The sequence below is a fragment of the Carcharhinus amblyrhynchos genome, chromosome 32, assembly GCF_965287045.1.
Source record: "Carcharhinus amblyrhynchos chromosome 32, sCarAmb.v2.hapA, whole genome shotgun sequence".
NCBI classification, from domain to species: Eukaryota; Metazoa; Chordata; class Chondrichthyes; order Carcharhiniformes; family Carcharhinidae; genus Carcharhinus; species Carcharhinus amblyrhynchos.
Window position 1 is genome coordinate 20,605,682 of NC_137355.1, and position 105,578 is coordinate 20,711,259.

The following is a 105,578-nucleotide window of genomic DNA, read 5'->3' on the forward strand; positions in this document are numbered from 1 at the left end:
CTCCATCTCTCTATCTGGATCTCTCTATTTATTCCTCCCCCACACCCTCTCCTTCCTCCACCAACCCCTCTCACACCCACCCTCCCTTATCTCCATCTACCCGTCCCTCTCCCCCCTCTTCTTCCCTGCCCTTCTTCCTCCCGCCCACTGCCCTCTCCCCTCTCCTGTTCCTGGCTCCTTCCCCCCCTCCCCCCCTCCCCCCCCTCCCATCTCCCCATCCTCCTCCCTCCCATCTCCCCATCCTCCTCCCTCCTCCCCATCCTCCTCCCTCATCTCCCCATCCTTTCCCCGCTTCCCCCCATCTTCCTGTCAACCCCTCTCTGTTTCCCCCTCCCCCACTCTCCCCATCTCCCCTCCATCTCCCATTCCGTCTCCTGTCTCCCCAATCTCCCTCCCTGTCTTCCCCTCCCCCATCCCCTCTCCCCGTCTCCCCCCATGCCCCCTTCCTGTCTCCGCACCTCCTCTCCCCGCTCTTTCCTCCCTCTTTCCCAGCCCCGTGAGAGTGGGAAGTCCATTTGGAGTCTGGTGGAGACAATGGACACTGTGTGGATGCTCAGTGTCCCTGAAACATTCACAGCCAGAGAAACCTGGTGCAATCTCAGAGTCAGGTCAACAACCTAAGGATGAATTTTGGTACCTGCTGGAGCCCAAATGGAGACGGAGGAGGCCATTCAGCCCATCACGATTGCACTGGCTCTCTAAAAGAGCAGTTTAGCTGGTGTCTTCCCGCTCTAACTCTGCACATTCTTTCTTTTCAGATGATAACTAAGGCAAACCCATCTTACGTGGTGCCCTCACAGCCAGCACTCAGCTTATTTAAAACAACTGGGCTCGAGATAAATCAGTCACACACTTAATCAACCGCAGAAAGATAGTCCTAAGCATCAGATCCCCTGGCACAATACCAGCTTTCCAACATATCTACAAGAAACAGCTTAAAAGGGGCAGCGTGGAATGTGACAAGTGTGGCTCACCCACTTCTTCCTGACCCTCTGTCCATGTTTTGAGTTCCAGCCCATGGCCTTTATTCATACCCTCATTAAAGGAATGTCAGTAAATTAAAGAATGGCATCTGAGTGACTGGAGATGGTTATTTATACAGTTGGGTGTGTACAACAGCTGCCCGCTCTTCCTAAACCATACAGAAATTCTTTGGATCAACACTGGGAACGCATTGTGGTGTAAAGATTTGACAGAATAATTTTTCTGGTTTAGCTCCTTTCCTTTTCTCTGGGAGGTCCAGATTTGCTGATTCCACAGGAGATGGCAGAGTGGTTCATCCTCATGGATCATTCTCCTGGGTGTTAGGGGCCATTTAGCTAGTTGTGCATCACATGTGTGACTGATCTTGTCCCCTTCTACACCAACCCACCAATCCCCCCACCCCTCCACCACACACACGGACACACACCCTCACTCCCAATGTTCTTCAATATCCCACTCAGTTTAATCCTATTCTCCTGCTCACTCTCCCATCTCTTTTACTTTCCTTTTTTGATATGAAGATGCTGGCATTGGACTGGGATGGACATAGTAAGAAGTCTCACAACAGGTTAAAGTCCAACAAGTTTATTTGGTATTACAAGCTTTCAGAGCATTGTTCCTTCATCATGGTGAATGAGCAGTGCTCTGAAAGCTCATGATTCCAAATAAACCTGGTGGACCTTAACCTGGTGTTGTGAGACTTCTTACTGTTCCTTTTTTGAAAAAGACGACTATCAGACTTAAGAACGGAACAGAACTGAGTCAAGACTTGCGTTGATAGGTGTCACTGCTGTAAACTGAGATAAAAAGATTCCAACCTAATTTAACCATTAGTTGACAAGCTATTTAACATAGAAACTAGAAGCAGGCATAGGCCATTCAGCCCTTCGAGTCTGCTCCACCATTCACCTTGATCCTGGCTGATCATTGAATTCAATATCCTGATCCCCATTCCTCCCATATCCCTTGATCCCTTTGTCCCCAAGAGCTATATCTGATTTCTTCTTGAGATCAGACAACGTTTTGGCCTCAACTACATTCTGTGGGAGTGAATTCCACACATTCACCATCCTCTGGGTGAAGAAATTTCTCCTCCCCTCAGTTCCAAAAGATTTACCCCTTATCCTCAAATTATAACTGCTAGTTCTAGACTCCCCCATCATTGGGAACATTCTTTCTGAATCTACCCTGTGTAACCCTGTTAGAATTTTATAACCATCAATGTCATCATGAATAGATCTGATCCAATCAGCCCTCGTTCACAGAGACCCTCCCCACTCACAAACCCCTCACACACACACACACACACACACACACACACACGTACTCTCAGCAGGGGACAGTGGCAAGTGAACAGAAAGGTGAAGATATGTGTGTGTAGGGGGTTGGGTATATATATTTGTGTGTGTGGGTATATGTGTGTGGGGAGGGGGGAGAGGGGTATATGTGTGAGTATGGGTGTTGGGTTTATATACATCTGTGCCGGTATGTGTGTGGGAGAGTGGTGTGTGTGGGTGTGGGGTATATATACGTCTGTGTGTGTATTTGGGGGGGTAGGAGTGGGGGGGCTATATGTATGTATAAAGGGGTGGGTATATATGCGTGCGTTTGTGTGTGTGTGTGTGTATGAGTGTGTGTGAGTGAGTGAGTGTGAGTGAGTGAGTGTGTGTGAGTGAGTGAGTGTGAGTGAGTGTGTGTGAGTGAGAGAGAGTGTGTGTGTGTGTGTGTGTGTGTGAGAGAGAGTGAGGGGGAGAGAGAGAGTGAGTGTGTGTATGTGTGTGCGTGGAGTGGGGGAGCCTTCATCAGGAAATCAGTACGATTCCTCCTCATGGGTGGTACGATGGCACAGTGGTTAGCACTGCTGCCTCACAGCGCCAGGCAGCTGGGTTTGATTCCTGGCTTGAGTCACGTTCTCCCCGTGTCTGTGTGGATTTCCTCCAGGTGCTCCGGTTTCCACCCACTGACTGAAAGATATGCAGTTTGGTGGACTGGCTGTGCTAAATTGCCCCCTAGTGTCCTAAGATGTACAGGTGGATTAGTGCTCTTCACTCCTGCAGCACTTAAAGACATGCTGGTTAGGATGCATTGGTCATACTAAATTCTCCCTCAGTGTACCCGAACAGATGCCAGACTGTGGTGACTAGGGGATTGTCACAGTAACTTCATTGCAGTGTTAGTGTAAGCCTACTTGTGACACTAATAAATAAACTAAACTAAGCACTCACCCATGGACTTAGACTCCCAGTGCAATGTCTTCACTGGCACCCCGACTGCGATCAGCTCCCTGAGCACAGCATCAGGTCTGACCCAGGGATGATCTTATGTTTCACCGATCAATGAAGTGATCTCACAGGGTTGGAATATTAAAAATATGACGAGTTTCGAAGCACCAGCTTCATTTCCTGAGGCTTTACTTTGGTGCAAGTCTGAACGAGCTCAGGATGCTTCCATTGTGCAGGTAAACTCAAACTCATTCAGTTCAGAGTCCTGAACAATATGGACCAAAACACTGCAAAAACTATGCAACAACAATATTCTTCCAATGTCAAAAACTCTGCACGTGTTATAAAGTACTAACTGAGAGCCCTTTAACAGTGTCTTTGAGGCACAGTGCAGAGCTCCCCTGTTCCTCTTCAGAACAGTGTCTGGGATTTTCAATGTCTGTCAGGGGGCAGACAAGGCTTCAGGCATTTTTTTAATTTTGCCATTCCTTATTCTTCCTATCAAAACCTATCACTTCACACTTCCTTGCATTAAATTCTGTCTGCCGTGTGTTTGCCCCTTCCACCAGCTTGTCTATATCCTCTTGGAGTCTTTCAGTATCCCAAAGTGCTATCCCTCTCCCACAATGCAAACACATTTTTTGGTCGTGAATGTAGCCCAGTCCATCGTGCAAACCAGCCTCCCATCCATTGACTCTGTCTACACTTCCTGCTGCCTCAGCAAAGCAGCCAGCATAATTAAGGACCCCACGATTCTGGACATTCTCTCTTCCCCCTTCTTCCATCAGGAAAAAGATAAAAAATCTGAGGTCACGTACCAACCGACTCAAGAACAGTTTCCTCTCTGCTGCTGTCAGACTTTTGAATGGACCAACCTCACATTAAGTTGATCTTTCTCTACACCCTAGCTATGACTGTAACATTACATTCTGCACCCTCTCGGTTCCTTCTCTAGGAACAGTGTGCTTTGTCTGTATAGCGCGCAAGAAACAATACTTTTCACTGTATGCTAATACATGTGACAATAATAAATCAAATCAAATCAAAATCACATTTTGTATCATCTGTAATGTAACTTCCACGTAATTATCTGGATGTGAAATCCTTTGGGTTTATTCCTGACAGAGAAAGTGCTGATTAACATGAAACTTTATTTTTCCCACCTCCTGCAGGATTCCCAGCTTTTTAAAAACTGAAGCATTAGTTTTAAGTTTATTTATTAGAATCACAAGTAAGCTTACATTAACACTGCAATGAAGTTACTGTGAAAATACTCCAGTTAAAGAACAAAGAAAATTACAACACAGGAACAGGCCCTTCGGCCCTCCAAACGTGCACCGACCACGCTGCCCAACTGAACTACAACCCCTACGCTTTCAGGGACCATATCCCTCTATTCCCATCTCATTCATGTACTTGTCAAGACAACCTTTAAAAGTCACTACCAGAACCGCTTCCACTACCTTCCCTGGCATTGAGTTCCAGGTACCCACCACTCTCTGTGCAAAAAATCTGCCCCGTACATCTCTCTTAAACCTTGCCCCTCGCAAGGCTGATTCCTGGAATGAAGGTGATGTCTCATCAGAATAGGTTGAGCAAGTTGGGCCAATACTAACTGGAGTTTAGAAGAACGCGAGGTGATCTTATTGAGACATAAAAGATTCTGTGGTGACTTGTCAGGTTGGATGCTGAGAAGATGTTTTCCCTTGCAGGGGGGCGGTTCTAGAATTAGGAGATACAGTTTAAAAATAAGTCTCCCAGTTAAGAGAGAGATGGTAAGGAATTTCTTCCTTCAGAGGGTTGTCAGTGTTTGGGATTCTCCCGCAGAGTGCAGAGAGAGGCTGGATTATTGATTGGACTCAAAACGACCAACTGAGGCAGATTTTGGATCTGCAAGGGCTATTGGGGAAATGGGAAGCAGGAAAGGAATCAAAGTTCCAATCAGATCAGCCATGATCTATAAACATTCCTGTTCCCGGAAACATGGAATGATTTTTGACCAACCCGTCATGTTTGTGTGTACAGAACAACACTAGTCAGAATTCAGGAAATCATAGAAACGTAGAAATATAGAAGATAGGAGCAGGATGAGGCCATTCAGCCCCTCAAGCCTGCTCCACCATTCATCACAATCATGGCTGATCATCCAGCTCAATAGCCTAATCCTGCTTTCCCCCCGTAACCTTTGATCCCATTCGCCCCAAGTGCTATATCCAGCCACCTCTTGAACACATTCAATGTTTTGGAATTAACTACTTCCTGTGGTAATGAATTCCACAGGCTCACCACTCTCTGGGTGAAGAAATGTCTCCTCACCTCTGTCCTAAATGGTCTATCCTGAATCCTCAGACTGTGACCCCTGGTTCTGGACATCCCCACATTACATTAGAGATATTATAATCAAAAAAAAACTTGCATTTCTATAGCAGCTTTTGTGATCTCACACCCCCAAAATGCTGTCCAGTTAATGAAGTCTTTCTGCAATATTATCACTGTTGAAGGAAATGTGATGGCCTATTTGAGTTGAATGATGTTTTCTCATGCAAGCACTCACAGATTGGAATTTTCTACCTCCCCCATCTTGTTTTCTTTAATAAAGAGATGACTTTCACTCACTCTGTTCAACAGTTTGTTGATTTGACTGGCTCTCAGCAGATGCCTGGTGACCTCTCCAGGCTCCTGCAGGTCAGCTGCTGTGGAAGCTCGGCCCTGAGGCTGATGGTAATGGGATTGCAGTTGGTGCTCACTGGAGCTGGGAGTTCACCCAAGGTGAGGAATCCAGGTTGGGGTTTTCCAGCTACTGAGTGGACCGCATGCTCAACACAAGGATTAAAACAGTCCATCCCAGTGCAGGGTGCTCTGACACAGTCACTAAAAATGGTGATATCAAGTGGGACATTGAAACATAGGAGCAGCAGGAAGCCATTCAGCCCTTCAAGCCAGTTTTACCATTCACATGATCATGGCTGATCATCCAACTCAATAGTCTGATCCCACCTTCCCCCCATAGCATTTGATCCCCTTCACCTCAAGTGCTATATCTAACATTCAATGTTCTGGCCTTAACTGCTTTCTGTGGAGGTGAATTCTACACTCTCGGCAAAGAAATTTCAATTTATCTCTGCCCTAAACCATCTACCTTGCATCCTCAAACTGTGACAGCTGATTCTGGACACCTCCACCATCGGGAACACCCCTCTTGCATCTATTCCACCTAGTCCTGTTAAGACATGCTCACTAGAGCAGTAAAGTGCAAACTCTCTATTCCTCACATTGTGAATGGGACAGTCTCAAAACAAATACAGAGAGATTGAGAGAGGCGCAAAATCCAAACACCATGATTCTGACTGATGGTTATTATCTAAACAGAATTTAACAACTGCAACAGGCCATTCGGCCTGTGCTAGTCATTTGCCCTCCAATTCTAATTGGGGCACAGTCATTAGTACTGCTACCTCACAGTGCTAGGGGCCTGTGTTCGATCCCCGGCTTGGGTCACTGTCTGTGCGGGGTCTGCACATCCTCCCCGTATCTGCATGGGTTTCCTCCCACAGTCTGAAAGACATGTACTGGCCATGCTAAATTCTCCCTCAGTGTACCCGCACAGGTGCCGGAGTGTGGCGACTTGGGGATTTTCACAGTAACTTCATTGCAGTGTTAATGTAAGCCTAATTGTGACTAATAAATAAACTCACTTACTTAAACTTAATTATCTTTTATATAATTTTACATAATCGTGCGTCTCTTTATCCCTCCCTCCCCATGTATATATCAAGCTTCCCGTTAAAATGTTTTAATTACCCCATGTGACAGAATGAGGGGAAAAAAAATTAAAATGAAAGCAAAATCCTGCAGATGATGGAAATCTGAAATAAAAACTGAAGATGCTGGAAAATCTCAGCAGTTCCATGGAGAGAGAAACAGAGTTAAAGTTTCAGAGTCCAATAGGAATCCTCTTTGGAACTGAGTTTAGATCCAAAGGTTAACTCTATTTCTCTCTCCACAGAGGCTGCTGGGCTTGTTGGTTCATCCAGCATTTTCTGTGATTATATCAAAAATAAGAACTGAATTTTTGAGATTTTATTTCAATATGTTTTTAATTTCATTTTAATTTTAATTTCCAACTTCTGTTAGCCCCCAGTCTGAAAGCAAACTGCAGCTCCCTTGGTATTGGTATGTTCAGTGCCCACGAGGTACTGACTCTGACAGACCAGAAAGCTCAGGTTCAATTCCCAGCCTGTGCTGATGTCAGGACTGACTGAGAGGTGCAATCTACCTGTCACATCTGGGCAACATGCTTGACATTGCAATACTGTATGAGATTGTATAAGGTCTGGTCAGACCCCATTTGGAGTACTGTGAGCAGTTTTGGGCACCAAATCTAAGGAAGGATGTGCTGGCCTTGGAAAAGGAGACACAAGACTGATCCCTGGAATTAAGGGCTTGTCGTATGAGGAACAGTTGAGGACTCTGGGTCTGTACTCGTTGGAGTGTAGAAGGATGAATGGGGATCTGACTGAAACTTACAGGATGCCACGATGCCTGGATAGAGTGGATATGGAGAGGATGTTTCCACTAGTAGGAAAAACTACAGCTTGAGGTTGTGCCCTCTGGCTCCCGGGATGATCCTTTAAAACAGAGATGAGGAGGAATTTCTTCAGCCAGAGAGTGGGGAATCTGTGGAACTCTTTGCTGCAGAAGGCTGTGGAGGCCAGATCATTGAGTGTCTTTCAGACAGAGATAGATAGGTTCTTGATTAATAAGGGGATCAGGGGTTATGGGGAAAAAGCAGGAGAATGGGGATGAGAAAAATATCAGCCATGGTTGAATAGTGGTGCAGACTCGATGGGCCGAGTGGCCTAATTCTGCTCCTATGTCTTATGGTCACATACTCTGGGCCCACACAGGAAGGAGGGCTGATTGGCTGAGGTCCTGAAGTGGACCGACGGAACCCATACCACAGGGAGGAAAATGGAAACAAAAGTAATGTATCATCCTTCCCCTGGAGAGTGAGCCATTTAAACAGGATTACTGCCGCTCACAACCTGTCAGAGCCATTACTGCAATAAACCATCCAACTAAAAACAGCAGCTAATTATTACAGCTCAGTCCACCAGAGCGACATACATTCCTGGTCACAGATTCCTACTGGGAATTAGATAAAGAATCATCTGTTTCTCCCTTTCACCAATTCCATTAAAAATAGGTACAGCACGGGGTTAGGTTCAGAGTAAAGCTTCCTCTACACTGTCCCCCATCAAACACTCCCAGGACAGGCACAGCACGGGGTTAGATACAGAGTAAAGCTCCCTCTACACCATCCCCCCATCAAACACTCCCAGGACAGGTACAGCATGGGGTTAGATACAGAGTAAAGCTCCCTTTACACTGTCCCCCATCAAACACTCCCAGGACAGGTACAGCACGGGGTTAGATACAGAGTAAAGCTCCCTCTACACTGTCCCCCATCAAACACTCCCAGGACAGGTACAGCATGGGGTTAGATACAGAGTAAAGCTCCCTCTACACTGTCCCCCATCAAATACTCCCAGGACAGGTACAGCACGGGGTTAGATACAGAGTAAAGCTCCCTCTACACTGTCCCCCATCAAACACTCCCAGGACAGGTACAGCACGGGGTTAGATACAGAGTAAAGCTCCCTCTACACTGTCCCCCATCAAATACTCCCAGGACAGGTACAGCATGGGGTTAGATAGAGAGTAAAGCTCCCTCTAGATTTCTGATAGACAAGGGAATTAAGGGTTACGGGGAACAGGCAGGGGAGTGGAACTGATCCACTTCAGATCAGCCGTGATCTTATTGAATGGTGGGGCAGGCTCGAAGGGCTAGATGGCCTACTCCTGCTCCTAATTCTTATGTTCTTACGTTCTACACTGTCCCCACCAAATATTCCCAGGATAGGTACAGCACAGATTAGACACTGACTGAAGTTTTCTCAAAATGCCATCTGTACCTCAGTACACCACCCTCTATTTTGTTGTAAAATCTGACAAGTAAATAAAAATTCAGACATATCTGACAGCTAAGAGGCTTCCCCTTCAGCCCCAGGGAGAGCTCCAAGCTGTGGGAGGGATGGGGCGTGGGATTCACTTGGGACGAGGCTCAGACTGTGGTAGGGGATAGGGCCCGGGCTGAGCTCTCGGGAGAGTTCCCAGGCTGTGGGAGACACTTGGGAGTGGGTCAAGATTGAGGTTCTTGGAAGAGGGCCCGGGTTGAGCTATGTCTCGGGAATCCAGTGAGGATCTGTCAATTTGGTATAATCGTGGATTTTCAATTTGAGGCAGAGGTTGAAGCACATGGAGATAGTTGTACATTTTTCAAAGCTAGGATCAAGTGAAATATTTTGGAGTTTCACTGAGGTTCAGAGGCTGCAAACTGCTAGCAGAGGTAGCAATGGGATTAATAAAATCATTATCGTGCTGGCAATGGCCTGAATCCACACACTCAGTGAGGAAAGTGCATCAGTAAACAATATAACTGACGCTGCAAATTATTTCATTTAAACTTCAAAGAAGATTTTATTTCCCAATTTTAAGAAAGCAGAGTCATAAAATGACCTGCCACCTGATTGGAAGCCAAGGCTCAGATTTGTTGTTCAGTGTTCTGTGACGAAGCTAAGCTTGGACACAAAGATTTCAGACACAAATCCAGTGTTTCTGAGAAGGATTCCCTCTGCAAATGTAATTTCATCAAAATCAGACAACACGGGGAGGCCATTTGACCCATTGTGTTCATGCTGGCTCTTTAGTTCCTCTCTCCTCATAACACTGTACCTTCTCCCTTTTCAAATATATATCTAACTTCCCTTTGAAAGAAATGATTGAATCTGCTTCCACCACCATTTTAGGCAGCATCTTCATCATTTGTCAGGGGAATCGATTACACAAGAAGGGAGGTTGTGCTTCAGTTGTACAGCGCATTGGTGAGAGAGACCACATCTGGAATATTAGTCTCCTTAGTTAAAAAAATGTAAATGCATTGGAAGCAGTTCAGAGCAGGTTTACTAGACTAATACTAGGAATGAGTGGATTGTCTTATGAGGAAAGGTTGGAGAAATTAGATTTCAGAAGGATAAGAGACAACTTGATCCAAATCTTTAAGGTCCCAAGGAGTACTGACAGGCTTCAGCGTGTCGGAGAATCTAGAACTTTGGGGTCACTCACTTCAGACAGAGGTGAGATTTTTTTACTTTCGGGGGGGGGTAGTGAGATTCTGGAACTTTCTTCCTCAAAAGGCAGTGGAAGCAGAGACTTTGAGTATTTTTAAGGCAGAGCTAGATAGATTCTTGATTAACATGGGAGTGTAAGGTTATCAGGAGTAGACAGGAATGTGGGGTTGAGGTTACAACTAGATCCATGATCTTACAGAATGGGAGAGTAGGCTCGAGGGGCCGAGTGGCCTACTCCTGCTTTAAATTCTAACGTTCATATTCCAGATATTTCACTCAGATATAACTCTGAGTGAATCCATTCTCATTTCCCATTAGTAATAATAAATCCACAGGTTCCAATTATCAATGTAACCTGCTCTTTCCCACTCGAAGGGTCAGTGAGAGATGATACAGAACCACGTTGTAGACAGGATTTGCCCTGTGTCAGGAATATTCCACCTCTCACTTTCAGCACCTCCTCCTGTTCCTTTCTCCCTCGTGTCCTTATTTCACTTCCCCTTGTGAGTGAGCTTAGGATCTTTCATAGAATCCGACATTGCGGAAGGCCGTTCAGTCCATTATGTCTGCACCAATTCCAGTCCCACCCAGGGCCCATCCCCAGAACCCCACGCATTTACACTAGCTAGTCCCCCTGATACTAAGGGGCAATTTAGCATGGCCAATCCACCTAACCCGCACATCTTTGGACTGTGGCAGGAAACCGGAGCACCCAAAGGAAACCCATGCAGACAAGGAGAGAACATGCAAACTCCACACAGACATTGGCCCAAGCTGGGAATCGAACCCAGATCTCTGGAACCGAGGCAGCAGTGCTAACCACTGTGCCCCTCACATTCTCAGCTGTTTCTGGCAGTTGAGGTGACTCTTGAGAACTCTACCACATCTGTACAAGGAAGGAGTTTGATTGGAAACTTTTGAGTTAGGCCGTGATCTGATAGGCACTGACCTTTGCTGAGTAATTCACCAACAGCTAACTGCCCCTCTCTGTAATCATTAACTCTCTTCTTCTGCTCACCTTAGGATGCACGGAGTGTGTGCAATGAGGCAGTCTCTCGCTTCTCCTTGGGGCAAAACTGCTCAGGTAGAGCTGTGATTAAATGCTTATTGGTTTGTGAGGGAAACCAGGATTAACCCCTTGAGTTCCAAGTTGTCAGTGCATTATTAAAATCCTGATCTTCACTGACATGTGAGCCACTTGTATCTCTAGACAACAAGATGAGCTTCTTGTCCAACAAGTGAAGAACCTCTCACCTCCAGACTCTTTCCTCTCACCACTGAGTAAGTCCAGCTCAGGCAAACGGCTCTCCTAAACTACCTCCTCTCGTTCTGACTTCCAGAACCCCCAACCAGTAGCCCACACCACCCAGTCTGAAATCAAGGGCCATTGATCCAGCGCCAACTTCACCTCCCTCTTCCCCAGAATATTAAACTCTCCAAAATACGCACTACGTCATTCCTTCCTCCCTCAGGCATTCAAAATCCCGCATCACAAGGTCAGCGATTTGCAATCTTTATTTTAGCTGAGGGACCCTTTCCAAAATGGATTTGCTTTTTTCCCCCCAAGTTCATTCTCAGGATGTGACTATCGCTGGCAAGGCCAGCAAATATTGCTCATCTCCAAATACCCTTGAGATTGGCAATCACGGACTCCAACATTGGAATTAGAATACTGGGAAGTGCTACATGTACAGAAGGTTTTAAGAATGAATCATAGAGTCATAGAGGTTTACAGCATGGAAACAGGCCCTTTGGCCCAACTAGTTCATGTCACTCTTTTTTTAAACCCCTAAGCTAGTCCCAGTTGCCTATATTTGGCCCATATCCCTTTATACCCATCTTATCCATGTAAACGTCTAAACAATTTTTAAAAACAAAATTGTACCCCCCTCTACTACTACCTCTGGCAGCTCGTTCCAGGCACTGACCCTCTGACAGTGCAGAAACTCCTTTAGTTACCCTACTAAAATGGATGACCTCACATTTACCAACATTGTACTCCATCTGCCAGACCCTTGCCCCCGGACAGTTGAAGTGTGGAGCCTGGTGGTCACATATGCGTCGCCCCGGAGGCTACCTCACCCTGGTCTGTGCAAAGCAGCATGACAATCACTACCTGCTCATAAGTATCAGCTTCCTGAAAAGCATTTGAAGTTGTACAAAACATTGGTAAGGCCACAGTTGGAAAACTGCACAGTTCTGGTCACCCTATTACAAACAGGATATTATTAAACTAGAAAGAGTGCAGAAAAGATTTATTAGGATGCTCCTCGGGCTTGATGGTTCCAGTTATAAGGAGGGGCTGGATAGATTGGGACTTCTTTCCCTGGAGAGTAGGAAGCTTAGAGTGATTTTATAGAGGTCTATAAAATAATGAGGAGCATAGATCAGCTAGATAGTCAATATCTTTTCCCAAAGGTAGGGGAATCTAAAACTAGAGGGCATAGATTTAAGGTGTGAGGGGAGGGATACAAAAGGGGTCCAGAGGGACAATTTTTTCACAGTTTTGGTCTCCTTATTTGAGAAGGGATATACTGGCACTGGAGAGGGTGCAAAGGGGATTCACTAGGTTGATTCCGGAGTCGAGAGGGTTGGCTTATGAGGAGAGACTGAGTAGACCGGGACTATACTCATTGGAATTCAGAAGAATAAGGGGAGATCTTATAGAAACATAGAAGATTATGAAGAGAATTTACTAAGTTAGAAGCAGGGAAGTTGTTTCCACTGGTGGGTGAAACTAGAACTAGGGGCACAGCCTCACAATAAGGGGGGGCAGATTTAGGACTGAGTTGAGGAGGAACTTCTTCACACAAAGGATTGTGAATCTGTGGAAGTGAAGCAGTTGAGGCTCCCTCATTGAATGTTTTTAAGGCAAGGATAGATAGATTGTTGAACAGTAAGGAATTAAGAGTTATGGTGAGTGGGTGGGTAAGTGGAGCTGAGTCCATGAAAAGATCAGCCATGATCTATTGAATGGCGGAGCAGGCTCCAATGGCCAGATGGCCTACTCCTGCTCCTAGTAGTTGTTGTAAGACTGGCGCACCGATCAGTAAGTGTTTGTGGAATGCCCGAATATCTGTACTGACCCCAAAGTGTTTGTACGCCCCAGTCTGAAAACCACTAACTCACCACTGTTCTGAACTTCCACTACGTTTGACAGCTATTTCCTACCTTTGGTGCCGGGCCTACTCTTCCTCGCTCTGCACTTCTTGAATTAAAAATTAAAAACAGTAGAACCAATCTGGTTGGTTCTCCGGCTCCTTAAGGCAGTCTGATTTGTCAGCATCTGGTTAGAATAGATGAGACAGGTTAAGCGTTAATATCGTTAACGAAACATTTACCAAGAATTGCACAGAGAACGAAGGATGTTTAGAAACTGCCTGATTACATCTCACAACTTTCATTAACAACTTCAAGGACAAAGGATAATTTTGAAATGTAAGGGCCATGATTGTAAAATACAGCAGACATGGATACCATAGGCAATGAGGGGGCTGGGGAGAGTGGCCACTGACAGTGCGGTGCTCCCTCAGCGCTGGCCCTCCGACAGCGCGGCGCTCCCTCAGCGCTGACCCTCCGACAGCGCGGCGCTCCCTCAGCGCTGACCCTCCGACAGCGCGGCGCTCCCTCAGCGCTGACCCTCCGACAGCGCGGCGCTCCCTCAGCGCTGACCCTCCGACAGCGCGGCGCTCCCTCAGCGCTGACCCTCCGACAGCGCGGCGCTCCCTCAGCGCTGACCCTCCGACAGTGCAGAGACTCCTTAGTATTGGAGCATTATGTGGGTTGAGATTGGACAGTATTTCACAGGGTGTTTCTAGGGCTCATTTTTCACCAGCAAAGAAACAAATTGCATTCATATAGCACCTTGAACATAGCAATTGTTTCCACAGTGCTTCATAGAAGCAGTACAAGAAATTTGGCGCCCTGCCCACAGAGATATTAGAGGCAGAAGGTCTGGGGAGGGAATTCCAGAATTAATGATCCAGGCAACTGGCCCCAGTGCTTGTGTGATTAAAATTGGGGACGTGCCAGAGGTCAGAGGTGAAAGGGCGCAGAATTCTGGGAGGATTGCCAGTCTGGAGAAGTGTTTGAAAAGGTAAGGGGCAAGAAAACAAGGATAAGAATTTTAAATCTGAGGCTTTGGCAGTCTGTGAGCCAGTATAGTCCAAGGTCACATTGCAAAGTTTATGACTATAATGTCATATTTCACATAATCCTGAGCGCAGCAGTTGCCAAACACCACACAACACTTGATCCGTATAATTATATTTTTCAATCGATGTGTTGCTGTGGGGTGCTGGGCTGGAGTCCACCGCAGGACAATGCCAAGCATGATCACTGATATCCTTTAGTCAGGAATAGCTGAACTAGCCCATGGGAATCTGTCTAACGAACAGGCAGCTGGAATGAATGGGAGAGGATGGAAGCTTGCTGGGTTCCTGCAGAGGGAACCAGCCTCCCATCCATTGATTCTGTCTATATTTCCTTGGCAAAGCGGCCGGCATAATTAAGGACCTCATGCACCCTGGTATTCTCTCTTCCATCTTCTTCCACTGGGAAAAGATACAAAAGTCTGAGGTCAGTGCCAATTGACTCAAGATAGCTTCTTCCCTGCTGCTCTCAGACTTTTAAATGGACCTACCTTGCATTAAGCTGATCTTTCTCTACACCCTAGCTATGACTGTAGCATTACATTCTGCACTCTCTCCTTTCCTTCTCTATGAACAGTGCGCTTTGTCTGTATAGCACACAAGAAACAATACTTTTCACTGTATAGGGCTGTAGGGCCTGTACTGTGCTGTACTGTTCTATGTTCTATACTAATTCATGTGACAATAATAAATCAAATCAAATCAAAGGGAAGGATAAAGCAAAAGGATGGGTCTGTGGAAAGCACGCAGCAGGGCAGGAGCTACTGAAACCGAGCTGCAATTGATCGTATAACAGACAGGGCATCGCGGTTCCCCTTGTTTCTGACCGAGCCTCCCCAGTTACAGGCTGATTCCCTATTACAGCGACTATGCAAACTGGAATCTCTGCTCCTCCTCCTCCTGAGCTCTTACTGCCACCTGATGTTCATGCCTGGAACATTCACAGGAATTTACAAAGCCAGTGCTCAGAGTGGAGCAAGCAAACCCAAATCCAATCCTTGCTAGCTCCTAAAACCAAATTCAAATTCCAACTGAATCCCAATTCAAGGTCCCCACTCGAGAGACAAACAATTTGCAAGCTAACTAGATGATGCATCACACCTCATCTTGGGCTCAATCTGACGCTTGATTTTCGCCAAAAGGCTGAGAAGCCACAGGGAAGTTTTTTTAAAGTTACAGTTTTAAATGGTTTTTAAAGTTAAAGTTCTAAATTTTTTTAAGAAGTTTATTTATTTGTGTCACAAGGCTTACATTAGCACTGCAAAGAAGTTGCTGTGAAAATCCCCCAGTCGTCACACTCCGACGCCTGTTCGGGTACACTGAGGGAGAATTTAGCACGGTCAGTGCACCCTAACCAGCACATCTTTCAGACTGGGGGAGGAAACCAGAGCACCCAGAGGAAACCCATGCAGACATGGGGAGAACATGTGGACTCCACACAGACAGTCACCCAAGTTAGGAATAGAAGCTGGGTCCCTGGCGTTGTGAGGCAGCAGTGCTAACCCACTGTGCCACGGGGCCAGCCCTGGGATATGAAGGAAACGCTTCATCCAAAAGTCAAGCAACTGAAAAATGTCCAGCTTAGTTTTCTACATACCACCCCCCCTCAAAGAGTAACATCACAGCTCCCTGGGGATAATCAACGACAAACAACTTGCACTCACGAAGTACCTTTAATGTTGATGTGAAGATGCCGGTGTTGGATTGGGGTGGGCACAGTAAGAAGTCTCACAACACCAGGTTAAAGTCCAACAGGTTTATTTGGTATCATGAGCTTTTGGAGCACTGTCTGCTTCACCTGATGAAGAAGGAGTAGCACTCTGAAAGCTCGTGATACCAAATAAACCTGTTGGGCTTTAACCTGGTGTTATGAGACTTCTTACTGTCCCTTTAATGTTGCAAGGTGTCCAAAAGAGCTTCACAGGCAAGTTGTCAGGAAAAAAATAACAAGCCACGTCTGGAGTTTTAAGAAATTCTTCTTGGGTGTGATCAGCATCAGTTGGTCCACTCCTAATTAACCTCGATGGTAATGGGTAAACAGTCAATGATGCCAAGACCCATAAAAGATCTCCTTATGTGGTGTGTTATTAGGGCAGGTGACCAAAGGTTTATTGTGACACTCCCTGATAATCAGCTCAATTCTACTCTGGTTTCATTCCTTGGTATTTTATATTATTAAAAAAAACATAGACACACATTGTGTAGATTTGCTTTGATATATTTTATTTGAAAGATAGAATGAAAAATGACACTTAAAAAAAACACTAGCTCACAGATAAGTCCTATTTAAATATTACTGTACACTTCACAATAACTGAATTCAACATGTCTGAAGGTATGTCACAAGAAACAGATACACAATGGTAAATATTTAATAAAATTAGTTTAAAAAATGGACCAGCTGCTATTACAAATAAAAAGGTTAACAGGGACCTACAGATCAAGAGGTCAGAATAAATTAAAAGAATTTAAAAATAAATGGACATTGATAAAATTCAATGAAGATAAGGAAGGTGGAATAGGAAGAGATCTTTAATACTGAGCTCAACCCAGCTTCAATGTAACAATCCAAGGGATGGGTTTGCGTACGGATAGGAATGCTCCAGATTCCCATTCTCCAAGCCAACCATTGCAATCATCTCCTTCTCCTTCCTAAGGTGCAGAGTTTCATGGGGTACAGTTATGGTGTTGGGGGGAGGGGGGGGGCGGCGTGGAAAGAAGAGAGCTTTAACTCAAATGGTAGAGCACTAAGCTTTGCACGTGTGAGGTAGTGGGATCGATGTTCACATTCTCCACTCTGACTTAGGGGGTGGCACAATGGTTGGAACTGCTGCCTCACAGTGCCAGGGACCGGTTTCAATTCCCGCTTGGGTCATTGTTTGTGCAGAATCTGCACGTACTCTCCGTGTCTGAGTGGGTTTTCTCCAGGTGGTCCGGTTTCTTCCCACATTCCAACCGATTAGGTGTATTGGCGATGCCAAATTGTCCCTTTGTTCAGGGGGATTAGCAGGGGAAATATGTGGGGTTACAGGGTTAGGTTCTGAGTGGGGCTGTTGTCAGTGCAGGCTGGATTGGCCGAATGGCCTCCTGCACTGTAGGGATTCTATGGTTCTACAAGCGGGAATCTAGACTGAGACTAACTATAACTTGACCTAAACCAGGTCTGAGTATGCACAAGGGATCGGTGCATTTCTGAAGCACAGCACTGCTGAATTCTGCTTCTGGAGACCCACATCCTACCCGGGGACATCGACAGGATTGTGCGCAATATGGGTTTGGCTACCTGTCCAAATGGTCCAAAAACCATTGGGTGGGCTGTAAAAGACAGCGTTCCATGTGACCCTGTGGGATTCCTGCCAAGTTAAAGTCACCATGTCCTTAAGGTCTGCAGGACTGTAGGGAGCTTAGCAGAATACGTGCATGCTGAGACCTCACAAGGCCTTTCCTCAGCTGCTGATCATTGTTAGTTTGGACGGGCCTGAGGATTGATTGAAGCTCTTTGTGGGCTAACAGCTCTGAATCACTTTTTTGTTGTACCAGACAAGAGTTCTTTAAAAAAAAGGCTTTTCTAAGAAATTGTAAATGATAAAATATAGATGCATTTATACAACTCTGATTAATCAGCACCAAACGTACTGGATGACTTCAATCAGACCATAAAACCTTCTCACTCCCCATCCTGACAGACCCCGATAGCAATTCCCATACATCCAGCTTTTAACACAGGATATCACCAGCAGATAGCACACATTGGTAAAACATGGAAGGTGCTGGAATTGCAATTGAGGGTAAAAAAGAGATTGTATGAAAGACCACGATATTCTTCTCCTGTTGAAAAGGATAATTTCGATACAGACCTTCCTCTACCATCGACCCTGTATTTCTTCCTCCTGGTTCTCCATTTCATTCTTGCTTCTGCAGGTTCTCAAAGGACTAACTTTTCCTTGATTACATTTTGGCATCCAAAACATTAGAGAGGAATCGATCCTTGCAATGAATGAGCCAATAATTGGAGTCTGCAGGAGGGGATGATGAGACAGGGCCACCTTTACTCAGCAGGGGAAGAGACCTCCAAGAGTTCTGGAATGGAAGGTTTCTGGTCAACAGAATAGGAAACGTAGAGGCAACATTCTGTCCTTGCTGAATCACAGTCTTGGAGGTGAAAAGTCAGCAATCGATTTACACATTGTACTGACCAGTGCCGGTACTATGAAAACACAATTCGACCAAATCAACATACGGCTCACGGAGATAGCAGAACTCCAATGCGTGATGAGACTTCACTGACAAACCGCACCGTTTGTAAGCAAGAAAGCATCTTCAAAAACAGCCAAGGCAGAATACACTGAGAAGCTGATTCATAACAAGCTGACACGAAACTCTTACAAAAAGTAAAATAAATGGCTTATAAACCATGCAAGGCGATAGGGTCGGCACATAGTTGTGTTAGAAATTCCCACGTGGCGTAAGTCTTGGTGAGAGTGCTGCCCTCAGCCCGAATCATACAAAGATTCCCTCAGAAAGGCGATCCAAGAATGAATCCCATTTCTTGGGGGGATTTTTTTTTTGCAAAAGAAAATCCGTATTTCAGCTCAATCAGCAGGGGAAATGCTGTCTCTTCGTGGTTTCTGCATTTCACTGGCGGTATTCTAACCTCTTAAACACTGAGCCACGATAACAACCTTCCATCCTATTTAAGTTCCGTGGGTAAGGCCTACAATTTCTAATCACAGTGCACTTTCAGGTCCAGCTTCAAGATATGAAGAAACAACTGATTCTTTCCAAAAAAAATACAACACTCAGATTGCAATGTTCCATCGATTAAGGCATTCAGTGGGTATGTTAACCTTACAGTATAGCAATTAAAAATATAGATTTTCACCATCTTGATATCAGTAACTCTGATTATATATTATATAAATTCCTCCCCACACAAGCAAGCATTTGCCTTGTGAATAGAGTTATAAATTATATTTATATTTCAAAGTGGAGGGGGGGGGGGGCAGTTACAGCTGTCTATTGCACTAGCCTCTGTTAGACAGGTAAGGAAGTCGGGTTCTGAAGGGGTAGTTTGTTTCTCCACAAGTCCCTTATTCTGTTCCTTAAAAATGTTTACATTTCATAAACTGTTTAGAACCACAATAATTCAGAATTGGTGTGGTTTAATTACAAAACTGCAACAAACTGAGGGTTAAGTTGGTGTTACAGCTTAACCACAGGAACCAGTTACTACCCCCCCACCCTGTTCCAGTAGCCTGCCCTTCCTGGTTCTAGCACCCAGGGTTTGCCTCTTCAGGTCCCAGCGCCCGGAGTCTGGCCTTCCTGGTCCCAGAAACCTGACCCTCCTGGTCTTGGTCACAGCCCTTCATGCTCCTTTTGCCCAGGGTCTGGTTCTCCTGGTCCCAGTAACCTGCTCCTCATGCCCCTTCTGGTCCCAGTGACAGCGCATCATCTTGGATACTGCCCTTGAGGCTCCCAGTGCCTGGGGCCTGGTCCTCTAGCTCCCAGCATCCGCCCCTTATGGTCCCAGTAACCTGCCCCTCGTCACTGTCCTTCACGCTCCCAGCGCCCAAGGTCTGGCCTTCCTGGTCCCAGTTATTAAAGCAAGTGCAAATTCCATTAATTTCAATCAACAGCCTCCTGCTACTGGAAAGATTGGGCATTTATTCAGACTATCTCCTCACTGTCTGGAAGTGCAGACCTGTGCTGGATTCCAGTTACCACCTTCTATTTTCTTCCATGTCTGAACCTAACACGGCCAACATTGACAGAGCTTCTGTCAAAAAAGGGCAATTATGGTCAAGCTTGGGACTGTCTTCCCCCAACACATGGAATTCCCAATCAGTGTCTTGGCTGATTTCTTGTCCCTTTAACCCTTAGGCGTTGTGACACAGGATAACTACCCACTTACTGTGACAGCACAGACCACGAACATGCTGGAATATACAGCTCAGTACCATAAGCAGCAACAGGCGTTGAAACAATGCTCTGGAATTCAATATCTCAACAGAGGTCTCAATTAGCTGTAGTGGTTTAGAAAGATGCAGATTAGCAAGTGTGAAAAGACTAACGTTTTATAAAATGCAGATATTCTGGTTTTGATGTGAAAAGCTAAGATTTAAAATCTGTAAACAATTTGCATTACATGTCATCTATTTAAGTCAAATACAGTACAATTATGTGCCCTGTGCTGCGGTGGTTAATGTCTGGCAATGGTCAGCTTAAACTGAAAAACATTTCAATCTTAACTCAATTAAACATACACAGAAATGTATACAGTAAAAAACAAAAAGCAATGACTAGTGCTTTAATGATTAAAAAAAGGTCTCGTTGCAGATGTGCCATTCTGTAAATGTGTTCCTTCACTCTTTAGTGTCCAGATATATTCTCTCCCACCATCATCACTACAATAACAAGTTGCGGCAGTTACACTCTATCCGTCCTGAACGTATCTTCTATCGAGGGGTCAGCCAGAACCAGATCTGGGTCACTGAGCATGCTCAGTCCATCTAGGCTGAGTGGTTCGATCTTTAATTCATCGTCCAGTTGAAACTGGCCATCAGTGTCCAGGGTCATATCTGGGACACCGGCTAGAGCGCTGCTGATATCCTTGGACAAGCTTGGCGGAGAGTCTCCTGAAGTGTAATAGAAGTAGAGTGAGGTAACCAGCAGAAGGCAGCACCCTAAATGTACAGACCTCTTTCTTTATCTGCTGCTCTCCCTGTCACACGAGCTGTCCTGGTTCTCTGCTGATTGCAATGGTGGTCAACAGTGACCCATCTCTTAATCCAGAGGGGTGGGAGCAACGTGGAACCCACTGCCACATGGCTGGGATCAACAGCAGAGATGGATTTAAGGCAAAACTAGATAAGCATGATAGAGAAAGGTGTAGCAGGATATGCTGACACTCCGATAGGTTTCTTCGGGCTGTGATCAATTATGGACAGAGTTTTTTCAATACCTCTCTGAATGTTTAAAGCTGGTACTACACAGAGTTAACAAAACCAACTTTCTCTTCCAAAATCTTGGTACCAAAGACAATGGGAAGACAGAAGAGACCTTCCAGCAAAATTCCAAGGACACAAAGAAATTCCTGACCTCACCGGTTTATACTGATGAGATGATAATACAACACAGAAACAGGCCATTTGGCCCAACTGATGCATGCTAATTCTTACCCTCCACATGAACCTCCTCCAATCCCTCTTCACCGCAACCAATCACCATAGCGTGAAGAAAGATCACTTATTTCAACTCTGCTCTCTCTATAGAGGTTCCCAACATGCTGACAGTTTCCATTTTTTTCTGGTTTATTTCAGACTTCCAATATCAGCAGTATTTGGCCTTTGGTCCCATCAATATAATCCTTCTACTTCTTTTGCTCTCATGCATTCCCCTTGCTTCCCTAAGTCAGTGCTAGCACGGAGTTGCTTACCTGTTAAAATGATGTTGGGAATGTTCCCAGCGCAGGTGGAGTACAGCAGGTTGGGTTTCAGCTGCGATTGGTCTTGTAAGCTCCCGGTCAAACCCACAGAGGAGGCCTGGGAATAGTGAAGGCTGGAGCTCGGGTTGTAGAAATTGTTGCTGCATATTGCCAAAGTGTTGACTGGGCTTTCCAACATGTTGAACTGCTCCAGCTGTGGAGATGGGGGAGGTAAGGAGATGAGAGAGGGAAAAGAACAGTCTTGAGAATTTTACCTCTGCTGTAGGGTGATGTGGGTTGGTCAATCATTCCACATGTGACCAATCTAAAGCTTCTTTCAAACTAGTTTAAGTAAGAAGTCTCACCAGGTTAAAATCTAACAGGTTTGTTTAGAATCATGAACTATCGGAGCACTGCTCCTTCATCAGATGAATGATGAAGTAGTGTCCGTACTCATCTGATGAAGGAGCAGCGCTCCAAAAGCTCATGATTCCAAATAAACCTGTTGGACTTTAACCTGGTGTTGTGAGACTCCTTACTGTGCCCACCCCATTCCAACGCCGGCATCTCCACATCAATCTAGTTCGAAGCATGGCTATTTAGCTTCAAATGAGGTTCAGATGCTTCTCATTGGTTTGGCCTGTTTGAGTTCTGTGGTACTTCTGCAACCCATGTCCCTGTGGGTGGCACATTCGTCTCAGCATTCAAGTACGAGTTCAAGCCCCATTCCAGAGACGCGAGGACAACAAAGCAGAATGGCACCGAGGGCGTGCCACACTGTCAAAGGTGCTGCCTTTGGACAAGAGGGCCCATCTGCTCTCTCAAGTAGATGTAAACAAAAAACCTCTGGTAATCTTTTGAAGAAAAACAGGGGAGTAATCCTTGATGCCCTGGTCAATATTAATCCCCCATCAACATCATAAGAACAGGATGATCTGGTCATGACCACACTGCTGTTGGTGAGAGCTTGCTGTGGGCAAACTCGCTGTTGTGTTTCCTACATAACAGCAGCAATTACAGTTCAAAAGTTTGTGAATGGCCACATAGTAATTGGGTTGTTGAGGTTGTGAAAGGCGCCATATAAATCCAAGTATTTCTTTCTCTTGGGTAATTAATTGGGACCATGGATTTAAAGGTCTCTAGGACTCCATGGAACAGAAACAAGGCTTTTACTCAGAAGCGAAAATGCACCAGTATATTTCTGTGTACTGGTGTCAGAAATGTAAACTTTGACAGAAAATGGAGTCAATTTTGGAAGCAGTTGCAGAGTAGAGAGATACACAGTTTAACTTCAAGTACTTTATATAGATGATGATGAAAGAATACAAAGGCTGAGTCAGTGAATTCAAGAGGGATATTTGACTGATGACTGTGTGACATAGATGATCTGATATGTTATGAGCTTCTGATCAGACAGGTAGAATTTACTATGTTCATCTTTGGGGTGGTCGCTGGAGAAAGTACCCACAGGTCAGCTCAACATAGCTTAGAAGGTCACAAGGGTCGTGGTCAAAGAGCAGGTGGCAAGGAGGTGGGTTGCCGTGGGCAGCAGGTGATAGGAAGCTGGGCCATCTTCCCATTTTAGATGATGATGAGAAGAGGCTTAGTAGACTCTGAAATGCCCTTCCCCAGACAGCAGTGGAGGCTGGGTCACTGAATACACTTAAGGTTGAGTTATGCAGAGCTTTGACTGCCAAAAGAGTCAAGGGGGTTATGGAGGAAAGTGGAGTTAAGGCCACAATCAGATCAGCCATGATCTTATCAAATGGTGGAGCAGGCGGAAGGGAGTGAATGGCCTACTCCTGCTTCTATTTCTAATGATTTTATGTTTTTATTCCAAGCTGCCTTTTGGAATTCAGCTTGTGAAGATCTGGCAGTGGTTACATTGCTCACAGACTGATGGACGGACAGATGAAGAGAACGGGTAAACATACACACCACAACTGGTTACTGGTTGAGATGAAGAGTGGGAGGGTCACATCACACGCTGATGATGAAGATACACCACCATGTAAAATAATTGGCATACCATAAACCGATCGCATTCTGACATCGCTAGACTGTGGATCTCCATTGGTCTGCTGAGGGCAAACCTCCATACCTGCTGTGACAATGGTTTGGCTTGTCTGGCAACCAAGTGCTGCTCAAAATATGGATCACTGAAGATGTTATCCAATGTGTCATTCTGTCAAATTGGACAAAGAGGGGATAAATAACAGCTTGTGCAAAAAACTTTACAGAATAGTTCATCCAATATCATGCAGGTTATTCTGTGTAAATAGTACCATAACAAATTGCTCTTAACCTCTATTATCTCAACATATATAATATATACAAAAAAAAACACCAAGTTAAAATCCAACCAATTTATTTGGAATCACAAGCTTTCAGAGCACTGCTCCTTCATCAGGTGAATTCTGACTCACACAGTGGTTAGCACTGCTGCCTCACACTGCCAGGGACCTGGGTTCGATTCCCAGCTTGGGTCACTGTCGCTGTGGAGTTTGCATGTTCTCCCCGTGTCTGCAGGGGTTTCCTCCCACAGTCCGAAAGACACGTTGGTTAGGGTGCATTGACCCGAACAGGTGCTGGAATGTGGTGACTAGGGGAATTTCACAGTAACTTCATTGCAGTGTTAATGTAAGCCTTACTTGTGACTAATAAATAAACTTTAAAATTTATATATATAGATACACAGTATACAGGCAATGTTAAATCCATGTTTCCCTTAGCTGGCCTGGTAGCGATAGATTGAAGCGAGTTACTGATGAACTTTGGGATGTTAATTGGTAAACAAAAGAGTGACTGTACAATCTATTTAATTCCAGGTTCCTTTCTGACAGGCATGAGTCTAGGAGCTGTCTTATTCCATTCATGATGTGGGTATGCCGGCGTTGGACTGGTGTAAACACAGTAAAAAGTCTGACAACACCAGGTTTTAGTCCAACCTATTTATTTGATAATATACTCGCAAGCTTTCGGGTTAGCCCCTTCGTCAGGTGAATGGAGAGTTCTGGCCTCAGACAGAGCATATAAAGCACAGACAGTTCAGAGATTACTGATTAGAATTCTAATCAGTAATCTCTAAACTGTCTGTGCTTTATATGCTCTGTCTGAGGCCAGAACTCTCCATTCACCTGACGAAGGGGCTAACCCGAAAGCTTGCGAGTATATTATCAAGTAAATAGGTTGGACTAAAACCTGGTGTTGTCAGACTTTTTACTGTTATTCCATTCAACCAGCAGGAGGCTTAGCTGAAACAAATAGTTGCGCGCATGCATTAACGTTGCCTCATTCAGGGCGGTGACTGACTAGTGACTGAGCTAAAACACTGACTTGAAGCAGATGATGGAGTTTTCAGTCTTCCACACACACACACAAACACACACACACACGGATGAGCTATGGAATAGTCAGTCAGTAGCATACACCCGTTTGCATTTTAAATCTGAGCCAAGTAGATTATTCTTTAGCAGATATCACAGTGACTTTAAGGGGTGTCTGGACAAATACATGAATAGGATGGGAATGGTCCCCGGAAAGGTAGGGGGTTTTAGTTAAGTTGGGCAGCATGGTAGGTGCAGGGTTGGAGGACTGAAGGGCCTATTCCTATGCTGTAATTTCCTTTGTTCTATAACAACCTGAAAGTGGGGCCATGATTTAGGTGTCACTAATGTGTATTGTGACAGTTTCCACGTTCCTCCATTGGCCTCTCGCTCCTCTCTATCTCTGTAACCTCTTCCATAGAATCCCTGCAGTGCAGAGGAGGCCATTCAGCCCATCGAGTCTGCACTGACAACAATCCTACCCAAGCCCCATGCCTGTTACTCCACATATTTATCCTGCTAGTCCCCCTGACACTAAGGGGCAATTTAGCATGGTCAATCCACATAGCCAGCACATCTTTAGACTGTGGGAGGAAACTGGAGCACCCAGAGGGAACCCACCCAGACATGGGGAGAACGTGCAAACTCCACACAGTGACCTGAAGCTGGAATTGAACTCAGATCCCTGGCGCTGACAGGCAGCAGTGTTCACCACTATGCTACCATGCTGCCCTAGTCTTGCAGTCTTGTGCTTCACCAATTCTGCTCTCCAGTGCATCCCCCATTTTAATCACTCCACCATCAGCACCCATGCTTTCAGCTGTCTGAACCTCTTCACTTCTTGATCGTCTTTTAAGATGCTCCTCATTATCTCCCTCTTTGTTTGGTAAAAGAGGGAGTTATAAGCCAACTCCTTATATGGCTTAGAACCATGCTTTATTTGATGACTGCACCTGTGCAAAGTCTCAGAATGTTTAACTATCTAAAAGGTGCTAGACAAATGCAAGTTGTTGTCACTATTCTTTCTTCATGAAATCAGCAGTGTAGTAAATTCACTGTATAAAATCTTTCAATTACTCGTTTTATTGTAAAATAATTCATGCACTCATTTACAGCCACATCATCTCAGCAGCATGTAGACTAACAGTTATTAATAGATTAAGTGAAGGGACATCAGCAAATAGATTTCAATATGGGCAAGTACGAAACTTAAAAGAATAGAACTGGGTACTTTCTAAATGGTAAAAAGTTGAAGTGGCAGAGACATCCACTGACTCTGTCTACTCTTCCCACTGCCTCAGAAAAGCAGCCGGACATTCTGTTCCTCCACCTTCTTCCTTTGGGAAAAAGATAAAAAAGTCTGAGCTTCTTCCCTGCTGTCAGACTTTTGAATGGACCTACCCTGCACGAAGCTGATCTTTCTCTACACCCTAGCTATGACTGTAACACTACATTCTGCACCCTCCTTTCCTTCTCGAAGAATGGTGTCCTTTATCTGTGTAGCACGCAAGAAAACAATACTTTTCATTGTATAAATGTGACAATAATAAATCAAAGAGATTTGGGGTCCAGATATCTAGAATATTAAAATATCATGGACAAAAAGATTAATGGAAAGCTGACCTTTGTCTCCTAATCCTTGAGATATAAAAGGGTAGAAATCATGTTTCAGGTGTACAAAGACCTGATTAGAGCACACCTGGAGTTACTGGGAGCAGTTCTGGGCAAACCACCCCCCCCCCCCGCCCCCAACATACACGCACACACACACTTTGTACACACATATATATATATATATACATGTGTGTGTGTGTGTGTGCGTGCGCATGTGCATGTATAGAGTGTGTGAATTGACTGTTGTATACAATAACTGATACTTACACTGGGAGACTGCAGTTCTAGTGGTGATGGCTGAGAGAGATGATGAAGAGGAGACACAGGCGACTGTCCCTGTGGAAGCTGCGATTGTTGCACCTTCTGCTGGGGTGACTGGAATTGCTGATAGAGGGGATAAGGTGGTAGGTGTTCCATTGTCATATTACTTGTATCCAAGGCAACTCCCTGTGAACCAGAAGCACATTTAGACCGGGTACTGGGGGCTCAAACAGCTGGCTTCTCCCCAGTCCATTTGTCCCCCCTCAACCCAAATAGTAGCCCTGAGTACGCAAGTAAAGTTATGGTTATTTCTGCTTTGGAACTTTTCTGCCCCAAACTAACAGCCCTTTTAAATGAGAACAATGTATTTCTCCCCTTCAGCTTTCTAGCTCACTGTCCAGACAGGGCTGCTCCAGTGAGCTGCACTGAAGCATTGAGTCACGCTGCAATTTGAAAATCGCTGCATCCCTCTCCTAACCTGGAAACCTCTTACTATCGGAACGCAGTTGCACCACCGTTAAGCTGCAGACACGATTAAGGGAGCTCATCACTCTTACTTGTGCAATTGAAGACAGCGTTGGAGACATCGTTGGCGAGAATTGCTTGCTCAGAGTCCGCCGGGACTCCATCCCCGGTGAGAGGGTCAGCGGACTGACCGGTGTCTGCCGTCGCCGTGGCGAACTCTTCAAGGCAGTTGGTATGGATGGGTTGCTTAGCGATGACCGTAGTGAGGAGTGGATGGAGGGGTTACTGAGGGAGTGGTTGTTTAAAGGAGACTGCAGCACTGAGTTGCTGAGTGAAGCCTGTATTGATGGGTTACTCAGAGAGCTGTGCAAAGAAGTGGATAGACCTAGAAAAGGGGAAAATGAAAAATCAATGTTGTTTTAATAATAATCTCATCAAGATCTGCCTCGAAATCCACTGGTAGCATTTTACCAGCAACATTCAGAAGAGAACTGGATAATGCTTAAAAGCACAGTGGTTAGCACTGCTTCTTCACAGCGCCTGGGACCCAGGTTCGATTCCTGGCTTGGATCGCTGTCTGTGTGGAGTCTGCACGTTCTCCGTGTCTGCATGGGTTTCTTCCCACAGTCTGAAACACGTGCTGGTTAGGTGCATTTACCTGAACAGGCGCCAGACTGTGGCGACTAGGGGAATTTCACAGTAACTTCATTACAGCCTTACTTGTAACTAATAAATAAACTTTAACTTTACCTTAAGATTTGTAGGGCTATGAGGTAGAACAAGAGAGGAGTGGGTTGCTCTTTCAGCGAGCTGGGACAAGCATGATGAACCTTCTTCTGAGCTGTATAATTCTCAACTTTTCAACAAACATGGGTGCATGAGAAAAAGGTTTAAGTTTATTTATTATTGTCACAAGTAGGCTTACATGAACATTGTAATGAAGTTACTGTGAAAATCGCCTAGAAAGCATCTACATGAAACTCACCAACTTGGTAAACTTGCCAAGTCCCAGAAGACCAGAGGCTGGTGATGATTCATTCAAGGATCATCACTCTCAGACTCTTGGTGTCGCTCTGTATCACTAACCCAGCCGTCCAGACAACTGAACTAAACTGACCTTCCCCCAACTTATTGTCAATGCAGAACTGAATAAGATCAGAAAAATTCCTACACATTGCAAGGTTGCAAGCTGAATCCTCAGCGTTTGCTGAATTGGTTGGCAGGAGAGGTGCTACAATTACCCTCACAACCTCAGGGCAGCACTGCAGCACAGTAGTTAGCACTGCTGCTTCACAGCACCAGGCACCCGTTCCCAGTTTGGGTCACTGTCTGTATGGAGTTTGCACTTTCTCCCCGTGTCTATGTGGGTTTCGTCCGGTTGATCCGGTTTCCTGCCACTGCCTGAAAGACGAGCTGGTGAGGTGCACTGACCCGAACAGGTGCCGGACTGTGGCGACTCGGGGAATTTCACAATAACTTCATTGCAGTGTTAATTTAAACCTTATTTGTGACTAATAAACTAAACAAACGATTCCTGACTCCCAATGGGAGAGACATTGGGAATGCCCAGTCTCTGAGCAGTCACCTGTGCTGGGTAAGGCTGGTTTGTGGTAGGGCTATGGTATCATACAGTCACTGTGCCTCTCACCGATGGGGCTCAGGTCAGGTGGCAGAGTGCAGCTGTTCATTGAAGCAGAGTGTCAGCCAATTTCAGATGGGCATCGCTGCTGGATTCCTGCGCCTTCCCCAAAATTCACCTGTGGTCAGTTTGCAGGAGCTGCAGGATAAAGGGTGCGATCCCTGGCTGAAGACTGTCCAGGTCAATAACAATGACAGGATTATTCCCCTAGTCATACAGTCATACAGCACAGAAAAGACCCTTCAGCCCATCGAGTCTGCACTGACAATAACCACCACCAAAGCTGAGCTATTCCCATTTTCCTGCATTTGTGCCATTTCCTTGGATGTTGTGACATTTCAAGTGCTCACCCAAATACTTTTAAAGGTTGTAAGTTTTCCAGCCTCCACTACCTTCTCAGGCAGTGCATTCCAGATTCCCACCAGCCTCTGAGTGGAAAGGTTTTTCTCAAGTCCCCTCTGAATCTCCCATCCCTTAAACTAAAACTCTGTCCCCTCGTGATTGAGTCTTCAACCAAGGGGAACAGCTGCTCCTTAGTCACCCTGTCCGTATCCCTCATACTCATATACACCTTGGATATGAGTAACAGGACAATACATGTCCACCCCCCAGCCTTCACTGCTCTAGAGAAAACAATCCAGGCCTATCTAGTCTCTCTTTATAACTCAAATGCTGCATCCCAGGCAACATCCTGGGGAACCTCCTCTGTGCACACTGTCTGAGATCATGGGGAATTGAACCTGGCCCTTCCTCTTCTGTCTGGGCACAGTAAGAAGTCTCAATGCCAGGTTCAAGTCCAACAGGTTTATTTGGAATCACGAGCTTTCGGAGCACTGCTTCTTCATCAGTGAGTGGAGAGTTGGGTTCACAAACACAGCATATATAGACAGAGATACAATTGCAAGATAATGGTTGGAATGCGAGTCTTTACAGATAATCAAGCCTTTCAATTGTGAGACTTCTTACTGTGCCCACCCCAATCTAACACCGGCATCTCCACATCATATCTTCTGTCTGGATCAGCAATGCCTTCATCTGTCAGGTAATAGTTCTGCTGGAAACAAATCCTGACTCATACACAAACTAGTTAACTTACTTCACCGTTTTAAAAAGTCAAACATGCATCACCTAAGTGTTGCTCCCTAATATGCAAGAAAAACAATGAAAACTGGCTTGGTTACGCAGCATCAATCAAACCTCTGCACAAACTGCTCCCTCACCTTGAGAGTTGCTGATGCCCAGGTGGGTCATGGTGGCAGCCAGGTTGCTGGTACTGTTGCCTCCGCTGATGTTGGGAAAGATGTTGTCCTCGGGATCCAGAGGGGTTGGCAGAGGTGATGGGAAGTGAAGATTTGTGAGGTCGGGGAGAGAGCCTCCGGTATTTAGTGACCCTTGAAAGTGTGACAACCCGATATTCTGCTCTGGGGATGGGTAGATACTTGGAAGAAGAGAACCAAAACACAAAAGTGCTGGGCTTAAATCACAAAACTTGAACTTTTACATCATTTTATCACATCAGAAAACATTTCACATACAGATTACTTTTTCACTGAAGTGCTGACAAACTATTTGAGCAGCTATTTCCCATGGACAGCAAGACAAACGAGCAATTCATTAGTGTTTGTTCCGAGCAGTACCGCCTCTGCACCAATGCAGTCCACCTTCCATATGGCCTTGTGGTGCTGGCCTCGATTATACATTCAAGTCAGAGAATGAGACTTGAATACACTGAAGTACAAATCATCAGCAACAACAGTATGAATGTACAAACAAGAAGCTAAAGTAGGCCATTCGGCCCCTTGAACTTGCTCTGCCATTTACTAAGATCACGGCTGATCTGATGGTAACCAAATCTACATCCCAATAGCCCATCGCCTCGACAATGCATCCAAAATGGATATTATAACAAATCCCACCACAAGAACAATATGGTGGCACAGTGGTTAGCATTGCTGCCTCATAGTCCCAGGGTTCCACATTCAATTCCAGCCTTGGGTCACTATTTGTGTGGAGTCTGCACGTTCTCCCCATGCCTGCTTGTTCTGGTTTTCTCCCATGGTCCAAAGATTTGCAGGTTAGGTGGACTGGCCCTTAGTGTCAGGGTGTTTAGCAGGGTAAATGCATGGGGTTATGGGGATAGGGCCTGGGTGGGATTATGGTCAGTATAGACTCCATGGGCCGAATGGCCTTTCTGTGCTGTAGGGATTCTAAATTGTTTTAAAAGAAAAATGTAATGATTTTACCAGCTATTAATTGAAAGACTTTTATTGGACTTGGTCAATTATGGCAATGTGAGGTTACGTCTCCTCACACGATGTAGTTTCACTACACCATGAGATTTCCTGAATCGGATTCAGGTCCTCGTGGCCTCCAAAGGTTATCTCATTAACCTCAGGGGTGTTGCAGCACACTTTAGTTTACAGGTAAGAAGTGAAGCGATATTGGTTTAGTTTATTTATTAGTGTCACAAGTAGGCTTAAATTAACACTGCAATGAAGTTATTGTGAAAATCCCCTAGTTCCTCACACTCTGGCGCCTGTTCAGGTACACTGAGGGAGAATTTAGCACGGCCAATGCACCTAACCAGCATGTCTTTCAGAAACCAGAGCACCCGGAGGAAACCCATGCAGACACAAGGAGATCGTGCAGACTCCACACAGATAGTGACCCAAGCCAAAGATGTGTGAGTTAGGTGGATTGGCCATGCTAAATTGCCCCTTAGTGTCGGGGAATAATTAGGGTAAACGCATGGGGTTACGAGGATAGGGTTGGGTGGGATTACGGATGGTGCAGACTCAATTGGCTGAATGGCTTCCTTCTGCACTGTGAGATTCTATGATTCTAAGCTGGGAATCGAACCTAGGTGCCTGGCGCTGTGAGACAGCAGTGCTAACCACTGTGCCACCGTGCTGCCCATGGTTTAGGATTCCACAGTGTAATTTACATCAACGCAGTATCTCATCCCACCTTACAGCAGTGAAGGCAAACATAACGACCATTTAAACACAACATGATCTCATACTCACTCACCAGCTATTCTGTTTCTGGCTGAGGGAGGAATTGTTGGGTCAGGAAACGTAGCACACCCAATCCCAAGGAGATCAACATCCACTTACCTGATGCCAGGGACTTCACAAGACTTGGGGCGTGACAACAGGGACTGAACCTGAGGAACAGAGTAAGGAAAAAAAAAATCTATATCACCTTGGATGTTCAAAATCTCCAAGAGGAATCTCACCATTCAACACTTTAGCTTCAATGGAGAAGCAACCGACGCTTGCATGTAAACAGTGCAAGGGAAAAAGGAACACTGTCCACTGGTCCTAACTTCAGCTAATCAACTAAGTAGCACGGTGCACTGGGACTGCGTCTTACCCAGGGTCTTTTTGATAACATGCTTTATTATAAGGGAAATAATGCTGGACAGTGCTTGGGTTAGAATCAGTAACAAGACAGGAGAAGCGACAAATAAAACACACAAACGCTGGTGAAAATCTGAAATCATAAAAGATTGGTAACAGTTTGCACCTTATAGAATCATAAGGTTTACAACATGGAAAAGGCCCTTCGGCCAACTTGTCCATGCTGTCCCTTTCTTTTTTAAACCCCTAAACTAGTCCCAACTGCCCGCCCAAAAGTTGAATTCAAACTCCACCATCTGCTGTGGTGGGATTTGAACCCAGGTCCCCAGAACGTTGACTGACTTCCTGGATCACACTAGGCTATCGCCTCCACCTGTACAAAGCAGAAGACAAGCCAACATTTCTCCCTTTGTCTGCAGGTTTCCAACTTCTTTTTGTCAGTTATCTGTTTGTTTTAAAATCTAACATTTTTACATCAATTGCTGAAGGTTTCTGAAAACCCGGTGTAAGCTTTTGTCCAATACTTCAGTTTCCTTCAATATTTCTAAACTCTTGTAAAGCTCAGTTGCTATACTACATTTGTGGAGGCAAACAGAATAGCCAACTCTCTTCAGACATAGGAACAGGACAAGGCCATTCAGCCCTTCGAGTCTATTCCATTGTCCAATTAGATCATGATGGTTGATCTGTAACTCAACCCCATTTTCCTGACTTCAGTTCATTTCAGGTAATACCCTTAACTAATAAAAACACGCGTTGATTCTTTGCTCATCTCTGGCCTCAAGTCTTTGCCTATATCATTGCCCTTCCCACTTCTTTTTCTATTTAATCAATAATAGATACAATTCCTCTTATCCCCCCCTTCCCAGCCTCAGGTCCTCAGTCCCACACTCTCTTCATCCTCAATGCATTGAAATAAAAGATTTTTTAAAAGTTTTTATTTATTAGTCACAAGTAGGCTTACATTAACACTGCAATGAAGTTACTGTGAAAATCATGTCTCATTTCCAATTCATTCTCAGGGTCTCAAAACTGCAATTCCCTCCCCACTTCCGTCTTTCCCTCTCTCTGACATTTTACAGCCTGCTAAAACCCAGACTTGGTGTCATCTAACTGCCACATACCAACTTATTTTGCTTTCTCTCCAATTCTTTTCAACGCGAGTGATGTGCAGCAATCTGGGCCTTCGTCTAGAGCTATGTGGGGATCAGAGATATGGAGATGCAGAGATAAAAACAACCATTTAGTTGCTCAGGACAAGTATTAAGCGGTCATGTTCTGTAATCTGTAATGACAGAATTAAAACTGGTGCTCCTTCCCCACCCACACCCACCCTCAAAAAAAATGTGAATTTCACAACTGCCTTGAAACTTCAATTTCTTTCTGGTCGTATCACAGCTTGGTATGGGCTCCTGCTCTGCCCAAGACCGCAAGAAACTACAAAAGGTCATGAACGTAGCCCAATCCATCACTCAAACCAGCCTCCCATCCACTGAGTCTGTCTATGCTTCCTGCTGCCTCGGCAAAGCAGCCAGAATAATTAAGGACCCACTGCACTCTGGATATTCTCTCTTCCACCTTCTTCCATCAGGAAAAAGATGCAAAAGTCTGAGGTCACATACCAATCGACTCAAGAATAGCTTCTTCCCTGCTGCCGCAGACTTCTGAATGGACCTACCTTGCATTAAGTTGATCTTTCTCTACACCCTAGCTATGACTATTATTGTTTCTTGCGCACTATACAGATAAAGCATGCTTTGTCTGTATCGTGCGCAAGAAACAATAATTCTCACTGTATGCTAATACACGTGACAATAATAGATCAAAAATCAAATCGATTTGTGTAAAATTTGAGCCTTGCCAGAGCCGAGGAGTCAGCATCGAGTAGGAATGGCAACACAGATAGAGCATGGAATTGTGGATTCCAAAAGAAAGATGCAGAAAATCGAAGCAGTGGGTTATATGTTTGCTAAAACCAGTTATGCTGCAATCTGCCACTCACCTTCTTTGCTTCCCACAGCTGTTTTGGTAAAGGTTTGTTCAGCTTTAAGAGACTGTCTTCATTTGTCAGGACTGGGAATGAAAAGACTAAATAAAAAGGAGTAATCTATTAATAATGCAATGAGGATGGTGAAAAATAAGATCGGAAACAAAAACAAAACTCTTAAGGAAATCAAAACTAAACGATCAGGATAACATTAAACCATTTCATAATCGAACATTGAATCGATTACTGAAATAATTAATCGATCACCATTATCGATTAAATAGAAGCCCAGGCTCTGCTTAATGTAATGTTGATAGGTTGTTCTGGATGAGGTAGAAAGTTTGAGAGAATCCACAAAGGCGAATAGTGTCCCTTTAATAACTACTTCACAGTGTCACACATCAATTCTTTAAAGGCAAAAAATATTCCAGCTGTCAACTTTTCAAAAGTTTTGTGAATGCAACAAGGATTAATAATGAGAGCTCAACTGAAGGAACATGACAGAACACAGCTACAATTTGACAGGAAATGTGGGAGTGCTAGGGATCTCCCTGTTCAAAGTCTCGAGTTACAGGGGAAAACCCGAGTTTGGAAGGTGGTTGCTTACTGTAGGCAGGCTGCCATTAGCCAGTCACTGAATTTTTAAATAAAGTTTCCCCTCTTCTTCTGAAAGTACTACCCCTTTGCTAAGCTATGGATCCAAGGCTACTGACATTCCTCCTGTACCTGTCCAAAAAATCTTACATGGAGCCTATGCCAGGGAAACAAACCATTCTTTTTTAATTGTAGTGGATAGTGTTGTGTAGGCAAAGCAATCAGTCATCACCATTACTATTTTGACTTGAGGACACAGGTATGTTTACTCCATTTATTGGTAACAAGAATGGATTCAGATGGACTGTACCTTCACCCTCTGCCAACTGTACCAACTCCTCACCAAACACACTCCTCTTAAATGAGTCAGTTACATGTCCCCAGTTCCTCACCACCCTGACATCTAATGGCAGAATTGGATTGAAGCCACGTAGCCAGACAGCAAGTTTTAAGCTGGGAACTAACCTCAGGTACTGGACCTGGGCTCACTTGCAATATTTTCAACCCCTGGGTGCACATGAACTTGCAACAAAACAAACCCAGGTCTATATGAACTCACCTTCCCCCAGGTTGTCCATCTCATCACAGTAGTTTACTGCAAAAACAAGGAGAACACAATCACATAACACACAGTGTCACCAACCAGAAAACAGAGTCTCATCGTTTCAAAAAAGTAAACCCCAGCTATAGTTATACTTATCTGAAGCTTAAAAAAAATTAATCATTTCATTGTGGCATCCAGCACACAAACCACTGGGTTAAAAGTGCAAACATAAAACATTTAGTTAAAGCTCTCTTCTGATCACTCATCACAATAACCTACCTGGCCATAATTTCATGGTCCACTGGCATTCTTCATGCGCCAATCCTAACAATAGCTGGTGGCATATCTTGTCACTATGAAATTCACCAAATCTCCTTATACACCACGACACCTTCCAGACCCATGACTTCTATCGCTTAGAATGACAAGGGTAGCAGATGCATGGCAACACCACCACCTGGAAGTTCCCCTCCAAGCCACTCACCATCCTGACTTGGAAACATATCACCGTTCCTTCACTGCTGCTGGGTCAAAATCCTGAAACTCCCTTCTTAACAGCACTGTGGGTGTAGCTATGCCACATGGATTGCAGTGATTCAAGAAGGCAGCTTAGCACTGCCTCTGGTGTACAGTTCTGGTCACGTTATTATAGAAAGGATATTATTAAACTAGAAAGAGTGCAGAAAAGATTTACTAGGATGCTACCAGGACTTGATAGTTTGAGTTTTAAAGACGGGCTGGACTTTTTTCTCTGGAGCTTAGGAGGTGATCTTATTGAGGTCTATAAAATAATGAGGGCATAGATCAGCTAGATGGTCAACACCTTTTCCCAAAGATAGGGGAGTCTAAAACTAGAGGGCATAGGTTTAAGGTGAGAGGGGAAAGAAACAAAAGGGTCCAAAGGGCAATTTTTTTTCACACAGAAGGTGGTGAGTGCCTGGGACAAGCTGCCAGAGGTACTAGTAGAGGTGGGTACAATTGTCTTTTAAAAGATATTTAGACAATTACATGGGTAAGATGGGTATAGAAGGATATGAGCCAAATGCAGGTAATTAGAACTAGCTTAGTAGTTTAAAAAAAAGGGCAGCATGGACAAGTTGGGCCAAAGGGTCTGTTTCCGTGTTGCAAACCTCTAACTCGAATTAGGAATGGGCAATGAATGCTGCCCCAGCCAGCAAAGCCTACGTCCCTTGAATGAATTTTTAAAGACCATTAGAGCCAAGATCAACCCAAACATCACCAGATAATCACTCAGTCAGACCAGAAGCTGACTGATAGAAAATCAGGAGTGGCCTCTGAGACTCCTAGATCCTGATCCACCATTCAATATGATGAAGGTTCATCTCCACTTTCCCCACCACCATCTGCCTACTCCTGGACACACACACACACACACACACACACACACACACACACACACACACACACACACACACACAGTACAAAAATCTACTGATCTTTATTCTGAATATATTTAATGACTGATTGTCCACAATCCTCTGCAGTACACAATTCACAAACTCCACTTGAAGAAATTTCACCTTTTCCCCGACCCTAATCCTTCACCCTTTATCTTGTGACTATGTTCCCTCGTTCTGGACTCTCCAGCCAAGGGGAAAACAGCTTCTCAACATCGAACTCTCCAAGAATTTTATACATTTCAATCAGGTCGCAACTCAATCTTCAAAACTCGACAGGGTCAAAACCCAATAAGTAATCTCACAACACCAGGTTAAAGTCCAAACAGTTTATTTGGTAGCATGAGTTTTCAGAGGGCTGCTCCTTCAAGAGCAGCACTCCCAAAGCTTGTGCTACCAAATAAACCTGTTGGGCTTATACTGGTGTCGTAAGGCTACTTACTGTGCCCATCCCCGTCCAACGCCGGCATCTCCATATCAAAGCCCAATCTACTCAACCCTTGCCCTTCGAAACCCAGCTATGTTTAACATTCCAGACTGCCGAGGGAAATTCCGCAGGATCTCACCAAGTCGCCGGTCCTGCTGTGGAAACAATTGGCTCCCTCCCATGAAGGCATCCTGCGGATTGGGATTCAGAGCACTGGTATGCAGGGCAGAGTCAGAGTTTGTCCTGTTGGAAATGTAGAGGAGAGAGTAAGAGTGAAAGCAAACAAATAAAAAGGACTAATATTTATCTGGAGCCTTTCACAACCTCAGGAAGTGCCCAAGTGCTTGAAGTATCTCTGAAATGTCATGAATGTTGCAATATAAGAATTGTGACAGTAAATATGCACACAGCAAGTTCCCACAACAACAACGTGATAATGAATAAATAATCTGCCTTTTTAAATAATAAATAATGGCAAGGACATGGGGCACAACTCTGCCCTGAAATAGTGCCAATGGATCTTTTAACTCCACCTGAGAGCATGAAAGAGGGGGCCCAGGTTTATCTAATCTGAAAACAGGCACCTCCATGAGTGTAATTGTCCTTCAATGCTGCACTGTCTCAGCCTAGGGATCTGTATTCAGGTCTCTGGAGTGGGACTACTGTCACTCAACTCAAGAGGCACAAGCATTACTCACCGACTCACAGCTGACAGAGGGGAGGTGGACATTTGAGCAATAGGTAGCAAGAGAACATAAAATGTTGGAGGATGAAACCAAGAGAGAAAATGCTGGAAAATCTCAGCAGGTCTGTCAGCATCTGTAAGGAGAGAAAAGAGCTGACGTTTCGAGTCCAGATGATCCTTTGTTAAAGCTTGTGTCAGCTTTGACAAAGGGTCGTCTGGACTCGAAACGTCAGCTCTTTTCTCTCCTTACAGATGCTGACAGACCTGCTGAGATTTTCCAGCATTTTCTCTTTTGGTTTCAGATTCCAACATCCGCAGTAACTTGCTTTTTACCAAACGTTGGAGGATAATGTGTACACAAAACTCTTCCCAAAACATTACCATGACTAAATAAGTAATGACTGCTTTGAAAATTCTTCCAGCAGACTTTTTTAAAGTATTTTCACTTTGCCCATCAAGAATCTGCTCAGCCTCCAATTCATTATTCTAATTTGTTTATTTTGTTATTCAGGTTGATAGGTAGCACACAGCAGTCCCTCTCAAAGTCTGGACTTGTTTCATCACTAGCTAGTGAATGTGTCATTACAGGAGAAGGGGCACCGTGCCAACATGACTCACCCCACCAACCATGTTCCTCGACATTTACGATCTTGTCACTACTGTGACTGAAAGCCAGGAGTCTCTCAAATACATGAGGGAGCAGAGCTGTTAACACTGATGATTTTATTAATGGCATACTCATTTATGAGTTACTAAACACTGCTCTCTGTCGACTCCATCCCACGAATCGTGTTCACTGGACAAGAGTGATCAATCTACAAATCACAAACATTTCTACACTGCTGAAAGAAAATTTCTAGATCTTATAACAAAATCTCAGGTATTTGGCAAGTCACACGAGGTCATTCCTGGCTGTTCCGAACAGCACTACCTGGGAGCAGGTTGGGTATCAGTTGGCTACTGGGAAGGGGTTGGGGAGATGAAGTACACTGGGGGTGTTGGTGGACGACAACTAAAAGTAACACACTGTTGATATGACAGGGGGGTGGTGTCTGCTGATTACAGGCAGCAAGGTCCTTAATAACCCAGAACTGGAACTGCAGGAAGTCCAGCTCGATCTGAAGGCAGTGAGTGAGAGAGCCCCCAGATGCAGTGAAGGAGTAAGACTGTGAAAATGTGTCACCTGCTGAGGGCCGAGATCAGTCTCAATCCAGGCGGTTTCTCCTCATTTCCCCATGGCGGGATGCTCCTTCACAAAGTAAAAAAAGGATAAAACAGAGAGGTTTTGATTGACTTTAACTCTCCACATGTGAGTGTGTTAGTGAGAGAGCAACAGAAAGAAAACGGGAGGCAGCAGCAATCTAATGCGATTTATCAAAATCAGGTGCAAAGGGAGGTACAGCGAAAAGAAATGACACCACCAGATGTGATTTGGGTTGAAGGAGGAATGTTAGTGCAGCACCCAGACTGGACCGGTCCGGTACAGTGGAGAGACCAAGGCACAAGCTGAGTTGATACAAGCACCGACCACTGTCCTCACTCTGTGTTTACTGAAATCACTTCACCCTTTCCTGAAGGCACATCCAGGGTACAAATACTAAATGGTCAGAGCCACCTGCCTTGCTCACTGAGCAATATTACCTTGTCAACAGTGTGTCCTGTTGCCCCATTCCTCCCCCAATCACTTATAACACAAACTCCAGGAGGAGGCAAGCACAAAAGCCTAGAGTGAACTATTCACCCACAACAGTATCACATGTTGAATCCTTTCTAAAACAGCTGATTTCTAAAAGGGGTCACAGAGAGGATCATGTATGAACAGTGTTATTGGGAACAACATACAGGGAGCTTTACTCTGTATCTAACCCCGTGCTGTACCTGTCCTGGGAGTGTTTGATGGGAACAGTGTAGAGGGAGCTTTACTCTGTACCTAACTGTGTACTATACCTGTCCTGGGAGTGTTTGATGAGGGACAGTGTAGAGAGAGCTTTACTCTGTATCTAACCCCATGCTGTACCTGTCCTGGGAGTGTTTGATGAGGGACAGTGTAGAGAGAGCTTTACTCTGTATCTAACCCCGTGCTGTACCTGTCCTGGGAGTGTTTGATGAGGGACAGTGTAGAGAGAGCTTTACTCTGTATCTAACCCCATGCTGTACCTGTCCTGGGAGTGTTTGCTGGAGGCAGTGCAGGAAAAGCTTTACTCAGTCTAACTCTTTACTCTTGATCTGAAGTGGGAAATGCTGTATTGTTTAGTGTGAGTCCTGAATTCAGGCTGGGTTGGTGGGTCAGGCATGGGTCCAAACATGTTGGCCCCAATTCAAGAAACTGTGGTGAAAATGACGAAGCTATTTGCTGTTGATTTAAAACATCTGTTTTGTTCATACAGAACCTTACTCCCTGTCCATAACTACCTGCAGATTGTTGGTTAACTGGGAGTCAATGGCCTCACAGTTCTGGGGAAGTATTTTGCTCAGGCATGTAAACACCACATGCAGCATCGAATCACCTACCAGTGGGCCAAACATTACAACAGAACATGGGAAGGTCATCAGGCATCCAGAAGCCATTGCCTCTGTGTGCTTCTGCATATCCGTTCTAAAAGATGAACTTGCATTTATATAGCACCTTTCATCACAAAATGCTTTCAGTTAATGAAGTACAGTTACTGTTGTCGGAAATGCAGCAGCCTATTTGCTGGATATTTCTGTGTGCGATATGATAATAGTCAAAATTATCTGTTTGAATGGTGTGTTTGAGGGGAAAAAGTATAGGCCAGGATAACAGAGAGAATAACTCTGTCATTCTACAGTAAAACACCACGAGATCTTTTGCACTCACTTAAGAGGGCAGATGGGATTTGACTTCACACTGCGGGGATAGGGCAGGGCCTGGTTGGGATTGCTGTCAGTGCAGACTCGATGGGCTGAATGGCTTCCTTCTGCACTGTGGAGATTGTGTGATTCTCACGGAATGCTGATTCTCACCCAAAAGGCAGCACCTCCAACCGTGCAGTATTCCCTCTGTACTGCACTGAGTGTCAGCACCTTAGTCTCTATCCATGTGAAGACAGTCAGATTTGGGCTGTAGATTTAACTAATAGGAGTAAGAAATGTTCAAAATTCACCAGAGGGAACCTTTGAAAAAAGCCTGTTACATTTTGACTTGTTGCCTTTAAGAGATGAGATTGTATTAAAAGGATAAATGGAGGCCTGGACCAGTATACAGATTAACAGTCTCACTGGTTACAGATCTGAGATTAAAAGGGGGAAACACAAACTTTAAAAAAAAGCTTCAGAAAGATTCTGATAAAATACTGCGCGCGCGCACACACACACACACACACACACACACACACACACACACACACACACACACACACACACACACACACACACACACACACAATCAACTGCCTGCAGGCACTGACACAACACACGATCGCAAAGAAACAGACAGAGGGGTGTATGAAAAGACTACATACTAAAACCTAACTGGGCAATAACAAGCATCACAGGACCAGCCAAGCGCGATCATATCCCCAGCTCTTCACTCTTAAGCTCATAACAGTGTACACATCTGACAAGTGTAATGTTCAGGTTTGATAGAAAGTGAATCCTTTTGTAAATAGATTGATGTAGGTTTCAGTTTGTGTACCTTATCCACACTGAGACCATTGCTTTCAGAGGAATCCATTCACGCTGGCAAGCAATGAATGTTTCATCGCCCACTTGAACACCTATTCTTTGTGATACAGAGCAGCACCATGCATTTCCCTACAATGTCGTGAGGTGTGTGTGTGTGTGTGTGTGTGTGTGTGTGTGTGTGTGTGTGTGTGTGTGTGTGTGAGAGAGAGAGAGAGAGAGAAAGTATGTGTGTGAGAGAGAGAGCGCGAGAGTGTGTGTGTGTGTGTGTGTGTGTGTGTGTGTGTGTGTGTGTGTGTGTGTGTGTGTGTGTGTGTTGGGGAGGGGGAGAGAGGGCGATTACACTACTCTGACATTGAAGGGTTTTCTTTAAAGAACACATCTCACTAAAACCATAGTGCAATCATATCACATCACAGTGGCCATTGAGCTGAAATCAAATTTAACAGTAATTAGCACAAGCTCAAGTCTAAAGAAGCATAGGATTCCCCCGGCAGACTCTCTGGTTAGTAAGAGTTAGTGTTCAGCAGCATTCATGTTATTCATGGATTTAACAAAATCGAGGCAGAAGACAGCATTAAGTAAAATAAAGTAGAAATCAGCATTTCTTTAACTGAAGTGCACATTTACAATAAAAACACACTGTACAAATAACATATTACATAACTGCAGAAGGAATGGTTGGTGCTCAAAGCGAACTGGCAGATGTACAAATGGACAGACCTCTGCTTTAAGTTTTTCTTGTCTTATTTCTGGTCCCAGAAGCAGCTCAACTCTCGACACCATGAATCCCTGAGAAGGATTACTTTGCCAGTTCCCACGAGTTTGTTACAGGGCTTGGCTACACAGTGCAGTATGGATGCCCAAAGATTAAGACTGGGACCAAGGAGCATGTGCACAGTTCACACTGCATTTAGCACGAGTTTAATTTTCTGCCCACCTTTCTGCTTAACAGCAAATCACACTCAAGTGACTATATCTACAGGACAGTGACTGCCAACAGGTGGTTTGATCATACTGGGAGGAACTTAGGTTTACACAATCCATTCTTTACTCAACATTCATACTCATGCACTTCCTAGAATTCACTGGATCAAGAGCATGACCCTTAGCCTCCCCCTGAGATCAAGACACTGAGTCCAAATCATAGAACTCCTTCCCTGGCTGTGGTTAGCACTGCTGCCTCACAGCCCCAGGGACCCAGGTTCGATTCCCGGCTTGGGTCACTGTCTGTGTGGAGTCTGCACATTCTCCCCGCGTCTGCGTGGCTTTCCTCTGGGTGCTCTGGTTTCCTCCCACAGTCAAAAGATGTGTGGGGTAGGTTGATTGGCCATGCTAAATTGCCCCTTAGTGTCAGGGGAGCTCCTTTGGTGAAATCAATTCAATCAGCACAGAGCATGACTGAAGCCCTGATAGCGCGCTGGTCTCCATGATTCACAACAGCAGTGAGGCAAGGGAATATCCCAGTGGAAATACAGGCCAGGCTACAGAATATTATATAATCACAATCTCCACCAAACACTCATCTCATCTAAACACAATGCACTGGGACATCTAAATGAAGCATACATTTGGAACCCGGAGAATTTTACCACAGAGCCACTCTGAGTCATCAAACAGGTCAATTATTCATCAAGACATTTTATTTTTAAGGCAAAATGATAAATGGCAAATTTAAATCCATTTAACTTTCCTTTATGGAACAAATCCATCAATTTACAGGAGATGGTGGAGGCGAGGAATTGAAGCAAGTCAGGTTTTTACTGCACTTACGCAACCCCATAATGGCATCTCAGAACATCTTACAGCACTTCACAGAGAATTAATTTCCTTCCACATGTAATGGCTGCTGTTATAAGGAAAGCACAAAAACGGTCCTTTTCTGCAAATCTAGATCCTACAGACAACAGCAGGATTAACGACCAGGGGCAGCATGGTGGCACAGTGGTTAGCACTGCTGCCTCACCGCATCAGGGACCTGGGTTCCATTCCCAGCTTGGATCATTGCCTATGTGGAGTCTGCATGGGTTATCTCTGGTGCTCCGGATGCCTCCGATAGTGCAAAGATGTACGGGTTAGGTTGATTGGCCATTCTAAATTGGCCATTCTAAATTGCCCCTTAGTGTCCCAGGATGTGTAGATTAGGGACATTAGCGGGGTAAATATGTGGAGTTTTGAGGATAGGGCTTGGGTTGGGTTGTTGTTGGTGCAGACGCGATGGGCTGAATGGTCTCCTTCTGCACTGTAAGGATTCTATTATTAATGTAGAGAGGAAATTGTCAGCTCAGACATTGAGACAACTCTCTACTCTTCAAATACTGCCAAGCAGGTTAGTATTTCTGTATGATGGTACCTGTAATCATGATAAATGCTCTCAGTTCTGCTGGCAAACGTCAGCCTGAATTACATGTTCCGATCCTGGAGTGTGAATCTTCTGTTTTGGAGGCAAGAATTCGGCCAACTTGTAAAAACAAACTAACATGCCCAAATATAAAGCTTGACTGGGTCAACATACCCAAGCACCTAATGTCAAGACTTTCTCAAGGGGGTTAGTGTTGAAGATGAGGGTCATTCATTCATAGAATCCTTATAGCACAGGAGGCCATTAGGCCCATCGAGCATTCACCAACAACAATCCCAGCCTATCCCCACATAATTACTCTGCTAATCCCCCAAAAATCCAATCCATATATTTTTGGATTGTGGGAGAAAGCCGGATCACCTGGAGGAAACCCAAGCACACACAAGCAGAACGTGCAAACTCTGCACAGACAATGACCCAAGCCGGGAATCAAACCCGGGTCCCTGGCGCTCTGAGGCAGCAGTTCTAACCACTGTGCCGTAGTATTGTGTCACTTATTGCATCAGGAATTTAGGTTGAGGAAGACCCAAGGCACACAGGTTTATTCTCATTAGGATGAAGGAGATGGTCAGGATACCTTACTGTATTTTTCCTTTTATTAACTAATCCAGACACCTTGTCCCAGTGAAGAGGGCATACATCTGGGGAGGCAGTGGCGTAGTGGTATTGTCACTGGACTAGTAATTGTGAGGCCCAGGTTAATGTTCTAGGGACCCTGATTCAGCTCCAACCACAGCAGATGATGAAATTGGAATTCAATAAAAATATGGAATTAAAAGTCTAATGATGGTGAACTTGCAAAACTGAATCCCAGCGCAAAAAAGAGTTGAAGCTGGTGGAAATAAATAATTCCCAAACTTAACACAAGTTGCACAAGTCTTGATTTGCAAGACCTTCATGGTATAAATGGGCGGCATGGTGGTGCAGTGGTTAGCACTGCTGCCTCACAGCGCCAGGGTCCTGGGTTCTATACCCACCTCAGGTAACTGTCTGGGTGGAGTTTACAAATTCTCCCCGTGTCTGCATGGGTTTCTTCCGGGTGCTCCAGTTTCCTCCCGCAATCCAAAGATGTGTAGGTTGGGTGGATTGGCCGTGCTAAATGCTCAGGGTTATGGGGTGGTCTTGGGTAAGATGGCTTTTGGAAGAGTCAGTGCAGACTCCGCAGGCCGCCTTCTGCACTGAAAGGATTCTACGATTCTAAATGAACATTCCCCATCAGCCATCTTTAAATGATATTGTAGGTGGGATTGTGCCCATTCCAGCTCTTTGAACATGTTACCCAATTAAAGCAGGGCAGTGGGACTTTTTCCTTTGCCCTACAACATCTTTATTTTCAAGTATTTTATTAAATTCCATTGCAGAGTTATTAATGAATGTTTCCACTACTTTCAGGCAGTATACTCCAGACCACAATTCACTGTGCAAATAAACTCTCGCTCCCCTCCTCTGTTTTTGTTTTCTAGTTATTTTAAATCTGTTTCCCCTGGTTACCATCCATCCAACCAGTGGAAACTAGTTTCTTCTAGACTGTTCTCACAATTTTGGATGCCACTGTTAAATCTCTCTTGAATTTCACATTGATATTTGCTTACAGTAGTGTCTTTAAATCAAGTCCCAGCACTAACCTGCTTCCGCGCCAACCTGTTTCTGCGCTGACTGTGGCCCCTAACCTCTGGGGTCTCTTTCAGGATAAATGGGCATTCATTAGTGCAAATTCAGCAGAGTAACAATCTGGTATGAACTTAGCAGAGAATTGCCAATACAAAAGACATCACAACGAAGTCAGAAGTTGACTTACCGTCTCCAGCTTGTATCTGGTGGCGGGGAGAGATAAACCGATCCATACGGGGAACTGCCAAGGTGCACAAGTTAAGGAGAAGCTGAGTTTCAAACAATTCATCAACAATTTCATTCATTGCTACGGCGGCCACACGTAAAATAGAGAAACTTGTAGAGATGGCGGAGACAATAAAGTAGGCACTTAACCTTCAACACCAGCCCCTTGGTTTAACTCCATGCCAGGATGGTGAGTTGAAAATCTTTTCTACTCATGTTTAATTTTTATTGGTACCTTTTGGCACTTTATTTCTAATCAAAAAAGGCAATTCAAATTGGGTCCAACAGAGCAGCACGGTGGTTAGCACTGCTGACTCACAGTACCAGGGACTCGGGTTCGATTCCCGGCTTGGGTCACCGTCTGTGTGGAGTCTGCACGTTCTCTCCGTGGGTTTCCTCCCACAGTCCAAAAGACGTGTTAGATAGGTGCATTGGCTGTGCTAAATTCCCCCTCAGTGTACCCAAACAGGCACCGGAGTGTGGCGACTAGAGGATTTTCACAATAACTTCATTGTAGTGTTAATGTAAGCTGACTTGTGACTAATACATAGACTTTACTTTAAACAAGATCCAAGCTGACAAGACAAGACTTTGGACCCCACCTTGGGTTCGATCAAACAGGATCCAAGCTGACAGAACGAGGCTCTGCACCTCCTGCCGGGCTGAATCTAACACTTCATCTTGACCAAACAGCCGAGATGGCTTTAAAAAATTTCTTCAGGTAAAGCGTCAGTTTTATCTCATCGCCATCCTGATCCTTTACTCTACCCTAGCTTAGGCGAACCATGAACGCAGGTGTCAGCACACCCCCAGTGCAACGGGACAGCCTTGCCACTTCCCTGATCATGGTTTCACCACACTTATTACTGGCTTAAAAGGTTGTGAAATTAGTTTTGTAATCTCAATAGCAGAATTTATATTCAGCGAAGCACTTCTTTACAAAACTTGCACAATGCTTTACCAGAGGACAACTGAATTTATGTACGAAATAGGAACATATCCCCATCAGATAAAAATGGACAGAGTCAAAGAAAGGTACATCAGGTCTGATGGAGATTGCAGAGGTGGAATGGGGCAATGGGCCACAATATTTGAGTGGGACCAGACATTCGCTAAGGAGCAGACACTCAGCTATGTTGAGAGACGTGACAAAGAGTTTGACAGAGGGTTTATCACTTTAAAGAAAGAGACAAAGAAAGAATAACTGAGATGGAGGATATAGTGAAGGAACCTTAACAAGCCAGCTCTCTGCCTGTGAACAAGGGTCCACAATAATAACCTTCCAATAATTCAACATGCAAACTCAAAGAGTGTAGGATGTCAGATGTGGGAAACTGGTATTCCGAATGAGCCAGAGCATATTGTTGGAGTGGTGTGGATCTGCACAAGAGGTGCCAGTTATCAAAGTGTTCCATTTCCCTGTATTGACAACAATCAGCTGAATGAACAGAAAAAATGCACCTGGAAGTGATTGTCTTTAATAGAGCAACCCCCAGAGAAATTACATTGAGAAACACATTTTCCAATAACAGCAGCTTGAAGGTTCCACAGATGTGCTATTTTGTTATTTGGACATGAAGGGAAGAGTGTTATTTTGCAGGCTGACCCTCAATTCCATCAATGACAGATCTTTGCAGTCACTGGAATGGTTTATGGAAAAATCCATGGCCTGAACTGCCCCAACCTACTCACTGAAGGACCATGTGTGGAGGCGATATCTCTCAGGGGATGAACTACTTCAGTCTGTTTTTTCACATCAGTTCTATTTACACGCGATCGCCCCACTCAGTCCCGCCTTCCAATGCAGAAGAAAGAACAATGATCAAAAGTTGAGCATGGAAATGATAATTAAAGTCAGGGAAATTTGCTTTATTTTTATTCAGACAATGAACAACTCCAGTGGTTCACAGAATCCCTTCAGTGCAAAAAGAGGCCAATCTCACCCAGGCTCTAAATATTTACCCTGCTAATCCCCCTGACACTAGGGGTCAACTTAGCATGCCAATGCACCTAACCTGCACATTTTTGGACTGTGGGAGGAAACTGGCGCACCCGCAGGAAATCCACGCCGACGTAGGGAGAATGTGCAAACTCCACATAGACAGTGAGCCGAGGCCAGAACTGAACTGGGTCCTTGGCGCTGTGAGGCAGCACTGCTAACCACTGTGCCATCTTGCCATCCTGGACAGTTCAGTTTTTGGATGCATGAGAAACGACTGGAGGAAGCAAATTCATGCGCTCTAATTAGTCTGACACAACGAACATGTACTCAATGCGCACCCCCCCTCTCTGAAGCTTAATGCAGGAAATACATTGCTAACTTGCCCACTCTCAGTGCTTTGACACAAGTACAGGCAAGGTGCTATAAGAATTTATATTAATATTGAAGCTGCCCACTTCAGATTAATAATCTGGGGGTTGGTTCTGAAAAAGAGCACATGAGCTAGGTGAATAAATCCAGGTCATCATTTAGCTTCAGGTTTGATTTAGGAACACCCAATATAAAAACAGATTTGCTCTCAATTTACCTGCGATATTTGAGCCCAACTGCCCCTCACTTATATTTACCCACTTTGTTTTGAAAGGCAAAACTTGGATAATTGATAATGAACGTGCGCACACACACCTTCACCCAGACATCTGTATACACACACAGTCAGTCACATACACCAACTTCCAGCAGGTATCATTATCGTATGGAAAATCTTCCAACTTCCCCATTCCAGACACATGCTGACTTCCCTTCCTTATTTATTGACGGGATACTGAATGTACTGACAAGGCCAGCATTTGTTGTCCATCCTAGTTTTGTTGTACAATTTATTTTAGCGGGATGTGGGTGTTGCTGGCTGGGTCAGTATTACTGGCCCATCCCCAGTTTCCCCTGAGAAAGAGGTGGCAGCGAGCTGTCTTCTTCAACTGCTGGAGTCCCTGAGGTGTAGGAGCACTTCATATTGGGGAGGGAATTCCAGGCATTTGAAGTCAGGATGGTGAGCGACCTATCTGCTGACCTTGTTCTTCTAGGTGATAGTGGCCGTGGGTTTGGAGGGTACTGAGGAAGGAACCTCTGAGTCCCTGAGGTGTAGGTACACCCACAGGAGGGTGTTTAGGATTTTGATGCAGTAACAGTGAAGGAATGGCAATATATTTCCATGCCAGGATGGTTTCTGACTTAAGAGCAACTATATTTAAGACAACAGCCTTCGCCTTCCAGTCTGAGGAGCATTTGACTGCTCTGATATTGTGTGTCGAGTTTGGGGAGGTTCAGCTTTTGTGCAAAATGTTGGACAAATGTTTTGTTTTGTTCCCTGAATACAAAGCAATGATATGAGTCATGCCCAACTGCGTCACTGGAGCAAATTGAAATTCAGCTCTTGGGAGTATTCTTCCTGCAAAGGTGACAGCCAAGGGATACATGTGACAAAAGACCCATCAGAGATCGGGTTTTTAAAAATACGTTCGTTACAGTAATTTGCTTTTATTAAGTGAAAATGGAATGTTTAGTTCACCACATTTTATGGATATATTTGCATTGGCGCACTGCTCAATTTTATCTCCAGTCCCAGGCAACTGCAACTGGAGATGGAATTTATGAATTAATGTCACAGAAAGCAAGACAGGAAATGTGGATTAATCATTATTCCCCAAGAGGCTCAGAAAAGGAGGAGGAAAGAGAATCACAGAGCTTCAGAATCTACAAAGCATCTTTCATCTGGGAAATGTCAGAGAGCAAAACACTGCACACAAGGCTTCAACAGCAAGACCGAGAAACCCCAGCTATTAAAACAATCCAGTAGCTGCCCAGGTGGAAAGCACCTTTAGGAATTGTTCCCCAGTGAGAGTCAGCACCTTCGGGAACTGGATCCCAGTGAGAGTCAGCACCTTCGGGAACTGGATCCCAGTGAGAGTCAGCACCTTCAGGAACTGGATCCCAGTGAGAGTCAGCACCTTCGGGAACTGGATCCCAGCGAGAGTCAGCACCTTCGGGAACTGGATCCCAGTGAGAGTCAGCACCTTCGGGAACTGGATCCCAGTGAGAGTCAGCACCTTCAGGAACTGGATCCCAGTGAGAGTCAGCACCTTCGGGAACTGGATCCCAGCGAGAGTCAGCACCTTCAGGAACTGGATCCCAGCGAGAGTCAGCACCTTCGGGAACTGGATCCCAGCGAGAGTCAGCACCTTCGGGAACTGGATCCCAGCGAGAGTCAGCACCTTCGGGAACTGGATCCCAGCGAGAGTCAGCACCTTCGGGAACTGGATCCCAGCGAGAGTCAACGCCTTCGGGAACTGGATCCCAGCGAGAGTCAGCGCCTTCGGGAACTGGATCCCAGCGAGAGTCAGCGCCTTCGGGAACTGGATCCCAGCGAGAGTCAGCGCCTTCGGGAACTGGATCCCAGCGAGAGTCAGCACCTTCGGGAACTGGATCCCAGCGAGAGTCAGCACCTTCGGGAACTGGATCCCAGCGAGAGTCAGCGCCTTCGGGAACTGGATCCCAGCGAGAGTCAGCGCCTTCGGGAACTGGATCCCTGGATCCCAGCGAGAGTCAGCACCTTCGGGAACTGGATCCCAGCGAGAGTCAGCACCTTCGGGAACTGGATCCCAGCGAGAGTCAACGCCTTCGGGAACTGGATCCCAGCGAGAGTCAGCGCCTTCGGGAACTGGATCCCAGCGAGAGTCAGCGCCTTCGGGAACTGGATCCCAGCGAGAGTCAGCGCCTTCGGGAACTGGATCCCAGCGAGAGTCAGCGCCTTCGGGAACTGGATCCCAGCGAGAGTCAGCACCTTCGGGAACTGGATCCCAGCGAGAGTCAGCACCTTCGGGAACTGGATCCCAGCGAGAGTCAGCGCCTTCGGGAACTGGATCCCAGCGAGAGTCAGCGCCTTCGGGAACTGGATCCCAGCGAGAGTCAGCGCCTTCGGGAACTGGATCCCAGCGAGAGTCAGCGCCTTCGGGAACTGGATCCCAGCGAGAGTCAGCGCCTTCGGGAACTGGATCCCAGCGAGAGTCAGCGCCTTCGGGAACTGGATCCCAGCGAGAGTCAGCGCCTTCGGGAACTGGATCCCAGCGAGAGTCAGCGCCTTCGGGAACTGGATCCCAGCGAGAGTCAGCGCCTTCGGGAACTGGATCCCAGCGAGAGTCAGCGCCTTCGGGAACTGGATCCCAGCGAGAGTCAGCGCCTTCGGGAACTGGATCCCAGCGAGAGTCAGCGCCTTCGGGAACTGGATCCCAGCGAGAGTCAGCGCCTTCGGGAACTGGATCCCAGCGAGAGTCAGCACCTTCGGGAACTGGATCCCAGCGAGAGTCAGCACCTTCGGGAACTGGATCCCAGCGAGAGTCAGCACCTTCAGGAACTGGATCCCAGTGAGAGTCAGCACCTTCAGGAACTGGATCCCAGTGAGAGTCAGCACCTTCAGGAACTGGATCCCAGTGAGAGTCAGCACCTTCAGGAACTGGATCCCAGTGAGAGTCAGCACCTTCAGGAACTGGATCCCAGTGAGAGTCAGCACCTTCAGGAACTGGATCCCAGTGAGAGTCAGCACCTTCAGGAACTGGATCCCAGAGAGAGTCAGCACCTTCAGGAACTGTCCCCTATCTTGTTTGGGGGGGGTTGGGGGCAGGCAACAAATTAAAATAAGGACAGACTTTTCAATATTACTGTCTTCACAGGAATGTGGTTTGCAAGAAAATAAGTTTTGTGCACGGGTGTGAACAGTGACATACTGCCTTCCAGGAAATACAGCCTAAAGCCCATATAGGGTGGTTTTATTTCTGTTACTGATTGGCTTCAGACACACACAATAAAGCACCGCTTAGATTCAAGAACCTGACTCATGCACCCCGTCTCTCACTCTCTCTCACACACACACACACACACACACACACACACACACACACACACACAAACTTCCTCTTACTGAGGTGGGTCTATCTCAACACAACACGTGAAGAACCACTGTGTCAACTTCCATGTAAGCTGCTTATTTAGCCTTTAACCGCTGCCTCACAATGCAAGTTCAGATTTAAATGTCTCCTTTTCTGCTAAGATTAATTTGCGGGATCTTCAGGCTAGACAGAAGTCTCTCCAAGACACCGTAAGTGTTGCAGACAGCAAGGATTTGATGCCAAAGTATTAGCTGCATTCTAAAAGCTTGGATATAAACAATTCTCCCTGGTCCCCATCACCACTCAGAGCACAGGCCAAAAGCCCTCAATGACTGCATCGTCAGAGAAAATAAAACAAATTAAAATAATAGTTCACCAGAACGCACTGTTTCAAAATCACTTACACCAAAAACTGCACCACTATTTGAAAATTGAACGCTCCCAGCATGTTGCGATAATAAACACCAGACTCACTCACTGTCAGCTAATGTAATCTCCAGTACAGTACTAGAGCAATCCAGGTATGGGAGGATCCCAGGTTGATTTCAATCTGTGCCAATTTAAGTCCGATTTCCCTCAATCAAAGTGCCTGCCTTTATCTCTGAAATGATTTGATGATTTGAGTTATAAGGAAAGGCTGGTCGGAGACTTAGTGGTGATCCTATAGAGGTCTATAAAATAATGAGGGGCATAGATCAGCTTTTCCCAAAGGTTGGGGAGTCTTAAACTAGAAGGTGTAGGTTTAAGGTGGGGAGGGGAGAGGTACAAAAGGGTCCAGAGGGGCAATTTTTTCACACAGAGGTAATGAGCGACTGGAACAAACTGCCAGAGATAGTAATACAGGCGGATACAATTTTGTCTTTTAAAAAGCATTTAGATGAATATAGAGGGATATGGGCAAAACATGGGTAATTGGGACCAACTTAGTAGTTAGTAAAAAGGGGTGGCATGGACAAATTGGGCTGAAGGACCTGTTTTCATGCTGTAAACTTGAATGACTCTATGATTCTCACATCCAATCTCTCTTGTGTTCCCAGTGACTCCCTTGCAAGGAAACAGGGCTATGGGATCTCGTGAGGAAAAGATCAAGAATGATCACAATATGCTCCTGAGGTTGAACCTCATGATGAGGTAGGTTCTGCCCATCAACTACACGCAGCATAGCTCACATGAAGAGCTGGGCAGTGCTAGTAATAAAGGAAAGGAAATCTCACTTCAGCATTCAATCATACAATATTGTGTGCAAGTTTGTGGCCAGATAGCAACTCACTGTTCTACATGCAGGATCAGAATAACGAACTGAGTTCCAGAGGACAGAGTGAGAAAGTGCTGGAAGAAGTACTTCATTTTGATAGAACATCCTTTGGTTGTGAAAGGTGCTAAGTGTTTTACAACCAAAGTAGCATTTAGCTTGGGGAGGGAAGTTGCAGTTATGATGTAGGGATACAGCAGTCAATTTGTGCACAGCAACCTCCCAAAAACAGAAACAAGACACAGAAGCAGAATGAAGCCATTCGGCCCCATCTAGTCTGCTCCACCATTCAATCAGGGCTGGTAAGTGTCTCAACCCCATTCTCTCACCTTCTCCCCGTAACCTTTGATCTCCCTACCAATCAAGAACCAGAGCTTTAGAAAGCCTAAACAGTACATTCATAAGACCAAAAGACATACCAGAATTAAGCCACTCAGCCCATCGAGTCTACGCCGCTATTCAATCATGGCTGATTTTTTTCTCATCCCCATTCTCCTACCTTTTCCCCATAACTCCTGCGATAATGGCCAGATGAGCTGCTTTCTGGCGTTGGCTGAGAGGGATACAACTTTGGCTGAGGACTCCAGGTTAAACTTCCCTGCTCTTCTCCAAAATAACAGTCATGGGACCCTGGATGGCCCAGTCAGCTTTCACAGAATCAAAGATTCCCTGCAGCGCCTAAGGAGGCCATTCAACCCTTAGTCTTTATTTTTGTGTATAGTTATAGTTGGGCATAGCAGTGTCAAACAGTGGCTTGCGAGGTCTTTTCAGATGCGAGTCAGCTATGTCACTGCAGGTCTGAAGTCACAAATAAAGAGGAACAGTTGGCAACAGTCACCATTACTGATGCTAGCTTTTTAACTTCAAACTTCTTTAACTAAATTTAAATTCCTGGTGGCAGTAAAACAGGTATATCCAGGGCATTAGCCTAGACCACTAACCCAACTGCATACCCATAGCTCCAAATAGTCAATCGTGGTCCAACCGGTCAATCATGGAGTCTTGAACCACAGCCAAAAATGTACGTCAGTCAGGCTTCCTGGATAACGAATGAATCAGCTCTGCCAAATCGCAGATGCCAAATGGTGGACTAAGCTGGGTGAAGTCAAAATGATTAGTGAGGAGCCAGGGACTGCCCCAGAGGGCAAAAACCTACCATTTCCACCAGGAGTGGGAGAGCAAATTCCTTTTTAACGAATGTCAAAAGCAAGACCATGTGTATCCATTTGGCAACAGAGTGTAATCTTGAGTAAAAGAGATAACTTGGAACAGCATCACAAGGCTATGCATGCAAAATTTCAAGAAAATTTCCCTTTAAATAGCACCATTCAGACAAAAGAGGTTGGTGAGTTAGGAGTGTTGCAAGCTCAACCTCCATTCTTCAAAACCTGCAGCTAAAGGCAAGGTGAACAAAGAGGTGTCTTTTTGCATTAGCTGTCTGCTGGCGAAACTGTTCACCGATGGTCACGTTATTAGACTCTGATGGTCACTGCCGGCACCTTGTTCAAAGGCTTTAAACACAAAGATGAAATTATGACAGCCATAAAGAGCATGTCACTAGTGGAATTACTGTCTGAGGATGTGTCCCTTCAAATACACCGAGACTCATCAGGCTGTGAGTGTTTCTCACTGCACTTTGAGTCAGTAGACATGACGGACATGGCCCAGCTGCTTGAATCCCATGTTAACGAAAACAACGACGCAACAACTAAAGGAGGACTTCCTCATACCTGTGCCGCTCAAAGAGAGGACAAGAGGCGAGGATGTCTAAAACCAATTTATAGGTAATTTGAATGAGGAAAACATTCCAATCAAGGGCAGTTCAGTTGACGTTATCGACATGGACTTTAGCAAGGTTGTTGTACAAGATTAAATCTCATGGGATCCAGGATGAGGTAGCCAATTGGATACAAAACTGGCTTGATGACAGAAGTCACAGGGTGGTTGTACAGGGTTGTTTTTCAAACTGGAGGCCTGTGATCAACAGCGTGCTTCAGGGATCAGTGCCGGGTTCACTGTTATTTGACATTTATGTTAATGATTTGAATGAAAATTTAGGAGGCATGGTGAGTAAGTTTGCAGATGACACCAAGATTGGTGGCATAGTGGGCAGTGAAGGTTATCCAGGATTGCAAAGGGATCTTGATCAATTGGGCCAGTGGGCTGACGAATAGTAGGTGGAGTTTAATTTAGATAAATGTGAGGTGATGCATTCATCGAACCAGGGCAAGACTTACTCAGTTAATGGTAGAGCACTGGGGAGGTTAATAGAACAAAGAAATCTAGGGGTACAAGTTCTCCTTGAAAGTGGAGTCACAGGTGGACAAAGAGGTGAAGAAGGCATTATTCATGCTTGGTTCATTGGCCAGAACAACGAATACAAGCGTTGGGGTGTCTTTTTGAAGTTGTACAAGACATTGGTACGGCCACACTTGGAATACTGTGTACAATTCTGGTCACACTATTATAGAAAAGATATTATTACACTAGGAAGAGTGGAGATAAGATTTTCTAGGATGCTGCTGGGCCTTGATGGTTTGCATTACAACTAGACATTGGATAAACTGGAGCTTTTCTCCTTGGAGCGCAGGAGGGGTGATCTTACAGAGGTCTATAAAATAACGAAGGGTATATATCAGCTAGATAGTCAACATCTTTTCCCAAAGGTAGGGGAATCTAAAACTCAAACACATAGGTTTAAGGTGAGGGGGAGAGATACAAAAGAGTCCGAGGGTGGTGAATGTCTGGAACAAGCTGCCAGAGGCAGTAGTAGAGGCGGGTACAATTTTGTCTTTTAAAAAGCATTTAGACAGTTACATGGGTAAGATGGGTATAGAGGGATATGGACAATTGGAACTAACTTAATGGTAAAAACTGGACAGCGTAGACAAGTTGGGTTGAAGGACCTGTTTCCATGCTGTAAACCTCTATGACTCTTGGTGTATCATCAATGCTGGGTGTCCATGCAGGCTTCGCTACACTCTGCAGAAATGATCCTCAATTCCTGCCCTTTGTCAATTACTACAGTGTTGTTCACCAGCAAGTGCTAGCGAGCAAGGCTATTGATTTTTCTCATGTAATGACAGTTGCTGTCAAGATCACCGACTCAATTTGTGCCAGAACTCTGAAACATTGCTTGCTCAAATCATTAGTCAATGAACTTGATGCCACCTATGGTGAGCTAATCCTTCATGCAGATGTGAGGTGGTAAAGTCGTGGAAAAGTCATCCAGAGATTTTTAGATCTGCTCCCTGAAATTGTCACCTTTGTTAAATCTAGAAGTGAACTGTACAGCGAGCTTAGATAATGCAGTTGCTAGTCTTAGTGTTTCTTATGAACATTAAGTACAACACTGAATGAGCTGAACCGTGAACTGTAGGGGAAGGATAAAGATATGATCAGTGCAGTGAATGTGTTTACGTTGAAACTGGGCCCCTGGTCCTCCCAGTTAAAGAACAAAATTACTGAACACTTGCCAAATCTGGAGAAAATCCAACAACAAGTCAATTGGAGAAAGTTTCATCCAAACAAATGCTGTGACCACCTAAACAAATTGGAAGAGGAATTCCTCAGACAAGTTCAGGAGCTAGACAAGTGGAACCAATCATGTTCGTGTCAAATCCTTTTTCCAAGTTGGAGAACTGACAGCAAAATTTCAGCAGGCATTCAAACAAAGCAGCGGACTTGATACAGCAATAATCACCACGCAAAATGACATGGAGCTGAAAGCTAGGTCAAGAGACAAAGACTTCTGGGGACATGTAAACAGAGAGAAATACCCTCTTCAGACACTGTGCGTACTCAAGGTGAGGGCCAACTTTGGTTCCACATATCACTGTGAAGTGGCTTTCTGCCAGATGAAAACCATCAAGTTCAAGTATTGCAGTCATCTATCAGGTGTCCCCTATGGACTCTATAAAACTGGCCATCTCAAACTACAATCCAGACTTCACAACACTCACAGATAGTGTGACACTTGTGCTTGCACAGTAGCGTAGATGAGTTAAACGTAAAATACTGCAGATGCTGGAAGTTCTGACGAAAGGTCATCTAGACTCGAAATGCTAGCTCTACTCTCTCTTAACAGATGCTGTCAGACCTGCTCAGATTTTCCAGCTTTTTTCTGTTCAAAAAATAGAGTGTTACGCACAAGTACATTTTGGGGGATTTACATAAGGTTGAACTTTTAAGAGTAGATCTCATGCTGCTAAAAGTGATCTTGTGCAGAAAAGGGTTGGAGACTGCAGCTCAATGATACCTCAGTCATTGTAGAACAGTGTGGAGAAGAAGCTTCATTCTATATCTGACCCGTGCTGTACCTGGCCTGGGAGTGTTCAATCCACGAGGAACATCCTACGTTCCTCAAGCATTGATATCCTGCAACCGTATCCCAAATAGCCTCCTTTTGGGCTGTAAATTTCCCACGTAAAACAACATATTTTAAGATAGGGAGTGTAGACCAAATTGTAAAAATTGCAGGAAGCTTGTATGAACACATGGTGAGCTTATCAGATGGATCAAAGCGCTATAAGAAAGGAAGGCATGAACAGTGTGGAGTATGTGTATGGGTCAAAGATCTGACTAAATGATAAATCACACAGATCTGTGAAACCGACAACTCCGCTGAATGAGATATTATCTTGGGTGGCTTTTAGTTTGTGAAACTGCACTGAACGAGAACATCCTGTCACATTCTTCATTACATTGACAAGAGTCAACACACAGGAACTCCCAGTGATAAGGGGCTTTCATTCGTACAGTCAATAAAGTACATAAAGGCGTTTAAGCTCAGCGAAATAGGGGTTCTGCAGATGTCAGTAGTCCCGCTCTATCCTCCTTAATGTAAAAACGCAATAGAATCTCTGGGGTAGGTACAGGAAAGACTTACAAGAGTGGAACCGGGACTGAGAGGATGTAACTATCAGGAAACATTGAACAAACAGGGGGTCTTTCTCTTGAAACCAGAAGACCGAGGGTGGCTTGGTAAGGTCTTAAAATAATGAAAGAGCAAATGTTTCCACACGGGGAAAACTGCTGATTTTCGTCTGGCAGGAAGGCACTTCACAAAAGTCTGTGCATCTCACTTGAAACAGCATTTCCTCTCCGCGAGTTGTGCTGGAGGTGAACTTTCAGGTACACTGTCCTGGATAAATCACTGTGACCTTCATCCCATCAGGACATAGCATTATATAGAATGTACAGCATGGAAATGGGCCATTCAGCCCAAACTAATGCTAGCATATGTATTCTATTCGAGCCTCTTCCCCTTCTTTCTCATCTAACTTGATCAGCAAGATTCTCAGTTCCCTCTCCCTCATTTGCTTATCTGGATTTCTCTCAAATACATCTATGCTATTTGCTTCAGCTACTCCTTGTGGGCACAAGTTCCACTTGTTCTGGTCTTCCCCACCGTACCAAGTCACCCTCGGTCTTCCCTTTTCAAGAGAAAGAACCCCAGTTTGTTCAATGTTTCCTGATAGATTCCTTCAGTCCTGGTACTACTCTTGAAAGTCTTTTCTGCACCTTCCTCAGTGTTTCTTTGCCTTTTCATATGAAAGAAAAAACTCTCGGTGTGGTCTAATCAAAATTTTATAAAAGTTTATATGTTCCTGCTTTTATCTCTAACTCATCTCTATCTAGCTGATCTATGAGGGACATAGATCAGCTAGTCAATATCTTTTCCCACAGGTAGGGGAGTCTAAAACTAGGGCGCACAGGTTTAAGGTGAGGGGGAAAGATATAAAAGGGTCCAGAGGGGCAATTTTTTCACACAGAGGGTAGTGAGTGTTTGGAACAAGCTGCCAGAGGTAGTAGTAGAGGCGGGTACAATTCTGTCTTTTAAAAAGCATTTAGACAGTTACATGGTAAGATGGGTATAGAGGGATATGGGCCAAATGCGGGCAATTGGGACAAGGCTAGGGGTTAAACAAAAAAGGGATGGCATGGACAAGTTGGGCTGAAGGGCCTGTTTCCATGCTGTAAACCTCTATGACTCTATGAACTCTAGAAGTGTGAATTACTTGCTTTTTTTAAGTCTTATCAATTAACTTTTATTGACACTTTTAATGATTTGTGTATCTGAACTACTACAAGATCCACCTACACCTTTACCCCACTTAGATTCTCTATTCTCCAAGAATTTTATCAAAATGCACCACTTACGTTAGCCTATTTTGGGATCAGTGGTTGTTGAATTTGGGATTAGAGTAGCAGGTTTCCCCCTTATGCAGCCAGCCCATAAATATCAGATTCATTAAAAGCAACTTTAACTTGCCACGGTAGGACTCACAGCGCAATCACGCTTTTACTTGTTCATCACCACAAGAATTACTCAGCGGTGTTTGTTGATTGGGAATGAGGGGGAGGGCCGATTGTCCAGGGATGACATTCTCCAGAGATGACTGAACTCAGCCCAGACTAGGGATCAAGCGCCCAGCTCTTGCTGCTCAGAATGAAATCAGGGAAAGGGAGTCTTTGCCTCAATTAGGGCAACCTGCAAGTAGGCAGCAAGTCATTCAACAGAAACTGATGAAAATGTCATCTGCCTTCAGAAACATGGCTACTAACTGAGAAAAATCATGGGGCAATGAACTGAGAGACAATGACCAAGTCCACCAGCACAGCCTGGCAGAATTATCGTCAGACCCAGGAGCTGATAACATTCTACTTTGGCTGCCCTACCCCAACCCAGTGGGAAATGTCACCCTACATCATTTGCAGCTCATACATCGAAAACACAAATAAACCCGAGTATGTTTCTTTCCTAATCATAAAAAGAACAGATGTAGAAAGCTATTTGTCAGTCTCAGTCAGGTTTCCATAGAAAACTCAGATCACAACATCCAAGTGCATTGTCGATGACTGATAGGCATGACACAGCCTCTGCAGGTAAAGGCAAATTACTGCAGACATTGGAATCTGAAACCAAAAGAGAAAATGCTGGAAAATGTCAGCAGGTTTGGCAGCATCCGTAAGGAGAGCAAATAGCTGACGTTTCGAGTCCAGGTGACCCTTTGTCAAAGCCGCTTAGGATTCCAGCATCCTCTGTAATTTGCTTTTATCAAACCCAAGTCTATGGTGCTGTGTGACAGCAGTGCTAATACCACATGTGGAGAGGTTGTACGGTGAAATGGGAGCGAAGGGGTGGCTGCCAGGTGATGAGTGTTGACTTAAATTATTTGGTTGCATATTAATTGAACGTTATGCTGAAGTACATACTGCCCAAATATTTCAGCCCACATCTGTAACATCTTCCAAGATCTCTGCACTTCCTCTAAACGTAGACTTTTGCCCAACACGGATTTCCTTCTTTTATCGAGAGCTTTGACAAAGGGTGACTTGGACTCAAAACGCGAGCTCTTTTCTCTCTTTATAGATGCTGCCAGACCCGCTGAGATTTTCCAGCACCTTCTCTTTTAGTTACAGCCTCTGTGGATGCTGGTGAGCTCAGGGGAGAGTTTAGCTAGCATTTTTGCTCCTGCAAGATGGGTGTGTACAAGTGCAATCGCATGAGGACAGGAATGTGTGATCCCACTGCTCACATGTGCGAGCTTCACAGCAAAGGTTATTAAACACTGACTGGATGCGAGAGCCATGATTTTCTCTCTTCCATAGGTGCCGAGGTCCACTATTGCCCTGCCAGTGAGAGACCAACTTTACAGCAATCAGAGATTGAACCTGGCACCCTCGCAAAACTGGACCATTTACCTACTGCAAATTTGCCTTGGTATGCAAAGGATAAAATGGTTTGCTCTTCATATAGTGTGTGAGATATTTGATATAAAGCTGCCTTAACTCTGTGGATATTACTTGGCCTTCACCTTGGCCACTTTGTTTTCATTTTATTTAACTTTTTACTGTTCTCTACCTTTTATTTCTTTATTGTCTTTCTTTTTTTTCCCTCCCAACTCTTCCCTCTATTTCACTCCCTTTTGCTTCTCCTTTTTTCAAATTTTACCTCTCCCTCTCATTCACCTCTCCCCTCCCATATCTTCCTCTGTCATAGTTTACCTTCTGATTTCAGCTTCTCTGCCATTTGGCCGCTCACAACTTCTATTCTCTCTATGGGCTGCCATTAGCAGCCTTTCCCCTCATTTCTGTGGCTATGACCCATCTTTCATTCACTCACCCTGCTGTATAAATATCTCCCACTTTCTGTGCCTTTTAGCTTTGACAAAGGGTCATCTGGATTTGAAACATCTGCTCTTTTCTCTCCTTACAGATGCTGACAGACAAAGAAGAAAGAAAATTACAGCACAGAAACAGGCCCTTCGGTCCTCCAAGCCTGCACCAACCATGCTGCCCGACTGAACTAAAACCCCCTACCCTTCCAGGGACCGTATTCTATTCCTATCCTATTCATGTACTTATCCAGATACCCCTTAAAAGTCAGCGTTGTATCTGCTTCCACTACCTCCCCCGGCAGCAAGATGCAGGCATCCACCACCCTCTGTTTAAAAAAACGTGCCTTGTACATCATCTCTAAATCTTGCCCTTGCACCTTAAACCTATGCCTCCTAGTAATTGACTTTTCCACCCTGGGAAAAAGCTTCTGACTATCCATTCTGTCCACGCCCCTCAATCTTGTAGACTTCTATCAGGTCGCCCCCTCAACCTCCATCGTTCCAGTGAGAACAAACCAAGTTCCTCCAACCTCTCCTGATAGCTAATGTCCTCCATACCAGGTAACATCCTGGTAAATCTTTTCCGAAACCTCTCCAAAGCCTCCATATCCTTCTGGTAATGTGACGACCAGAATTGAACACTATATTCCAAGTACGGCCCAACTAAGGTTCTATAAAGCTTGACAAAGGGTCATCTGGACTCAAAACATCAGCTCTTTTCTCTCCTTACAGATGCTGTCAGACCTGCTGAGATTTTCCAGCATTTTGGTTTCAGATTCCAGCATCAGCAGTAATTTGATTTTACTCTTGCCTTTTGTGTTAGAACGTTGTTAAGTCTCAGTTCAGACATGTTGACCACACAATTAAGGCTAACATGCCAACATAAGAACATAAGAAATAGGAGCAGGAGTAGGCCATCTAGCCCTTCGAGCCTGCCCCACCGTTCAATAAGATCATGGCTGATCTGTCGTGGCTCAGTTCCACTTTCCCGCCCTCTCCCTGTAACCCTTAATCCCCTTGCCTATCAAAAACCCATCAACCCGCGTCTTAAATATATTTAGCGAGGCAGCCTCCACCACTTCAACGGGCAGAGAATTCCAGAGATTCACCACCCTTTGAGTGAAGAAGTTCCTCCTCAACTCCGTTCTAAACCGCGCCCCCTTTATCTTGCGGCTGTGCCCTCTAGTCCTGCTGTCCTTTCTGAGCGGGAAGAGCCTCTCCACCTCTATCCTATCCATCCCATTCATCATCTTATATGTCTCAATGAGATCTCCCCTCATCCTTCTAAACTCTAACGAGTACAAGCCTAGTTTATTCAGCCTCTCCTCATAGCTCAACCCCCTCAACTCCAGTATCAGCCTAGTAAACCTCCTCTGCACTCCCTCCAAGGCCAAAATATCCTTGCGTAAGTGCGGCGACCAAAACCGCACACAGTACTCCAGCTGCGGCCTCACCAGTGCCCTGTACAGTTGCAGCAAGACCTCCCTACTTTTATATTCAATCCCCCTCACTATGAAGGCCAGCATCCCATTTGCCTTCCTGACCACCTACTGCACCAACGCAGTCCTGAGGGAGTGCTACATTGTCAGGGACGCCAGCTTTTGGATAAAAGATTAAGCAGAAGATCCAGCTGCTCTATGTGGATGTAAAAGATCCCATAGCACTATTCCGTAGAAGAACACAGGAGCTCTCCCTGGTGTTACAACCAAAACCTAACCTTCACTTAAAATGTGACTTTACTGTTTATGTCTGCTGCGCCCAAGTTTCCTACATTACAATTACACTTTAATAGCATTTAGCTGACTGCAAAACATTTTTGGACAAATTTTTCCCAAGATATGAAAGGCCCCCATAGAAATGCAAGATTTTTAAAATAACTTTACTGTGTGACCAGGGAACGTGACAGCGTGATGCAGTGTTTGCTCCAGAATGCTTGTTAAAATGTTCTTAGCTTCTGACTGAATCTGTTAAATCGTAGATCTCTGTTAAACATGCAGTGTAAGAAATCTCACCCACTCAAGCAGTTGGAGGCAGATGTGCTTTAACGTTGGAGAAACAGTACAATAGAATTCCCCACGAAGGATTATGTTCTGGGTCAGGTCAGTTTGCACTCTCGTGGCTTGTGCATCACGGTTTTCAGAGGCGAAAGGTTATTGAATTGTAAAGGTTCAGCGAATTGCTGCCACAGTTGAAGTGACCAAGGCCATAAATAGTCAAACCCACAACTCCCAATTTCATGCTAATTTCTTCTGTGCTCTGGGTTACAACAAAGTAACAATGCAATGATTCAGCTTCGACTGATTTAGATTTCATTACACACCAGTACAGGACTCAGACATGCGGATCAGAAAGCCCCAGGTTCTGTCTGATGTTAACCATCTTGGTGTCAACAGGGTGTAAAGGATGTGAGAAACTGGAATTCCAACCCAGATAAGTCGTGAACTAGTACCATGTGCGGCTTCCAGACGTGAGCTGGACTTAGCTCTGATGCTTCCCTCCACGCTTAACAACATTTTCAGGAAAATCCCCTGCATTTGGAATTTTTATTCTCTAGGCCACAGTTGGAAAAGTCCCTCATAGAATCCCGATAGTGCGGGAAGTCATTCGGCCCTTCGAGTCTGCACCAATCTCACCCAGGCCCTATTCCCATAACCCCTCCTATTTAGCTCCTTCTGACACTAGGGTTCATTTAGCATGGTCAATCAAGCTGAGCTGCACATCTTTGGAGTGTGGGAGGAAACCGGAGCACCCAGAGGAAATCCAAGCAGACATGGGGAGAACAAGCAAACTCCACACTGACAGTGATCTGAGCTGGGAACTGAACCCGGGTCCCTGCACGGTGAGGCAGCCGTGCTCACCACTGTGCCACCATATTTGAACGACAATGCCCTACTCCATCTGTAAAGTACTGCCTAAGTAACAAGATACGGTCAGGGAGTGGGACTTGAACCCATGACCTTCTGACCCAATAGAGAGAGGGAATGAGGGAAGCTTCAACGTGTACCGTGCAGTGCCTCAGAATCACAGAATCTCTACAGTGCAGTAGGAGGCCATTCGGCCCACTGAGTCTGCACCGTCCGCAATCCCACCCAGGCCCTATCGCCATAACCCCATGGCATTTACCCTAGCTAATCCCCTGACACGAAGGGGCAATTTAGCATGGCCAATCCAACTGACCCGCATGTCTTTCAGAATGTGGGAGGAAACCAGATCACCCAGAGGAAATCCATGCAGACAAAGGGAGAACATGCAGACTCCCAGTGAGGGAGGCCAAAAGCTCAAAAACTATTGCATTTGGATCAGGTTTCTATTGTAAATATAATTATCTAGCTTTTCAAATTTTGTAAACAATGCACTGCTTAATCACACGCTTTCAATGATTTTGAATCACACACTTACAGTTCTTTCCAAAATGGTTTTAGCTCATGTATTCCACATTGTCCTCTGCATTAGTCTCTCCTGTGAATTACCGGAAAAACTTGTTTTGAAGGCTCAGTAACGAGTGAAGTACTGCACAAAGACTGGAGAGTAGACAAGGACAGCAGGGAATTCAAAGAGTAGGACAGAAGTGACAACAAAATGGAAGGCACGCTGGCACAGCGGTTAGCACTGCCGCCTTACAGCACCAGTGCGTGTGCTCCCTTTTCACCAACATCTCCGTGGAACTGTGACTGATGAATTACTTTTCAACCTGACATAAACGCTGGCGAGTGAACTGGATAATATCTTTGACTCTTCAAGTAAAGCTCCGCTGTTGCCGAGTACATTTGCTCTGTTAGCACAAATACACCACAGAAAAGACTAGGTTTCAACTTGCAGATAAAAGCACAATACTGCAGATGCTGGAAAGTGAGACATCAACATTGGTGTGTTTGCTCTATTCTCTATCCACACAGACTGAGATTTTCCAGCATTTTCTGATTTTATTGCAAGCTTCAACGTGTACTGTGCAGTGCCTCAGAATCATAGAATCTCTACAGTGCAGTAGGAGGCCATTCCACCCACTGAGTCTGCACCGACTGCAATTACATGGCATTTACCCTAGCTAATCCCCTGACACTAAGGGGCAATTTAGCATGGCCAATCCAACTGACCCGCATGTCTTTCAGAATGTGGGAGGAAACCAGATCACCCCAAGGAAATCCATGCAGACAAAGGGAGAACATGCAGACTCCGCACAGACAGTGACCCAAGCCGGGAACTGAACCTGGGTCCCTGGCATTCTGAGGCAGCAGTGCTAACCACTGTGCCGCTGTGCCACCCCAAATTCATCTCCTCAAACTGTCTGCACCATGATCACGGCAGGAACAGCACTGTTCCTCCAGGCACCACATCACAGCACCGTGCAGCTGAAAGTGCCCTTTCCAATCACCACCATAATCAGTCACTGGAAAGACAGGAAGTTTCATATAGTTTAAAACAACAGCTTCACAGACCTAACATTATTCTTCCCTGAAATACTTCATATCATGCTCTTCAGATGTAATGCGAGTCTGGGAATTGAGAGGATTACAGGCAAGGATATTGGTCGACCGTGTTTATCCATGTTAGGCTGGCGTCGGCGAGGCGCTATCACATGACTTCGGTCTCGGTGAACCCGTTCCACCAAACCATGATGCCGCGTTCCTCGTGCAGAATCCAAAGTGGGATGAAATGACATCTGCGGCGACGAGAGAAAAAAAGTTGTAAAATTTTGCCCACCATCATCCTACAGGGTCTGATCAATGGGTCAGTCGCCTCCACGCCACACTTTGAAGAGTGAGAAGTCTCACAACGCCAGGTTAAAGTCCAACAGGTTTATTTGGCAGCACAAGCTTTTGGAGCTCCAAAATCTCGTGATAACAAATAAACCTGTCGGACTTTAACCTGGTGTTGTGAGACTTCTTACTATGCCCACCCCAGTCCAACACCGGCATCTCCACATCACACTTTGAAGAGCCAAGCTTGTGTGCGTCCCATACTGGGAGCATAACGTGGGGAGCAACGTACCGACAGCATGGTGCTCTACATCTGGATGTGACAAACACCATGTTGTCTCATTTTTAGACAGATGAAATAAATGACTCAAGCATTACAGCAACTCAGCCATGCACAAAATCAACAACTTGTAGTTATACATTGCCCCAAACGCAGGGAAGGACTTTTTCTTAAATTCAAATCGCTGGCTGACCACCCCTAGTTGTCCTTGTTCAGTGGGCAGTTCAGATTCAACCACATTGCTGTAGCTCTCGAGTCACATGTAAAATTTAAAGTTTGTTGTTTATTAGTCACAAGTAAGGCTTACATTAACACTGCAATGAAGCTCCTGTGAAAATTCCCTAGTCGTCACATTCTGGTGCCTGTTTGGGTACACTGAGGGAGAATTTAGCATGGCCAATGTACCTAACCAGCACGTCTTTCAGACCGTGGGAGGAAACCCACACAGACATGGGGAGAACATTCAGACTCCGCACCCAAGCCAGGAATCAAACCTGGGTGCCTGGTGCGGTGAGGCAGCAGGGCTAACTGTGCCGCATGTAGGCCAGGCCAAGTAAGGACATTAGTGAACCAGATGGATTTTTCCAACAATCGACAGTGGTTCCATGGTCATCAGTAAATTCTTAATTCGAGATTTTTTATTGAATTCAAATTCCACCATTTGCCATGGCAGGATTTGAACCCGGGGTCCCCAGAACATTAGCTGAGTTACTGGATTCAAAGATCTAGCAATAATACCACTAGGCCATCACTTCCTCAAGGTGCTTTACAAGAGCATAATCAGACACGTACGACATTGAACCACAAATGGGGCTAACAGGACGTGGGCACAAAAGCTTTGTCAAAGAGGTAGCTGTTAAAGAGAATCATATAGGAAAAGAGGGAGATTTGGGGAGGGAAGTTCTGAGCTTAGGGGCCAAGCAGCTGAAAGCCTGGACATCAATAGCAAAGGGATTAAAATCAAAGAGGCCAAAATCAGGGAAGAGAGATGTTGTTAGGTTCTCGGACTGAAGAAGGTACAAAGGTACCGTGGGGAAAAGACATAGAACGTGAACACAACGAAGAGCGGGTTTGTGTTACACGGCAGTCTACAGAGGCACCAAAGCAGCACAAAGCAGTCACAGAATCATAGAAGCCAACATAAGCGCTAGCTGCTCAAGTCCAGAGCCACCAGCGAAACAACTACGGTGCCTACACAAGTCTGTCCAATGTGCCAGGATATTCCGCGCCCGAATTGGCCTGATCGGTCATCTTCGGACACACCGCAACCAGCCTTAAAATGCCTAATGGTGTCGTGGTCCTCACTGACGACAACGAACAAACAACATAACTCAAACAATCAAGTCCCAGTAGCATCCTAGTAAATCTTTTCTGCACTCTTTCTAGTTTAATAATGGTGTTGTTGGGCTCATGAGCGGCACAGGCTTGGAGGGCTGAAGAGCCTGTTCCTGTGCTGTATTGTTCTTTATTCAGTGCAGGAGGAGGCCATAGGGCCCATTGAGTCAGCACAATCCCACCGCTGGTGGGCCCCCTATCCCATAAATCCATGCATTTACCCTAGCTAGTTCCCCGACACTAAGGGGCAATTTAGCATGACTAACCCACCTACCCTGCACATCTTTGGAGTACAGACATGGGGAGAATGTGCAGACTCTGCGCAGACAGTGACCCAAGCCAGGAATCAAACCCTGGTCCATGGTGCTGTGAACATAGTGAGAAGTTTCACAACACCAGGTTTAAGTCCAACCAGTTTATTTGATAATAAATCCACACCATGGTGCTGTGAGGCAGCAGTGCTAATCACTGTGCTTCTGTGCATGACACACGGGCTCCCACTGCAATGCAAGAGGATAATGTTCAATTCAGAATAATAGTCAGTGACTTTCATCCATACAAGTGTAGGTGGCCGATTCTGCAATGCCTCACTCATTGAATGGTTTAAACACCTAGTTTGTGGGCGTTCAGATCAGAGAAACTGCATTAAAACCAGCAGCAGTTAGTCTGGAAAAACTTCACACCAGCACCAATTAATCCCAGCCAATTCTGGCACAGGAACTGAAAACTGCCATAGCAAAGGAATCTGCTGCTGTTTCAGCCAGGGTGCTGAATTAATTCTCACCTGGATTACACACCAGCATTAATGTATTATAGAATGTCATGTTGGTTTAGTGAGTTGGGCTTCCTCTGCTATAAACTGCTTCAATACAAAGATGTGCGGGTTAGGTTGATTGGCCATGCTAAAAATTGCCCCTCAAAGTCCTGAGATGCATAGATTAGAGGGATTAGTGGGTAAATATGTAGGGATATGGAGTAGGGACTGGATGGGATTGTAGTCGGTGCAGACTCGATGGACCAAATAGCCCCCTTCTGCACTGTAGTGTTTCTATAATTCTGTAGTGGGTTACATGAAGCCCACCAGCTTCTGACAAGTCAATAAGCTGATATTGGTGTTGTAGCCACTGCTGTGATAAGCACACAGCAACAAATCAGAGCATTAATTCATCATCTCAATCCACTCACAGCCTACGGACGGACCTGTACATAATCACACTCTCAGTTAACTCTCAGTCTTGTAGTAACAATGCTCTCTCTGGGCAAACCCCAAGTTTGGAAAGACAAGTCTATGAGTATGGAGGGCTGAGTGTTTTTGCCTTTTGAATGAAGACAATGTGGAAATGTCACATAAACAAGGTCACACTTGACAGGAACAGGGAGGCACTTTTCATCCTATTGATATCCAGAGTACCAAATCGAGAGACTCCATCAGCTTATGACTCCATATCCTCCAAGCTCAGTTGCAGTGCAGGTTAAGTTAGACCCCACAACTGCTGTCAACTCTCTCAATCCAAGGAACATCAAGTGGAGTCAGCGTAAAGCTTCTTCACGGCATGGTGGCAAGTGGTTAGCACTGCTGCTTCTCAGCACCAGGGACCCGGATTCAGCTGCGGCTGCGGGTGACTGTCTGTGTGGAGTCTGCACGTTCTCCCTGTATCTGCGTGAGTCTCCACCCGGGTGATCCGCTTTCCTCCCACAGTCTAAATATGTGCAGGTTAGATGGACTGGCCAGGCTAAATTGCCCCTTAGTGTCAAGGGGGTTAGCAGGGTACATACATGGGGTTATGGGGACACAGCAGGTGGAGTTGTTGTCGGTACAGGCTCGATGGGCCGAATGGCTGCACTGTAAGGATTCTATGATGTGCTAGGCTGACATTATGTGTGGTGCTTTTGTGACATTTGGGTTTCTCTCTCTCCACCTCCCATCCAAGACGCACAGCAGAATGACACAAACACAATTCCTTTGCGTTTATCCATACCAGTCTCCGTGGGAACCAGCTCCCACATTAAAACCAGAAGAGCATACATAATACATCAGTGCCTGTGACATTTTGGCTCCTCTCCCATCACCCAGGCTAGACAAGCAGCAAATATAAAGTTGCCTCCAGTGACAACAGTGTGTACACCAAACAGCAGCAGCAACTGTACACAGAGCCTGAAGCACACAGACTTGCCACTGGCAGCTCCTCTGTGGTGAACAGATCTCCTGTTAAGCTCAATGGCCTCTAGAAGTACAAAGATGTTGGAGCAAATACCTCAAACCTCAGCTGCAATACCACACAGAATTTCAGTCTGATGTTACAGGAGACATCCTGAAGAAATGATGCTTTTAACATCTTCTAATAATCACCATCCTACCTCACCATTCTGAACTGGGCTAGAATCGTCTAGAGTTTGTGCATGGCCACTGTAAGATACTCAGCACAACTGTAAGATTGTACTCCAGTCCCCGGCACCATCAGGCTGGCAATCCCAACATTCCTGTACTGGCTGCAACCCCAATATCAGTCCATCAAATCCTGGTCAGGCCAGCTGAATCAGAAAGCAGCAACATGTTTTTAGCAGGGTTTCTGAATTGTTGGCGAGTACTGACATCTCCAGCTCCAAACTTGAGGGAGTCAATGGCCCAAACGTAATGGAACACCACGTTCCTGTCTGGATTATAAACACCATCACTGACTATTTGGGTCAGAACGATCTTTTTTCTGCAGTGGAATATAAATGCACCGACGGAGAACACACAACTTGGAGCAGCAGCCTAGCAATGCTCACAGCAGATGAGGGCAATCACCAAATGAGTTCCCCACTGGCCTGACGTACTGCGGTGTGGAACTGAACCGCAGAGTAGGGAAGCTCCAGTGATCCATTCCTAGTCTGTGCTGAGTTAGCTGGACTCAGAGCGACATTAAAAGAGCTACGGCTAACCAGCCTGCTCCTACAACTGGGAGCAGCTCTTGATCATGCTGTTGAATAATCAACTGGGCGATCAATGCTCGGAAGATTTTCATTGGAAATTTAGTTGAAGTTAATTCTTGGACTGCGGTCGAACAGTTAAGGTTGGTATTTATTGACCATTCCCAAAGAGATGATGATGCACCTTCTTCTTCAACCAATGTACATTGACAGCGGTTGTGGTTTAGACATTAGAAACTAGAAGCAGGAGTGAGCCATCCGGTCCTTCAAGCCTGCTCTGCCACTCATTATGATCACTGCTGATCATCAAATTCGATATCCTGGTCCCCCACTTTCTCCTGATCCCTTTAGCCTCAAGAGCTATATCTAACTTCTTCTTGAAATCACACAATGTTGTGGCTTGGTACAGATTTGTGGCAGGCTCAAAAAATTCAGAGGTTAGGTACAAATTAAACAATTTGGTGTGGGATTCGAATCACTAAAAAGGTCCAGGTAAGAATGGCAGTTTCCTTCCCTACACGATAAGATATTTATGAACAGGTTGTGTTTTTACGACAATCTGACAGTTTTGTGGTCAATTTTACGCTGTGGTTTTTAATTCCAGATTTCATACACTGAAGTTTGATTCTCAAACTGTCCTGATCAGAACTTAGTGAATGGCCAACTCAGCAAGCTCTGAATAAAGGAATTATAAAAGCAATGATATCACTCCTTTCATAACCTCAGGGCACCTCAAACTGTGTCACAGCCAATGAAGTATCTTCTGAGTGTTCTAACTGTGGTAACAGAGGAAGTGTGGCAGTCAATTTATGGACAGTAAGCTTCCACAAACAGTAAGATAACAATAATAATCATCTGGTATTTAATGATGGTGACCGAGGGATAAATACAGGCCAGTATACTCGGGAGAACTCCTCTCCTCCTTCTTGACTACATCCAGGGGATTCTTTTCATCCTCACTTCCTTCAGAGACCTCAATTTCATATTCCAACTGAAAGCCAGCCTCTCCAACAGAGCAGCAGTCTCTCAGCACGGACATTGTAGTTCCAGCCTGAAATATGTGCTCAGGTCACTGGAGTGGAGGCTTCAGCCACAGAATGTACAATGTTAACAAAAAAATGGGAAAGAGAGATTAAAAACCAGCCAAGAAGACTGCTTTGAACTGCAATTCCTGCAGATAATGAGCACTGAATCCACTGTTTATTTCTTGCACAACATTAACAGGGGTCAAAATAGACAGGGGTGCACTGGACCCAAACTGGTACATTTAGCAGTGGATCAGTGGCAGTGTAACTAATCTGGTGGAGCAGTAATTCAGCTCAATGCCAGCTTCTTGCACAACTTCAAATACTTTATTGTGCAAGAAGAAGAGGAAGGCTGTGGGGGAATGTCATGGGGAAACGCAAGATAGCAAATTGTGACAAAAAAACAGAAAATGCTGGAGAAGCTCAGCTGGTCTGGCAGCATCTGTGGAGAGAGGATAGAGCCAATGTTTCGAGTCGGGATAGCCCTTCGTCACAGCTCAATATTAAACCGTGGCAACAGGACAAAAGCACACAGCAATTCCGTCATCAGCGCTGGTTCCGTGGCTGATGCCCGTGCCTCCAAATCAGTGTGGGTTCAAACTGCATCACAGAGACTTGAATACACAATCCAGCGCAACACTCCACTGCAGTACTGAGGGGCCACACTGCAGGTGAGGTGTTTTAAACCAAGGCCCTGACTGCCCCCCCCTCAACTGTAAAACATCCTGTGGCATGACTTCAAAAGAGCAAGGGAGTTCGCTGATCTCCTGGCTAACAATTATTGCTCAACCAACAACACTACATAGAAACCAGAAGCAGTAGTAGGCCATTCGGCCCTATGAGTGAGCTCCACCATTCATTTTGATCCTGGCTGATTATCAAATTCAATATTCTGATCCCCCCCCTTCCTCCCATATTCCTTGATCCCTTTAGCCCCAAGAGCTGTATCTAATTTCTTCTTGAAATCAGACATCCATACATTATCTGCTTGTTATCACATTGCTGTTTCTAGGGGTTCACTGTAAGCAAACTAGTCACTGAGGTTGTGATAGGCAATATATAAATGCACCTCAGCGCATTTTCCAGTTGGATGCTATTTGAAATATTATATACCGCTCCTTCCAGGAGAGAGCAGCCTACATTTCATCATCCTTTCTGAAAACTCAGTTCCTTCAATGATTAAGATGGAGATCATAAAATAATGAGGGGCATAGACCAGTTAGATATTCAATATATTTTCCCAAAGGTAGGGGAGCCTAAAACTAGAGAGCATTGGTTTAAGGTGAGAGGGAGAGATACAAAAGTGTCCAGAGGGGGCAATTTGAGTGATGAGTGTCTGGAACAAGCTGCCAGAGCTAGTAATATAGGTGGGTACAATTTTGTCTTTTGAAAAGCACTTAGACAATGGTAAGCTGGGTATAGAGGGATATGGGCCAAACGCGGGCAATTGGGACTAGCTTAGGAGGTTAAAACAAAGGGCGGCATGGACAAGTTGGGCTGAAGGGCCTGATTCCATGCTGTAAACCTCAATGACTCCATCATGCCTCCTCTCTGCATCACTGCAAGCTCCTCAATGAATGAATGCGAGCGCGTGCGTACGTGTATGTGTGCCTGGTGGAAGAGGAAACGGGGCAATCCCAACTCTGACACAATGATTTCTGCTCCCAGAACGGTCTGCAGACAGACTGCCATTCCAGTCTGACACTGTAGTGCAATAACACAGCATTAGAGAGGACCCACAATCAGAGACACAAGGCACAGACAGGGAAGGTTACAATACTTAGTCAAGTTAATCGCAAGTGGTACTTACATAAAACAAAGTTTTTAAAGTTTATTTATTAGTCTCAAGTGAGGCTTATGTTAACACTGCAATGAAGTTACTGTGAAATTTACAGTCGCCACAGTCCAGTGACTGTTTGGGTCACCTTAATACATCTCTCAGAAATTTGCAAACAGTAAAACGCCAGAAAATAAAGCAGCGAGAAGGAAAACCAGTTATTTCCTTTTAAATTTACTGTTTGAAGAGGGATAAATCTTGGACAGGACACTGGGTGAACTCCCTGCTCACTTCTAATTGTGCTGTGGAACATTTGACGTTAACCTGAGCCGGGAAGGCTTTGGTTTAATACTTCAACCAAAAGATGGCACCTCTGACAATACGGACCTCCTTCAGTACTGCAGCAGGGTCTCAAATCGTGCTGTGAACTCATTGGAATGCAGCATGGACCAACCACCTGTGCCAGAGCTGACACAAGCAAGAAAGGTAAATTCAGAACATCAACAACCTCAAGCTGCAATAAAAATGGTTTAGAAATGACAAGTTTGAAGGCATCCTGTGCCTTTAAGGGGACAGACTGGTGTTTTGTAAACCTAGTGGAATTCTGCTCAAAGATATTTTGATAATTAACTCCATACCCAGAAAGGGAAAGTCAAGGGGGAGGGGCAGCACCATAACACAAACAGAAAGACCTTGAACAGGACAAATGACAGCAGCCGAGAGAGGACAGTAAACAGAGATAGCGATGACACAGCTCGATCCCAGCGACCTTCTCAAGGACGGCAGTTTCTGCCACATAATTGCCGACTGCATTACATTTAGTGATTACATTTCACCAACTACCAAGCGCACACAATCTCAGTGCACGGCTCACAGCAGGTATCATGCAAAATGTCACCCTTTTCCCAGAACTGTTGTTCTGTAAATTTTTGGGGTACCAACCCACATGGGGCTTAAGTAACAGTGAAAAACACTGCAGAAAAGTACAGTCCCAGTATTGAGTCTTGGCACTTCCTAGCAAGGGTAGAGGTAAGGGAGTTAGGAATGGATAAGCAGGAAATCTAACTCCCCACCCGCTAGCCCAACACCACTGAGACCAATTATCATCTCTCCTACTGCTGTCTGGACTCAAGATCCATCCCACTAGAACTCTGAAATGCACATGGTGTTAACTCACTTCGACTCTACAGACAAAACAAGACTTACTGGTTCTTAAATCACTCAGTAATATGACAACTATGTCAGGCAATGATGTCTGAGGGTGGGAAGGCCTAGCCAAAAGCAATCATCCTGCCTCACCCACTGTACACTCTCTGCCATATCCATCCATCACTCTTTCAGCCAAACGGCATCCTGAGTTAACTGACTTGGTCTTTCCACCAACTCCTGTTCTGCGAAGGAAGCAGTGCCACATTTTGAACTTAATCTGTCTGCTTTCCTCATTGCAGAGCTGGTTTGTGTGACTCCTGCTTACACAGCCTGTTCATTTGGAACAATTTCAGCTTCTCCAAGTCTCACAATTAGAATCGCCATCGTTCAACTGGTGGCGTATCACAACACAAACACAAGTGATCCAGGCATCCATCAGGCTCTGAACATCAGCAAGTTGCTAATGATTACCCTTAAAATTTATCCACTGGTGTCACAAGTAGGCTTACATTAACACTGCAATAAAGTTACTGTGAAAATCCCCTAGCTGCCACACTCTGGCACCTATTTGGGTACACTGAGGGAGAATTTAGCATGGCCAATTCACCTAACATGCACAATTTTGGACTGTGGGAGGAAACCAGAGCACCCGGAGGAAACCCACACAGATACGGAGACAATGTGCAAATTCCACACAGACAGTGACCCAAGCCAGGAATTGAACCGGGGTCCCTGGCGCTGTGAGGCAGCAGTGCTAACCACTATGCCACTCCCATTTAAAATAGAGAAATGGAAGTGGCACAGTTTTAGATTAAAAACCACAAAGGCAGCCAGACTGGCTTGTTTTCACAGAATAACTAGAGATCAGTCTACCCACCCACCATCTCACCACATCCCTCAGCCCCACCTCTTCACTGCACCTCTTCATCCTTTCTTTGTCCAGAAACACAGCCACTTGTCTTTCGATTCCATTTAATGTCCTTTTTTTGAGAACTTAGGCCACAATTTAAGTTAATAATATCCCCACAGGCTCACCTTTTTACTAACTTTCACAATCTTACAATTTGCCCATTTCCATTGTAACCCCGAAGATTTCAATCCCGTTTCTGAAGTTTATCCTGCTTACTGCAGTCGCTCTGATGGCCCAGTCAGCCTAATATTTGTGTGGCAGTGATGGCCCAGTGGAATTATCACTAGGCTAATAATCCAGAAACTCAGTTAATGTTCCGGGGACCTGGGTTTGAATCCCGCCACGGCAGATAGTGGAATTTGATTCCATAAAAAGTAGCTAGAACTTAGGATCTACTGATGACCATGAAACCATTGCTGATTGTCAGAAAAGTCCACCTGGTTTACTAACACCCTTTAGAGAAGGAAATCTGTCATCTTTACCTGGTCTGGCCTACATGTGATTGCACAGCCACAGCACTGTGGTTGACTCTCAACTGCCCTCTGAACAAGGTAAACTAGGAATGGGCAATAAATGCTGGCCGCCAGTGACGTCCATGCCCCATGAATGAACAAAAAACCCCAGATATTTAAACAATGGAATCCAATGTAAGTAATTGAACTTGATGTAGTAAAGCTCACAATGCCACTGGAAGTAATTGTGCTGTACAATAAATAGAGCGGGACATCTACTGCCCTCTGATATCTCAAGCAGATAGTTATGCTTCAGACACAAGCTTCAACAGTGAAGGTGAAGGGGTTATTTTACTATCGGAAGCATCACAATCAAATCCGATAACGCCTCCATCTGACATGAACACTTTCCACAGGATATCTTTCAGGAATTGACACCCAAGATTTATTTTTACCCATTCCAAGTTCAGCTGCAGTTCACCAGTTGTGATCAGTTCATTCAGCACAGACTGGGGGTCAAGGCTGAACTTTTCCTTGTGTGGCTGAATGACATGCTGCCTCTATTCAGGGAAACTCTGTGAATCTGCTCATCTCCAGAAATATTCACAACTGGCACCACTTCACAGGATATATTTGTGACTCAAAGTACATGAATTATTTGGCACAGTATTAAGTCATTGGAAAAATTAACCCCACATTAATCACAGATTGGTCTGACGTCAAGTCTTGAGTGGAAAAACACAACTAATTACCCTCCCCCCAAAACCGACACCACCCACTTCACTCCCAGTTCTAGAATCTTGTCTTATTTCACCACCCCCCCCCGTGTCCCTTTCACACTTTCTTGCTTCCAGAACAATGTTCCTAATTCTTTGCCTCTCTTGTCCCATCCTGCTAAGTAAAGCTTTCCAAATCCCTGTTCTCATGCTGAGTCCCAACTGCTCCAGCCCACTCAGATGCAAATCTATGTTTATTGACAAATTACTGTCCCACCTTCAGCCTCCTTCATCCTTACATCCCAAACCCCAACCCTTAACCCTTCAACTCTGCTCTGTGCATCCTCTCTCCCTCCCTCCTTTTTGTTCCCTAACTAGTGCAAGAGATTTCAACTCACTCAGCCTAGCAAGCAGAAACACTTATCCCCGCAGAGAATGAACCTATCAATGTTGACAAACAACCAGATCTTCATAAGGGATGAGTCTTCAAGAACTCATTAGTGAAAATTTCACGCCTCAGATTTTTTAAAAAATCAGATGATAACAGTCAAGAGATCAGGAATGAACAGTTGGTTGGCATTGCAGGAATGTTATTGGTGCCACCCTCTCCCTCGCCAGGCCCCCACCCTCACCGAATGCTATCCATCATGCTTGGTATTACAGTAATGCCACTCACCCTCCAACGCAGCAAGAAGCTATGAGAATGCCATCAATTTCTACCCAGTGGCTTCACTTGATTTTTCTTTATTCACAAATCTTTTTGAAGTTTTGCCTCATCAATTCTCACATCTATTCCAGTCCCATGCTATGTTTATACCGTACAGTTTCCCATCATTGGTTGTGTGCGTCTTTCTGGTGCAGGGTCATCCAGCCCTGTCCTTCAGAAATCTCATGTCATCTCTTCCTACGTTACAAGACTTAGCCCTCGGTGCCCAATCCCTGTGCAACCACCAACGTTGTGATGCTCCCCAAGGACACAAGGAAATCTCTACACTCTTCCCATGGAGAACAGCAGGAGGCAGCAGAAGGATCAACAGTCTGTGGCACGTATGCTCCTTCCCTCAGCTGTAACCAGTTTTATATTAACTTTTTGGGGGTGCAGGGAGTTTTAGTTTTATGGTCACATGCATCCACTGCAAACAAGTAGCCCTGTGGATCGATGGTCAGCTTGGAAGTCAGAACCAAAACTCCACTCTCTAAGTCTGTGAGATGGAAATCCAGCCCCTCCAGATTCAGAGGCTGGAATGTTAGCAGTAAACCCCTCTCCATCAATACAGAGCAAGCCAGTGTAGCTCATTGGGAGCTTCGAATATAGAATATACATTAAATTCTAATGCAATGTATTTCACATTTGTGTGAATCAAGTATAGATGGCCCTGATTTAATGAACCAGAAAGGTTCAACACAGTGCAGATATGCACAGCAGATAGATTCACTGATACCAGGGAATGATCTGCACACAGTAATCGAATCAGGACGGTGATGTCAACTCACTGGAGGCAAGTTCAATTAGTTCATAACCGACAACTGATCCACAAGATCAGATTACAATCTCAAAATGACTCGGATATTAATATAAACAGGATCATTAAAACATTTACTCAGCAGTTCTGCTGTGCTTATGTTGTGAATTTTGGTCTACCACAAGATGTGTTTTGTCAATGTTAGAGAATGAAGGCCCCATCAAACACTCCCAGGACAGGTACAGCACAGGGTTAGATACAGAGTAAAGCTCCCTCTACACTGTCCCCCCCATCAAACACTCCCAGGACAGGTACAGCACGGGGTTAGATACAGAGTAAAGCTCCCTCCCCACTGTCCCCCCATCAAACACTCCCAGGACAGGTACAGCACGGGGTTAGATACAGAGTAAAGCTCCCTCCCCACTGTCCCCATCAAACACTCCCAGAACAGGGACAGCACAGGGTTAACATTTGTATTATATCATACTGGGGAGAGAGAGGGAGGGCGGGGGGGAGAGAGGGAGAGAGAAAGAGAGAGAAAGAGAGAGAAAGAAAGAAAGAAAAAAGAAAGAAAAAGAAAGAGAGAGAGAGGGAGAGAGAGAAAGAGAGAGAGAGAGAGAAAGAGAGAGAGAGAGAGAAAGAAAGGGAGAGAGAGAGAGAAAGAAAGAGAGAGAGACAAAGAAAGAAAAAGAGAAAGAGAGAAAGGGAAAGAAAGGAGAGAGAGGGAAAGGGAAGACTGGCATGGGCAGTGGTTCTGCAAGACCAAGCAGAGTTGGTTCTGTTCATTCCAGAGCTCTGGACTATCATTATAATCCGATATCTTTTGAATCTGACAACACATAGCTCCCTATATACATCCCCATCATACACTCTCAGGGGAGATATAACATATGAGATAGAAATTAAAATGTCTTCTTTTCCAATAACATGCCTCAGATCTAACATTAGAGGATGTCTCCAACATGCATCAGTTTGATCATTTCCCCTATCAGCTATATTGTGGCCTCTGAAACCAACGTTCCCCTAAATTAGGAGTACTGCTGTGCTCCAAGGGTTTTGCCTCAAATGGAACAATCAGGAACATTGGAGGGAAAGGAATGTAACACAATCCGATTCATAAATAGTTACAACCACAATAAACATTTTTGGGAAGATTTTCAGAAAGAATCTCTTCCCTAGCAATTTATAGAACCTCAGATCACGCAAATAACATTTATGCAACATTTCTAATATTAAAATGTCTTCCTGGAGAAGAAGCAGAAGTTAGAATGCAGAGTGTGAGTTAGGAAGGGAATGGGAATGAGAAAGAGACACAGACAGACAGACCCAAGTTTTTACTCTGATGGTTAACAGAGAGGGGAAAGAGAAATCGGGAGGCAGTTAGAGCTCATGAGTGAAGGGCAAGGTTGAAGGTTGTGAAGGAGCCATTTGTACATTGGGATGTTCCTCAGTGGTTGGGTGCTCAGTGGTTACCTCCAAGTCATTCGTGTTGTTTCCAATCTGATTCACATTGGGTAATGATCCTCCATAATACTGTGCCTGGGTCTGTGCCAAACGCAAGTGGTGTAGTTTGTGCAACTGTACCTAGGAGCAATCAGAAAACAGAGTCAGCCTAAAGTGACCAGCACTGTTCAAATATCAATGACAAGCAAGTCAGTGGAGCTACTGGCAAGTCAAATTTTGCACAGAAACACTCCATTTGGCCCAATCTATCTATGGCAGCTTTTATTCTCTACTCCAGCCTCCTCCCACCCATCAACGTAATGATCTATATACTTCATCATGTGTATCTAACTTCCCTCTAAATGCATCCCTAATGTGTAGACAGCATATTTGGGCTTTTCAACAAGACTGAAAGAGGCCAAACCAAGCAACAGGAATCAAGTTAAAGGCAAAATGCTGTGGATGCTGGGATCTTAAACAAGAACAGAAAATGCTGGAAACTCTCAGCAGGTCTGACAGCATCTGTGGAGAGAGAATAGTGCCAATGTTTCAAGGGTCATCCAGACTCGAAATGTTGGCTCTATTCTCTCTCCACAGATGCTGTCAGACCTGCTGAGATTTTCCAGCATTTTCTGCTTTTGTCAACTGGAATTAAGTGTTAGCAGAACCAGAGTTGTCTGTACTCCAGGACTCAGAATCATATATGCTGTAGTTTTGACGTCACTGTGCTAGAGGAAGTATTAAAAAAAGAAAGACTGGATGTCTCAAAAGGACTCTACGGTCAATTCGATACTTATTGAAGTGTAGTTATTGTTGTATTGTAGGAAACACAGCAAAGTTTATTTTATTGGTGTCACAAGTAAGCTTACACTAACACCGCAATGAAGTTACTGTGAAATTTCCCTAGTCACCACACTCCGGCGCTTGTTCGGATATACTGATACACCTAACCAGCACACCATTTGGAGTGTGGGAGGAAACTAGAGCACCCAGAGGAAACCCACACAGACATGGGAACAGCATATAGATGCTACACAGACAGTGATCCGAGGCCGGAAGTGAACCCGGATCCCTGGTGCCGTGAGGTAGCAGTGTTCACCACTGTGCCATCGTGCCATCTCACTTACACAGCAAGCTCCCACAAACAGCACTGTGATAATGACCAGACAATTGTATGTCTGGACTATATTTGTCCAGAGATGTGTGGGTTAGGTGGATTGGCCATGCTAAATTGACCCTAGTGTCAGGGGGATTAGCAGAGTAAATGAGGGTTTTGGGAGTAAGCCCTGGGTGGAATTCTGGTCGGTGCAGACTCAACAGGCCGAATGGCCTCCTTCTGTACTGCTGGGATTCTATGATTGGGTATTTTTGTGATGTTGATTGAGGCCGCTGTACTGGCCTTTGGTGTGATTTGTGGGAAGAGTTTTGGCACGCTTTGTTTGGCAGATTGGTTAAAAGGTGCTCATCCTAAATGTCTGTCTCAGGGGAAGAGCATAACAAAACTAGTCGTGCTGTAGTAAATGGCAGACAGCTCAAATAGCCATGAAACCAGATTTATTATTGCTCAAGACTGTCTGTACTACATCAACTGCATGAGTCAAATGGAGGGAGCAGGGATATTATGCAATAGTTATCTGCATGGACTCAGTAAATGTTTACACAGAACCAGGCAAATTTTTTTAAAAATTAACGAATTAAATTCCTGCTTTGGTTTCTTTTCCAATCACAATGCTAAATTCACTGATGTTCACAAAGCCACCGGTACAGAACTGATCAAACCACAGGTTTCTCTCTCCCCAGGACAGTCTGATCCCATGGCTCCTGGGCCACGCTTGGGCGAGACCGGAAATTCCCACCCAAGGTGGTCAACGGAGATTTCCGCTGTTGGAACCTCACCTGCTCTGATTCCATGGTGGGAGAGTTCTGGCGATAGACTCAAATTGGACTAAGGTTCCACCAGCACCTACTGTTAGAATGTGTAACCGGTGACAACTTTGTGTCGGATGTAACGTGACCAATGGTAACAAGCAGTAAGGTCAGCTGACCCAGTAAACCATGGAACCAATTACAGGATGATGTGATGGTCAGCTGACTCACAATAAATAAGAACTTGTTGGGAATTGTGGGGAGCTTTGATAGGCCCAGGGCGAGGCCCCAAGTTTGGAGTAATGAAGTTTCCTTATTAAACCCTTCCTTTGATTAATAAATTAGAGTAAGTTTTGTTAAATGTTTATTGTCTGCAGTTGAAGAGTTTTCCTTCTGAAAGAAACATCTGTTGCCCTTGTCACCTTGTTGACATGGGTATCCTGAGACCAGGTGGCTGGCATTGGGTGAGTTGCTCAACTGCAAAAAGGCATCATCGCCAAGCCTGTCCCTGCCTTTGCCCAACAAAGGGGAGACGGTGTCACTGGGCTAGTAATCCAGAAACCAAGAGTAATGCTCTGGGGACCCGGGCTCAAATCCCACTACGGCAGATGGTGAAATTTGAATTCAGTAAATATCTGGAGCTAAAAGTCACGATGACTATGAAGCCACTGTCGATTGTCATAAAAATCTGTCTGGTTCACTGATGTCCTTTAGGGAAGGAAACCTGCCACCATTACCTGGTCTAGCCTACATGTGAGTCCAGACCCACAGCAATGTGGCTGATCCTTAAATCCTCTCTGAAATTGCTGTGCAAGCACTCAGTTTAAGGGCAATTCGGGATGGAAATAAATGCTGGCCAAGCGACACCTACATCTCATGATTGAATAAAAAAAAATCATCCACACACACATTTACTGATCAGCAGGGAAGATGAAGAAAGTCAGTGGATTGTGATCAGGAATGGAGAACTGGCAGAATTCTCTAACCCCTCAGACCTCTGAAGCCAGTTTGAGCATCCTGAGGTTAGAGGCCGCAGTGGTTCACAGAATTATATGGCACTGAAGATCATTCAGCCCATCGTACCTGTGCTAGCTTTTGCAAAGAACTACCCCACCGCCCTGTAATTTTTCTCTCTGAGATTTATTCAAATTGCTTTTCCAGGTAATTATTGACTCTATTTCAACCTGCTTTTTCAAGTAGCATACTGCAAATCATAACAACCTGATATGTTAAAAAAATTTTCCTTCACTTGCTACTAAGATTTGTGCCAATTATCTTAAATCTGTGTCTTCCCATTACCAACCCTCATGACAGTGGAAACAGGGTAAATAGGGAGAAAAGATCAGATGTCTAGAATTTCGAATACTGCTGTCAAATCTCCTCCAAACATTCTTCACTCTAAAAGGAACAACAACCAGTCTCTCAAACAAATGAAGTTCTTCATCCCTGGTACCCGTAAAACCTCCAGTGAATCCTCTCCATGTCCCTCATATCTTTGGGCTTTATAAATGCTCCTGCAAGTGTCCTGAGGTGTTTTATTACATTAAAGGCGTTGAAATAAATACACGTTGTTATTGCTGCCCAGAATCAAACACAATACTCCAGCTAAGGATACAGCAGTTACTTTTAAGGCATAACTTGCTTGTTTTTTTGCTCAATGACTCCTTTTGTAAAGCCAAGGACCCCACAGAGTAGCACAGTGGTTAGCACTGTTGGCCCAATCACCAAAGACCTGGGTTCGATTCCTGGCTTGGGTGACTGTCTAAGTGAAGTCTGCACATTTTCCCCGTGTCTGTCTGCGTGGATTTCCTTTAAATAAGGTTCAGGAGCCTTGGGATGTCCCTGGGAATGTATAACGATGTGGATGATACTGATGTTTTCCTCTTTTAATCTACAGGTGCTTCGGTCCGCCTTGTTGTCCAACAAGGGGCATACACGCAATGGGTCATACGAGGGCTGCTCTTGGTTGTTTCGAGAATAGCCTAGTACTTCACGTCGTTAGTGTGTGCTTAAACTGGACCAGATGCTGGGCAACACGACAGCTCAGTGACTATCACTGTTTGCTGTGCAGACACATGGATTTGGGCCGGTGTTTGTGGGAGTTTGCGCATTCGCCCCGTGCTTGCGTGGGTTTTCTCCGGGTGCTCCGGTTTCCTCCCACACCCCAAAGATGCGCTATTAGGCTGACTGGTGTAACAAATTGTCCCTAAATTAGTCTTCCCTCAATGTGGAATGCCATAAGCATAGACAAGGGTCATGGGTGGAGGGGGAACGCTAATGTTAAAATGGTGGCGTGGCTCGTTGGGCCTGTTTCCCAGGCTGTTTTGTTCTTTGTTCCTCCAGGTGCTCTGGTTTCCTCCCACAGTCCGAAAGACGTGCTGGTTAGAGCACTGGCCGTGCTAAATTCTCCCTCAGTGTACCCATATAGGTGCCAGAGTGTGGCGACTAAAGGATTTTCAAAACAAGTCTACTTGTGACACTAATAAATAGATTTTAAACAAGCTTATTAAAAAAGCAACCACTTCCATTTGTCTTGTCACTTTTAGAAGCTTTTTGTACGTGAACTCTGTTCCTGCACTCCCCTCAAATGCTACCATTTAATTAATATTGCCTCTCCTCATTTCCCTTCTAAAATGCACTACTTTCCATTTCCCTCCATGAGGGTTAATCTCACTCGCACCAGTCAATGTCCTCTTGAAGTCTGCTTCTATTCCTTCACTTGTTTACCACATTGCCAACTTTATCATTTGTAAACTTGGAAATTTTGTCTCATCTACCCAAGCCCAGGTTATTTATACCAAAAGAAAACCTTATGTTACTGGATTTCTAATCCAGATGTTTGGAACAATTTCCCTGAACACTGGAGTTTAAAAATTGTACCTTGGACAGAGTTCTGCGTAAATAAAAAGCTGATCTCAGTAAAAGTGACAGGGAAGCTGTCAAGACTGATGAAAAAACCCTCCTGGTTCACCAATAGCCTCCAGGGAAGGAAACTTAATATTCTTACCTCAAGCCTACATGTAATTCCAATCCCATACCACCAAAATTGACTCTGAGGTGGGTCCATTAAGGCATTGCATGCATTGAATCTGGAGGAATCAGAATGGGTAGTAATTGCCGGCTTTGGTAACAACACCCAGACCCAAGAAAGGATTTGATTTATTTTTGTTGCACGTATTAGCGTACAATGAAAAGTATTGTTTCTTGCGTGCTATACAGACAAAGCATACCGTCCATAGGGAAGGAAAGAAGAGGGTGCAGAATGTAGTGTTACAGTCATAGCTAGGGTGTAGAGAAAGATCAACTTAATGCAAGGTAGGTCCATTCAAAATCCAATGGCAGCACAGAAGAAGCTGTTCTTGAGTCAGGTGGTACATGACCTCAGACTTTTGTATCTTTTATGCGATCGAAGAAGGTGGAAGAAAGCATGCCCGGGGTGCGTGGAGTCCTTAATTATGCTGGCTGCTTTGCCGAGGCAGCAGGAAGTGTAGAATGAGTCAATGGATGGAAGGCTGGTTTACGTGATGGATTGGGCTACATCGAAGACCTTTTGTCGTTCCTTGTGGTCTTGGGCAGAGCCATGCCAAGCTGTGATACAACCAGAAAGAATGCTTCCTATGGTGCATCTGTAAAAGTTGGTGAGAGTCGTAGCTGACATGCCAAATTTCCTTAGTCTTTTGAGAAAGTAGAGACATTGGTGGGCTTTCTCAACTGTAGTGTCGGCATGGAGGGACCAAGACAGATTGTTGGATCTTCAAGAACCATTGGCTGTTCTGGTCTGTCTTGCATAAGAATATTTCCACTAGGGGATTTAACTGGAGTTGGGAAGGGGGACAGAAACAGGCACATAACTGACTGATCTGTGAAGCAAAGAGTTTTAAGGTGCTGTCGAGCGTGCATGCAAGATTGTGAGAATGCGCGCGTAAATCAGAGGCCAAACCCAATCCTGCAAAAAGATTTAACAAACAAAAATGTTGATGATGTTTTTGTTTTGATGTGGGATGTGACCTTTTGTGTGCTGGCAACATTCCAAAAATACATTTCACCCTCAAGCTCCTCACATTTGCGTACAAACCCTGCCCTTTCTCAGTTAATCAGTGCCACTCAGACATGTGTCCTCCAACATACCAAAAACAATAAGGCATTTCAATGGGTCACAACTCAGGATATGAATTGGCTCCGCTGGGGTGGTCATGTTCATGTCTCATCAGGCGGAGGATTCAATGTGAAGTCTCAGTTGAAGGAGTAAAGGCAACCTTGAGGGAGAGCTGTACTGTCCTCAGAAATATGTCTCTTAACCCAAGTCTCCACCCCACTATAGGCGTTGCCACTCCTGCTATCTGAAGTACATTCCACCAAGCCCTTGCTTTGCCAGCTTCCTAAACAATAGGGCTGTCACTGACTCAGAAGCTTGCACTGCCTCACCTGCATGTTTCTGTGTCTGTTTACGTAATTGAGAATTGCATGGCATGACCTTTTTGCTCTTAAAGAGTGCAAAGATTTAATTAGGCATGCTCAGCCCCGGCTCAGTGTTCAGACTCACCCTTAAGGGTCAAAAGGTTCAAGTCCCACTGTGGGGGGCTTGAGCAGAAACTTAATGCTGACACTCCAGTGCAGTACTGACGGAATGCTGCACTGTCAGGCATACCATCTTCCAGAAGAGATGATAAAACTAAGCCTGCGTGAGCCCTGTCATTACATATCCCAGGAACATCATGTTTAAAGAGTTGGGGAGCTCTGCCTGGTGTTCTAGTCAATACTTACCTTTCAAATGACAACACTAAAACAGATTACTCTGTCAGGGTTTCATTGCCTGTTGTGAGACATGCTGTGCATAAACTGCTTGCTGTATTTCCCTCATTACAAATGTGACTCCACTTTGGAAAGAGTTTTGCAAGGATCCAAAGCTGTCAGGAGCTTGCTATAAAGGGTCTGCATTGTTTCCTAGCAGCATACGTCAGGCAAAACAGAGGAATACTCCACTAAGGATGGAGATATAACAACAACTTATATTTATGTAGCACCTGTAACCAAACGTCCAGAAGTGCTTCACAGGAGTGTCATAAAGCAGATACTGAGGTACGGTGATATGGTGGCACAATGGTTAGGACTACTACCTCACAGTTCCAGGGACCCACTTTCGATTCTGGCCTTGGATGACTGTCTGTGTGGGGTTTGCACATTTCCTCCAGTTTCCTCTCACAGTCCAAAGACGTACAGGTTAGGTGAATTGGCCATGGCAAATTGCCCATTAGTGACCAAAGATGTGTAGGTTAAGAGGATTAGCAGCATAAATACATTGGGTCATGGGAATAGGAGCTGGATGATATGCTCTGTGGGAGAGTTGGTGCAGACTTGATGACCACCTTCTGTATTTTATGATTCTACGTAAAGAGGTATTAGGTCAGAGGAGCAAAAGTTTGGTTCAAGGTTCAAGAGTTTCACAAATACATAAATGGCCAAAGAAGTAACTTGGGAGAGAGTAGGACCTCTTAAGGGTCATAATGGAGTTGCCGGCGTTGGACTGGGGTAAGCACAGTAGAAGTCTCACAACATCAGGTTAAAGTCCAACAGGTTTATTTGGCAGCACTCGAGGATCGACAAGGTCATCTATGTGCAGATCCACAAGAGATGGGTGGGATCCTAAATGAATATTTCTCATCAGAATTTACTGTTGAGAAAAACATGGATATTAGGGAACTTCAGGAAATAAAACAATAGTGATGCCTTGAGGAGTGTTCATACAACAGAGAAGTATTGGAAGTCTTAAAGGTAGATAAATTGCCGGGACCCGATGAAGTGTATCCCAGGACATTGTGGGAGGCTAGGGAGGAATTTGTGGGTCCCCTAACAGAGATATTTGAATCATCAATAGTCGCAGGTGAGGTACATGAAGATTGGAGGATGGCAAATGTTGTGCCTTTGTTTAAAAAGGGCTGCACGGAAAAGCTTCGGAACTACAGGCCAGTGAGCCTAACATCTGTGATGGGTATATTGTTGGATGGTAGTTTGAGACACAGGATCTACAAGCATTTAGAGATGCAAAGACTGGTTAGGGACAGTCAGCATGTCTTTGTGAGTGGAAAATCATGTCTCACAAATTTAATTGAGTTTTTTGAAGGGATAACCAAGAAGATAGATGGGGGCAGTGCAGCTGATGTTGTCTACATGGACTTTAGCAAAGCCTTTGACAGGGTACCATATGGTAGGTTGTTGCATAAGGTTAAATCTCATGGGATGCAGGGTGAGGTAGCCAAATGGATACAAAATTGGCTTGAGACAGAAGCCAGAGGATGGTTGAAGAGGGCTGTTTTTCAAACTGGAGACCTGTGACCATCGGTGTGCCTCAGGGATCAGTGCTGAGTCCACTGTTATTTGTCATTTATATTAATGATTTGGATGACAATATAGAAGACATAGTTAGTAAGTTTGCAGATGACAGCAAGATTGGTGGCATAGTGGGCTGTGAAGGAGATTATCTCAGATTGCAACAGGATCTTGATCAATTGGGCCAGTGGGCTGATGAATGTCAGATGAAGTTTAATTTAGATAAATACAAGGTGATGCATTTTGGTGGATTGAACCAGGGCAGGACTTATTCAGTTAACGGTAGGGCATTAGGGAGAGTTATAGAACAAAGAAATCTAGGGATACGTGTTCACAGCTCCCTTGGAAGTGCCGTAACATTTGTGAAGAAGGCATTCGGTATGCTTGGCTTCATTGGTCAAAACACTGAATGTCTTGTTGAAGTTGTATAAGACATTGGTAAGGCCACACTCGGAGTACTGTGTACAGTTCTGGCCACCCTATTATAGAAAAGATATCATTAAACTAGAAAGAGTGCAGAAAAGATTTACTAGGATGCTACCGGGACTTGATGGATTGACTTATAAGGAGAGGCTGGATAGACTAGGACTTTTTCCTCTGTAGACTGGGACTTTTTTCTCTGGAGCGTAGAAGGCTTAGGGGTGATCTTATAGAGGTCAATAAAATAATGAGGGGCACACGTCAGATAGACAGTCAATATCTTTTCTCAAGGGTAGGGGAATCTAAAACTAGAGGGCATAGGTTTAAGGTGAGAGGGGAGAGATACAAAAATGTCCATTTTCTCTTTTTTTTCCATTCTCATTCCACTTTCATTCCATTTTTTTCACATTCTCATTCTTTTCTTGATTCAAAGACATTAACGTGATACAGCTGCAATGGCTTCATAGAATCACAGAAACCCTACAGCACAGAAAGAGGCCATTCAGCCCATCGAGTCTGCACCGACCACAATCCCACCCAGGTCCTACACCCATATCCCTACATATTTACCCACTAACCTACACATCTCAGGACAGTAAGGGCAATTTTGGCGTGGCCAATCAATCTACCCTGCGCATCTTTGGACTGTGGAGGAAACCGGAGCACCCAGAGGAAACCCACGCAGACACGGTGAGAATGTACAAAGTCCACACGGACAGTGACCCAGGCTGGGAATCAAACCCAGGATCCTGGAGCTGTGAAGCAGCAGTGCTAAGCACTGTGCTACTGTGCCGCCCCAAGGGACAAATTTTTCAGAGGGTGGTGAGTGTCTAGAACGAGCTGCCAAAGGCAGTGGTAGAGGCGGGTATAATTTTGTCTTTTAAAAAGTACTTAGACAGTTACATGGGTAAGAAGGGTATAGAGGGATATGGGCCAAATGCAGGAAATAGGAACTAGCTTAGGGATTTAGAAAAAAAGAATGGCCTGGACACGTTGGGTTGAAGGGCCTGTTTCCATGCTGTAAACGTCTATTGTTCTATGACTCTAAGGTATTGTACAAAGCACAAGAACACAATAAATTCCAGTAATTATTTGTTCAAATAAAACAGAAATTGTATAACACATATGCTAACAGTGTCAGTATTTCTGATAGAACTCTTTGCACCTTGCTTAGTTAATGGAAGACTTGGGTTTTGTATGGTGAAGGGAAATGAGACTTTTAAGTTGAAATGCACAAGAGGTTTGCAGGAAAGATGCAGGTTTATATTTGAGGGATGGAGCTAGCCAGCTCCAAAGAAGACTCCATGTTGCACATTTCTAGTTTTTGTTTCAGATTTTCAGCCTTCTGTCCTTTCTCCTTCCATCCATCCTTCTTTGTATTTCATTAAAGACATTTTCAACCCCAACACTAAACCAAAATTGCAACTGATTCTGGAAGGACTTTGGAAATGTGAACTTATAGCTAAAACAGAAAATGCTGGAAAATCTCAACAGGACTGACAGCCTCTGTGGATAGAGAATAGAACAAACACATTCTGACTTGAAATGTTGGCTCTATTCTCTCTCTCCACAGATGCTGTCAGGCCTGCTGAGATTTTCCAGCATTTTCTGTTTGTGTTTCAGATTCCAGCATCCACAGTATTTTGCTTTTAACTTGCAGCTACAGTGCAATCAGCTGTGAACACGTCTCCTCTTTGCTAGAAGCAGAACGTGACACTGATGACAAATGGTTTAAAACAAAAAAAGTACTAGTTTCCTTTCAGACACTGTGCAAACTCACTGCCACACAGATCAAATAGGCTGCTCTGTGTCGGATCTCACCTGCGGCAGCAGCTGATAACAACAGGACAGGGTCAGGAGAGGGAAAACTCATTCAGAATCCTGAGCCCCATCCAGTGAACCTTGTGTGGCTATACCCGTTAATGTTATGATCAAACTGCGATGTTCTCACAGTCGAACAGTTTGTGAGCACAGCGATACTTGATAAAATTTAATTGCGGTACCAGCAATCACCACTGTGCATGGGTCAATAAATCTTTAGCTGAAGAGGCAAGAACATTAATTTGTAATGTTGCCCAAGCCTGGTTAACTAGCTTTTTTTTAAGCATGCACTGAAGTACAACTGTGATGCTGGTGAATGCTATGCTGAGTGCTGGTGTTAAAAACAAGGTTCACAGTGTAACCAGCTATTTAAATAATCACACTCACCAGATTAATTAACTACTGAGTCAGGTCCAATTTAAAGTCTCATTTCCCCTTCACCATACAAAGCCTGAGTCTTCCATTAACTGAGCAAGGTGCAAAGGGTTCCATCAGAAATAATGGCTTTCTGTTAGTACATGTGTTATACACATGCAAGGTCACTTTCTGCAGACAGCAGATCAGCATGCAAATGCAGCCCAGATAGATGAATGAAAGGCTCCTTTGTCCAATAGCTGCAAGAAGCCCAAGTGAAATGAATTTGGGCTGCAGTATGTAACACCTCCCTGACCAACAGGCAACTACTACAGAGGATGGAAAGTGGCTTGTATAAATCAGGGAACAACGTCATGTTGTGGCAGAAAAGAGCGACTGAAGTTGCAGCACAGACACTTCCTTAAGACAGTGTAGAGACAGCTTTTTATTCTGTATCGAACCCCCTGCTGTACCTGTCCTGGGAGTGTTTGATGGGGACAGTGTAGAGGGAGCTTTACTCTATATCTAATGCTGTACCTGTCCTGGGAACATTTGATGGGGGACAGCGTAGAGTGTGCTTTACTCTATACCTAACCCCATGCTGTACCTGTCCTGGGAGTGTTTGATAGGGACAGTATAGAGGGAGCTTTACTTTGTATCAAACACTGTACTGTACCACCTTTCTTTTCCATCCTGTTCCTGAACACCAGATTCAATGATAGCATCATCAGGACGGCATCTTAAACCATTTCTGAAAATCTCCATCTCAACTCTTCAACTTTCAATCATTTCATCTCTGCAAAATGTCCTCGGATGTTTTATTGTGTTTAATTGAAAGACATGTTGGTTAGGTGCACTGGCCATGCTAAATTCGCTCTGTGTACCCGAACAGGTGCCGGAGTGTTACAACCAAGGGAGTTTCACAGTAACTTCACTGCAGTGTTAATGTAAGCCTACTTGTGACACTAATAACTAAACTTTAAACACATTGTTTCCTGCAGTCTATGGGAGATCCCAAGTGTAATAAAGCAGATGGGATCCTGGCAGAGAGAGCATGGAAGCGAGGAAATTCTGCTCAATCTATTGCAACATTGATTTAGTTCTGGGAATGACACATTTGAAAGGATATGTAGGGCTTGGAAAGGATACAAAAGACATTTACTATGATGATTCCAGGGATGAAGGATCACAGTTACACAGAGAGAGTGGAGATAGTTGGAGTTGTTCTCCTCAGAGCACGGAAGTCTAACAGGTTTGATAGAGTTAGTTTAAAATCAGGAAATAAGTAAAGTTTCCAGTGGCTGAGGGCTCTGCAACCAGAGGACAAAGGTTTAACGTGGGTGGAAAAAGAGCCAGAGGCGACAGCAGAAAAATCTATTTTTAACATGATGGTTAGGTTTAGAACATTCTGCCAGATGGGATAGGAACAGATTTAATCAGAACTTTCAAAAGAACTTGAATGAATGAACATTTGAAGGGAAAAGCATTGCAGGACATGAAGAATGGGTTGTTGTGGGGGGGGGGGGGGGGGGGGGGGGGGGGCGCAATAACTGGATTCGTCTTCAAAATAGACGCAATAGGCTGAATGGCCTCCTGTGTTGTTCTATTCTATGACTGTATAATGGTACAGCTTGTAAACTGCTACTCAATTCTTGCAGAATCATTTTCACATAATGTTCATTTTAAGTCTATTCTGTAACTCCCCATTGTCTGGGGAGGCGATGGTCTAGTGGTATTATTAATCCTGAAACTCAGCTAATGTTTCTGGGAACCCGGGTTCGAATCCTGCCATGGCAGATGGTGGAATCTGAATTCAATTTTAAAAATCTGGAATTACGAATCTGCCGATGATCATGAAACCATTGTCAACTGTCTGAAAAACCCATCTGGTTCACTAATGCCTCTTTAGGGAAGGAAATCTGCTGTTGTTACCCAGTCTGGCCTACATGTGTCTCCAAAGCCACAGCAATGTGTTTGACTCTCAAATGACCTCAAACAAGGGCAACTAGGGATGGGCAAGAAATGCTGGCCCAGCCAGTGACACACATGTCCCACAAGTGAGCTTTTAAAAATTACAACAAGTTAATTAACATACAACTGAAACTGAACGATAACGAAAAGGCCATTTGTTTGCAGTTATTAGTAACTCCCTGATATTTCCTGTGCTAACAAGAATCTATGTTGCCTTGAATTCACACTGAAATCCAAAGGCACAAGTAGCGGCTTCGAAGAGGGTGGTGTTGAGGGAACATTAGGACCACTCTGTGGCTCAGTTGGTACCACTCTGACCTCCAGGTCATCAGGTTATGAATTCAAGTCCCACTGCAGGACTAGTGTGCATAATCTAGGCTAGCACTGCCCTGAGACCCAGCAGTCCAACTTAAGACAGACATGCCAACATCACCAAAATCAGATCAAATAGCATGTCATCTAAATGCTGTTTGTGGGATTTTGCTGTGTGAAATACGGCCACCAAATTTGCCTGCTTAAGGAAAAACAGGCAGCACAGTAATTAGCGCTGCTGCCTCACAGTGCCAAGGATCCAGGTTCAATTCCCAGCTTAGGTCACTGTCTGTGCGGAGTCTGCACGTTCTCTCCATGTCTGTGTGGGTTTCCTCCAGGTGCTACGGTTTCCTCCCACAGTCCAAAAGACGTACTAGTTAGGTGAACAGGCTATGGTAAATTCTCCCACACTGCACCCGAACAGAAACTAGGGGATTTTCACAGTAACTTCATTGCAGTAATAATGTAAGCCTACTTGTGACACTAATAAATAAACTTACAACATTGCTGAGAGAATTGTTATGGCGGTATATAAATGTAAGTCAGCCACATCAGGTAGTGAATAAACAACGTGTGGGAAAACAAACTAAAATCATGCCTTAACTGTCATTGCCACATTCTGTCTCATTAGTAAAATATATAGGTCAGGAGCTCTTCACGTTATCAGGGTCTTGTGAGTTACAGTACTGAAATAGGCAGTGCTTCCTGTGGCTACAGGGTTTTTATGTAATGATATAGTCTAAACATGACAACACAAAGCGACCTACATGCCAGGCTTAGTAAGGTTTAATCTCTTTATTCTGAAACTTGTCAAACAGCAAAAAGTTGAAATTTGTTCAGGTTTCTGAGGTTGGTTGGGAGTAAATGGGTAAAACCACAACAGCCATGTTCAGGCAAAAACGCCCAACTTCAGAACTCTCGGCGAGGTGTGGAACAGGAGAAGTCAGAAATCATTCGCCTGAACAATACAGAATTCTGATATCAGGATGGAATTCCGATAAGCCAGTCCCACTCAGTCTGTTAGATGGGAATGCCGACATTGGATTTTTGGGGAGTTAATTTGATGTATTGATCACAATGGTGAGAACAGCTTAATTTTTTTGTAAGCAAGAGAACAAAACCCTTCTTCCAATCCTCATCAGGCTGACCAACAGCTTGTTGTTACATTTCAATAGGGTCACCCATCCCAAAGTGCCACTGGACTCAGGATGGACAACTAGCCAGTAGAATGGTCAAAGTGTGGATTTTGGAAAGAGAGGTGAAGGGATTATTAGAGAATCCCAGCAGTACAGAAAGAGGTCCTTTGGCCCATCAAGTCTGCACCAAACCCCTGTCAGCTCATCTTACTCAGGTCTACCCCCATGCCCTGTCTTGTAACCTCACACATTTATCTCACTAATCCCCCTAACTATGCATCTTTGGACATTGGAGGAAACCAGAATACCCGTGAGGAAACCCACGCAGACACAGGGAGCCGGTGCAGACTCCACACAGACAGAAAGTCACCCGAGGCTGGAACTGAACCCAGGGCCCTGGCGCTGTGAGGCAGCAGTGCTAACCACTGTGCTATCCCATACATCTTCAATGGTTCAGGGAGACAACTCCAGAGCTGAGAACCCAGGTAGCTGAAGGAACCAAAAAACAAACTGGGATGCACAAGTGGCCAAAATTGGAAGAATTCAGAAATCGCTGAGGATTTAAGGACTTGAGGTTATAGAGGCAGGGAAAGGCAAGACCCCATGGAAGATTTTGAAGATAAGGCTGAGAATGTTAAAATCAAGACATGCAGGAACCATAAATTAATGCAGGTCACTGAATACAGGGTGATGGGTGAATGGAATTTGTGCAGATAACAACATTTTGGATGGAAGTTTGCGTGGGGAGGTTGGGGGGGGGGGGGGGGGGGGTTGTCACACCAGGACAGCGTTAGAATAGTCAAGGCAGAGAGTAGAGATGCACAAGTGCCAATGGACCCCAGACATCTGCAATCCTTGTCCGTCTTAGTGCTGTCAGTGACAACCTGTCACATTCAAAAAGGTTGCTGCACTTTATATGATTGCACATACTGACTGTATGTGATATATTTTGGGAGACATGGCCATGTATTGTACACAGCTTTCCAGTGAAAAGGCCAACAGCTATGCATCTGGAACCAGTGAGAGCAACGACTGAAGCGTACTGAAGGCCAAGTGAACACAAATTGGCAAAGAAGCTTTCACATCAACACAGAACACAACCATCAAAGCCACGCAGAACAAAACTTTCCGACTGACTCATTTTTAGAATGTTCAAACTTTAAGAGAGTGTTTAGAAAAATAATATGCACTGCAAGAGATCACAGAAACATAAAATCCTACAAAGCAGAAGGAGGCCGTTTACATCAACTCTACATCAATCACAATTCCACCCAGGCGCTATCCCTGTAACCCCATGCACTCACCCAAGCTAGTCCCTCTGACACTAAGGGGCAATTTAGCCTGGCCAATCCACCTAACCAGCACATCTTTGGACTGTGGGAGGAAACTGGAACATCTGGAGGAAACCTACACAGGGAGAACGTGTCAACTCCACAAAGACAGTGATCCAAGCTGGGAATCAAACCCGGGTCCATGGCGCTGCAAAGCAGCAGCGCTAATCACTGTGCCACCGTGCCGCCCCTTTGGAAGAGAGAAAGGGGGAGAGACAGAGAGACAGAGAGAGTGCGCGAGAGAGACAGAGAGAGTGCGCGAGAGAGACAGAGAGAGTGCGCGAGAGAGACAGAGAGAGTGCGCGAGAGAGACAGAGAGAGTGCGCGAGAGAGACAGAGAGAGTGCGCGAGAGAGACAGAGAGAGTGCGCGAGAGAGACAGAGAGAGTGCGCGAGAGAGACAGAGAGAGTGCGCGAGAGAGAGAGAGACAGAGAGAGTGCGCGCGAGAGAGAGAGACAGAGAGAGTGCGCGCGAGAGAGAGACAGAGAGAGTGCGCGCGAGAGAGAGAGAGACAGAGAGAGTGCGCGTGAGAGAGAGAGAGACAGAGAGAATGCGCGTGAGAGAGAGACAGAGAGAGTGCGCGTGAGAGAGAGACAGAGAGAGTGCGCGTGAGAGAGAGAGAGACAGAGAGAATGCGCATGAGAGAGAGAGAGAGAGAGACAGAGAGTGCGCGTGAGAGAGAGAGACAGAGAGAGTGCGCGTGAGAGAGAGAGAGACAGAGAGAGTGCGCGTGACAGAGAAAGAGAGACAGAGACAGAGAGAGGGCGCACGAGCGCAAGGGACAGAGAGAGGGCGCACGAGCGCGAGGGGCAGCGCGAGCGCGAGGGGCAGCGCGAGAGAGTGCGCGAGAGCGCATGCAATGTGAGTGTGAGAAAGTGTATGTCTGTGCATGTGAGAGACAGACAGAACGTGTGCATGAGAGAGAGAGAGAGAATGTGTGTGTGTGTGTGCATGCGCGTGTGTGTGAGAATGAGACTGAGTGCAAGTGAGTGCCACGCCATCAATACAAATGTTGCAGCCATTCATGTTATTAGTTACAGAAAATAAAGTCCATGTGTCACCGAGGCCAGAGCAGAATGCAGTGAGTGAACCCAGGCATATCACTCCGAAGCAGTTCAATTGAGGCAGAGTGTGGACAAATTAGTTCATCAAACCAGTGACTCAAAGCTGGTAATTATCTTCAACTGTTATCCAGATTCGACTAAAAGGATTAGATTACCGATAAGTAGATTTCTTGGCAGATTGTACAATACTGGAATTGGCAGGAGCGGGAGAACAAGTTTCTCAGGTGCAGACTTTCAACTGGACGGTATGAATGAAGTTGATGGTTCAGTCAAGATTGGGAAAACAAGGCGCAGTCACATTCACTGGGAATTTCAAAACTGCTGCAGGCCCACCCACTGAAGTTTTGGGCTTGTCATAAACCCTTGATATAGAAGCACCAATAAACTGGGTAACAAGATTAGTTACAGTCTATTCCTGCTAATCTATACACCAAAGAAAAATGTCCTATCTGGCACCCATTTTCTGCCCATCGCACTTCCTGTGTTACACTCCGAAGTAAAGCACAAAGAAACTCAAATCACTTAACTGACATTTGTTTAAAAGCAAATCAATGCTTACTTAACAACAGTTAAACTTAAGGAAGTACGCATCGACAAATCACACGTGAGATTTATTGGTATTGCATAATGAAGGCATCATCTATATGCAACCAACCAGCCTTTTAGTACTGGGTGGATCTAACCTAGAGCTACAAGTTGTGAAGTCCCCTCAATCTGCTTAACTCCATCACCAAACAATCATTAAACTCCAAGGCTTTGTTTACTTAATTATTGGACTTCATGGTTTTACAAGGGGACATAGTTGCACACGTACAGCATAATGCACTGTATATGATATCCCTATTGATATATATATATTATACAATAAAAAATATCATAGCTAGGGCACAGAGAAAGATGAACTTAATATAAGGTCTGACAGCAGCAGGGAAGAAGCTGCTCTTGAGCTGGTTGGTACATGACCTCAGACTTTTGTATTTTGGCGCACAGTAAAGTAATAATGGAGTAAAAATGAAAAAGGACTGGAAAAATTCAGCAGATCTGGCTGCATCCATGGCAAGAGAAACACAATTATCATTTTGAATCCAATATGACTGTTTCAGACTCAAAACATTGACTCTGTTTCTCTCTCCACAGATACTGCCAGACCTGCTGAGTATTTCCAGCACTTTCTGTTTTGACTTCAGATTTTTACCATACTTTACTTCTACGAGGAAGTCGTTGGCTAATCACGGTGATCAATCTGTATGAAAGAATTTTAAAACAGGCCTAGAAATAGAATGGGGGTCCCCCCCCGTGTGGAGAGTTGGGAACCACTGATCCAAAATCACCTGTTCCTTTTGTATACACTACACTCACTACAGACCAGAGAGTAAGTTGCTCATACACTGGATCTCAAAAATGTTGTTTTCTGTAAGAAATTTATCTCATTTGCATTTTAATGAATCACTCCCCATCATGTACAGCTGCCTCACAGGCTGTTGGTTAGAATGACCACAACTGGAAACATTTCATCCGCTGTTTAGTTTTGAATTTACAGTTCTACAAGAACAGGGCAGCTAACTAATATTCAACAAAGGCACAAAAGTTAAAACCCCATGAAATCAATCTCCAATTTTTGATTGAATATTGGAAAATGTGAGAAAATGGAATGAATATAGAGCCACACTGAGGAATGACATCAGGTAAACTAGATAAAGCCACCAGGATGGTTTAGGGGAGAGTCAACCTCCTCACCAACAGGCAAACTACACAGGGCACCTTTTGATCTTCACAACTAAGGAACGGTATGCTTGTATTGGGGGGATTTGAAGGGTTGCACCAAATTGTTTACAGAAAAATTAAAGACTTGTATTTTTGTAGCGCTCTTCATAACTACCAGATGTTTCCAAGCGCTGTACAACTAATGAATACATTTTAAAAGCATCATCACTGTTGTAGGAAACACATCGGCCAATTTGGGCATAGCAAACTCCCTCAAACAGCAGTGGGATTATGACCAGATAATTTCTATAATCGTAGAATCCCTATAGTGCAGAAGTAGGCCATTCGGCCCATCGAGGCTGCGCTGACAACAATTCTACTCAGGCCCTATTCCCATAACCCCACATATTTACCCTGTCAGTCCTGCTAGGGCTGGCATGGTGGCACAGTGGTTAGCATTGCCGCCTTAGAGCGCCAGGGACCTGGGTTCGATTCCGGCCACAGGTGACTTTCTGTGTAGAGTCTGCACATTCTCCCCGTATCTTCGTGGGTTTCTTCCGGGCGTTCTGGTTTCCTTCCACACTCCAAAAACGTGTAGGTCAGGTTGATTGGCCATGCAAAATTGCTCCTTAGTATCAGGGAGATTAGAAGGTAGACATATGGGGTTACAGAGATAGGGCCCTGGTGGGATTGAGGTCGGAGCAGACTCAAAGGGCCGAATGGCCTCCCTCCGCACTGGAGGGATTGTATTCCAAAGACGTGTGGGTTGGGTTAATTGCCCTTAGTGTCCTGAGATGCATTGGTTAGAGGGATTCATGGGTAAACATGTAGGGATATGGGGGTAGGGCCTGGGTGGGATTGTGGTTGGTACAGACTCGATGGGCTGAATGGCCTCTTTCTGCACTGTAGGGTTTCTATGATTCTTTCTATTCTATTCTAGTCCCCCTGACACTAAGGGACAATTTAACATGGCCAATCCACCTAACCTGCGCATCTGTTTTAGTGATGTTGATTGAGGGATGAATGTTGGCTCGGACACTAGGGATAACTCCTCTTCAAAATGTGCCATGGGATATTTTACACTCGTTCAATATTGCCCCGGTTTAACATAAGAACATAAGAAATAGGAGCAGGAGTAGGCCAACTAGCCCTTCGAGCCTGCCCCGCCATTCAATAAGATCATGGCTGATCTGTCTTGGCTCAGTTCCACATTCCCGCCCTCTCCCCATAACCCTTAATCCCCTCTCTTATCAAAAACCCATCAACCCGCGTCTTAAAAATATTTAGCGAGGCAGCCTCCACCACTTCAACGGGCAGAGAATTCCAGAGATTCACCACCCTTTGAGTGAAGAAGTTCCCCCTCAACTCCGTTCTAAACCGTCTCCCCCTTTATCTTGAGGCTGTGCCCCCTAGTCCTACTGTCCTTTCTGAGCGGGAAGAGCCTCTCCACCTCTATCCTATCCATCCCATTCATCATCTTGTACGTGACAATGAGATCTCCCCTCATTCTTCTAAACTCTAACGAGTACAAGCCTAATTTATTCAGCCTCTCCTCATAGCTCAACCCCCTCAACTCCGGCATCAGCCTAGTAAACCTCCTCTGCACTCCCTCCAATGCCAAAATATCCTTGCGTAAGTACGGCGCCCAAAACTGCACACAGTACTCCAGCTGCGGCCTCACCAATGCCCTATACAGCTGCAGCAAGACCTCCCTACTTTTATATTCAATCCCCCTCGCTATGAAGGCCAGCATCCCATTCGCCTTCCTGACCACCTGCTGCACCTGCAGGCTGGATTTTTGCGACTCATGCACAAGGACCCCGAGGTCCCTCTGCACCGTCGCCTGCTGCAGTTTTTCTCCACGTAAGTAATAATCCTTCCTACCATTATTCCTACCAAAGTGGACCACCTCGCACTTGCCAACATTAAATTCCATCTGCCATTTCCTGGCCCATTCGCCCAGCCTATCTAGATCCTTCTGTAGACTCTCACCACCCTCCGCACAATTTGCCTTTCCACCAATTTTGGTGTCATCAGCAAATTTCGACACCCTACTCTCGGTTCCCTCCTCCAGATCATCTATATAAATGGTAAATAGCTGAGGCCCCAGCACCGACCCCTGGGGCACTCCACTAGTCACCATCCGCCAATCCGAATAGCACCCGTTGACCCCCACTCTCTGCCTCCTATTTGACAACCAGTCCTCTATCCACGCTAACACCCTACCCCCAACTCCCTGTCCCCTGACCTTCTGCAATAACCTCTTGTGAGGTACCTTGTCAAACACCTTCTGAAAATCAAGGAAGACCACATCCACCTCTATCTCCTCTATCCACATCTCACCCAAAGTTCAGTATCTGACAGTAAAGCACTCCCTCAGTACTGACCTGGCATATTAACTTTGATTTTTTTTGTGCTCAAGTTCTGGAGTAGGACTTGAACTTCAAACCTTGTGACTCAAAGAGATGGGAATGCTACCTACTTAGTCACGACCAACACTTCATTAATCTTGGATTGGGTGAACGGATCTATACTCTCTCAAGTTCAGAATGAGAGGTGGTTTTACTCAAACAATTCTAAGGAGGGCTTGACAAGGTAAATGCCAAGAAGCTGTTTCCCTGGTTGCAGAGTCTAGATCACAGGGTGTCAGCATCTAAAACAGATAATGAGTAGGATTAATGTAAGCAGAAATTTCTTCATTCTGAGTTTTGAATCTTCAGTATTGTCAAATCAAGGAACTGCAGATGCTCAGTCAAAGTTTTGTTTATTTATTAGTGTCACAGGCAGTCTTACATTAACACTGCAATGACGTTACTGTAAAAATCTGTTAGTAGCCACACTCCGGCACCTCTTCGGGTACACTGAGGAGAATTTAGCACAGTTACTGCACCTAACCAACACCTCTTTAGGACTGTGGAAAGAAACCGGAGCACCCGGAAGAAACTCATGCAAACACAGGGAGAACGTGCAGACTCCGCACAGACCAGTGACCCAAAGCTGAAATTGAATTTGTGCCCCTGGTGCTGTGAGACAGCAGTGCTAACCACTGTGCCACCCAATGAGGGTAAGAGGGGGTGAGAGATTGATGCATATCCATTACAGACCAGCCTTGGTTTACCGTCCTAATGCAACTTATTTGCTGCTTCGACAGAATTCATTTTTCTTTTTAAAAGCAATTCTGAACATATAAAAGTGATAAAAAGTCTTGCATTTAGTACTTTTCATGACCGAGGTGTCTGAAAACATTTTACAGCTAGTACTTTTTGAAGTGTAATCAAGGCAAATAAGCACAAAATAAACTCATCCCACAAGAAATACTCAAGAACAATTGAAAACTTCAATTTTAAGTGTATTATAATTGCATTTTAAATTATAACTAATTATTAAACTTTATTGCTTAAATACATTTAAAAGTCTTAAATACTTTAAAAGCACAATTAAATATATTTTAAAAACAATCTTTAAATTCATAATTTAATATTACAATGTACTTGTTTAGTTATATTTAAAACTCTCAAATACTTTGGTGCATTTGTTAGTTTGTATAACTTATTAAAACTACCATACATATTTAATAGTTAAATATATAAATAAATCATTTAATTGTAAAATATATTTATAGCAATGGGTTTAGCAGTACTTTTTAATGGATGTAAAAAGTGTTTGTTTGCATGTATAACTGAGTAAAATTATGAATATTATTTGAATAAATTTGGAACAATCTTAAAAACCGTCAACATTTGTAAAAGTATTCTTAGCATCTATAATTTAATGTTTAATTATTTAATACATTTTATACTTTTAATATATGTAAAATTGTTTTCAAGCATCTATAACTTAATTATAAATAGCATTTATAATTTAAAATTTAATTATAGTATATTTATTTTAATTTTAATACACATAAGTGATGTAGCATCTATAATTTGACAATTAGTGCACATATTTTATACCTTTAATAGATGCAAATTGTTTCTGGCCATCGACAATTTAATACTTTATTATATTGTACATTTCACACTTTTAATGCATATACAAGTGTATTTAGCATCTACTAATGTTTAATTATACTTATTTTATACTTTTAATATAAAATAGTTTTAAGCCTCTATAATTTAATATTTCATTATATATTTTGTTCTTTTAATATATGCAAGTGTGTTTAGTATCTATTATTTAATATTTTACTTGTTTTATACTTTTAATACATGTAAAATTGTTTAAGTACCTATAATTTAATGTTTAATTATATATGTGTAATATATATATGTAAAAGCATAGTTAGTATCTTATTTAATATTATATTTATTTTATACTTTTCATACATGTAAAATTGTTTGTAGGCATCTATTATTTAATTATATACTTTATACTTTTAATAAATGTTAAAGTGTATTTAGCATCTAATATTTAACATTTAATTATATGATACTTATTTTGTGTTTTGAATCCATGTAAAAGTGTATTTAATATCTATAATTTAATGGTATTGGCTATTTTATTACTGGGGAATGTTCAGCTTCATTAGGCCCCGAAGCCTGGCGCTCGCGTAGCTGCGGCCCCCGGCTGAGGGAGCGAGTGTTCCGGCCACTTACCCGGGATACGCTCAGGTCCTTCATCACCTCCTCGAAGGCGGCCGTCTCCTCGGCTTGTTTCTGGTTGTGGAGGGCGATCTTCTCGCTGAATTTGCGGGGGTTGGAAGCGGCCGATCCACCGGCACCGCCGCTGCCCCCGCCGCCGGAGGAGGAGGAGGACCCGCCGCCGCCCGAGGCGCCTCCAGCGCCGGGTCCGGGACTGCAGCCGGGACCGGGGCCGGGGCCGGGGCCGGAGCTGCTGCCGGCCATCGCCACACAGTCCGTCAGGGCAAGGTGAGCCACTGGAAACTCTCCCTCAGCAACAAACAGCACCAAATAAAACCCACCTCAGCTCGAAAGAAATAAACTTTCCCTCAGCTTAATTTAATTTTAAATAAACTTTCCCTCAGCTCTTATTAAATCACCTCAGTGAAAAATATCAAGTAAAATTCACCTCAGCCCCAATACCAAACCCAATTCACCTCAACTCAAAATCACCTCAGCAAAATAAAGTGGAACAAAAATTCACCTCAGCTTAAAAAAATCACCAACAAAATCACCTCAGTAAAAAACATCTAACAAACTTCCTCAGCTCAAAACAAAACCTCAGCCCCAAAGCTCAAATTAATCCACCCCGGCCAAAAATATTTCATTAAGATTCACCTCTCCTCAAAGTCAAAACTAAATTCACCTCAGCCAAGGAAAATCTTCCACTCAACCTCCTCTCCCACACACACTCACACCATCACCAGCATCCTGCTGCAAAATGAAAGCCCCGCAGATTTCTTCGCCCTTCCAACCAACAGAGAAAAGTTCAGATCTTCTTGACACTTGTCCAGTGAAAAATGTGCAGTAATCCCTCTCCTCCTTGCTGCTGTCTTCCCCTCGGGGGCTCCCCTTGGGGTTGACATCCAAAGCACTTGAGGCTTCTCGATAAGTCAAAGAGAAAACAGTCTCTCGTTAAAATCTCCCCTTTAGAGCTCCTGAGAGAGAAAAAATATTCAGCCTAGGTCTTCTGTCATCGTTCAAAACCCACACACAGGAAAAAAACAAAATGAGAGATGGCGAAACCTTCCTTCTGAACTCCGCCACTAGAGGAGACAAGAGACAAGCTCACAGAATAAATGGAGCAAGAGATATTCAGTCACTATTCACTCAACAGATTGTTCGACGGGGACTTTCTTCAAGTCGAATTGTGCTAAAATATGGAGTTTGGTGGGTGTCTTAACCTTAAAAATTCAATTTCCATCAGATTCTTTATTTTAAAGCACAAGCTTTGAACTTAGATAAAAAAATTTAATCTGACATCTAACAGTCAGCTTTCTGGCAACCCCTGTGGCAGAACTGCTACCAAATGGATTTCATCCTTTTCTTTGGGTAATAATGGTAATGCCAGGAGGGAGACCCTGATTCTTCAACACAAGCCTCCATACTATTTGCCCAGGCCTGTACTCTGGAGAAGACTCTCCAACTTCATGGCTTAAGTTGAACAACATTGGAACAAACAGCTTTTATAAGTCCTTGCTTGGCTGGCGTAGAGTGTAAGCGTCAAGGGCTACTTCAGACAGTGGGAGAGATCATTAGATAGCTACCCCCTGCCTGACACTGGGCAGCCCCCCCAATCAGTTAGGTGCTGTCCTACCTTGACCCGCTTACTTCAATGGGCACTATGAGCTTAGAGAGCCATTCCTCAACAGTTGGGTTGCTAAACAAACTCAACAATAAAAGATACCAGTCCTACACATCACAAGCTGAAACCTAAGAACCGTGTGTATTGGCCTTACTGTGGAATGTGTGTTACAAACATGGTGGCACAGTGGTTAGCACTGCTGCCTCAAAGCACCAGGGACCCGGGTTCAATTCCTGGGTCACTGTCTGTGTGGAGTTTGCACATTCTTCCCATGTCTGCATGGGTTTCCTCCAGATGCTGGTTGCTCCCACTGTCCAAAAGATGTGCAGTTTAAGTGCATTATGCTAAATTCTCCCTCAGTGTACCTGAACAGGCGCCGGAGTGTGGCAACTAGTGTGAATGTAAGTTGATTTGTGACTAATAAACTTTACAAACAGCTCCAAACCAAGCCGTGCCACACGGTGTCCTGGAGAGATCCAAGATCACACTCCAGGCACCAGTTAGACCTCATCTCCAGATATACCACCCTCAACCATGTCCTCGTCACTTTCACTGCGCTGACTGTGACTCTGTTGATGTGCAGCAAGATCAGGCTTCAGCCAAGGAAACAATAGCACACCAACCAAAGGTTGTCCTCAGATCAATACTTGTTCCTCTGACCCTCCTCAATCAGGCTCTTTCATACAAAGTGTCCAAGACCAGAATACAGGGCCCGAGTCGAATTGCCTACACAAAACCATCTGTAAATCTGCACTCACAAAATACTGGTAAAGAAATCAAAAGCACGCTGACTGGTTTGAGGTTTATTAGACTGAAGTGAAGCCAATTGCTGCAGCCAAGAGGAGAGCCCTCAGGAACAGCTAGCAAACCCCCAGCAAACAAAACCTTCTTGCTCTCAGAGTGACCAGAATTAAGTCGCAACAAACTGCACCAATCAATAGTGGCTGCAGTATCAGCTGGAATCTGCTGCTGAATCTGGGGGTGACAGCGGGATATAGGAAGGAATCAAGAAAGTAACAGGTCTGGTAGTAGCTGTCAAATCAACCCCCTTGAAGTCAAAAACAGGGACTTCATTCGTCCCTAAACCTGCTCAGCAGTTGGAAAGGTGGCTGGAACTCAACACAACAGAAAAAAATTGTCACTGAAGATGCTCTCGCTGCCATTCTAGACCTTCCTGTCATGGAGGAGTGAACAGAAAGGAAATTTGGCATGTCCATTACAGCTTGCACCAATCTCTACAGGTGCACCATAGAAAGCATTCTTTCTGGTTGTATCACAGCTTGGTCTGGGCTCCTGCTCTGCCCAAGACCGCAAAAAACTACAAAAGGTCATGAATGTAGCCCCCAATCCATCACACAAACCAGCCTCCCATTCATTGACTCTGTCTACAGTTCCTGCTGCCTCGGCAAAGCAGCCAGAATAATTAAGGACCTCACGGACACCGGAAATTCTCTCTTCCACCTTCTCCCGTTGGGAAAAAGATACAAAAGTCTGAGGTCACGTACCAACTGACTCGCG

At 44.7% G+C, this 105,578-nt stretch overlaps 1 protein-coding gene across 3 annotated transcripts; it reads right to left on the reverse strand.

Annotated features, from left to right (window-relative positions):
* Window positions 1-20,285: 20,285 nt before the first annotated feature.
* Window positions 20,286-103,490, reverse strand: crtc3 (CREB regulated transcription coactivator 3). 3 transcript variants are annotated; one of them, XM_080216244.1, is made up of 15 exons: window positions 102,452-103,489; window positions 79,581-79,691; window positions 65,916-66,050; window positions 46,095-46,156; window positions 39,476-39,541; window positions 37,747-37,850; window positions 35,778-35,813; window positions 34,640-34,725; window positions 32,392-32,441; window positions 30,496-30,713; window positions 27,729-28,021; window positions 27,178-27,357; window positions 24,000-24,155; window positions 21,983-22,184; window positions 20,286-21,182 (listed from the first exon to the last, which is right to left on the reverse strand). In XM_080216244.1, exons 1-15 carry the CDS (start codon window positions 102,698-102,700, stop codon window positions 20,974-20,976), a joined length of 2,157 nt encoding a protein of 718 aa, XP_080072370.1. In that variant the 5' UTR covers window positions 102,701-103,489; the 3' UTR covers window positions 20,286-20,973. The 3 variants fall into 3 exon arrangements, with proteins under 3 accessions (XP_080072370.1, XP_080072373.1, XP_080072371.1); XM_080216247.1 differs by having other exon boundaries at window positions 24,072-24,155; window positions 102,452-103,488; XM_080216245.1 differs by lacking the exon at window positions 39,476-39,541 and having other exon boundaries at window positions 102,452-103,490.
* Between the last annotated feature and the right edge of the window lie 2,088 nt (window positions 103,491-105,578).

Bases quoted from the DNA above. Each gene is read 5' to 3' on its own strand.
- crtc3 (XM_080216244.1), bottom strand. From the start codon at position 102,700: ATGGCCGGCAGCAGCTCCGGCCCCGGCCCCGGCCCCGGTCCCGGCTGC. The intron at 79,692-102,451 runs GTAAGTGGCCGG...GATTGCTCCTAG, and splicing joins AGGACCTGAGCGTATCCCGG to GTACAGTTGCACAAACTACA. The intron at 34,726-35,777 runs GTGAGTTCATAT...CTTTTTATTTAG, and splicing joins GATGGACAACCTGGGGGAAG to TCTTTTCATTCCCAGTCCTG.